The sequence below is a fragment of the Neolamprologus multifasciatus genome, chromosome 6 (genome assembly GCF_963576455.1).
Source record: "Neolamprologus multifasciatus chromosome 6, fNeoMul1.2, whole genome shotgun sequence".
Classification (NCBI taxonomy): domain Eukaryota; kingdom Metazoa; phylum Chordata; class Actinopteri; order Cichliformes; family Cichlidae; genus Neolamprologus; species Neolamprologus multifasciatus.
In genome coordinates, this window is record NC_140444.1 from 12429390 (window position 1) to 12571658 (window position 142269).

The window sequence follows — 142269 nt, forward strand, 5'->3', positions numbered from 1 at the left end:
AGACATGAATGACATGACATCACCCATTGCTATGTGACATCCCATTGTGAAGCCCCACCAACGTGATCTTAGCTTTTTGAAGCCTAATATCATGAGCAGTGTTAATTCGTGGACTGATAATTTTGTTTTGTTTTGTTTTTTACGAGAACAAGATAATAACTAAATAAAGCCTAAAGGATGAACACTATGAAGAAATGTACTGACACATTCATCAACAAATCAAAATGAGATGAAAATGTTCTGGGGAGACCAGATCCGATCAGGACTAATTAAGATGTGTTAAATGCGGGATGAGTTTGGAAGTTACCTATTGAGAGGTAATTTCCTTGTGCAGTAAAGTTTCATCTTCCCCTGACAAACAGGAGCTAGATCTCCCATGTTCCCTGTTGCTCATGAAGATGAGACTGAAGGCTCGGGAGTAGAGGTATTGACACCTTTCACATTTGACATCAAGGAAAATAAGACCGTAAACTGTGTGGAGCGACTCTCTTTATGACTACAGCTAAAAAACATTTTTTTCCCCAGCATGACTAAGACTAAATCCAAATTTACCGTCAAAATTAACGTTGTTCATGAGTGAGTAGTAGATATGACTGCGGAAGAAGACGCCACTGCAGTCAGTGGCTTAATGACTCATGACTGACAAAATGGTTTATCATCCTTTCCAACCATAATTTACAAAATTATCTTCATGTTTTGTTTTGTGTGACCTGAAACTAAGTGGCTGATCCCATAAACTCATCAGTAAAGTGTTTATTGAGGTCACATAGGTGAGGAGCAGAGGACTGTTTTCCTATAGACTTATATACAACTGAAAGTCTTTTTGCAACCAGAGGAGCTGCTCTCCGCTTGCCAGTACAACAAGCGAAGCTTTACTTTTCCTACCTGGACTTAATGTTAAAAGGTGGACATAGCAAAGGTGTTAAAATCTCAGCAATCAAAATAACGAATTTACAGCCGTGTCCAGCAAATAGTTTAGTTATCTATAGATAATTTCCTCATTTATAATAACTATAAAGGTGGTGATTTTTTTTTTTTAAATAACTCACCCATTTCGATTTTGTCGAGGCTCCACCAATGCAAGTCACTTTTTTATCCAACAATATCTGACAAATATGGTCTGCTGTGAGGTGCGGCCCATCTAAGAATTAGAATTAGCACTAATTAGCAAACTAGATACCAGCCTGCTAACTGAGCTGCATGGGAGGCCCCTCCTACTCTCCTCTAAATATGGCTGGAAAAACAAAAAACATGTCAATAATTCTAACCTTACAGCTTCAAAATGCAAGAAAGTAACAAAGCTGATAATGAAAAAATATCCCAAAAAGTTGATTGTGTTCATCTGGACGTTTCAATCGTTTCATCACTCATCAGTTTCTGAGACTGTAGAAGTCACTTGGATGAGTGATGTAACGTTTCTCCTACTGAAACGTCCAGATGAACACAATCAACTTTCTGGAATGTCCTAACTTGGATTGAGTGTGCATCAAAACATGAAAAATATGAGAATATTGTGGCAACAACATTGAACTAGTTAACATGTCTGTTTTTTTAAAGACGCAATGTTCTCACAACAAATTAGCACTATGTGGTTTGTAGTTGGGGCAGCAGGGTAAGCAGACTAGTGTGTGTGTGTGTGTGTGTGTGTGAAACAGAGCCGGAGACCAGCGTGTTATTGGAGAACCAGAGATGGGTTTGTTGGCTTGTCAGTACACACAGCCAATGGCCTGTTGCCTGTAACCGAGCCCCCACCGTGTCTCTCAGTGTCTTCCTCTTAATTACCCATCATTCCTCTCGCGGCAAGGCCCCTCACAAATTACAGCGCATTGTCTCCTGCCGATCGGCCTGTCATCACGCGGCTCCATGTTTCAGAACGCAGCTCATTGTCGATGGAGAGCAGTGTTTGGCACACACACGCATGCACGCACACAAGACCTTCATGCGTCCACATTCACACACACATGCACACACAGGCCAGGCCCATTAGCGCTGGTGCCAGCTGACTCTGTGACCCAGACAGGTTTCTGCCATGTCAGCAGGACCAAATGACAGTGCCATGGTAGTAATACCCCCACACGCTATCACACATGCACACACACACAGTCATGCATGCACATAGACACCATACGGGTGAGCAGAGTGTCGCTTTGGAGAGTTACACATCTTTCTGTTGATCAGCTGAATGACTGCATTTCCCCTGGAGATGAAAGGAGGTACCCCCCTGTTTGCTCTATCAACCAGGATGAGACCGCAACACAACAAAAGCTTCAGTGTTTCCAGCAGGACTCTCCTCGACACGGGTAAACAGAAATGTATGCAAATATTGGGCCTGAGAGGTCAAATTTTGGAGACATCGTTTAAGTTGGATGTTTTTTTGGGGGGTGAAGCAAAAGTTGGGAAGCAAGTAAAATGTATTATTTAATGCAAAATAAATAAACGTATATAGTACCTTTCTTAATAAGCATCACAAAGTGCCTTACAACAACAATCAACATACAAAATGCAAATAACTAACATGTAGCAGCAAATTCTTCTCAATATCAGTGAAATTAGAACTTGTGACCAATGCAGATGTTCTGTCTTTTAAAAACGTAATAATTTCTTTAACTGTTTTAATCAAACTTTATTCACAGGTTAAACTTGGGGGAAGGGACTTATTTCAGCTGTGGATGAATACACATTTAATGCTCTAATATCTGTGGCAGTAAGATGGTGTGTGTGGGACTGAGTCAAGGTAAACTATAGTCTGTGAGCGTTAACTGTAATTAGAAAAGACTGAACACATGTTTTTAAACAGATTCATGAAAATAAAGGAGCTCTATGACAGCTTTAGCTGCACAGTCAAAATTTGATGATGACAATAAGTTAGACAGTTTTACTGTACTGGTTCTATCATGTAGGTAACCTTGAAGGGTCACACTAAAAAAGTTTTTAAAGAAGCAAATTATGATCCAAAATAAGCACTTGTCTGTCTTTATCTTTTAACACATTGCCCTTAAAATTGTGCTATAATTTATACATTATATCATAAACACATGAACGGATGGATGGATTACTTAAGATATTTGTGTTTCTATGAGTTATGGATTTATTCGTTTAAATCCAAAGCAAATTATTTGTTGCTGCTGTCTTGTCGACCCCATGTTTTTGGCTGGGATTTAAGATAACATTTGCCACGTGCTGACATGTCTGTCACATCCCCCTCTTCACTTTGACCGATTCACTTGCTCCTTTGAACGTCACTCTTCTCTTTTCGGGATCGTTGCAGCTCTGTGAGAAACTTTAGCCGCTCCGCACGTATGTCTGCCAAACTGTTGCATCAGCCGAGCATAAAAAAGGAAGGAAAAAAAACTATTGAAAAACAAACACATAGTAAACTTTAATTGTAGGCATTTGCCTTGGGTATGAGGGTAAGGGTTTTTACTGGTTCTCCCTCTTATTAAAATTCAGGCAAAACACTAATTAATAATCACTAGCATATGCTGGGTGAAGTGTGGAATTCTTTTACTGTGGCATTAGGTGCAAATGAGATTAAAAGTGCAGTAATGGCTGCTCGGTCCATCCGTCCAACATGCTCACTTTAAAGAGCACCTCTGAAAGCTTTTTGCCCCTGATATGGGCAAAGATGTGCTAGTCTAGCTTACTTTTGAAGTTCCTTTTTTTAATAATCACATTATTAGGAAAAATAAGAAAACATAGAGTGTCTTGTTTTTTGCTGCATTCAGAATTTAGCATCCCACAGCTCCTAAACAAATGCCACTAACTTATAAGCAGACGGTCCTCCTTCCCCACTAACTGCTCACTGAGACACATGAAAGCATTGGTAATTGTGAGAGTTGCTGCATTTATGTGGAAGGTAAGGGGGAGGACGGTAAAAACTAAAAATGGAAGGCTCTCATTGAATACAATGACTTCCTTCCCCTCTCTGTATGGCTGCTTCTGTCTTCCAAGCAGGGTAAGAGAGGAAAAAAGAAGTCTCCATTTGGCACTGATTAGGGAAGACACAGATTGGAAGGAGGGGGCTTGGAGACCACAGGGGTTACACACATGTATCTGAAGCCGCGACACTTCAGGCCCCCTCTAATTTAGACGTCTAAGAATTTGCTGTATGTGCTGCCTCATGCCAGTAAGTCTCAGCCTCACTGTAAATAAATGGCACAGGGCAGCGTGCAGTCACCCCCATTTGTAAGTCATTAAAATATTTTTTGTGTGACATATTAATTAGAGTGCTCTGTTCGTCTTCTCGCCTGTGCACGGGGAGTGTTGAGGTTCTGTATGCTTGCAAACAAACGTGTTTCAAGTATGTGTGTGTGTGGCTTCATTCATGCTGTACAGACAAGATAGTTGTTTATCAGTCTTAACCATCTGTAACACATCATCTCGCCAATTTAAAAAAAAAATGTCACAGGTTTACTGGTAACACTTACTGTGGTTTACTTTCTAGCTCTGAAACAGGGAGGCAGCAGGAATAATTTAGAAACAAAAATGTTGAACATGCCCAAGAAATAATGTTTAATTATTTAATTGTTCCGATTTTAGTTTAACACTAATTAGTTAAAATGCATGTCCTATCAATTTTATTCTCGACCTTTAAAGGCTTTTTTTTTAAGTCTTCCTTTTAATATGAGGGGAAAACAAGTCCTTTGCCAAGTAATCAACTTTAAAGGTGAATTAGGAGATTTTTGTAGCTTTTACTGGATTTCGGAGGAAAGCATAACCTGCTCTAAACACAACAAGATGAAATTGTTCACTTTCTGTCCTGTCATAATATGTTGATAAGTAGTATTATATGTAAAAGTCCCAGTGAGTTTCAGTTGGATACTGACTCTGTTGCTGGCTCTGATTTGTCATAATCAGAAAAACTCACAGCTGCAAGTCACAAAACCAAAACATTGCACTAAAAGATACTAAAATGCTCTGAAACATAAGGGGAAGCTCAAAGCTGAGTGCTCTATTTCTATTGGTTCATTACCTTTTATTTGTTACAAAGTTAATATAAAAAGTTGACTAACTCAGCTTTAAACACACTACCAGGTTCAGCGTTTAATTTACCCGTCACATTTACGTATCATAGCTTTAATTGTATGCAAAAGATTTTTTTGAAGTTGAGCAGGCTGCAAATAAACAAACGTTTCTTTTGCAGAAGAGGAAATGTGGGCCATCAAAGAGTTGCACAGTCAGTGCAGTAATTGGAAGAGCAAAGAAAATGTATTTCAGCTTAAAGGTAATTTAAATTGAATTTGTAAATCTCTGAATCTCTTTCTGTCCCTGATACAAATAGAGTCCCTCTAGCATATCTTCTCTCTCTTCATGTGGATTATCGTTGTATCTCTTGGCCTGCTGGAAGAATTATGGCTCTAATAACTTTCATTGGAGGCCCCTGAAGCATCAGTAAAATGTTTACTACAAGAACGCAGCGAGGTCCTTTGGTGAAGCCGTGCGTTCGTTACAGAGCCTTTGACTCAATTCAGTGTGTATAAATATATCCATTTCATTATAGGAGGCCAGTCAAATATTTGTTTCAGCGGTTTTCCCCCCATATAATGTAAATTGCTGCAAGCTGTTGCACTTGGAAAATGTTTTCTCATAATGCCTTTCTGCCTTCACATAAATCACAGCTAAATGTTGCATTCAAATGACTACAGACAGGCAATTTATTCTTGGCTTCCTCGTCCCCCTCCAGAGAGGCTTGTGGCGAGAGGGTCGCTTCGGTTTTAATAGCGACTGTCATTATTTGTTGACAGTTGTTCATCATCCTTTCCAAATTTATGGTGTTTCCTTAAAGTATTTCTTTGTTTTCTCTGCAGTTATGACCACTGTCAAATGAAGTGAGGGGTGAAAACATGTCAAGAATTAGGCCACTGTGAGGCAATGAGCACATGACATGACATCTTTTTTTTTTTTTTTTTTAAACATAATGAGGTTACGGGGAGATTCTTTTAATAACCCCTTTGCTCTAAAAATCCTACTCAGTAAATATCAATAAGGTTTTTCAACATTTAATTGTCTCACATTTGGCTTCCGTAGTAAACCATGTAACAGGAGCCTGAAACATCACCTCAAATTGACAGTGACATTTCCATTCCCTTTATAAGGGACAATAATGATACATCATCCACAGGCAGCGAGATAAGCCTCTGGTGAAACCGTGGTTGCCTAACAACAAAAAAGCAGGATTGTGTTGTGCAGTGTGAGTGAGCTCTGTATCAGCTTTAACTGGATCTCAGTGGGGTTTGCTGACAGTTGAACCACTGTGTAAGTGGCTCCGAGTTGCCCCACTGAGGGATTTTGGGGAATCTGTCATCAGTGACAATCAAAGCTAATCCTGTAAAAATCCATGTCATAGCTGCCTGTTAACTGAGGCCCTAAATGATTATGACATTGTAGAGCAGAAGTGCAAATGCTGCTTCACTGAGGTTTGGGTGGACCTTTGAATTTGGGAGTAGTGCAGTGCATCCACCTGCCACACCGCCGTTGAAAAGACCTTTATGTCTCATATAGTACACACCCAACAACACAGTGAGCTAAGTAATTAGAGGATTGTGAAAATAGAATTAGACACAAATAAATGAACATTATTGCAGTAAAGTGAAGAATTCCCTGTGCAACAAGTACACCAAAAACCTTTTTTTTTTGCTAATTACCATTTAGCAATTTACCAATTACCATAATCATGAAATATATTGGAGGTCACACATCCCTCCTAGTAGAGCATTTGTTGCAGTGAACCACAGCAGAAGTCAAATTGCAAATGCAATGAGTATAATCTGCACAACACTCATTTTGTTAATTTACTTGCAAACAGTTAGGACCTTATTTGTTGGGCAATGACTCAATTTTGTATTTTTTCCACTGTGCACAACCACAAAGGCTTTAAATCAAACTAAAGTGATGACTTTCAGCTTTAGTTTGAGGGATTTTTAAAAACATTTGCATCAACTGCTTAAAAATTGCAGCCATTTTTATACACAGTTCCCCATTTTCAGAGGCTTAAAATTCATTGGAGAAAATGACATAATTTTAAAGATGAGGATTGTTTCTCACATGTTGATGAAAATACTTTGCAGTGGGTGATTTTGGGCAAAGCTCAGCTTGCGGTAAATTCTGATATTCCACTAACACACCAGGACAGATTACTGTCTTGAAAATGTGCGTTTCTACCCCACAAAATATTAAAATATTTGACATTCCTAAGCAGAACAGAGATGTTTCTTAGTGGCTGCTCAAACATCGATACAAAAATGTTGAATAAATTCATTTGGTTTGGGAGGATAAGCGATGGTTCTTGGGCTGTGACACCCTTTTCGGGAAACCCAGAGGCTGGACTGGCTCTCTGGAACATGTCAGGGATTAGAAACTTGTTGGGGGTTGTGAGATGTTGTCAGGGGTCCCAGAATTTGTAGCCACACCCCTGTTCAGTGGTCTGGACCTGGAAAACAATATTCTATCTTTCAAAACTGCTCTTGGTTTTAGGGTCATGAAGAAAAACCCATGAAAAATTAGTTGATGGGAGAACTACAGTAACAGTGAGCTGTAATTCAATTTCCTTATGAATATCTTGACTTGCACAGGTTTTGTTTTTGATTGTTTGGTTGTGCCTGCGAGCAGGATAACATAAAAATTGCCAAGCTGCATGTGGTGAAAGACAGTGGAGAGGCATATGAAACAGAGGGAAGAGGCTGTTCTTAAAGTTGCAAGAAAGAGCATTGGTGGCAGTTTCATCTTTCATCAAAGTACTAATTGGTTCATACTGTATTGATTTTACATTATTTGTCAGTGACTATTTAATCTAACACAAAAGTTTTGCATTGAAGAAGGATTGTGGGAAACCAATTATTTTCCCTTTGTGGGCAGAGTTTTAAACCATGACAGTGAAGTGATGACAAAGCAGAATAAATGACACTGGATCCAAAATCATGTTGTTATTCACTTGCTCCTAAATGATAACAGCATGCACGCTAAAAAAAAAAGGGATCGCTTTTCTCCGGCACAAACAGGCATATTGATGCAATTTCTACGACTCTCAAAGTCATTTTTTTGCCAGAGGGCACTACATACTGAAGAGATTTCACACTGACACTGTGGACACTCGAGGCAGAAAGTAAGTATTGCACGGGGTCACAGAGAGAAATGCTATTTCTATTTTATTAACTGTTTTGTGTGCTTTAAAGGACAAACAAAAAAGAATCAACACTGAGAGTTCTGGTACAGTGAAGTGCAATGAGCAATTCAATATGAACTTTGTGTTCCTTTAATTAAATGATGGAATCCCAAATATGCTTTGTGTGTCAACACTGACACCAGCAGAGAAAAAAGATGAAGACACCCAGAGGGAGAGAAAGGTCAGTGAGAACATCCTGGAATAAAGAATTGGAGAATCCCACAGACAGACAGGAATACCGCAAACTAAGACAACAGTAACAGACTGAGATGGAGGTGTTTGTTACTCATAACATCACAAAGGCAAAAGAAGAAGAAAAGGCAAGCCTCTTAAAGTAAAACTAATTAGTGCACCACAAACCGTTAATCAGAAACTGCTAGAATAACTTTACTGCCTCAATAATGTGACATGATCTTTATTTGTGTATTATTGTGTATTATTAGTGTATTATCTTACTTTTTTTCATTGATTGTACTTATTTGTATTTTTGTATTTCCTTCTGATATCTGTACCTGAGCTGAGGTGATGCAAAAATTTCCCCGTTGTGGGATCAATAAAGTCTCATACATAAAATTGGACATAAAATTGGTTTAAAGGAATAATTTCACTCAAGTTAGAATCAATTGAGAATAAATTCAGTTCGATTAAAGTAATAAAAATCCTGTGATGTGACCTAACAGAGGGGAATTTGTAAAAAAAAAAAATTTTTTCTAATAATCAAGAAATGTAGATTATAAAAACAGACCACTATGGAGATTTTCCTGTTCAGTCAGAACAGCCGACCATTATTTAGGAACACACATAAAACAAAGATCGGGTGACACAGAGACATTAAAACCACTCAAGTACAGACACAAAAGAGCCACAAGGATCAGATGGGTTTTCAGTCTGCAGATGTTCGACTCTTCTATCTGTGTTCTAGTACATCAGTGTGTAATTTAGACTTTATGTTGAAGTCTTACGCCAAAATAAGACTGTTTCCACCTGCAAAATATGTGGATGCCCCATTGGGAGCAATAGTAAAAATGATTAAAAGTATCCAGAGTTGTGCAGATTATGTCATGTTGCTTTTATGAGTGTCTTACTATGATTTGAACGTGACATGAACACCATTGATTATAATAAATAGCAAACACAGACAGCATATAAATCTCCATAAAACTGATGGCACAGCTCTGGTAATAGATGAAACCAGAGCTTGTCTGCATAGCTTGATTGAAAAACAAATGTAAAGACACTTTGGCTTTTAGGAACAGTTTTCTACACATTTCCTTAAGACTTGAGTGATATTTCTGCCTCATCACACTTTACATTTGTCCTGCAGATGTTCGTTTGCCGATAACTCATCCTGTACGAGAGCTAGCGAGCCGAGTCATGCATTCAACAGATCACCATTAATCACATTGTGACCTTTCTCTCAACCAGGCCCATCTAAAGCTCATTCATCCCCATTTGCCATGCAACTCTGCGGGTTGATAATTGGCAAAGCAAAACACAGATTAAACCCAATTTGGAGGGTTTCAACTTAAAGCTTAGCAGAGACGGCCAGGCTCAGGCTGAACTGGTCTCTGGTCCTGTCTGAGGCTAAACCAGGAGGGAACCACAAAACCTAAATCAAACCAGCCTGTTCTCTGTTTGTGTTGCATGCATGTGTGTGTATGTGTGCGCATGTGTGAGTGTGCAAAGCATGCAGCATTGTGCTTCACCCTGCAATGGCATCACTAATAGAAACCAACTTTAAGCATTCAAACTTCGTTTGTCTCATTAACCTATTAGCTTAAAGCTTAATTACAGGATGTCGTAAAATGATTTGGTCTATGAGTAATGACAATATTTCAGCTCCTTAATGGCCAGAACAAAGCAAACTAAAGTTAAGTTAAGCAAAGCCGGTTGTTTTTCTTCCTCACGGCATGTCTGGGCTGCAGCTTTGGGCCTTTACCTCGCTGTGTAGGTCGGATAATTGTTTACTGGCGAGGTCTTTGTTGCATGAGGGCAACATCACGGCAGGAAAACAAAACTAATGACTAATTTCATGGCTATTGAGTCATTTTAAAAAGACCATCATGAGGATTAACTTTAAAAGGGCAACTGTTCCTAATCTAATAGCAGGTATTCAAGCTATGGTTCAAAAGGCATAATTACACTTGAACAGTGAAAAACAAAGAAGGGCAATAAAACATCTTTTTTTAGTGGTTTCAAACACTTCTAGGCAAACATAAACCATCTTGATTCTGCTTATCAAGCTAGTGGTTCAAAATACGCAGAAAGAACATCCCTCTTTGCAACAATGGGAGATGACCCCTAGGTGGCAGCGTACCTCATGAAACCTCTACCACTGTAAGTACATCACTCCAATTACAAAACCTACTCAATCGTCCTTGCTTTTATTATCTCCGCGGGACAACGAAACTGGATGACAGCGCGTTCGAGCGCTCGATAAGTTATGATCAGCTGCCTCGGCTCTAGCTCATGCCCTTTAAACAGCAGCTTGATAGGATCTGTGAGGCTCGCTGAGCATGTATAGTGTTACTCTCATCAAAGGGGGCTGAATGGCAGTGAATGGAGGATGATGTGTGTACTGCCTCTGCTTAGTGGAGGCATTTCCAGCTGGCGCCAGGGCAGAGGAAACCCACTGAGACACACAACAACACACACAGACACAGGGGTCAGCTTGGATTCACCCTCCTCCTCCACCACTACCTCCTCCATGCCTCTTGGCCTCTACCGCCTCCTCTTCTTCTGCTCAAACCCTCACCCCCCACCTACACTTCCCAGGCCTGGCCGCCTCTCATCTGCTCTTTCTCTTTTCTTCTGTTTGTCCTTCATTTTCTTTGCTGTCTTGTTTTGTCATCCTCATTTGCCCCGTCGTCCAACTTCTAAGAGTTAAAATGCTTTAATGAGCCAGCTAACGGACAAAATAAGTTCTTTGCTGACTGTGAACAGGAAAAGAGACACTCCACCTTGCAACAAAACGTGCAAAAGTGGTCACATGATTAGTCACATGTGTTTGAGCAGGTAGAGACAAGGATTTCCCCCTTGATGTGTTTTGTTAACTGGTAAATGAACTGGTTCTTAAATGGCGCTTTTCTACTCTACTACTGCTTGAGCACTCAGAGCACTTTATACTACCAGCCTCATTCACCCATTCAGACACAAACATTCAACCATGCACTTCTAATGCTTTGTATCTAACATTTACACTCCAGTGAACACATCAGGAGCAAATTGCAGTTCAGTATCTTGCCCAAGGATACTTTGATATGTAAACCAACAACTTCCTGCTAGCAGATGAACTGCGCCAGCTTTATTTGATCTATTTTATTATTGATTAACATAAAATGGAAAATCAACAATAGACTGAAATATTTTTACTTATTATATCTATTTATTGTATGTATAAACAATGGAGGAATGAAATTATGTTGTTAGCAGACAGAATATATTAAATAACATATAAGAACCAGTATAACAACAGTTCAAACGAAATAAAATTAGAACATGTCTGTTAACACGGTTAGTTCGTTAATGTGTTGATGCCACGCATGGGGCGATCCGCAGTAACGGTTATGGTGTTAACGTCATTTTAACGAGATTAACGCTGACAGCACTAGTTTGTTGTTGGGTTTTCTTTTTTACAAGTTGCATGCCATGAAACATTTACATGAAATGAAAAATGTAGACAAAACCACAATTTTCCCAACTAAAAATTACACTTTGCTTGAAGTATTTCTATATCCACATGTCTGAAATTCTTTATGCTTCCTGCTGATGTCAATTTCTATTGAGAGACCATGATTGCTCATATTTAAGAGCACTTAATCAGTTTGAAATCAGATAAATAGTTTCTTTTTATAAAGCAAAAGACTGGCAGATTTCTGCATGTATATAGTAAATAATTGGTTGGCATTGCTCAACATGAAGAGTGAGCTGAAAATATGATGTCTGAATGAACCAAATCAACCAATCAGCACCTTTGAAGCAGAGCAAGGCTCTTTTTCTTCACTTGGACTCCTTCTGAATCGCCGCTGGCTGCCTTGGAGTAAACTCAAGGCCACAGGAGAACCTCTCCTGTACCTGTCATGTTATCAAAAAACTGACAACTAATGTATTGCTGCTCAGTGTACATCGAGACACAACAGGTAAAATTGATAGGTTACACAATTAATACTGATCATCTTTTTATTAAGCAAAGCTCTGCTGGGAATCCTTAGGTCCTGGTGGGGATTTTACTTTGCCATACGTTTCTGTCTTAACAATGCTGTTGCCCTGGGATGCCCCCTTCATGAATGTGTGTGTAAATGGGTGAGTGTGGCTTGTGGTGTAAAGTGCTTTGAGTGCTCAATAAAACTAGAAAATTGCCAGTCCACATGCCTTTCCTTTGAGAGGGATAATGCACCCTAAGACATGCAAAAAAACGCAGAACCGCTCAGGGTCGGCATGAGGAAAACAAGGTGTTGTTTTGAAACTCCCCAGATCCAAATCTGATCGATCATCCTCTGGATGCAGTGGAGTGACCCAAATGGGCCCTGTCTGTCTGTGTATAAACCCTATCTTGTTGGATGGGTTGCCAGATTTCCTATATCCATGCCCAGATTGATTGGTGATATTATAGCAGCACGAGGAGGACCAACAACAATAACAGGTTTTTTTAGTAATGACTGATCAGTAGATGTTGCTCCTTCTCTCTGTCTTTTGGAGCCACACCTACCTTTGCTTACTCTTTTTTCTTGAAAAGCTGACACTGCAGCCTGAGAGGCACACAAACAAGGAAGAAAGTACTTACATCAGTGGCATCAGAACTCAGAGGAATGTAGTTTTGGTGCGACGCTAACAGCTAAATAACTCTTGGCATGGCCTCCCTCACGATCTTCAGGGGGAACGCAGGGGAAGGGTGGGGGGACTCCAAGTGGCCAGAACAAATTAAAAAGCCAACCTGCTATTTTACTGTTCAGATCTGTTGATGCTATAAAGCAGGAAAAATAGGCTTGGCCGCCTTTACGTGACTACTCGGCTGATTTTACGTGATTTTCCTCAGGCCCTGAATCTAAGCCCTTTTGGCACAACATGCTATGCCTTGACCAAGCATGGGACCTTTAAATGCACCAATAAATATTTTTTAGCACTTTATTTAATTCCATGCCCTGGGCCAACAGCATCTCAAAGTATGTCACTCAGCAACAACAGTGAGGAGGAGAAAGGACCCTAAAGGGTAAACAGGGTGTAATGTAGATTTAATTAACAACCTAAGCACAGCGTCTCTCTCTCACTCACTCGCTCACACACACGCACACACGCGCACACACACACACACACACACACACACACACACACACACACACACACACACCACATGAAGGCTTAAATATACTGTAACAGACACAAGTTGCACATAAACTTTATCAAACACATAACTTTAGGTTAATGGTTTCATATTCACACACACACACACACACACACACACACACACCTTCAAGTCTTTGAGCCACACATCCCTGGGTTTACAGCGATGGTGTGAAAATATGTGAGTGTAAATGAGATGCAGACAGGCTCACAGCAGTGAACCCAGCAAAGAGAGAGAATAAGAGGATGTGGCTTGGCTTTGAATTGCTAAACTAAAGTTTGAGGAGATGGAAAGAGTCATATTTTGAATTCTATGCATACTGATCAGCTTTGAGCAACAGAGTGTAAACGGAGCCGAACATTTTTCTTCTGCCGGTAATTCAAGATTACATTTTTTAAATATTAAAAAATATGCACTGATCCCTTTTTCCTATGTAGCTCAAAAAGCAGGAATGTGTGGAAAGCATTCAAAGTGTCTTTACAGAAATATTTAATCACAAAGAGCAGGTCTGCATTTAAAATATACTTGGCTATATGCATGTTTTATAAGTAAAATGTGTCACAAAAGTTACTCAAGAATAACTGAAGGAACAATTACAAGCTGTCTCTGATTTATTTTCAGAAACAAACTCACTATAAAACCTGTTTAGTGACTCATTAGCTTGATAAAATAAAGCAAAATAAAAAAATAAATAATAATGATTACTTAAAGAATATTTATAACATTTGTGTGACATGAGGTCCTGTTTTATTTATCTAGTTTGTACTAGTGAAAGTCCGTTACATATGTAACGGAGAGGAGCGATAGTCTCTAACTCGGAGAACCAAGGTTACAATGTAACCGTACATTTAACAAAGTTTGAAGTTGCTGGCTTGCAAATTCTGTGGGGATATCCTTGTGTTAACATGTGAGATAGAATACCATATTGATTTCATGTTAATAATGCAATATACAAATAATCCAGTAACTCTGTTACACTTTATACAATAGGGGGATGGAAAAAACACTAGTAATTAGTAAAAAATAAAAGTAATTATTAGTTACTAGTCAACACCACACTGTGTGGCTACCAAAGCATAAAATTAAAGGAGAAAAGAAAAAAACAATAACCATTTACAAAAAAAAAATACATTAAAGATAAACTAAATTTGAATGATAATATGTTATTTATAGCTGTTATGGTAATATTGCTATCATAACTTACAGTGGGGCAAAAAAGTATTTAGTCAGCCACCGATTGTGCAAGTTCCCCCACTTAAAATGATGACAGAGGTCAGTAATTTGCACCAGAGGTACACTTCAACTGTGAGAGACAGAATGTGAAAAAAAAATCCATGAATTCACATGGTAGGATTTGTAAAGAATTTATTCGTAAATCAGGGTGGAAAATAAGTATTTGGTCAATAACAAAAATACAACTCAATACTTTGTAACATAACCTTTGTTGGCAATAACAGAGGTCAAACGTTTACTATAGGTCTTTACCAGGTTTGCACACACAGTAGCTGGTATTTTGTCCCATTCCTCCATGCAGATCTTCTCAAGAGCAGTGATGTTTTGGGGCTGTCGCCGAGCAACACGGACTTTCAACTCCCGCCACAGATTTTCTATGGGGTTGAGGTCTGGAGACTGGCTAGGCCACTCCAGGACTTTCAAATGCTTCTTGCGGAGCCACTCCTTTGTTGCCCGGGCGGTGTGTTTTGGATCATTGTCATGTTGGAAGACCCAGCCTCGTTTCATCTTCAAAGTTCTCACTGATGGAAGGAGGTTTTGGCTCAAAATCTCACGATACTTGGCCCCATTCATTCTGTCCTTAACACGGATCAGTCGTCCTGTCCCCTTGGCAGAAAAACAGCCCCATAGCATGATGTTTCCACCCCCATGCTTCACAGTAGGTATGGTGTTCTTGGGATGCAACTCAGTATTCTTCTTCCTCCAAACACGACGAGTTGAGTTTATACGAAAAAGTTCTACTTTGGTTTCATCTGACCACATGACATTCTCCCAATCCTCTGCTGTATCATCCATGTGCTCTCTGGCAAACTTCAGACGGGCCTGGACATGCACTGGCTTCAGCAGCGGAACACGTCTGGCACTGCGGGATTTGATTCCCTGCCGTTGTAGTGTGTTACTGATGGTGACCTTTGTTACTTTGGTCCCAGCTCTCTGCAGGTCATTCACCAGGTCCCCCCGTGTGGTTCTGGGATCTTTGCTCACCGTTCTCATGATCATTTTGACCCCACGGGATGAGATATTGCGTGGGGCCCCAGATCGAGGGAGATTATCAGTGGTCTTGTATGTCTTCCATTTTCTGATGATTGCTCCCACAGTTGATTTTTTCACACCAAGCTGCTTGCCTATTGTAGATTCACTCTTCCCAGTCTGGTGCAGGTCTACAATTCTTTTCCTGGTGTCCTTCGAAAGCTCTTTGGTCTTGGCCATGGCGGAGTTTGGAGTCTGACTGGTTGAGGCTGTGGACAGGTGTCTTTTATACAGATGATGAGGTCAAACAGGTGCCATTCATACAGGTAACGAGTGGGGGACAGAAAAGCTTCTTACAGAAGACGTTACAGGTCTGTGAGAGCCAGGGATTTTCCTTGTTTGAGGTGACCAAATACTTATTTTCCACCCTGATTTACGAATAAATTCTTTACAAATCCTACCATGTGAATTCATGGATTTTTTTTTCACATTCTGTCTCTCACAGTTGAAGTGTACCTCTGGTGCAAATTACTGACCTCTGTCATCATTTTAAGTGGGGGAACTTGCACAATCGGTGGCTGACTAAATACCTTTTTGCCCCACTGTATTTTAGACAAAATACTGTCAAGAGAACATCTGATACCTTAATAGCGCCTAATTACTATCTTTGGTTTTGTGCACTAAAATGATTGCATCACATCCACTGAAATACCATATACACTCACCAGCCACTGTACTATGCACACCTGTGCTAGTACTGGGTTGGACCCACTTTTACCTTAAGAAGTGCCTGAGTTCATGGCATGTATTCAGCTGGAAACATTCATTAGAAATTTTGACATGATTGTGTCACACAGTTACTCCACATTTAAACAATCCACAGTTGTTACTAAGTGACCCAAAGTATTCACATCATTACACTGACCACTGATATAAGGCAGGATGAATCCATGCTTTCATGTTGTTCTCATCAAATTCTGACCCTACCAACCAAATGTCACAGCTAAAATTTAGACTCATCAGACCAGGCAACATTTTTCTTCAGTTGTCCAAGTTTAGTGAGTCAGCGTGAGCTGCAACCTCAATTTCCTGTTCTTAGCTGACAGGAGTGGCACCCAGTGTGCTCTTCTGCTGGTGAAGCCCATCTGCTTCAAGGTTTGATGTGTTGTACATTCAGAGATGCTCTTCTGCATATTTCCTTTGCAACAAGTGGATATTTGAGTTGCTGTAGCATCAAAGTCATTTTCACACAGAGAACTGATGCTCGCTGGATATTTTCTCTTTTTTCCAACCATAAAACCTTGAGATGATTATGTGGGAAAATCATAGTAGATCAACAGTTTCTAAAAAACTCAGACCAGCCAAACACTATGCCATGTTTAAAATAATCTTTCTTCCTCATTCTGAAGCTCAGTTTGAACTTTGGCAGGTCGTCTTGAGCATGTCTACATGTCTACATGCTTTGAATTGCTGCCACGTGATTAACTGATTAAATATTTGTCTTAACGAGCAGTTAAACAGGTGTAGGTAAGAATGTGGCCAGTGAGTGCATATTAACTTATTATTGGTAAAACTGTTTTATACAGAATTAGATAATCAACCATAAGCCAAGACTATGTTTGAAACCTCTGACAAGGACAACTTTTACTGCGGAGGATAGAAACACCTAATGACTGTTTCTAAAATATCATCAGTGATGTTAAGTTATTAATTCAGTTCATTAGTAGCAATGACTCTAAATCATCATTGCCGGTTCTGAGTGAGAGAACTCAACACTTCAGACATTTATTTCTGTTCAGTCGGTGACATCAGAACAGATGTGCCTGATGTAAATGTTTGGCAGTTAAACAACTGGAAACAAGCTGTGCTGTGATCTCAGATTCATCCGACTCACATGAAAAGTTCTGCTCCAAAATAAGATTAATGCCATTTGGAGAAAAAAAAGGGAAAAAATGAATGAGACAAAAAGAAAAGTCAAGAGAAATTCTTCATACTTCTTACATCGGCAATTTTCCAAACTAAACCTTGGAGTCAAGACACATTAAATACTGTACATATATATTATTTGTTAATTAAATACATTTAAAAAACATAGACGCTTTTAACACATAATTAGCACTTATTATATCTACTGTATGATTAGAGCAGCTTATTCATACATCAGGATCGTGATAAGTTAACCCTGCGTTCACCATAAAGGCTTTTACACAATACTTATAGCAACATAAGTTAAACAAGAAAACAAAAACAGAACGTCATGTAATTGGCTACTGTTCACAATAAGCATACCTACATGAACATACAGTACAGGTTTTGTTTGTAATAATACATTAAAGGCTCTTAAGCTGTATCTATCATTACAGAAAGTAGCTCACATCATAATGTGACATAACAAGAGTCATCAAATGAGGAGTGGATTCAGAAAACAAACAGCAAGTTTAAGTGATGCATACTTAATTGTGTTTTGTATTTAATTAATACTGATTAAGTGAACTTTTCTGGAAATTAATTACAAAGCCAATAACCCATTATGACAAAACTGTTTCCCAAAATCCGAATTTGGCTTTAACTTTACACAACTGCAATTAAAAGTCTAGACATAATAAGATGTGGGGTCAACTAAATTCAGTAAAGTGGAAAATGTCTTAATAGTCAAATTATGTGCACATTCAATAATGACTTCATACATTCTGCTCTAAGACTAAATCAGAAGACGAGGCAAGATAACAAGGCAGCGCAATGAGGGGAAACTCATTAAAAACTTATCTTCAGTTCTCACTGCAAGTTCTCGCCTTGCTTCTCTTCTCTCACCTCCTACTCACTCAGATGAGTACACATATTACCCAGTATATACGTACATACACCACACATGAATGCAAACATGCACACATGAGCTCATACTAATGTAAGCATGAACAGTGAACAGTATTTACATGAGTGCGGACACACACGCCGGATCCAGACTTTAGTCATGACTCAGTAACGCTGTAAAAGTCATGCACATTCCTGCCTTTAACCACAAGAACTCACCACACGCACGCATGCCTTTACATTGGAGCACCAGTGTAAGCGAGTGATTCAGTGAGCTGTCTGAGGGAAGAAAAAAAAAAATCCAAACACGCACACACAGACGAAAAATAAAGTAACATAACATCCACCATGCCCCTCATTGTCATTTTCTCCCTTACACATTCTTCACTCATCTGCTTCCAGCACTCCTTTCAGCGGTTCGCTGCCTGGTTTGGTCACCTCAGCCTCCTTCAAAGCGCTGATGACTGGTAACCATGGCGATGGCAGCTCAGGTCCACTCCTCTTGACCTGGTTTAGGTGGCTGAGAGCAGCGTACAGTCCGGCGTTGGTGCCGCCGTGCACACCTTGCTCCTGCTCCTGCTGCTCTGTGTAGTACATCTCCAGAGCTGCAGGGGTGCAGTGCTTCTGCTGTTAGAGAGAAATATACAAACAGCTTTGGTGTTTTCAGTATTACACACTGATTTGACATCATCATCACAGAACAAAAGCTATCCTGAGTCAAGATAAACTGCAGATTTCCTCCACCTGGTCCAATAGGAAGCCATCTGTTTTATGACTAGGAAAGTACAGTCCATGGGGATAAAGAACCATTTATTTGCATCATATTAATTAGATATTACAGATTCAATTATGACTGATAGTTTTCTGTGCCTGTTATAGAGTTTACCTAAAATAATGTTTAATTGTATTCTGATTTATATCCGTGCTCTTCTGTATGTTTCACCTTGTTGTTTCATTTTCAATCATGCGTGCAGCTGCTTTGAGCATTCTGGTTTTCTACAAGAACAACTTACAAAAATGTATTGAAAAATGTAAGCCAGCAACGACGTTTGCTGTCATAGGTTACTGTTTGTCTTTGCACTTTTGGAAGAAGCTTCTGAAGCTTGAGACAGTAACTAAGTAATCCTGGGTCGAATGTTGCCTGTTTTCACATGCAATGCACATCAAACTGCTGAGTGGAACATTTGCATTTCACATACATTAGGTGGGGCTGGAAAGAGTTAAAGTGTAAAACCATGTTTCAGTCCTGTTCAGGAAGTTGTATTACATCCACATGTAATAAACCACATTCAGATTATTTTCAAATGCTGTTTCAGAGGCTAAGAAAACAATTTAAAAAACAATATACGTAAAAGGTACTCCAGAGGATAATTGAGGCTTTTAAACATACAAGGAAGTATCATAGTGTGAAGAACTTTTACAGACAGAAAAGTAATACAGTTGAGGGTGTTTAAATGCTTGGTGCACAAACATAATTAAAGATTCATATCCCTAATAAGCCTTCACTTGAGGCTAAAGCATCCTTCAGAACATCCTTAGACTCACATTTACCTTATAGAATTAAAGATACATATGAAATTATGTGGGTGAATTAAACCAAGACACTGGATGCCCGTCCTTTTATGGTTGTGTTTTGAAAAGGGCCCATGTAAGTGTCCCTGACCTTGCAAGTCTTTCCCTTAAGGAGAATCCACTACCTGACCTTCCCTAAAAGCAAGGAGTCAAGCCTCTGAAAAGCACAGCAGTGACTACACCACCCTCCACCTTCCATCCTCTTTTTATGTCTCTAACAACACATTAGTAGGGGGAAAAAATGCTAAAAGCAACTGTAACCGGCAAAAACTTCAAAAGCTTTGCCGGAAGGTCCTCCTCCCATCCCCCCCCTTCCCTTCCTTGCTCCCCCCCCCCCGTTAAGCCTTTAATCACAGTTTAGTCACGCTCAGCTCTAATTAAAGACCCCTACAATTCACAAGCGGGCATCCCAATCTCTCCCTGACCAGTAAGTAGGCTGTCACTCCCTTCCCTTCCTTCCCCCACTCTCTCTCTATCTACCCCACTCTCTCATTTTCCACTGCGAGACAGGCCCTTTAACTAACATTCGCGGTTGTGCTGATTTGGTGCACGATGCCTCCAAGGTGTCGTTTGCAGACGATGAGTTTGTGTTAGTCCTGAAGTGACTGAAATGAGAGTGTGCGGAGAAGAAAACACCAGACAAGCTGCACTGTAGACTGTCGAAGTACTCCACACAGACTACTTCCACAGTAATAAGTTTGTGATATAGAAAGATGAGACTATGACCTTCTTCAGCTGGTCTCTGCTATGCTGCAAGAAGATAATAGACCATCTCCGATAATTTGCTTTCCTTGAACCATATTAAAAAAAATATCACTATTTGTACATCTATGTTTGTGTGTGTGTGTGTGTGTGTGTGTGTGTGTGTGTGTGTGTGTGTGTGTGTGTGTGTGTGTGTGTGTGTGTGTGTGTGACAGTATTACTCATGTTGTGGGGACATAAATCTATTTAAACAGTCATATCATGAGGATCTGTCGGCCTTCTAAGAAATAAAAGCTTTAAAATATTTCATAATGTAAATTTTTACTTTGTAGGTTGAAGCTATAATTTAAAATTTAGTCATTGTTAGGAAATGAACATAAATCAGGGGAAGGATCTGACTTTGTGTGGGCATGTGTGCAGACACATGGTTACGAGACATGTGTTTATGCTAAGCGTGGTGTTTGTAAAATAAAGAAGCTCGCTGTGCACACATGGATATGCTGCCCACCTTCAAGATGAAACCCTCTGGGCAGGTAAGTTGGTCGTACCACATGGCTTTGTACATGAGCAGAAGGAGCAGGCTGGTCAGAAAGGCCAGAGTAATGAGGATCAGACCTGTGATCTGAGGAAAAACACATAGTTATACAGAATGTAAGACAATACTTTTCAGTTCAGTTTTATTTACATAGCACCAAATTGGATTCCTCCTATGTCTATGGCCTTTAGCCACCAGGTGCTTTAGCTCCGGACACAGACTATATGTGAAGATGGTGACGATTATAGGTCTGTCAAAATAGATGTTACGTCTTTCTTGGTGCCTTGGTATAGCTGCTATAGTCTAAAAGGACCCACTGTGAAATTATCTATTGGACTACCATGTTGAAGCCTTCAGTTCGGCATTTTGACCACTTTTTTTTTTTTTTTTTTGCTTTTTTATAACCCAACATGATGAGCAAAGGAGTGGATCTAATTGAGAACCCGAGGACGCTATGCATGATCATACAGCTGTGACCTATCAAGTGGAAGAATAATAAATCCTGCTTATTGTAAATATAATTTTCAAAAGAAACATCATGATGTACTGAAAAACACTCTAAATTAGTTACTGAGAACATGAACACATTATTTTGGTAATAAATCAAGTGATAATTAAAGTCATTCTTTCACAGATTCCTATTCAAACATTTCTGAAAGGAGAGGAGACAGAAGAGCCCTACAGCTCCTGTTTTCATGATATAATAGGTTGTTGATATGATTAGCGATATGATTATTTAAGTTTTCTTAAACCACTAGCAACTTTCATATTAAATGAATGAGGCAACATATTACAATCTTTTATGGAGTTCTTGAGCCGTTTCAAATAGAATGAACAACTTAATTAAAGAGCTTGGCTCTACGCTTTTTAGCAATCAATACAGTGCATTTGCTGGGGACTTCTTTCAGCCAGACATTAATACACATGAAATGCTCTAATGAGGATTTCCAGGAGCAGGCCATTGCACATAAGATGGATTCAAAACAGTGCTAGTGTTTATTAAAACAAACGCAAAGTCCACCAAGCACTGCATGCTGGACTTAACAGAAACACAACACAGACTTATACTAAATTTACATTTGTGAAGATTTTCACCCTTTACCTTGGCCTTCTCAGAGACATCACTGTAAAGGTTGATATTCAGCTTCTTAATGTTGGGAAAATACAGCTTGTTCTTCTTCTTCTGCTGCAGCTGGTACTGTGTTGACGTTTTCACAATGACCTGCAGCAGAGGGAATGCACTGTCACTGCGAGTTCCTGGAAAAATTCCTATTAATCCATTATAGTTGATCGAGGATGCCCTCAGTTTTCAGCACAGGTTCAGCAATCCTGCTACCACTGAACACCATGATGGTTGTGTAAAAAAAATAAAAGCATCACTTGCAAAAGCAGATCGTTTTAATGATATGTTAAAAACACATTTGGGAACTACAAAGTGTTTTTATGTTAATGTTTCACCATCATCTACTGAGCCTGTAGAACATCCTGTGCTGCTAACAGCATTATCGGACAAAACATGATTCTGAGAGCTTTCTTCTTGTGTTATGTATTCAAAGAGGTGCTTGCATTGCGTGGGCTGGTGCCAAGGTTTTAACCTGGGATGGTGGGCAAGGAGAGGTAAATATAGCACTCTCGGCATTGGGGTTTAAGTAAGGACAGGTAAGCATGTCCACATGAATTTAAATATTGTTTGTCATAATCTGTTAGGCATTTTTGCAATGCTGTAATGCATGGTTCTGTTGCACCCAGTGTTCAACTTGGAAACAGTATTTTAGAAAACAGAAGTGGGCAGGCACAGAAAAAGAACAAGGCGGAGTACAATTTTACCTTTTCTGCAAAAGGCTGCTGGAGCTGGTTGACCTCCAGGGGTGTGATGAGGGGAATGTTATCAAAGCCATCGTCCGCAGATGGCTGCTTCTCCAGCTTATCGGACAGATTGCTGCCCAGCTTCACCATAGCTGCTCGTCTGTCTGAAAATGACCGGACGGATCTTGGAATCAGGGATGATTTAGTCAGACTGTTTTTGTAACCAAATGTGATGGAGCTGCTTGAGGACCCTGCCAGGACACAAGAGGAAGTGAGAAGATAACAGTCTGATGAGGACTAATGGGCCAGGATAAGAGAAATATACGCTGCATCAAAAGAAGAAAGGAGCATGAAAATTAATTTTGAGTCATTTTAGCAGCGCAGCTGAAGATAAGGAAATGTGTGTTGGTCTACCACTTTTGCTCAATGCAAATTACAGCAACAATGACTGTACCGAGTGACATTCTTTTATAAATATAAACATAATATATGCCACTGACTTTGCCAAAACAGCTATCAGATGCACTGCCATCACATCTGCTTCATAAAAACATGTAATCTTTGGCAATATCTTTAATTTGCATAGTGCCACATTAGGCCACTTCTAAGTTTTATGACTAAATTAAAAACTAACAAAATCAATGATATTGCCATAATGCAAAGCTGCACTTTGTGTTTAATATTAAATGCATGCTAAATTCTTGCTAAAACAGTGAATAATGCATTTGATAAATTTTAAAAACACTGTTATTGTGAGCATAGCTTACTGACATGCACAGAATAACAACCAGTGTTTGTTTAGAAGTTATTCTGGCTAACACTATGTATACACGTATTAAATATTTTAAATTACTATTTCTTGGCGGGGAGCAGTCTAGACATTTTTACTCTTTCCGCTAAGCTACCCAACAGCCTATTTAACTAAATGTTCATAGTATATTCCTGGAATCATATTATAGCAGTTGAAAGAGAGCAATTTAGCAGATTTAAAGCTATTTCTTGACTAACTGCCTTTTAAAACTGTCGACACACGACGCGAATGACTTTGATCATATTGTTACAGTCCATTGTTGCATGGAAACCTTAGTTCCTGGCATTTTTGGGCATGTTACTTTGGCATATACCACCCACCAACGCATTGTTGTAGATAAAGCACACTCCCCAACGGCAGCAACCTTCCCCAGCATGCCACACTGTAAAAACTGCTCAGTTTGAGTCTTTGATGAGAAACCCATCAAAGACTCATAACAACTCTCAATCTCGTCAAAGCACCTGCGGGGTGTGCCAAAATAAACCTCATCAACGGAAGTCACACTCAGTAACTCGTGGGACCCAAAGGATCTGCTGTTAATGTCCTGGTGCTAGACACAATATTAGGTTTGAATCTTGGGGCTGATCAGTGCGGTAATAGCTCGAGGACATACAGTATTTAAGTAACTCAGAGAAGCCGACTCTGTTTCCTGTTTATCCAGCCCAACAGTCTGGAGTAAACATATTTCATTATTACTCTGTATCTATGAATCTACTATCTATCCATCTCTTCCTCCAGCCTCTCACTTTTAATGTTTATAGCCAACATATACAAACTTTATTCTCTCAGTGCTGTTCTGCTCAGATAACTGTCTGATTTATTTTTCTCCTGTGACGATGAACTAAATGTGGAGGGAAGAGGTGAAGAGCCACTTATCTCATTCACGCATTGCAACACAACACCTTCCCCCAGCAAAGGATGCCATTGGCCCACTGATGCCAGTGACTCACAATGATGATACACACCAGGAGGCAAAGAGCTAGAGTTTGTATGCTGCTGGAGAAATCCCCAGTGCTCAGGAAATGTGTTTTTGATGAAGGAGACAGAGGATCATTTACTAAAGCCTCTAGTCCGTCATCAAGTGGAAAATGCATATGAAAATATTTTTAACTATGTGACAGCCTTCTACCAAACATTCTCAGCATTTTGGAAAACAACAAAAACCATTTGGACATTTAAAATCTTTGTTAGGTAAGATCTTGACTGACTCTAGGGTATTACTCAAGACTACAACACATATTTCTTGATGAGTGGGTGGTTATAATGTGGTCATCTGCGCTGACCGCCATTTTTCCTCCCCACGGTTGGAGTGAAGTGCGGATGCGATGATTCATCCTGAATCTGTGATTAACAAATGAGTCGAGTGCTGCTGTCAAACATTCAGTGTTCCCACACTCTGACAGGAAAGGAGTCCAGAAATGGAAGGAGTTGCAAATGACATCCTACAAATTCACAACCACGGCTTGTTTCAATCATACATACAATTATACTGTAAAAGATTAATGATTACTTCACAGTTCTATCCATCACCCATATCTGACACACTGAAGGAGACTTGAAGCTGTCTAAAGGTGAATACATGCTGTGCTATGAATAGGTAGCAGAGTGTTTGCTACCTGCGCCTGTCAAGTTCTTCAGGGTTCACTGGTCATGCATATCTAAACTTACTGCATTGAAGACTGCTGCTGCAAGATACACAGGCTGTGTATGCAATAATCAGAGACCAGAAATATGGATTGATAAAACACACAGTTGTGTTTTGAATTATTGGGCTATTTAAACAAATATTGCAAACTTATATTCTTATATTTCGTTCTTCCACTGTTTATTTTCTACATTCTTGTTTTTAATGAACTGCAGACTTAATTAATACCCATAGGAGACGAGGGCAATCACAGAATTTAAGTGTAGCCTCTTATATAATGTGGAGGTATAGGGGAAATTGCAACGCATGTCAGTAACACATACAGTCCCATGGAGCACTCAAATAAAGGTTTTATTGTTGTCCATTCATTCCCCAAAGAGGATGACAACCCCCCAATATAAGCTACCTGCACTAAATCACTTAATTGGGCAACGCATATCTAATCGATATTAAATAATCATCCCCCAGCTACATAACCCGCAGCCGATCAGGCTGTTCTTAAACCGCATTCACGTCCGTCTAATAAACACAAATAAACCGCTGCACCGTCAGAAACACTGAAGCAGAAGGAGGAATAAAAACTTACGGTGGTCTTGCGGGCTCTCCGGTTGCCTGTGGATGGGATCGGAGCTCACCGATGCTGAAGGGGACTCGGTGTGAACGCAGGTTGCCGTGGTGATGTGAGATTCTCGGCAGGACTGCGCATGTAATTCAGCCTGGAGCGGCTCCGTCCTCCAGCAGAAACTGGCAGCTTAATGCGCGTCTCAGCGCGGCTCACGAGGACTTATGTACGTGTGTGAGCCACATATTCATATGAGAGTGTTTGTGATCGAAAGCGCCAGGTTTGTCTCCGAATTGAAAGACGGAGAGACCATTACTTCATCTTGGTTTCCAGGTTTGCGTACATTAACACAAGTGTTGGACTTCAGTGCAGTTTTGTGGTCCTTTTGAAGGATCTTGCGCTTTTTAACTTGATTACATTTAAGCTACTTGACACCTATAATTTCCGTTTAAGGTGCGCTTTACTTCAAGTCTCGTTATTTAGCATTTTTAATAAATGTAAACATATCTAATCAGTGCTTTACAAGCTGACATGTTCTATGTGAGGTGCCCACTAGAGGAGTTAGAATTGCTGATAAAGACATTAATACGCTTTACATCTTCTCACAACTTAAATAAGTGTGTTTCAAACCAAGTGCTTAAAAAGTGCTACATAGTGGGATTCAGACAGATTAAGATTTTACACTGGAAAAAAAACCTACTTAAACCAACTTAAATGTAACTACACATTTAAAAAGAGCCCTATAAAGCAGTTCATATTTAAAATACGAACTGTAAAAACGGAACGTTGTGCAAAACCAGTTTTATTGTTGATATTTTAGTACATTTTAGTACATTTTACCTCCATATTAATTGAGTGATTTTGCTTTCATGTGAGTATTTTTAAACTGATGTATATGTTTAGCTAAATGTATTATTTTATCTACATACCTGTAACTGGGCCTGAACTTTATAGCATCTTTGATCTTCAAAAGAATTGGAAGTAAAGGTCTTGAAAACATAACTTAGTAATGATGGGCAAAAGGTTAAAGACCTGCAGACATAGCCCAGTTGTCTCTGACCCACTAACACATATCCCATGACCCAGGTGACCTGCAGAGTCTTCAAAGGCATATTTAAGCTTTAGCTTATTTCTGTTTCTTTTTTCTTTTATTCTTTGTTGTTATGGGTTTTTTTAATATAAACTCTTGAATCAAATGTGTATTGCCGTGAGGGAGAGTCATTTAGAGATGCTAACTGAGGTTTTTTGTTTGGTTTTTTTGTTTGTTTGTTTTTTGATTGGTGCTTGGTCACCTAGTTTAATTCTCTCAGTAACTCTCAGTAAAGTCTAGCGGAAAAAAAGTATTCAATCATACATGTGTATGTGATGAGAGTGAAATAAGAAAGTGATGCATTAGTGGGAAGAAGAAGCCATGCTTGTCTGCAAATTTAGATAAACCTTTTCATGGAAAGGGGACTCATGCTGTTTTCTTCTTTGGCTATGTCTGACTGTATGAATTCATTACCTCTTAAAGGGAGCACTCGTCCAAAAATGAGTGCTGAACCCCCATGCCCCCCTGCCAACCCATCAATTGGGTCTACATTTATTATTTTGACCTTTCCTTTCAGGCAGAGGGACATCAAAGTGGATCCTGGACTAGTTCCTCTATGAGGAGATGGAGGTGTCATCCTCACAGTGTGAGAGGCAGACTGCCGGCCTGCGCTGGTTTTGTTGTCAGTGTAGAAGATTCACAGAGTCTGGGTCAACATAATTAAAATGAGAATTGTTTAGGATAAAGTCTATGGAGGAAAAAATGTGACAAACCAGGCGTGTTAATGAGGCTCTGTTTGTATACAGTCACTGATGTGTAAAAAAAAAAAAAAAAAGGTAAAAAATTTCTATAGTTCTCTATTAATACAAGTGATTAGATTTAAAGTGGCTCCAACTGGCAAATTGATTTAACATTTGTAGTTCGAAAAGAGAAGACTCCACAAAATCAAACGAATTCAAAATTGTATGACTCAGTTGCTGTAAATGATCAAGAAATTTAAATGAGTTTCTACAATATAACAAAATCAGTAGTTTTCATTTGTTAGTTTTTATTATAACAAATCTTAAGTTGAAAATCAGCAATACATCCTTCTTTAAAATTAAGTTTGTTTTACAACTAGAGTGGAGCAACAACAACTAGAATTAATACTAATCATGCAAGTTTTCACATAATGTTAGCAGGAGTTTCTGACTTTTATAACTGGAACTGGGTGCTGAGTTTTAAATTGTCAAAAACAAGCAAAAACAATACCAACAAAAATCAAGCGTAACAAGAAGAATTATAAAAGTTAAAATGATCATTAGTATATCCTTACATTTGGTATTTTTACAGCAGGCATGTAAAGATTTTTAAGAGGAAAATAAGAAATAAATATTGCGAAAGAAAGCGCAATAAGTTGGAAAACTTATTGGTTGGAATTTTAAAAAGCAGTGATGTTGGTGTTCACCAGTGTTTCTTTCTTTTTCCATTGAATTCTTACAGCCATTAAAACTGCACGCAGCATGTAATGTTTCATATATCAGTATATATACATTTTTACTAATTAACATGCAGACACAATTCTCAGTGCTATGCACACTTTAGTTTTCTCCACCCTGACTGCTGGTGTCCGCCCTTCACTGAAAACTCACCTTCCGAAACAAACATCGCTGCCTTCCCACAGAACCGTTAAATCGGTCCTTGCAGTCTTAAAATAGCCAATCTGTCTCTCTACTGCTTAAACTATGATTCCTCCTCTGCAGTCACTTCCTGTCCTGTAGCAAAATCTTACCACTTCACTGCACTATAAGCTAGTGTTACTTTTAGATGGACATGGGGACTTTTGCAACAGCCAACACAGAACTATGAATAACAGCATTAGTTAAATGCCTAAACAACAGTAACAGGACTGTTAAGTTGGTGCTTCTTTATCGTTGTTTAGAAATTAAGACTTTTGACATTTAAGACATTTTGTTATATTGAAATAGAAATTGTAATCTATTTAGAGTGTCAGTATTGTTGATACTGGAAAAATTAGTGAAATATGAATAATTTGTAAGTGAAAATATATTTTCAAATATTTTATTTTTTACCCTTTTTTTCCCCAAGAACAGACTATAAATGTAATTATTGCCATATTCAAAGTTTTATAATAAAATAATAACAAATAGTTTAATAGTCTATAATCAGGAGATACTGCAAACTTATTCTCAGGATATATAATAATAATATATTGTAATATATTGTAAAAAGAGGGAGCGAAAACAAAAGAAAAACAAAAAAGTGTCATGATTTAAAATGCAATCTCCAAACGTATAAAAGCTAGTAAGACCAATGTCATGTTTTCTGTTCTTCCAACAGATATGTGCATTAGGTTGTCTAAGTTGTCAAACTGAACAATAATGACATTACTACAACTTAGTTTACATTTTGTGTTCTTACAACAGAAAAAAAAAGTATGTTCAGTATCATTTGCAAGAAGTAATCTCGGGGAGGACAGTGCAGTAAACTGTTAAGTTAATAGATGAGAGCAGTTTGGTTACAGATCATTTACCAACAGGGCCATCTAGTGTCAGAGTCATCACCTCACAGTAACGTAGAGGCAAAGACCAATGAGACAAAGACTGTTTGTTCTTTCTTTTTTTTAAGCACCGATAAATCAAACAAAATGAGCCCCAGCAGTTTAAGCACTCAGTAAGTACAGTATGATGTATTACTGAGACAGTTGGTGTTCATTATCAACAGATGGCAGCATCACTTCAGTGACAGAAATGATCTGACTGATGGGACCGAAGTCTTTGCTCTAAACTGTAAAATTCAGCGAGATGTAAAATCTCTTTTGGAGCAATAATTCAGACAGCAGTTGTTCACTTTTGAACAACAATTTATCAACCTCAAATTAATCTTACAGATTTACTTTATTTTACCAGACTTTTAAAAAATGATGCCCATCGTAGCTGTCCTTTTAAGCTATTCTTCTGTAAATTTTTAAGTTATTAATTAAACCACATATGTTCTTTAAGCTGAACTGACCATTTAGAATATACTTCTTTGTGAGAACACACTAGTTTTTAACAACGGAAATATTTTTCAAAGCACTAGGGCATCGAGGTACTTTTTTTCCCCAAGACATCACAGCTCTATGTCAGTCTGATAAAATGTTGTTAAATCAGATAATAACTTACTGTTTCAAATGAGATCAAAGAAGGCTAAAGTCTAAAGAATTAAAACTAATTCAATTAGAGTTCGCCTTATGTTGTTTGAACCATTTTCAGTTTTCATGCAGATATGGAAAATTCATAAAAGGTGTAACAGCGATTTAACCATTTCTAAGCAAAGGCTTGGTGCTGTTAGGCAAAGCACAACTTTATTGAGAGTTCTTAAAACCCTTTGCAGTCACTCACTGTGCTTTAAAACAGTCATATAAGACACATGCTTAATGTCTAATCATGTTTATTTAAAACATGAAACTTAGTGTAAATTTATCCCCCAAAATGTGTGCTTTTAATTTATTTTAATTTACAGGGACAGCTCATTGATCAACACAAAAATGAACCAGGTCAGTAGTTTTTTTCTAATCTCTTTGCCCCTGCAAAGCTCTTCAAAAGTCCTGTAACCCCATAATTAGCATAACATGACATTTTTAATGCTATGTTAAAGCGATTTAGCTGCTGACACCCCCGGCAGGATCCTATCCCAGCTACCACAGGGTGAGACAACCTGGACAGGTCACCAGGCTGACGCAGGGCCATCACAGAGAGACAGACAACCATCATTCACACTCACATTTATACCTATGGGCAAAACCACCAGTTAACCTATCCCCACTAACTGCATGTCTTTGGACTGTGGGAGGAACCCGGAGTAACCAGAGAGAATTTGCAGAGAACCCACGCAAACGGAGGGAGAACATCTACACAGAAAGGCCCTGGATTTAAACTTAGGAGCATTGTCCTGTGAGGCAACAGTGCTAACCACCGCAACAGCATGCTGCCCTAAAATATAAGATGTACAACATAATACACTATACACACATGCCCATAATATTAAGCATTTATGGTTTCTCAAGAAAAACATTCACTTTTTCACTTCCTTATGATGCTTTCAAATTGACCAATAGATATATGTTTAAATCTGGGTTCTGTAATTTATTCCATGTCCAAGGTGCATAGTAAGAAAACATTGTTTTTCTCATCTGTCTTTTAAGCCAGACTTTCTTTGGTTTATGGATTATGTATTTAAAGGATGTATCAGAAAGATAAGAAATGCAGTAATAGAAGTGTCAGTGTATGTAAATACTAAAATAGTAATGAAAACAACCTGTGACAAGAATCCTGCTTAAACATCCATAAATGCACTTTCACTGTAAACTATGATGGCTACAATAAATAAACGCGTCTGCATCAGTGAAAGGTTCAATATGGTAAGTTATTTAATTAAAGTATTTGATACGCCGTTAGACATTTTATAGAAATTAGTACTAGGAGAGTATTAGAAGTACACAAAACTGTATTTTTCCCTTTATGTATGAGACACAAGCCATTGTTTCCTCATCGGCTCCAACAAAGAAAAACACACGTGAAAGTTGTCGGGGGTGTTGTGTGCCAGAGGGACAAGTTTACACCTTGTAGACCTTGTGTGTCTGATATCACATTAAACCTCAAGTGAATTTAAGGCAAAGGTGTTAATAAACAAACTTTAACAAAAACACATGATGCAACCAAATGTCACATGAATGCACAGTATCTGAATTAAGGAGTCAAATAAGTGATTAAACAGGAACTAATGTCATACATAATATGATAGACATAAAAAATACAGAATTACTTTAGCAAAGTAGAAATGAGTAAAAACAAAATTTAGGTGATTATAGAGAATTAACTGCATTATTACACTTCAAGTGATCAGGACCAGTGCATGACAAGCTGTGAGCTAAAACTGAGACTGAAGTTTCTGGGACTAAAATTGATGCCATTTTCCACAGGAATAGAGAGTTTTGTTATATTTTACAATCAGCGTTTCCCATGAGCTCAAAGCCTTACCTAACAGAAAAATTATACATAATTATAATGGCAACCAAGAGAATCTGCATCATAGAAAGAGCCAGCGATCAAGGGATTACAGATGACTCCATATAATAGTAAAGGGGGTGGGGGGTCATAATACTGATGCTTTTATGCAAATGACAACAGCACCAATACATTCTGATATTATAATAGCATATTTCACTCCAGAGACTAATAATGGCTTTGCATCATTCATTTATCCCAGTCAGTTATGACAGTGTCACAGTGTGCCAGTATACAGAAAACCAAAAATCAAATCCAGCTATCTTTACTCTTAGTTTTGTGGTTTTATTAATGAATGGCTTATGTGTAAAATGTCTATTTGAACAGTTACTGAGGCCTACAACCACATACAGACATACAACCACAGGGCTCAAGTAAACTGAACTTTTCCTAACAAAACTATTACAGTCCGTTTAAGTTTCCATAAAGCTCATGTTGTACGGTTCCCTGCCTAAATAAAGAGACAAAGAAACAAAAGTTGAGGCTTCTGCAGTCTATCTTAATAATAATAATACCATCCAGGTAGACCATGAGAATTTCATATCTTCAGTACATAATATTGTTAAATGAATCCAATCGAGATGAGGCCCCAAAACAGTATCGAATGGCACTCATCTTCAAGCCCTCGAGCAGCACTGCATTAAACACAGATGTGTTTCTATAGAAAAACCTTGTAAAACTTTACAATGCAAAGAAAAAAAAGATATAAACAAGATCCAGAAACACTACAGCATGTCTCAGTGAAAAAAGAGTCCCAGTGCTAATCTGGCTTGTCTGCAGTCCAGACCAGGCACCCACTGAAAATACTGAGTGAATTATAAAGCAAAAAATACAAAAAAGGCCATCATCTCTCATGGACCTTAAAAAAATACAAATTAAAAATGTAAGAGCATCTTCTTATTTAGCTGATTGGTATCAAAACAGCCGCAGAGCTTAAAATTCACACCTCCAAGTTTAACTGCTCTATTATTAACCTCTACCCTTCATCTTCTTCCATAACACTGATCTAATGCCACAAACCTTAAACTTGGATTCATCTCCAACACTTTTCCCCATAATGAACTGTTGAAAGTATTTGACCTACCGGCATCCCCTGAAAAGTTTGCTGCAGACAAAATTTCATATAGTGATCTTCTGACACGCTAAGAAATATCTTCTTTCCCAATAATAAATAAACAGCAAATTTACAAGGCTCTAATGACTAGATCAAAGAGATTTGACTTTAATCTATAAACCACTTTAGTGGCAGAAATTCAACTCAAGGAAATATAACCTGTCGTACAAACACGTAACCAAGGTCAGTGTTGCCAATATGCTCACACTGCTAACCTAGAAATAGCCACTTGAATCAGTAAATGATTTGAGTGACATGGGAAAAAAAACCTATGAAATTCATGGAGGGATGAATCTAGTTGTTTGATTATTAGATTTATTATTATTTCTAGTTATCCCCCTGAAACACTGATTCCTCACATGGGATATATGGTCATAAAAATGTTTTAAATGTATTAAATAATGCTGACTTAATTGTGTTAAGCTGTAAATAATAACCCAATGTCTGCACACGAGGATGTCCTTTTGTAGTATGGAAAAATTAAGTAACAAAGTAATGATTTTCTATTTAAAGATGATGCTTGCTTTTTGATTAATCTGAAATACTTGGAAAAAAATGTCAAATGCATCTTAAACAGGAGCTCAAGTCTCACAACGTCAAACACTGTCAAAACAGACACATCTGTCAGCAATGAAGGATGTGACTGCTGACTTATGAATGCTTTGGCTTTAAACTTTAATCTGCTTTGAAACTACTTCACAGAACTTAGAAACTTGAATCTTGCATCATACAAATGGGTGATGAAAGGGGGGAGAGAGAAGAAAGGAGCAAGGTGGAAAAAACAAGAGAGGAGGAAGAAGAGAGAGGGGGAGGGACTACTTAGCAGACAGTGATGAAAAGGTTGACTTGGGAGTTGGAAGGGGGGAGTGTCATCAGAGATAAATAAGCTGTACAATGTCTCACAGGGTCAGCAGGTTGCTTGAACTCAGCAGATCATCCTTTCTTTATACTGGATGATGGACAGCCAGGACAGAATTCAACTCTGCTACCCTGAGCTTGCGAATTTGTCTTGCAGGGGTTTAACACGTCCTCAGCCTGAGGCTGTCCTCCTCTATACACTGTTGTTGTCCATCTCTGTGCTAACTGTAGCTCTGAATGTGCTGGTTATCATATCCATCTCTCATTTCAGGCAGCTCCACATGCCCACCAATGTCCTCCTGCTCTCTCTGGCCATCTCAGACCTCTTGGTCGGGCTGCTTGTGATGCCGGTGGAAACAATACGGTTTATAGAAACCTGCTGGCTGCTGGGAGATCTCATGTGTGCTTTTTCTTACATTATCGGCTTCACTCTCACCTCAGCCTCTGTGGGCAACATGGTGCTCATATCAATTGATCGCTACGTAGCTATTTGTTATCCTCTGCAGTACCCCACTAAAATCACTCACAGCAGAGCGGAGCTGTCTGTGACTCTGTGCTGGGCCTGTTCGCTCCTCTACAACGGGCTGATCTTAAAGGAGCATCTCAGGCAGCCAGACAGGCATAACACCTGTCACGGTCAGTGTTTGGTGGTGATTAACTATGTCTCTGGAGCCATCGACCTTGTCTTTACTTTCATCTGCCCTTGCTCAGTCATTACCATTCTGTACATGAGAGTATTTGTTGTAGCGGTGTCTCAGGCTCATGCCATGCGGTCTCATATTACAGCTGCTGCAGCTGGTACAGTAAAAATCACCGCAAAGAAATCAGAGAAAAAGGCAGCCAGGACTCTTGGCGTTGTGATATTTGTGTTTTTGATGAGTTTCTGTCCGTATTACTATCCCTCTCTTGCAGGGCAGGACATTTCAAACAGTGCTTCATCTTGGGCTATTGTTTCCTGGATGCTGTACTTCAATTCTTGTCTGAATCCACTGATATATGCTTTTTTCTACCCGTGGTTTAGAAAAGCTATCTGGTTCATTGTCTCCCTGAAGATACTAGAGAAGGGCTCCTCTCAGGCAAATATACTTTAAAATAGCAAATTTATCCTGAACCAAATCAGTCTGTATGAGAGAATGAAACTGCTGATTATTATATGTGGCAGTAGCATGATGTTTTTTAATTATAGACTTATTCAATGAATCAAAGACCATCTGTCACAAAGTCTTATTTCATATGACCCACTGTCTCAAACAAGTATTGTATCCTGTCAGAACTGGAACATATAAGTCATGTATCAATGCATAATGGCAAAAAAGATTTACCCTCCTTACTGCATGAAATCAACAATAATAATTATAATGATTCAGGAAATCTTTCAGGCTTTTTACTACAGGACTTGTATTTATTCTGTTTAGATTTTTAAGTACTGTGCTCCTTATTACATTATTTTTATTCATTGAGCTTCCCATTTTAACTTTCAAATTTCTGCTTAATTTCTTTGTGTATTTTTTTTTATATTTCTTGCCATATTGTTCACTGCTCCAAAATTTAAAGGAGCACTTAAAAAACACACAAGATCGTGATGAAACATTTAAATTAAAAATCATTACTGAAATGCATTATGTAATTTGTTGGGGACAAGATAAAGTAACAATGGTTATTGTTGTTTCTTACATCTTTCAGTTTAACAGTTTGTATGCTACAGACTTAAAAAGGGGGTTTAGGAAAGTTGATAAAGGTTTGAAAGAAAGACATCGCCTTAATTTCTTCTCAACCACTGAGGAGCCACTGATCAGTGAAAACTTTCTTTCTTATTGTGAACACAGTGAGACACATTTTAAGATGGATTTATGTCATTATCGTCAGCGAATCAGATACTCGTGTATGTTGTACAGCAAAACTAATTTTCAAATCTCCATCACATGTTAGTTAAAATCGGCCATTACTGTCTCATAAAAATCTTTTATGTCTTAGAATGACATTATTCTCTTAACTTATCTTCTAGTGGAACAGAAAATGTGAATATATATCTAGACAGAAAAAAAATTTTCACAATGAGAAACTTGTTTTGTTAGAGGGGCGGGGGTAGATATTTGTAAAATGCAATACAAATACTACACTATTGAAACAATCTTTTATTTTTTATGTATAAAAGCAAACACAATAAAGACATTTATATTATATTAATAAACCATTAAGAAAGACTATTGATGAAGCCTTCATCTCCTGGATTGTGAATGAGGACGTTTCACTTCTGTAATAAAAAGAACAAAGAACATGAGTTTGTTATGTTGTTCTATTCACCTTCCATTTGAATATATGTTTAAATATATAATAATTATAAAACGGCAATCACACATCTTTTTTGCACTCATTTCTATTTTTATCATTCACAGTTCCAGTTGAAGCCGATCAAATGTGCACCAAAGTTTGGGAGTCTCTAACTACTGGAGGTGTAACGTGTCCAGAAACAGCATTTGAGAATAAACAACATATACCAGGGATTTCGTGTGGCCAGAAGTCATCACAAGAAGGACAACGTGGCTCCGATTTGCCTTTGAAGTATCTGGCCACACATGGGTTGTGTATTTTTATGCCACATGTAGGATTCTCACAGATTTGGCACTGAAAAAACAAGAGAGACAAAAAAAAAAAATCATTCAGATCAAATACTGTAAGCAAACAAATAATGCTGGTGACACATTACAGTAACTGGTCCTTTTTTGGATACATTTAACACATATCAGGTTGGACTATCCTTTATCTTAAATGTTTCTCAATTAAAAACATTCCTCAAAGATTTTGGTCCATACTGGTCCCAGATGATTCACTTATGTGGGCTGCATCTTCATTATGCTAGTCTCTATTTCTACTGCTCCCGGGTTCTGGCGTGGTAGAGGCCACTTAAATACTGTGAACTCATTAGCACAGTAAAGAAACTGGTCTTATGCTCTTTATGGTGTGTTATTCAGTCAAAAATGCCCATTAGCCGATTAAAACACTTGCCATTAAAGGAGGAATACAGTCAACAACATGAATCAACAGGCTGTGGTGTTTAAGTGGTGCTCAGATTACACTAAGAGGCCTAAAGTGTACTCCATTACATCAGTCATGTGCCTACCACCCACAAGGCAGGGTGGAGCCATGCTTTTATGCTTTTTATCTCAAATTATGTTCCTATCATCTGAAACTCATCAGACCAGACAATGATTGTATTACTGTTTCTATCAGCTCAAACCCTTCTGACATTACTCTTTGAGCTCTGGCATCAACAAGACAACGTCAATTAGTTAGCACTCTCAAGATGGCTTTCTTCTTTCACTGAGCATTCTCTATAAACTCTAAAAAATGCTTTATGTGAAAACCATTTCTGAAATATTCAAATCAACAATGCCACATTTAAAGAGACCTCAGTCCCCGTCCTTCTCCAGCTGACACTTGGGATTTCAGCACGTTTATATGAGTTTCTGCAATTTGGATGGCTGATTAGATATGCTTTATCAAGCAGTTGTGTCCAATACGGTAGGCAGTCAACATTACAGATGATATTTACTTCAATTCTCTCTCAAGATCAATTTTCTCAACAGCAAATGAATATAATATGAACAATAATTTGTAGTAATTGTAGTATAAATTATAAATTGTATATGCATGCTAGTCATCTCCATTGTTCATTTTAAAGATAAAAATTTATATTTTTAAAGTTGAGGTAATATAACCACACCAGCCTAATGTTTACAGTTTATAGTGATCATCAGTGCCTAAATTCAAGCGGGTACGAGGGTGATATTACTAAGTGTAAAAAGGGAAACATTTACCTGGAAAGCGATGTTACGACAGATGTGGCACACTTTGACATGGTCTTGATACATTGTGCGAATATAAGGCTCCATCTCTATGATACACCGGGTGGACAAGGTGTATTCGCCCCGTTTCTAGGGTAACAAATAGCACGCAATTACACACTTACAGAAAAACAAGAACTATAACAAGTGGTGAGTTATATATGTATATATTTGACATTATAGGCTTTGATTTCATTGCACTTTTCCACTTACTGCTACATTGTGAAGTTTTGCACTGAACACTGATTAACAGAAATACAAGAGTTAGTATGGCCAGAAGCCTCAATGTGAGTGCTTCTGCACAAAATATTTTAACTGCACAACTACAAACAAAAACATTTATTTTAAATAGAAGGACCTAATGTTTATGTATATTTTGAAGTTAAAATGATACTAGCATACTGAAACCCATACCCAAAATGCTATTATTATTATTATATTTTTGTCATCATTGAAACAAAGAAATCTTGTTTTGTAAGCTGTAAATGAGAAGGATTGTCTAAATAAATGTCATTTTATTTGTATAATAAATTTTTTTAAAACTGAAAACCATAATTAATGACATTTTATACTATGCCTTATTAATAAAGGAAGCAGTATGGGAATGATAAACATAAATGGAGTAATTATATTTAACCTTAATAAGCTGTATGACCTCCTCCTGCTGCATTCCCATTTTAAATATGGTTAATAGGAAGGCAAGTACTTGAAGAACTGAAATCATTTTATTAATCCGTTCACAAAAAAGAGGAAGTAGTTTGTGGGAAATCAATAATCAGAATTGTGAAATCCTACTAGAGACGGTGTATTTTACCTCACTGAGCCATTTGTCGTGCACTAAGCGGCTCAACAGGTGCTCCGTTTCGCTCTTCTTCATCTTTCTGGTGGTCATGGAGTCTGTGCTGTTCAGAATATCAGTAGAGGAAGCCTTGCCATTCTCAGAGCACACGATGAGGTCCAACTGAATGAGCACAATTCAAGTTGATCAGAACATTAGTTTTACTACAAGCCACATTCACCCATTCACACACATTCATACCATTTCTTCTGTGTGTTTTACATGATATGTTTAGGAATTCCTGATGTAGCAAATATGATACTAAACTTCTTTAAACTTCTTTCTCAACACTCCATTTTCCAAAATTTTGAATTTTCATGGTTTGGGCTTTACAGGGTTAACGACTGTCAATTTAACACACACCAGAATTTGGGGTTCAATACTCTTGCCCAAGGAAACTAACATATGGACAGGAATCACAACCACAGTCTTCTAAATGATTGATGTTCTACCTCAAGAGCCACAGTCACACAAATCTGTGTGTAGTAATCTATTCATGACTTCCTACATGATCTTTTGAACAAAAAAATAATGTTGACCACTGTTTATGGATAATGTCTGATTAGACTGTTACACTGAACTGCAACCTACAAGTTATGTGGTTTCAGGGTTTTACATCAATATACCACCAGAGGCTTAAAACCCCACCCCGACAAATACCAAAATTTATAGTGGAGGCATCTATAACATGTTATTTTACTGTGAATTTAACTCACTGTTTTCCTGAAGAGCTCAAGTTCATTGTCGGCATAATCTGACGACATCCTGGTGATGTCAGTTTCAGCCATGTTCACCTGGATGGGATTAAAGTTAAACTTTAATTAATAATGTATTTCCTTTAATATGATCCTAAAATATGTTAAGTCTTTGCAGCTTGGACACATACTAAACAACAGCCCGACAAGGCAGACCCAATACCAATACAAGCATTAAATCACTAACCAAGGCGTAGTACTGCTGACCGTTATTTTCAGACATCCCTTTCCTAATCTGCATGAACATTGGCTGCAGTCTTGAGTTGATAGTATCAATAAAATCTTCCAGCTTGTCAGGTGCATACTGTGCTGCAGAAAAAAACAAGAACAATAATGTTTGTTAGTCTCCTACAAAAACAAAACAAAACAAGACACATTGTGGTTCTGGTGTCATAATGTGCACATTAAAGGTAGGTGATATAATCTCAAAATTATATCACAGTATTAAAAGGCAAGTTGTGACAATATTTCTGATGATATAATGGACAATAGACAATATGAAATGGCACAGCCCTAGTGCATATACACAAAAATATTTTATAATGTCTATATGTTTGGGGAGGGTTGGGCTGAAGGATTTTAATTGGAACATATATTAAAATACATATATACCATCATCTTATTGTATTAAATAAGTTGTATTTTACAACTTATTTAATATTTTATATATCTGCACAGGGTCTGCAGACAGAAATTAGTTAGTAATTTTGGTACAAGGCGTCTTGTAACACTGCCTTCGAGTGTAATGAGGTTGCTTTTTTGTGTAACAGTAAATCAATAGTAACAGTCTCTTAGTGTAAGAAAATAAGAAATTATTTATTAATAATTAATAAGGGGGTGATACTACTTTTTGTTGCCCTACTTTACACTAGTCTCCAGATACACTATGAGGTGCATTTTGAATTTTCATTCAATTGTTGTTCACATGTATAGGAATTTACTTACTGTGGTGCGTTTCACAGCAGTACTGATAAAGAGCCTTTGCAGCTTGCTCATCGATTACTCCACTGACCATCATGGTCTGAAGAAACCTTCGATGGCTTTCTCCCATCTGTCGTGACATGTCTGTTGGTACAGAGCAAAGGTGGTCTTTATATATATAGTTAAATATCTGTAAATCAGGCAAAAAAGATGATCATCCCACATCACTTTTGTGCTGGCTAAACGTAAATAATAAACAAATAGATAAATAAATAAGAATGTGATGAAAAAAGTGACACTTATTATTTCACTGACACAAAAAGAAGTTATAAAACATCTAAAAGGCACATGTAGACATCTATAAAAACAAACAAACAAACAACAACAAAACATAGCAAACTAAATAAGACCAGCATCCGATCCGACTTTCTGCCAAATTGTTATTCAAACCAAATTCACAGTACTTTCGTATTTCTGTTATAAAGTGTATAAAAAGTGAAATAAGCACTTTCTCTGAGGACTGTTAGCATGTTCTTTAAGTTAAAATGCTACAACTATTCCCTCCTGCAAACTCAACAATAACATCATTTCTGAAACAGTTTCCTCTTCTTTGCCGAACGGCTAACTTACGCTAAAACTACTGATGCTAGCTTTTAACATCAACTATATAAATATTGTAACTATGACTGAATCTTTTAAGAAAGGTTATGCTAGGTAACGTTAAAGCCAGACATTTTGCCAACTTTAACTGAACTATCTGCGGCAGTATGGAGATTTTGTCAATCAACGGTTATTGCTAATGGACCCGGTTATTTGCTTGTCCAGTTCTGCAGTTGCTCTAATGTTTAAAAACAAAAAATTTAATTATTTCCAGTTTCATTTAAACATGTTTACCTACTCACCCCCTACCGCGCGCGCCTTCCGTCTTTTCCTCCGGGTTCTCTTCGTCTTTGTAGGTTTTTGTGGTGAATCACTGCCACCTGCTGCTGTGGAGGAACTACTGCGGGACGCCATCCCTGCCACCTCTGTTCATTCAAGCCTGCAGACCTGTTTTTTAGAGCTGTCACAATATCAATGACCAAATTAACATTACTAAAATTATTCCCTTTACTTTCACAATAGCAATACGTAACATGTTAAATGTTAAAAACCTCTAAGTTTCAAATATTATAAAAGTGGCAGCCCCACATAAAATTCTTAATGAATAGGTTTAGTATATGGTACATACACATAAGAAAAGCCAGATACACAAAATAATTAATACAGAGACAAACCACATTCATTGAAAAGCAGGAGCTACTGCTAAATAAAGTAACAGCTAAAATAAAAGCAGACTATTAGTGTTTTAGCTCAGGCTTACCTCCTCTGACTGGCACCTGTTTTTCAGCTTTTATCTGGCACCTCTTTCCTAGTCTCTCCCTTTTCTTTCATTCATTTTTTAATTTAATCGACGTGTTTTAACGTTACCAGGTTGCCATGTCGACAGAGAGATTGCATCTTTGACGTATGCACTTGGGTGCCATGGAAACTGCAGAGAGAACAGAGTCTGTGGTGGAGAGATGTGTGCTGTTCTTAAACTGTTTACTGATGAAGATGATATCCACAGCAGGCAAAAGCAACCCACAGGCCAGTGATACCAAACAAAGCAACAAAAAGATTCATGTTTAAAAAATTGTGTTTAGTTTCATACAGATAATAATGTAAGCAAATTTTCCAATGGTGAAAGTGCATATAGGTACTGAGCTTTAATGTTTTGTGTGTACAGTACTGCACGTCACCACAATATATACGGTAGCAGTGTTGTGCTTTATGGTAATGCCATGAAAAAATTACACCGTATAATCTTTAGTGTAAATTGAATTTTATAAAGTATAGGCTGGCTCAAGTTACCCTGAATCCTTCTTTAGTTACACCACCATAGGCTTAGGCTGCTGAGGGCTTCCTACAGAGCACTGAGTGTTTCTTCACTCTCTGAGCTTACACACCACTCTGGATTTAATCATTATTTATTATTACTTGGCTCTCTTCCAGAGTGTGTTTTTTTGTCCCGTCTTCCTCCCATCACCCGCAACTCGTCACGACAGATAGCTGCCTCTTCCTGAGCCTGGTTCTGCCAAAGGTGTCTTCCTGTTCATAACAAGTTTTTCCTTCCCAGTATTACCGAGATGCTGTTCACTTAGTGATAATTTGATTGTTGGGGATTTCTCTGTACGTTCATTGAACAAATTCCACATCATGGTCAGACACCTTACTGACATCATGCAGCCCAAGGATACCCTGAGAACCTCTGGCTTTCAGGCAATGCTGGTATGTTAAAAAGAATGTAATCACAGAATTTATTCTAAATGCTTTATTACTCTAACAAATTAAATAAGAACATATAATACAAGGTGTCTCGAGTCTTTGATTACAATATAGCCTATTATTAACATTATTTAAATACAGTATCCAATGTCATTGAGTTTTACTGCAGCATTTAAACTAATATTCCTCAACATTATCCCACATCTTCTGAGGCTTTTCAGCAGAAATTTCAAGTTTGAGGTTTCAGGTGTCAGAAAACAGTTTCTCAGGCGATCTGTGCATATAAGGGAAAAGTGGTGGTCAGTATGTTTACATCAAGAAATTTTTTTTTTTAAATCAATGTAAAAAGCAAAAGAGGGACTGAAGTATTCAGATTTGAGTTAATGTAGTTTAACCCGCCCTCTGAGCGGAAAAATATTTGCTTTCAGTGCTAAAAACAAGAACCACAAATGCTAATCGTGTTAGCATTGGTTTTAACACGTGACCCTCAATAAGCAGAATTACAATACAGGAACTAACAACTGAAACAGCTCTTACAGTATGTTATGTGGTCTGCTTGGTTCACGTTAACTTTGAATTGGAAACAAATGTATTACAACTTACAGTACATGAATTGAGGGATTATCAGAGTACTGATAGAAAATCTGAAACCTTAACTATGAATGTTTATGTAATGATATTCAGGCTGTGTTTAGGATTTCTTCAAACTGACAGCTTGATTAACAATCAACCACTTTCCACTTTGAAAACACATAGTTAAATTTTAACAGCCCAATTAAATGTCTCCTGACCGAACTGTTGAGTCCTTGCTTCTTTTCTTTGTTTTACTCACTGACAGTCATGGCTGTCTTGGACAAATTATCGCTGAAAGTGCATTGGCTGCACAACATCTCCGTAAAGTGTAATGGGATGATTAAGCAAGGACTGATCTCAGAGATGTATGGTACAGACACCAATATTTCAGAATAACTTTTTAAGTGATACTAACTAGCCCACAGCAAAGAAAATGGAAGATTAGGGGCACTGTACTACACAACTTGTACTTTCTTCCAAATTTCTTCACATCTCCAACCTTCCTGATTAAGAACAGGCAAGATTTTATGAGCAACGTGACATAAATCTAAAGAGAAAACAAAGCTTGTTGTAATCACTGCCATGTCAAAACTGGAAAAAAAAGTGCAATAAAAGTATCCACAATGTGATGAATCCATAGTAATGTGTCTGGAGCATCTAGGCATGTGCCACTCATCCTCCAAGGTTTGGCCTCCTGTGGTGACTCAACGTTACTCTCACAAGATCCAACTTTAACTGCTTTTTTGTGTTTTGCTTTGTTTTGTTGTGTTGTTTGTTGTTTTTTAAGCTTGGATCTGGACACCATAGACTTCTTGTTTTAGCCCAGCATTGCAATCAAAATCTTCATGTTTCTCCAAACTGATGAGTGCCCAGTGTGCTTTTCGGCCCCTGTAATACCTTTTTCCTTTTACTTGGCAGCAGTTGGCTGAGAAACACTGAATCTGAGGACCAAAGAAATGGTGAGAGAAGCAGAATGAATAAATGAGAATGAAAAATACAATTTCCTTTTTTTTCTTTCCAAAAAAAAGAGGAAAGGTTATTACAGTCATTGTAAAAGTCGAGAACCAGCATTTTTACCCTTTAAACAGACATGTGACTGCAATGCGACTTAGTAATGTGTGCTGTGCTGTGATTCTTCTACCTTGTGATCTAGTGACTGGTAGGAAACGGGCCATGTGTGTTGATGGACTGTTGCAGCTTCTCTTCTTTGGCTCTTCTGCTGTGGCAAAGCTGGAAAACAAAACCAAAGTCACCTGAAGTTTCCCCTTAAAATGTTAAGTGCAGTACTTCCTATAACATTCACACCTAACAATAATTTACAATAAATTACAATAGAGCCAAATGCAGTAAATATGGCACAAATTAAAACTAACATTTTTATAAAAGTGTCAGGAGGTTCAATAAAACCTCTATTTTTAAACAATTAAAAAATCTCTGTCAATTACTTCATGGTTCAGTTTTTAAAAGGTTAAAAAAAGCCAACATGTAACACTAGAACAGCCACGCAGCATCATTTTTACCCACGGATGCAACAGTATCAACAAAAGCAAAGATTTCACTTCTTGAATAAGTTTTTTTAAATTACTTCAATGATAACAAATAAAAGAAGCTACTTTCAGCTTTCCCTTGCCACAAGGGGTCAACACAGCGGGTAGGCTTTGCATGATAGATTTGTCATTATCATGACCGTCATCAGCCTCTCTCCAGTTCCTTACAGGTTTGACACCCTGTTTGCATCCCATTCAAAACTAAAAAAAAAAAGGATTTTTTTTTCCAACTCCAGTCCTCTTTTTATGTATCATTCAATCAAACCCAGCTAACTCTGACTCATATAACAAAACATGAATGAAACATGAATTAAAAAAACAGCATAAAAATGACTCCTGGCCAATTCTAGGTATAAATGTTTTTTTGTCATTCTTGTTGTTGTTAGCATCTCACTGTTCTTTTTTCCATGAAGCTGTTCAGGAATTCGTCAATGTCAATGCGTCCTTCCAGGAAGTTTTCAGCCGTCTCCTCAGACTCCTCCTCTGCCTGGTGAGCTGCGACTTTTAACCGAGCCTGTAGAGTGCTTAGACTGCAACTCTGGTAGGGAGTAAAATAAAAAAACAAAGACAAAACATAAATGAAATACAAAATGATCAAAGAGTGTTTACAGGCAAACATGTCTGGGTTGATATATATATAAGCTCTTCTTTAGAGTATTGCTCAATCTAATGAGTGCTATTAAACAAATCCTTTTTTCTGCTGGTGAAGGGACCTTGTATTGGCCAAGTCAAGTAAAAAGACAATGTAAAATCTTCAGGATAACCTGCTGAAAGATTAAAGTAACTGTATGTATATATTTGAGCCTTTAGTGTATACTTTTGACCCTGTGTGGATTAAAGAAAATTCAAAAGAAATTCAAACTTATGCACCCAATACTTGCTATTAAAAGTGAATAAAGATATATGCTGTGCAATCATTAAACCCTGGAAAAGTCCATTAAAAGCCAAAAAATCACCACAACGTTCACGTCATTGATGAGTGTATATAAACCTCTGACCACAACTGTAGCAGACCAACATGTAGTCACCAATTAAGTCTGTATCTTATATTTTACTTTTTCTTTTTGTGCTTGGTTTTCTGGAAACTAAGCAGTCAATCGAGCTTAGCTTAACCCTCCTGTTATGTTGGTTTCCAGGAACACCAATTATGCTCCTGGGTTAATTTGACCCGGGGCAAATTTACTCATCCAAAAGTGTCAGAAACACTGGCATTGATTATTTTACAATTTTATTTTATAATTTGGATTTTTTTCGTTTTCTGTAGTGATGCAGATGACATGTGACATCTATTCTGTTCTGGGTCAATCTGACCTGCAACATAACAGGAGGGTTAAGTAACAAAGAGTACTACAATTACACAGTTATACAATTCACAAGTTACACAGTATATTAAACAACCCAAGCTCAGTTTTAATCAACAAAATGATAAATCACTATTGGAATAAACATATGAAAATGTCCAAACTCTCATTTCAAGATGTGTATTTGAACTAAACATGTATTACGTGTAAAACCAGAGTGTGCTGGTGTGGCCATTTACCTCACTGAGTTCGTGCTGTCTCTGCATCTTTGTTTCAAAAGCTGATTTCATCTGAGTCAGCTGTTCATACTGTTAGCACAAGAGACAAAAACACATAATGAGCAGCAGGACAATGGCATGAACGAATATGTGAGCCATGTGTGTATGACACAGAGAGGAGACCGGGCCTTTGCAGTTACTGTGCCTAAACTCTGAAACCGTCTGCCTTTTCAAATTCTGACCTCTCTAACATTTTTAAAACCTGTCTGAACACACCTCTTTAATCCCTAGCTTTTTACGGTGACTGAGTTGTTTTGCTTTTGTGGCTTATCTTCTATTTTTCTATATTGATGTATATATTTATTACTTTTCTATTTTTCAGTTAGTACAGCACTTTGGTCAAACTGCATTTTTTAAAATGTGCTTATAAATACACTAACTTGACTTGATTATGAAACAAAGAGGAATTACGTATGAACTGACCTTGTAGAGCATCTCTTGTCTTTTTCCTTCCAGATGTGGCTCCATTTGAAGATTTTTCTCTGCAAAAACACATTGACACCAACTTAAATTAGAGCTTCACTTTCCTATGACTCGCAAGACCATCTACGAGAACAGGGGAGGAACTTACTGGCCATGTCCAGTATACTGTTGACCAACTCTTCTTTATCAGATGTGACCTGTTTCAGTTGTGGCAAACTCACAAAAAACTTGAGCAACACATCTTCGTTTTCAGACATATCTGACAACTGTGTCAGGCTGGGGGTGGATAAAGAAAATAGTGGATAAATGGGCAGATATGTGAGAGTAATTATTTGATGTGTGTGCCCACTTACAAAAAACATGAAAAGCCTGTAACTTTTATTGTAGGTTCATTTTAATGGATAGAGACAGAATATTAACCAAAACCCTCAGTGGAGTGAAGTCATCGTGTACGCTTAGAATAAAAAACCCCAAAAAAACCCAACGTATAAAGTTTTAACTGCTGCTTGACTGTCGGGTTGGTGCACTTTGGGTTATACTCAGCAGATTTCATACTCCAAACACGGCTCGTTGAGCTGAGCCCTATCATTTTCTGCCAATTCTGAATCATTTAGATGTTCACTAACAAACTTAGGACATGCCTCTACATGTGGTGAAAGATTTAAGTCATTTATGGCAAGAGTCTTACATGGTGTTCTGTCTTCAGATCACTAACAAGTTCTTCCCATGTAGTTTCAGGTTGATCCACCACCTTTCTCATGATCATGCTCACCCCCTGGAGCAAGATTTTTTATAGTTTTATAGTTCTAGATTTTCCAACTCCTTTTTGGAGATTTTTCTGCATTTTGGGTTGATAATCTGTCTCTCACCATTAAAATGAAAAATTAGACACTATCGCTTTCTTTGTAAGTGAGCAACTTATAAATTCAGCATTATTTATAATTATTTCTATCACTTTACATAAACAGTGGGTAAGATGTTGAATACATCAATAATGGTATGAAATAATGTTTGTCACGAACAAACATTTCACACTGTGCAAACATTTTAATTTGAAATCATTAAGGAATACTTTACTTCATGTCACAGAGTTCAGGAAAAGACTCAGGAATCTCAGGCATCTTGTACACGTGTCCATTTAGTCTAGTCTAGAAGAAACAGAAGTTATATATTCACATCACAATCTTCAGTGTATTAATGTCTGAACACTAGAGCTGTGTCAGACTGTCCAATGCTAGTTCTCTGAGTAATTTTGTCTGATGCCATCTGCTTCTTCCTGTAATGTGCAATGTGCATGCACTAGTGGCACTAATATTGGCCAGCATGAGATTAAAGTTTTATTTGAGTGACCTAGAAAGTCCACATTAGTTGTATGGAGTGTTAATGACAGCGCAAGTTGTAGATTTGTTGGCAGGTCACCATGGCTTGTTTCCCAAGCTTGGATTTTTTCTTCATTCGCTGATTTGTTTTGTTTTTCACTTTTGGTTTAACTCTGGTTAGGTTCATGTCCTGAAAACTACTTGATTAGGTTCAACAAAAAGTTCTGGTTTGGGGTAAAATATATCCTTGAGTTCCACTGAATTACCTTTAAAAATGTCACTGATTTCCCCATCAGTGACATTTTCTCAACCATTCGTGGGTTGCTTCCAGCCCGGCTAATGTTTACATTTACAAAGCAATCTTTATTAAACAGAATTTGTGCTGGAAGCAGTCCAGAACCTGGGATATATGTGGAGGAACCTACAACTTTTTGATCAATGCTTTTATCTGGTTTGGTGAAGGTGATGCTTTGCTTGCTATATGCTTGACTGTTACCATTCCATTTTTATACACTTTGCATCAATTGCATACCTCTGAATCTCCAATAGGTACAGGCAGTGGCAGGTCAGAAATTATTCCATATGGCGCTGGAGCTCGAGGGGGCCCAAGGGCACTATCGACCCCTGGGTGAGGCATTGGCGCAGGGGCTGGACCAGAAGGTGGTGTCTGACTGGGTCCCATGTGGCGAGAACCAAAGTGAAAAGCCGGATTGGGGTAAGGTGCTATACCTGATGATTTGTACATACTGCTCCAGTGAAAAAAGGAAAGAATAAAAGGCATAACATCAATGTTTAAAGGATTTTTAATGTGGAAAAAATATATCAAACTGCTTTTTAGAACCACTTTATACATTGTTCAAATTAAACTCTGACTAAAATAATATTTAAAATAAGACCACACTTGAAAAATATACGTACTTTCTTAGAATGCCACAAGAAAGTACTGAGAAATAAGTGTCTTATATTCTCAATGACAGAAGGAGGAGACTTACTAAGGAAAGCCAGAAGGACCGCTAGACATCAAGGCGGGAGGACTTTTCCAGAACTCGTCAAGCAGACTTTGGATGACCTTTCCCAGGTCTGAGTGCATCCCAAACTAGAACATATATAACAACAACTAAATACAGTAACATGGATAAAATTAAAGCATGAATTAACAGAAGAACCTAAAATAAGTGGATTTACTTCACAATGAACCAATGAAAGAAACAGAAAAAAGCAAACAAGTACATGTTTTTGCAGCTGATGAACACCTGGTTTATGTGCACAAATGAAGCAAGGATACCAGATAGAAAGCTGTGCATCGACGACAGCTCTCCCCACTCTATCTGGATCTGTCATAGTTTACAATTATGCATTGAAGTGTGTAACATAATCAATTTAATTATGTATTAAATTATTTTTTAAAATTTGGTTACATTCAAGATGCTTTCTAAAGTATGCTATTTATTTATTTGTGTGTGCAGATGATGTATTATAGCTTTAGAACACTGGATTATGTATACGTGTTTCCAAGTAAACTGTATAATAGAATAAGACTATTCTTCTTGGTTGAAGACACAGAGCATTTGATCGGTGGTGAGAAGACCTACTGCTCAGGCTTGGAAACCCCTTGACTTTAAGTTACTTATTTCACTTTCACTTTTAGTCAGATGAGAAATGTAGTTATCTTGGACGCTACCGTGAGTAATGATCTTTCAACTTGTCCTGCTGCTTTCACAGCAATGCTGTTACTTTGCAGCGTTTTACTTCCCTTTGTTTCTCTCTCTCTCCCCCCCCCCCCCCCCCCCCCACACAGATCATTGAAAAACAAAGAAACAAAAAAGAAAACCACACACACATTTGTGCAATGACACTTTAAACAAAAAAAGTGTTATCTGTGTCATTTTAAGCATTGATTCAGGATGCCATAATTTATAATTCTTGTTTAAGATCTGAAAAAGAAAAACTCTTTAATTCTCAAAAGCTACTTACATTAGTGATGAGGGGGCTCTTGATCATAGTGCCATTATTGCTGTCCACTAAATGATGACCAACAGGGGGAAAGACACTAACCACTGGTTTCTCCTGGGGGAACTGAGGAGGCAGCAAACTGAAATGAAGGGTAACAAAAGAGAAGTGTTTAACTTAGTTAAACCCTTTAATGTTAACTATCAACAATTTACAGCCCAGATAATATAATCTAGTTATGATATAGTATTGCTGGATAATCAATAAACATTACTGGATTATCAATAGGACACAAGTCAATTATGCAGGAAGCAAATGAGAACCTAACTGATAAACAAAGAAACAGACTTTATAAGAGCAGGATTACTGAAAATGTAGGTATTTATTGTGTCATAAATTTTGTTCTTGGGATTAGTAACACCTGTGTTTACCTGCTGTTACATGCCAAAGTGGCATCTGTCAAAAATGTTTATGGCAAATACAGTTCTGAAATACCCAGACCCATTAATGGACAGTCCTCCACACCTATAAAGCGTATATTATATATATTATATAACCCCATATTTTCTTTACAGGTGACAAAAATAGAAGCAGAAATGAGAGTGAATGTGTGACAAAGGTTTTTCCTAAGAGCTCTCACAAGCATTTGACTACCTAATGTGAGTTACTAGAGCCTATGGTACATATTTGGGTTCTCAACCGGCTTTACTAGTTTTTCTTGTCTCATCTTCTTTGTGGAAATCTGAATATTTCTATCTTGTTTCTTGTGTAATGTTAGCCTTCTTTTGTATTAATTTACAGTCAGATTTCAATCAGTGGTGTAAGTACAGACTGACTTTGAGGCACACAAACCATTGTCTGTTGATAATCTGAAATTACTGTATGCAGTGTGACAAAAAGTTTCAGAATAGAGGCCCATAAAAACCAAAATCCTTTTTGGCCTAACCCATGTTGACCGTCATAATGCTGGGTATGTTTAAGCAGCCTCCAGCATGGCTGCTATTATTCCCATTCTGACCACTCTTTTAAACTGACCCAAATTTCATCTGAAAAAGCATGGCTGGTTATAACAGGCTCTGGCTACAATACAGAAGTTTGCAGTCCACAGTCTCCAAGCCTGAAGGCAATGCAGTAGATGAGATGCTATTATCATTACCCAATGGTGTGAGACTCCCAGTGCAAAGTTCAATGCACTTACTGAAAATAAAAACCAAGCAGAAATGCAAGAGAATATAATGATAGTAGTGAGAGATCTAAAAAAAAAAGCAGCCAGATGTATATGAGAAAATGACCTCCAATGTGAGCTTAGGTAAGGCTCTTTGTTTTCACAGACATACAATTAGAACTTTTTGATCCCACCTGGTAGGTGTATAAATGTACTCACATATTAACACTAATGGTTGAATTGTTGACTGTGAATGGTATTCTGTATTCCACATCCTTCTGGATTTCTGCAAGGCTGTAAAACAGGAACAGGGCCAAAAATTTGAAGATTTATCAACATGCAATCAAAAGAAGATGCAAAAGAAGAATTATACACCTAAGGTCAAGATTTATGAAATTCTGCTAGTTTGAAGAGCAAATTATAGATTCAGTATTTATCCTCACCCAACAAATTCTGTCGGTGAGGGATTAAATGGCACAGAAGGTGACCATAGTTTTCATGAATAAGTAAATGCAATCTATTTATGGTACTTAGTAGTTGATTGCTGGGGAAAAGGTAGGAAAAAAGAGTTGTTTCACAAAAAAGAGCAATTAATACACTTGACATGTTAGGCTTTAAAATCAAACACAAGTGTCTGTCAGTGTCTGATAATAATGAACTTTCCCTTTCACTGCCTCTAATGCTGCTGATACCACTATTTATCTGAATAACTGCATTTTCACCAGATAAACTGCACCAGTGAAATGATGGAAAATTTGTAATGCTACACTGTTTATAAAATCACAACTTGAAAAAATAGGGCAAAGAAGGTTCATGTTGAAGTTGGTCCGGAAGTCAATATAAGGGGTTTAAACAGTCAGCACCCCAAAAAAATCAATTACCATGTCAAAGCAGCGTGTAGAAAACCTTAACCTTACACCTAGTAACATCAGTGTCATCATATGAGAAGCATTCAACAGAGCTCCATGGTATCTAAAAGCACATGATCTGCATTTGATATGCTTGGTTCCTTCTCAGAAACTGTGTAATCCCCTTTCTTTGTCACACACTTGGCATAATTCGCATTAGGAGGGAGAAGACTGTGACTCCTCAAGAAATGAACCACAACAGTGGCTTAGGCTGGAAACATTCGTTGATAAACAAAGGCTAATACTTTAATCTCCACTTCTCAGTAACAAGCTCATCTTAAAACTACATGCATGACAAACACATGACCACAGGACATGTCCAGCCACGAGCCCTAAAAATAGACCCTGTCATTTAATGCTAACATAGCACGCGCTAATTAGCCATGAGAAAAGGCTAGCAAGATTAGCTTACAAACCAGACTAAGGGGCTTCACAAAAGTGGGTTTAACTAAAATAGTATTACATAATTTGAATATTTAGAGAACAGATGGGATAAATGTGGTCGATAATAAACGAAAAGTTGGTTGCTAGCATGAGGTACTTTTAACTTAACTATGAGAAGTAGCTAGCTCTGAGAAGTAAACAGCAGGTGTGTTGGTAAACTGAGTGAGGGTGTTTTCTATTTAACACCATTAAAATGTTCAGGAAACATCGTGGTGACCATAAAACAATCTCACGGGTCGGGTTTGGGGTGACGGATCGTTATTACCTCGGGTGGGCAGCTTTTAGGGACTCGATCTGCCGCTGTCTCTGTTGCTGTAAGCTGTTCAGAGGAGGGAGAGATCCAGAGCCTTTGGAGGTTGGGAAAAACCAGTTCATTCTCTTCTGGAGAAACCACTGACCGGACTTGGCGAATCTAAAGGCCGACTAAAAACGAAGAAGAAATGGAAGAGAAAGTCAGCATGAGCGATACACGGTGAGGAGATTTGCGGCGCTGACCGCTGTTAGCTGTTTGACTCTCGGTTTCTCGTCCTCACAAGGTGTACTTTCTGTATATGTTACAAAGTCGGATGGCATATCCTCATTTGTTGGTTAAAGTGTCAGTTCCGGTTTATCTCCCAAGAGCTGTGTGTAAATGTCACCCAGTCATTAATATCATGCGAGAGATTAAGGCTAAAGGAAGAAAACAACCTAGCTAATAACAGCTTGATCAACTTATTTACGTGTTACGTCACGCAAACGCCTACGTAGAGCGCAACTTCCTGTTTTCAACCTTTTTTTCACAATAAAATATAAGAATAACATTTTTTTTTTGGATTGGACCTTATAATAAACTATATGAGATTTAAGAATAAAGCAGCAAAGCCACGGTAAAAATGCGATTTTGTTTAGTAACATAAATTATAATTTTGTGAGTGTTAAAAAGTTTTAGGGTGAGCACGGGTCCCTCTTTATGTAGGACTCCACTACATTTTTATCACTTGTCCCACATATTCAGATATTGTTCCAAATTTTTGATTTTAAAATCCACCTTCTAGGATGCACATTCTTCTAAAGTGTGAAGAAAGTAGCAATTTCACCATTGGTCTTCTCCCTTTTTTTGTCCGTTATTTCTGAGTCTAACAAGAAACCTGTAGCTAAAAAGGAAAACAGGTCCAATCTGAAAGAAATAGGCAACTGCAATGTGACAATGTAGATAGGCAGAATTTGATGGTAGTCTGTAGGATGACTTAAGAAATCAAGAAGAAGTAGTAAGTGAATGCAGACACAAGGATTTAATAGTGGAAGCTTAAGAAGAAATAACGTTGCACAGGGAAAAATTGTCACAGGCTCTGGGTGGTAGGGAAGAGTTCCCAGATATCTGGAAGTGGTAGAGCTGAAGTGGTGAAGGAAATTGCCAAAATGGTTTTTGGTATTTTCTCTGGATAGAGAAATGAAGACAAGGAGGCTTTGCGGTGAATATGGAAATGCAGGAAAGTATTCAAAGGAAGAGGTTAACAAATAAATAGTAAGCTTATCAGGGAGATGAAGAGAGTCAACAGGAGTACCAGGAGGGTTTTGATCCTAGTGATTTGCTAAATGATGATGATGATGATTTTTAAAGTTGACATAAAGTATATTAAAAAACCAAAACACTCCAAAAAACTCCAAAACTCAAAGAGGTTTTCAAAGGTGGTTGAAAAATGTCCCAATAATTTATCTCACAACTGATCATAGTCAGGTGTACAGTTTAGATTTTATTCTTTGCACTGACAATACTGCATCCAGTTCCACTGTATATATATAGTGACAATAAAGATTATTGTACTTATCAGTCCTAGCATAACTAAGTCAACATAACTTTAACTTAATTCTTGACTATGCCCATCAACTTTCATTTTCTTAAAGATAATTTAATACATATTATAATGCAACACAATTACCAACCATTCAAGCAAACATGGCACATTGTTTTCTTAATAAATGGGAATCAAATACAGGGCAGAAGGCCAAGGCATGCTGCAGTGCCTTTTCCCCCTTACTTTTTCTGGAACACCAGAAAAAAATAAACACCCAAGAAACCAAGGTGACGTAAATACTGCTTGAGGACACTAGGTTGACAAATGAATCATCTAATAACAAAGAAACAAAACCAACAGTTAGTTTAATAGTTAACTCCTATTATATAAAAGTGCTGGCGAACTTCATAATTGAAGTGTATGACAACCAGTGGGGAGCAGAAGGGGAGGGGATCCCCCACCCCGAGATCACGATTCATGGTGAACATGTAACACTTCTTATCACATACTTTTGAAACATTTTTATCTCAAACATTTGCTCAAAAGTTTGCATTTAAACTAAGGTGCATTTAAAGTATGAAATTGTAAAACCAAAGCCAACCTTCTTTAAAACATATTTCCTTCCTTTATGCTCCATAACAAGCCAAAGTGAAATAATTTAAAACACTTGCTTTTTGCCCAGAAGTGACAACCATCTGTGTTTTTAGCCCTTGTGATAAAAACCGGAGCTTTAAGCACTTAAAACCATTTTTACTTTTAAATCCTTTCTATGACCACTCAGACCATATTCCCTTCATCAAAACTACATCGAACTATAACTTTTACAAAAGTAAGATCAATCTACTGATAAAAATATTTTTTGGCAACACCAATTTGGAAACATTTATGTTGCTCATGTTCAAAAATATGATAGGAGTAAAAGATAATTTGGACCTGTTTTTGTTTTGTCAACAAAAGGGGATGATAAAGCCATGGAGATGGCGTCAGTTTAAAGGAGACAAGTGGAGGGTTCACTCACAATATTATTTTGCTTTACTTCATACACAGTCCCTGTAAATGCTTTCTAGGCTTGGTAATGCCATTCCAGCAACTTACTTGCAATCATTACTGTCTTTGTAATTGCCTTTTTCTGTCCCTCAGAGGCATTTCCAAACAAACGGTACAGAAATTCAACACACTTTCAACAAAAGCCCAGTAGAACATGTAAAGCATTTTAGACTTTGAAGGCTAAAAGTTTCTGCAAAAATATAGATTCAATGCCTGTCTTATCTAGAGATTTAAATAACTCAGAAGTCACACATGACTTTTCAGGTATTAGTAAAGGGCAAGTAGGGATGGGTATCGAAACCCGGTTCTTGTTGAGAACCGGTTCCCACTGTTTCAATTCCTTGGAACTGTTTGTCATTTTTGCAAACGATTCCCTTATCGATTCCAATTGCCATGAATGACGTCACCACGTTGCGGAGCGTCATTTACCTGGCAGGAAACATAGCGCCTAAGCGGCTCAAACGCTCAAAAGTTTGGTTTATATTTTACGAGAACGGATGACAACAGGGCAACTTGCAATACTTGCAAAGTAGATATTTCATTTAAGGGAGGAAACACTACGAATAAGCAAAAGCATTTACTTACAAAACACGCAATGACCTTAAATGAATGTTGTGTTTTTAATTCCGCTCCGGACTCGTGAATCTCAACCCAGCAGCAGTGGTAACGTTTGCACATCCTCTCCCGTTAATGCGGCAGGTAAATAATCAACTAACAGTGCATACTATGTTAGCGCGATCTGCCTTATTACAAAACCTGCCATTACTGTGCATTTAGGTGACCATGATGAGAGAGACAGACAGAGTCTGGCTGGCTCAGATGCTGGCAGTTTTCGCTGCAGTCTACCGGTAGCGCCTCCTTTCAGGCCAGGATAGACGAATGTCACCGAGCAGTGACTAAGTTTGTGGTAAAAGGCTTGCACCCATTTGCCACAGCAGATGCCCCCGATTTTTGGTAAGTGAATGTGTTTAATTGTAGGCAGGGACATTACTGGATATTCTTGTGTAATTGCTACAGAATAATTGATGTTATACTTTGTTATTGCTACAGAAGAATATTTATTTTATTATTTTACATTTACAATTTTTTTTCCTGGGGACCCTGTGACACCCCATTGAAGAGCCGTAGGCTGTGGATCTCTTAAGATCTCACTGTTGGGTTTGTAAGGCCATGTTACTCCTAAATTTCTATCTTGTTCAAAGAGAAGATATAAATGAATAGTGGCATTGTAAAGCGCTTTGGGTGCCTTGACAAGCGCTATATAAATCCAATCCATTATTATTATTATTATTATAAAACAAAGTTCTAAGCTAATCGACCTTAGTGTTCTCCTTTTTTAAAAAGAATCGATAAGAGAATCAATAAAGAATCGAATCGTTAAACAGAATCGAAAATGGAATCAAAATTGTGAAAATCTTATCAATACCCATCCCTAAGGGCAAGTGTCTGGAAAAACAGTTACACAATGTTTTCCTCTTCAGCTTTCTTAAAACGACTCAGATCATACTCACTTCAATTCTGTAAAGAAGCACAGAACAATCATGAATGACAAAAAACACATGGCAGAATCATGACTGTTTGTCAGCTTCATACTTCAATGGAAATATCACAGCAAACCATTATGGTTTGTAAGACCATACACTCTACAAACACATCAAATCAAACACCATAGGAATGATCCTTGAAAGTATAGCCTTAGAAAAACGGCAGGCAGAAAGAGCTAGTGATTCCCAGGACTACTCTCACTCATAATTTGCTTCAGCTGTCAAACATGGCCAAAGTCTTGAGTTAATGAGAAGTTAATGAACTATCACTGTTGTACGTAACTACAGTAACATTAGCTCAGATAAAGCTGCTTTTAAAGTTGATTACGTAACATTTAAATCCAGTTTTGAGAGCATCGATGCTCGGTAAAAGTATTTTAATATAATACCATTTACTCAATCCAAAATCTGTAGCTGGCATTACTGTGATCGTTTTCCAGAAAGTTAAAATTTGAAAATGACCAAAAATCATAAATAGTGCACATTTCAGATGCAGTTGTTCACATGACCATTAAATGTCACACCATCTTAAATTGTGACCAAAGCACATAACTACATGTGTAGAAGTAATCACCAGACCCCCCCAAAATACCCCTCTTTTTTTAATTTTGTAATTCTTCTGGAGCCACTCTGAACATATTCCCTTCCTCAGTGCTCTACAGTAGAGCAATACGCAATCATCAATGACAGAACGTGCACAGTACAGCACTACTCCATCAGCTTCATGCTCAAAACAACTCATCATTGTGGTTAGTGAGACCATACACGCTAGAAACACATTCCTCAAGTCAGAAACTAAAGAAATGATCCCTGAAAGTATAGTCTTAACAAAACTGAGGATGGAAGCAACAAGTCACTCTCAGTACAATTATTCTCACTCAGGGTGTTGATCTTTTAGAAATCATCTCATTGTCTAATGTTACTGTTTGTCTGTCTGTTATGGTTTTTTGTATAGTGTGTCATTCAATCATGAGTGTTTTAAAAAATGGTCAAGCAAACTTCATTCTGAGAAATTAATTTTTAGATAAAATGTTAGATGTTGTATCTATTTCATGCTTAGAAGGAAGTATTACAAGTCATTGTCGTGGTTAGCAAGACCATACACTTTAGAAACACATTTCTCAAATCAGGAACGGATTACACAGGAAAGTGTAGTCTTAACTTACATGAGTTTTAGTATAGTGTGTCATGCAATCGTGAGAGTTCTAAAAAATTATTAAGCAAACATCATTCTGGAAAATTAATTTTTAGATAAAAGTCACCAAATGTTGGGGGTAACGTATGGTTACACTGTAACCTTGGTTCTCTGAGCGAGAGACTATCTCTCAACCCTGTATATATGGAATAAGTAACGGGGTGGAGAGAGATACTCTCAATATGATAGAGAACAGCTAGATTTTAAGCAAAGAGAACAGAAAAAAATTCTCAGTCAGACAGGACTACGACTCGTGAGGATGACTCAATTTGATTGCCACACCATAAACTTTAAAAAAAATATCTCAAATCTATCAAATAAATAAGTAAATGTGTTTTAGGGGCATATTTCTTAACTATTTCTTAAAATAAGGAAGAAAAGCACTGGTACCTTTGGATGAGCCACTGAAGTAACCGTGAGTAAGAATGATGCTACCATGAATGAGATGCAGTTTTAACCCTCCTGTAACCTAAGACTGTACTTTCAGGGATCATTTATATAGGTTTTTACTTGAGAAATGTGTTTCTGGAGTGTATGGTCTCACTAACCACGATGATGAGTTGTGATGTTCCCTTTTGAGCATGAAGCTGATGGAGTAGTGCTGTGCTGCACATGTATTTTTGTCATTGATGATTGCTTATTGCTCTACTGTGGAGCAGTAAGAGAGAGAATATGATCAGAGTGGTTGTAGAAGTGTTAAACAGGCACTGAAAAATTTGTGTAATATTTATCTGTTTAATTGCTCATTATTACTTCCCTGTGGTTCAGTGAGACAGTGAATAAGATAAGAGTGGAAGTCCTGTTTAAGATTAAAAAACTTGTGTTGCTGTTTTTTTCCATCTGGTGATTTCTGGTTTTAAACGGTCAAATAAAGGTCAGTGCTAAGCTGAAATGATCTAATAAATTGTTAACCCTAGACCAATAATACAAGTGGGCACTAGATGACTAGATTAACATGCAAGTCCATTTGTCTGCCTATCAGGTGGGATTAAAACAAAGAGCATTACTTGATCAAAATTTGGCCAATCTCACATTTAAGGTCTTCTTCTTGCACACCTCTGGCTGCTATTTATAGATCACACATTATGTATGGGCAGAAAACTGTGCCATCAGAAACTGTTTGAATAAGTTAAATTTGAATTTGAATTGCTCGCATTGAATCTGAATTGTAACTTGAATAAATGCTTTTAAAAACTGAATATGAATTAGCCTAATTTGAAATTCAATTTATTGGTTCGAAAATGATCATCACTTCATTGAAATTGAATTTTATATTTTGAAAATGAATTCATTTGCTTTGAAACCGTATTTTATCTTTTAAAAATGTAGCTCTCGAATAATTTCAGATTCACTTCTCACCATTCAGTTTCAGTTCTACAATTCAATTTCAGTTCCAAAATTCAGTTTTTTGGGACTTACAGCGCAGATTAATAGAACTACGTTTTACTAGCGGACCGAAAGTGTTGCTGACGGGAATCTACAGCGTCTTGAGTTGAATTAAAACTTCAGAAGTCATTTGTTATGTTGAATCACAAGCGGATAAACTCTCAGGTTGGTAATAAATGTATTACATGTATAAGAACAACCACATTGTTAACAAATGATAGCCGTACAGTAACTTTTATGCTTATTGTAGCTGTTAGCTCAAAATGCTAATTTACCGTAGTTTGCCCTGGATTCAGCTTTGACAAACAAATATGATCGACTGTTTCTAGTAGAATTCCAAAGTTGTCATCTTGTACCCTCTCAGAGCCCTGTATGCTTGCAGAGACCCCTACAGTAGGAAAACATGCAAAACAGTGTCCAAACCTTTGTATTTTAGCTTTATTTATGTCTTACACAGCATCCCAACTCTTTAGCTAACTTAATAACTTTAGCTAAAGTGAATAGTTTGTCTAATTCATTAGACTCCCATAATTATGCTCCCTTGCACTTGTGTATCTAGAAATCTTGGTTTTTATTTCAACAAACTATTATCTGAGACCAATAATACAAGTGGCCACTAGATGTCTCTACCTGCTTGAAGAGTTGGTAGACTGACAACATTTAGTCTTTAAGAAATTCTTCTTCAACAGACTCGTCTCTGTCACTCACTTAAAAAAAAGAAAATTTGTGTAAAGTCCCTTAAAAAGGCCTTTTTTTCTCATTTTTAGTTATTAATACAACTACTAAATTCTACTTACACATGAAGGGACTTGCATAGGATGAATGCACCTGTGCTTTTAGTGCTATGACACCAGCTTGGTGAAATATATTTGAAGCATTTCCTAGAACCACTCAGATCATATTCCCTTTTTCAAAGCTCCAAAATTAAGCAATGAACAGTCATCAAGAACAGAAAACACATGACAAAGTCATGGTTGTCTGTCACTTTCACGTTCAAAGGGGAACATCACAACTCATCATCGTGGTTAGCGAGACCATACACTCTAGAAACACATTTCTCAAGTCAAAAACTATAGAAATGATCCCTGAAAGTATAGTCTTAGTTAAGCAACGTCCATAAAGAGCTAGTGATTCCCAGGACAGTCACTCTCACTAATGGTTTGCCTCAGCTGTCAAACATGGCCAAAGTCTTGAGTTAATGAGAAGTTAATGAACTATTACTGTTGTACGTAACTACAGTAACATTGGCGCAGATAAATCTGACGTTAGAGTTGATTACGTAACATTTAAATCCAGTATTGAGAGCATCGATGCTTGGTAAAAGCAGTTAAATATAATACCATTTACTCAATCCAAAATCTGTCGCTGGCATTACTGGGATTGTTTTCCAGAAAGTTAAAATTTGGAAATGACCAGAAATCGTAAATAGTGCACATTTCAGATGCAGTTGTTCACATGACCATTAAATGTCACAATGTTTTAAACCATGACCGAAGCCCATAACTACATACGTGGAAGTAATCACTAGACCAAAAAATAAATAAACTTACTGGTTCTTTTAATTCTTCTAGAGCCACTCAGATCATATTCCCTTCTTCACTGCTCTACAGCAGAGCAAAAGGCAATCATCAATGACAGAACATGTGCAGCACAGCACTATTCCATCAGCTTCATGCCCAAAAGAGAAAATCACAACTCATCATCGTGGTTAGCGAAACCATACACTCTAGAAACACATTTCTCAAGTCAGAAACTATAGAAATGATCCCTAAAAGTACAGTCTTAGTTAAGCAATGGTCAAAAACAGCTAGTGATTCCCAGGACAGTCACTCTCACTAATGGTTTGCCTCAGCTGTCAAAACTGGTTAAACATGAACATTAGCTCAGACTTACAGTTTTTTCTGAATGCTTAAACCCTAACTGTGATTCTTATAGCACAATTTCTAAAACTATTAATACTTATAGCAAAACCACTCACTGAGTTTGCAAAACTAAAAGCACAAACACTGCTTTGCACTCAGTTTGCCATTTTGTAACACACACTTTGCAAACCTGTAGCTACAATCCACTGCACAGCACTCCTTTTGCAGAACTGTAAACACAACTCACTGCTTTACACTCAATTTCCAAATGATCAACACACTCCTAGCAAAACTATACACATTTATGGCCATTATTTACACTATTTTGCCAACTGTCTGGCACACTGTCACATGTAAAAACTTTTTTAGATAATTAGTTCACTTTGCAATCAGCCCAAGCACAATAATACAGGTAAGCTCTGTGTGTGGAGTACAATGGAGGGAGCAGGAAGAGTGAGAAGTAGAGGAGGCCGAGGAAGAGGACGTGGAGGTGAAGAAGTAGGATGAAGAGGACGACAAGGACAAGGAGGAACAAGAGGAGGACGAGGAGGGGGCAGAGGAAGGGTAAGAAGAGTAAGAAATAGAATTGCTGATGACATCAGAGCTACAATAGTGGACCATGTAATCAACCGTGGAATGACCCTGAGGGAAGCTGGCCGACGGGTTCAGCCTAACTCGAGCCGCTACACTGTAGCAAGCATCATAAGGACATTTTGAAATGAGAATCGGTTAGTACAGTCACTTTGCACTAAGATTTGTAGCACTGCCATATGCTAATGAGAAACACAGCAATACCATAGATGTAAAAATACTGAAATTGTTACTTTACAGAATTGCTAGATGACCAGATGCTGGGGGCAGAGGAAGCCTGTTCACTGCAGACCAAGAAACCCATATAGTCAATATGGCGATTGCAAATAATCCTATACTTGGAAATAAACACTTGTGTTTGTTTTGATGTGTGTAAATAAACACCAGTACTTGAAGTTTGGATCCCTCCATGTTTACAGACCTATGACAAAAGTATGAGCTCAAACTGACATGGCCTAGCTTGTGCACAGAGAAAGCAAAAGCCAGATGTGTTTTGTATTCATACCATCAGTGTGCAGTTGGCGCATTGTGTGCTTAGTAGATGATGGCTTTTGTGTACTGTTTGATACGAAAACACCATTTTTACGAAGGTGTGAAGAGTTAATCTAGCTGTGTTCGCTTTTGCAAGAGAACTACAATGTTTTGATAATTGATTGACAGGTTTTCTTATTTGTGTGTAGAGTTTTGCAAAAATAGCCAATAGTTACAAAAAATGTGCTTAAGCAATCAGAAAAAACTGTAAATGCAGTTTTAGATTTGGTAACCGCTGTTCTATGTAAAATGTGTCCTTTGTCACCACCTCGAGGTGTGGCGGAGGTTGGCACCCTAGACACTCAAAAGTAAAATATCCAGTCTAAAAAATGAGTGTAATTTTACTTTCTGCATGGTTCTGTAACCATACATACAGCATTTTGCAGTTACAGATAGCAGTCTCCAATCTGAACGCACTTGAGGTGCTATCATCATTGCTTCACAGGATGAGACTGTCAGTCCAAAGTTCAATGCACTTACTGAAAAAAAAAGATTTGCAGATACACAAGTGCAAGGGAACTTAGAACAGAATAGAATACCTCTTTATTCTGTTACAAGAACAATGAAACACAGTTTGGCATCTTTCTTAAATCTACACAATAACACAGGCATTTACATTTACACAAGAAAGATATGTATATATGAAAGTTATACATACACATGCGTACATATGGCTACATCCATACATCCATACAGATACATACATATATGTGTGAGGTGCAGTGTGATCAGTGATATTGCACATTGTGTGTGTGTGTGTGTGTGTGGGGGGGGGGGGGGATGCTGTTGCTACTATAATAAATACTGTTTAAAGAGGTAATGTCCATGAGTGTTGGCAGTGCAGTTATCCTCCAATCAGGGCGGAGGTAGGGCATGTTTGACAGCCTGTGGGTTGAGTCTGTTTGTCTTTGACCTGATGGACCTGTAGCGTATACCAGAGGGAAGGGGGGGGAGGTGCGAGGGGTCTTTGATGATGATACTGGCTTTCAAAAAGTCTGCGCCGCGCGAATATACCTAAAGTCCACTTTTCCACCTCTCAGGTGGGATTAAAATGTTCTGACAGCAGATTTGTGGAAACTAAGAGCATTACCTGATCAAAATTTGGCCAATCTCACATTTAAGGAATATTAAATCTTTACTGTCTCCTCTGAAATGTTGTCCTTGCTCTACAGAAGTTTTACTGAATCTGTTATTTCTTTCTGTATCGCTGCTTCGTTTGGTAAAGTGACTCTGAAGAACAAGAATCAGTTGGGACTTTTGGTAAAAACTGCCAGCAAAATCTCAGGGCATTGGCAAGACATTGGCAGACTTTTGACCATTTATAACAAGCATGTGCTGAGGAAGGCTCATTCTATTGTTAATTGTTTTAACCATTCACTTCACACTGAGTTTAACTTGTTGCCCTCTGGCTGTTGTTTTAGAGTACCTGTGAGGAAGACCAAAAAACTTGAGGTTTATTTTATCCTTACTGAACCCGTCTCCTTAATGGCAAATAACTGTCTTGTGGCTTTTTGTAATTGTTTTGTTTATTCTTATTGTTGCCCTTGGTGCTATACTAATTTTGTGTTGTGGGACAATAAAATATTGAATTGAATTAAGGTCTTCTTATTGTACACCTCTGGCTGCTATTTTTAGATCACACATTATGCTCCCTTGCACTTGTGTATGTGCAGATCTTGGTTTTTAATTTCAGTAAGTGCATTGAACTTTGCATTGACAGTCTCACTCTGTGGAACAATGATGATAGCACCTCACGTAACGCATTGCCTTCAGGTTTGGAGAATGGTATCTGCAACTGCAAAATGCTGTATGTTTGGTTACAGAACCATGCAAAATGTAAAATTACATTCACTTTTTTAGATTGGATATTTTACTTTTGAGTGTCTAGGGTGCCAACCTCTGCCACACCTTGAGGTGCTGACAAAGGACACATTTTACATAGACCAGCGGTTACCAAATTTCAAACTGTATTTACGTCTCATTGTCTGAGCTAATGTTCATGTTTGACCAGCTTTGGAAGCTGAGGCAAACCATTAGTGAGAGTGACTGTCCTGGGAATCACTAGCTCTTTCTGGACATTGCTTAGCTAAGACTGTACTTTCAGTGATCATTTCTATAGTTTTTGACTTGAGAAATGTGTTTCTAGAGTGTATGGTCTTGCTAACCACGATGATTAGTTGAGATGTTCCCTTTTGAGCATGAAAGTGACAGGCAACTGTGACTTTGTCATGTGTTTTCTGTTCTTGATGACTGTTCATTGCTTGTTTTTGGAGCTTTGACAAAGGGAATGTGATCTGAGTGGTTCTAAGAAATGATTGTGTCAAAACACTAAAAGCACAGGTACAATCAAGTTTCTTCATGTGTAAGTAAAATTTAGTGGTTGTATTAACTAAAAAACCAACAAATGGTTATTTTAGGGACTTTAAAAAATTTTCTTTTTTTTAGTGAGTGACAGAGACGAGTCTGTTGAAGAAGAATTTCTTAAACTTGGACTAAATGTTGTCAGTCTACCAGCTCTTCCAGCAAACTTTTTTTTGAGAATGCAATTTATTAAAAACAAGGCTTAAACAGAAACAGGCTGTTTACAGCTGATCAAAAGTTTAGGACCACAACTCCAAAAAAAAAACAAACAACCTGTAACCCCATTGTCTCTCTAAACTAGCAGAATTCAAATAAACCTTGACTTCAGGTGCATAATTCTTGTTTTTTATCTTTTTTTTGTTGGGTGTGTTTTTTGTCATTGATGAATGTTCATTACTTCTTTTCAGAGCTTTGACAAAGGGAATATGATCTGAGTGGTTATAGGAAATGCTTTAAATATGTTTCACCAAGCTGAGGTTATAGCACTAAAAACACAGGTACAATCATCCCATGCAAGGTAGTTCATATGGAAATGGAATTCAGTAGTCACCACTTGTATCGCATGCAAAATGTGGACTCTGTCATCAGAGCCAGATGGTAGAAACCTACAGATGTTTGTTGGTTTGGTGCTCAACTCTAATCACTAAAACAAAGCAGATTTTAAAAGCAGGTTCGGGGGCTTTTCTGTTATCATTAATCCACACCTTATTCACAGCAATGACTTTGTCACTCATGGTTCAGAAGTAAAGGCAATAATTACGTATTATGTATTATTGCTTGGCATAATAAAGAAGTTAAAAATAAGAATAAAGACTTACTGAACCAAATTAGATTTTCTTTACTAGTTTTTTCAGGAAGTCTTTTTCAACATTCTTCCTTTCCAATATATACTTCCATGAATTGGTTTTCAAAGGACTTCACAATTAACGATGACTGCTACCACAGCATTATATTAACATCACCCTTGCCATACACATTTATTTTTTTTTATTTTTGCTTTTTTTTTCTCAAAAGCAAATTGTTTCTCTAGTAACATGTTTACCATAGCAACAGCTCTTCTTGTGATGCATGCTCAATCATCCAGGTAAGTAAATTCCAAAGGTTGATTCTGCTCACATCCATACAAATTCTGCCATTTATCTGGACCCAGGTCACCTCAAGCTTGGTCTCAGTTAATAGTTTATTGGATAATTTCTGCTTGGCACTGACCTTTATTTGACCATTTAAAACTAGAAATCACCAGGGGGGAAAACCCCCAAAACAACAAACAAGCCTTTTAATGTTAAACAGGACTTCCCCTCTTTTCAAATTCACATCTTCACTGAGCCACAAGGAAGCATTGATCAGTAATCAACCACCAAGAACACATTAAGCAAATCATTATTCCCTGTGTTTTACACACTCAGAAAAGAACCACAACTCATCATTGCAGATTGCAATACCATACAATTTTGAAACACAGATCTCAAATGAAAACTTATTTCCATGAAGTACAGCCTTACAAGAAAACTGTGGACGGACAGACCAGGTCATTATGAGGACGCATATTCTCACTTAGGGTTGTGAGGGCAATTTAAACCGTGTGTCTATGATGAATGAGCATAATGGTAACTTATTTACATTTAATCTCATTTAAAAACACTGTAAAGTTTTAAAAAAAAAAGTTCACTTCTGTCACTTATTGCAAAAAGTAAAAACACTTTCTCCTTATTAACTTAATGCCTTGAAAGAATCATCACGGTTCATCATTACATTTCACCGCACACTAAAGAAATGCATTTGTCAAATCACAAGCAATACCAGACAATCTAACAAGCCATTTGCAAGATGGTTTTACCTCTGCTGCAAAACAACCACCTAATGAGTGAACAAAACAATAATGATGTTCACTAACATCCTCTCATGTAATGGAGGTGGCTCTCTTTTTACCTGGCTACATCACTATGATAACTTATGCTTTTCACTAATAACTTAACTCGCAATTTTTTCTACAGTCCACTTATATGGATTCTCTGCTTCAGAAATACATTACATTAGAATTGTAGCATGGTTGTACAGTGGCTAGCATGGTAGTTAGCACTAGTCTAAGAGCAAGAAGGTCCTGAGGTTGACTCCACCATCTGGAGAAGCTTTCTGTGTGGAGTTGCATGTTCTCCCTGGGTACTCTGGCTTCCTCCCACAGTCCAAAGACATCCAGATATTGGGGTAAGGTTAACTGGCCATTCTAAATTGTCCATAGGTTTGAATGTGAGTGAGAATGGTTGTCTGTCTCTCTGTGTTAGCTCTATGACAGACTGGTAACCTGACAGCTGGGATAATATTTATATTATCCCAGCTATTATTTATAAATGGAAGAGAATGGATGGATAATTGGAGTTCCAAAAAAGCCTTGTCCTCTGGAATATAAAAAAATATATATTCTTTTCTGAGTGGTTACCAAAACTGTTTAAAAGAATCTGAATATATATCCCCAAGTAAATACACAATTTCCTTAGAGATTATTAAAGTATTCTGATTCTGATTGAAATAAGAGGCAGTAGATTTAATAACTATAGTTTTATGATCTTGAAAGGAGGCTGGCAAAGATGAAACATTTCAGTTAAAGATGGTTTAAAATCTTTTGGAAACTTCACTCATCCATAAATACACTTTTCTGTTACATGTTAAACATCTTAAAAACTTCCAGTCTGTAGGTGTCTAGGTTGCTAAGCTCTGCCCCATCTAAAGGTGACACAGTGCACATTTTGTTTTTTTTAAGGTCAGCCTAATCACCATTTTTCAAAATAATCATCGAACATGTTCACTTGAGACTGTCCATCTTGTCATAATGTCCAGGTAATTGTTTGTTCAAATCACAATGGCCATAGTTGCACTTTGAAATTTCGTAATGCTACTCCATGTAAAATGTGAACTTTGTCACCACCTTGAGGTGAGGCAGAGGGTAGCACCCTAGACACTCAAAAGCAAAATATTCAATCGAAAGAATTAATGTAATTTTACTCTTGGCATGGCTGCGTAATTGACTTTCAATTGACTCTGATTGTCAATAACAGACAACACATGAAATAAAACTGTCTATCAGCTTCATGCTCCTCCAGTCTATGTAAAAAACACTGTACAAACATGTAAGAGAGAATGACAGCACTAAATAAAAGAAAAAAAATAACAGGTAGGAGGGATGGTAAATAAAGGTTACATGACAATGACTTCATGAAAAAGACTATTTGTTTCAGGTTGAAAAGATTCAAAAGGTTCATGTCTCTGAGTCATTAAGAAGTAAGACTGTGTAAAAGCACATGGATAACATTTAAGGATGTATAACCTTTTCTTTCCAATTTACTAACCTGACACTCCGACAGTCCTCAATCCTCTTAAGATTTCAGTGCAACAACCAAGATGACTTTTTGCTAAAGTAATGGTTTCTGTAAAAGAAAGTTTAAACACAAGCATCCAGGAAAACAATTAAACCACACTTTACTACTTTTTAAACACTCTGATCGTGTTCCCTTCCTCAGTGCTCAGCAAAGAGCAATCATCAATGTGTATGAAATGAATCATTATTCTCCACCAGCTTCATGCTCAGAAGGAAACATCGTGACTCATCATCGTGGTTAGCGAGACAGTACATTTGTGAAACACATTTCTCAAGTCAGAAACTATAGAACTGATCCCTGAAAGTATAGTCTTAGTGTGTTCACATGTGTAAACTACATGTGGTTTTCAGTAAAGTCTTCATCAGTCGGGGTTCTTCTCTGCTATTCAATAACCTTGTGCAGTTGCCATGTCTTGTCCAATCATCTGTGTTTATGCAAAGAACATAAATACAGAGGATGAAAGGAGACAGAGGAGCAAAGACTGTGCGCATTAGAGGAGCTGCGTAAATCTGCTGTTTGATGAAACCAGAGCAACACACTAGACACAGAGGAGAGACAATACTAATGTTGGTCAATCCTCTTGCTCCATAACACTGAGACATGCCTCTGAGAACTACCTCTAGTGTGTAGGATGGAAAGGGATGGGACTTGATATTTATGTTTTAGCAGCGTGTTAAGCAGATGTTTTGAAACAGTGCTACAAAGTGTAGTTCGAAACACCCGTGTTACATGACCATAAGTAATATAGGTTTTGGTGCGCTTTACCCCAGTTTCAACTGCTGGCTTAGTTTCTGCTTAAATGTTTGACTAGCAGAGTGCAGAACAAAACAGATAACAACATAAATTCCTTGAAATGTTGAAAGTCATCAACACCAGCAGCAGAAGCAAAGGACAGTTTGCTGATGCAGCTGTGGAGGTCAAAAAATAGCCCACGGCTGCATCTGTTCCAAGGACACATGATCCTTTAGATTGGAAAGAATGATAAGTCATATATCCTCATAGGGGTTAGCCTACCTATGTATACTTGCAGCGTTTCCAAGGCTGAAGAGGTAAACTGCCCAAAAAGACACTAACTGAACCGCGAAATATGTTAAACATGACAAATGTAGACATTTGATTTTCTCTTGTTCATCTTCATTTTCCATCAGCATAATTAGCAACATTCGTTCACACTTAATGCCACCGTAGTTGAAAGATCTTTTACAAAGCTTACTGGGGCCTACTCAGCCCACATACAAAGTAGCAGGCATTTAAATCTACTGAAGATATGAAAAACATGTTGATCATTAATAATTTGGTATAATAAGTATCACCGGTTTTGAACTGTGCAAGGCGATTTCACAGAAGTGCCACTGAGAAGTGACATTAAGGAAAGGCTCAGATTGCCATCTTTAAGGAACAGTGTATTAACACTGCATAATACTACTATAACAGTGTATAAACCAATCATTAAGCTTAACTTAAACAGTTTCAGTAACCACTCTGATCATATTCCCTTCCTCATTACTCCACAAGGAAGTAAAGACCAGTCATCAATGATAAAGAATGTATGAAATGAATCATTATTCTCTATCCGCTTCACGCTCAGAAAGGAATATCACGACTCTTCATCGTGGTTAGCGAGACCATACACTTTAGAAACACATTCCTCAAGTTAGAAACTATAGAAATGATCCCTGAAAGTATAGTCTTAGTGTGCTAATATCAGAAAACTGCATCTGCTTTTCTGTGAAGTCTTCATCACTCAGGGTTCCTCTCTGACTTTCAATAAGCTCCGCCTGTTATCATGATTTGGCCAATCATCTGTGTTTATGCAAATAATACTGTGTAGCACATCCAATCACTGGATACCTCTAACAATACTGATGGCAAACATACAAGAGAGAACGGCCAGACTAACAGATCAACTTTATAAAAGTTTTTAGGGAACATGACAACAAAAGTGTGATGGTTGCGACATTCAGTTGAAACTGAAAAGATCCAAAAGCCCTGCCTCTCACTCACTGACAAATTAGACAGATTGTGTAAGTGTCCCTCAAACATTAAGTACAAAAAATATAAGGTGGTTTAGCAATCTGAGTACATAAATAGACTGTGCTAACTTGCAGGTTCCTTCACATACAGACAGATTATTAGACAACAGAGAGACACAGCTGCCCCGACTACTGATATTTTTAACTTATAGAATAGAATAGAATTAGAATTCAACTTTATTGTCATTGCACATGCACAGGTACAGGGCAACGAAATGCAGTTTGCATCCATCCAGAAGTGCTTTAGTGATATAGATATATTATAAAGTATAGTATATATTACTTATAGTATAGTAAGTAATATATTATAAAGTTGGCTCATGATTTATGAAGTGAGTGCATCATGAATGTGTTTATTATGAATTCTTTAATTGTAGTATAATAAGCGTAACTAAACATAAAAAGTATAACTACACATCTTTTACACATACATGTTCTGAAATTGTTTTTGTAGACCTGGAATTTAAATGTGCTTTTTTTTTGTTCTATGTACAATAAACAAACACATGACTGGACAAAAAGGTTTGATTTGATTCTCACTTCATGTTTGAGTTTTTTTTTTTTAACTTCCAATAAAAAAATAATTTCACATGTTTCAGTGGGCTGAATCTATTACTTGAATATCTCAGTAAAGCCTGCAGGTAATCAGTCTGCTAAAGTAGAACTGGGTATTCTTTTATTATCAGTACGGATTCAGCTAGTGTGGTCTGGCTCGATGCTGAAGGCCTTGGATTTGTCCTCCTCCTTGTGTAATTTGTTCTTAATTTGTTTTTGGGGGAATGTTTTTGTTTGTTTGTTTGTTTGTTTTTTCTGTTGTCTATATAAATTCGGTTTTGTTGCCGGAATATATTTTCCTTCCTACACAAAATGCAGCAGTGTCGAAACATCTGTAAGAAAGATTATTGGGATCTATTCAGTCTACATACAAAGTAGGTGACAATAAAATCCATAAAACTCATTGTTTATCTCAAAAATGACATGACAATCATGTGTTGATAAGAATTATTGATACGTTTGTATGATAAGAAGCCCTGTTTTATATTTTAAAAGTACTGGCTGTACGGTGGTTTCACAAACTGGTGTTAACAAAAAGAATGAAGACAACACTTGTATGTAATGTTTGTTGCTGCCACAGGAAACCATCCCCGCTGAAAACATAGCTTCTTATGATTTCTTTTGTACCTACTGTAACCACTCTGATCATATTCCCTTCCTCATTACTCCACAAGGAAGTAAAGACCGGTCATCAATGACAGAGAACATATGAACAGAACCATTATTCTCTATCCGCTTCACGCTCAGAAAGGAATATCACGACTCATCATCGTGGTTAGCGAGACCATACACTTTAGAAACACATTCCTCAAGTTAGAAACTATAGAAATGATCCCTGAAAGTATAGTCTTAATGCATTTACATGTGGAAACTGCATGTGCTTTTCTGTAAAGTCTTCCGCACTCAGGGTTCCTCTTTGACATTTAATACGCTCCGCCTGTTACCATGTTTTGGCCAATCAACTGTGTTTATGCAAATAATACTATGTAGCACATCCAATCACTGGATACCTCTAACAATACTGACAGCAAATGTACAAGAGAGAACGGCCAGACTAACAGATCAATTTTATAAAAGTTATTAGGGAACATGACGTGTAAATAAAGGTTACAAAAGTGACTTTGTGATAGTGGCGACATTCTGTTGAAGCGGAAAAGATTCAAAAGGCCAGTCTCTCTCACTCACTGACAACTAAGATAGATTGTGTAAATGTCCCTCAAAAACGAGGGACTTTTTTATGCACAATTTAAGTACACATGACTTGACAAAAGGGCTAACTTGAGACTTGTTCTAGAAATGAGGTAAACTGTTTCAAAACTTTGAGATCACGCTGCTACTTGGACATTTTTCACAGCTAAAGACAAATATTACTAAAGTTAGATAGTTCTATAATATGTATAACTTTTGCACACTATTCGTAACCACTCTGATCATATTCCCTTCCTCATTACTCCACAAGGAAGTAAAGACCGGTCATCAATGATAAAGAACGTATGAACTGAATCATTATTCTCTATCCGCTTCACGCTCAGAAGGGAATATCACGACTCTTCATCGTGGTTAGCGAGACCAAACACTTTAGAAACACATTTCTCAAGTTAGAAACTATAGAAATGATCCCTGAAAGTATAGTCTTAACGAAAAGCTGGGTCGAAGCAAGAGGTGATTCTCGGGAACGCCGTTCTCACTCAAGGTTTCAACTGTTAAACATGACCTAAACGATCAGTCCGCGAGGAGTTAGTAGACTATAACTTTTACAGAGCTACGATTATGCAAGTAAATCTAAAAGTGTGGCTAAAGCTGTTTATTTAAGTTTTAAAATCCAGTTTCCAGTCCCACAATGCTTTGCGAAAGCAGTCGATACGTCACTATACGAATTTATTTATTTTCACTCAAAAATCTGTAACAACCGTTATTTTTATTGTTTCCCTGAAATATGAAGTTGTGAATAACATAAAAATTGAAAGAAACAATGCGTTGATCATGGAAATAGCAGTAACTTTAAGTTTAAATAAATGTTGTGTGGTGCATCGCTTATTATACTCCTGACATGAATCTGGCAAAGAGGAAGCGTTCCGCTTAGAAACAACTATTACAATTTGTTTAATTAAAAAAAGTTTAAACTCGAAACAATTGGTTAAAATATTAACGATACACAAATCACAAAAAAGAGACACGTCTATTGTTTTTTCTTCTGTAATATAAGACGTCGAATCTGTACATGTAGCACCGCAGCTACCCTTGTTACGACACACGAGGGCAGCATTTCATTGGCTAACAGAGTTTAATCGTCACGCGATATTCAATGTTTAAAAGACTGCCAAAACTTATATTTTGGTTAACTTTTGCTTAAAATAATAAAAATCAAAACAACCCCGTTACCTTAGTACACAACATCCTAGAAAAACTCACTAGGCGTCGAATGACTTCAACACAGACGCCTAACTTTAACTGAAAAAGCTAGGTGAAATAGTTTCACCTGCAACTAAAAGCAACTCACTAAGGGCGAAAACTAAAATAAAAGTGCGCCACAAAAGGCTCAGTCGACAGTATTTTTAACTACATTTTAAACAGGCTGTAGCTAATTATCGGCTAACATAAATGTTTTCACCCAGAGACACCACGCCTCCATCTCAATTTTCTTTCTATAAAAATATTTTTAATTACTTTTGAAACAAACTACTCACCAGCATGTTGTCCAGCAGCATATTCGCTTTGTCTTAAAGAAACAGTCTCAATTTTTAAACGCTTTAAAATAAAGCCAGATAGCCAGGAGACTCCCCAGTTATTAACGTTTTGTTTTGTTGCGCATGCTCAGGGACAGAGAGGAATTCCGCGTGTTTTCTTAAAATAGTTTATTCGTGCATGAAATTAATTAAACAAACGCACTCGTTACATATATATGATCGTTTTAAATATCAGAACAATTTATAATACATTAAGACAATTCAACTTGATGTTCCAATTATCAGACATATGTCATGCTAAGACAACGTGTAGTCATCAATGCATACGTTTTGTAGTTGAAATTAAAAGCTCAAAAACTCGTGAATTGCTTTGGAAAAGGGGGTGGATCAAATGCACCTATGTGTGCATCTACTTATGAATACTAGAAAACCAGGAAACACGAAAGAGGCAAAAACATTCACCCCGAAAAAATATTGAAATACATTTTTCATACCAAGACCTGCTGTAGTATTAAGATAATAAAGCATTCCTAACCGCAACAGTAGTGTGAGTCATACCGTTTGTGCAACAAAAAGTAAGGGGTTAGATGGAACTACTGCTTAACATAATATAAATGAGTTGAGGACATTACATATCCACAACATATTCAATTAATTATATAGTTTCAGCAACATGCAATTTTCATATTGTATAACTGTTATCAGTTTTATATGGATGTTACTTTAATCCCCTAGAACTCATTTAAAGATTCTTGTGCTCCTATAGATTGCAGTGCTGTAGCAAACAAAACAAAACAAGTTTTTAATAAATGCAATAATTAAAGTAAAGAAAGCAACTTTTGGGCCTCTAGATTTCAGGGTGTCAGTGTTAACCAAAAGTTCTCCTCCTTATTACAAAAAACAAAATGACAAAGTTCCCACCATTGTGGAGGTATCTCGTTAGAACAGACATTAAATTTCTATCGTAACATAACAACATTTAACTACATGTAAATCATACCCAGGATAACTGACATCAGATCAATGGATGGATGGATGACTGGAAACAGGGCAACAAAAAATAAATAAAAAAAGAATGACACTTGCTTATTATCATCACAGAGAGAATCAGTCGGCTTTGTGCGGTCATGCTTGCAGTAATCACATATGTACAGTCTGAAAGTCGATGGGAGAACCGCTCCACAAATACTGTCTCCTCCTGATTAATTAACGTCGAAGCTCCGTCAGATTTTGTCCACTCTCTATGGCTCCTTGTACCTCCTCCACAGCAGGTGCACCTGTCTCCGAGCCTCAGAGCGAACACATCTGGAGAAGGAGGTGTGCTGTCGGCCCTTCACCTGGTAACCACAGGGCAATCAGACGCAGTTCACTTCAACAACTCACTACCTTTAAATTTTTTTCAAAATGTACAGTCAACTAAAAAATGGCAACTACTGGGACACAGTGGCAGTTTTTTAAAGCATCACAGTGGAGTAAAATGCCCTCAGATCTTACTGAAGATATTCAGCAACCTACTGCTCCTACTCTTACACATACAGGTTCACAAAATATTGTACAGTATACTCTATGAATTATATGAAAACCCATTCTGTAGATACATTGTAATAAGACTAAACAGTTTAGGTGAATCAGACACGCAAAAGAAGTCATAATCCAGACTGAATTCAAGTCAAGAAACTACCTGCAACTCTAGAAATAACAACGAACAAACTCCTTGAACTGTAGCTGTTAGTGATACTTATCTGCTAGCCAGCTCCTTCTTCAGACAGGACCTGAAGGAGGTAGCACGCTCCACAGCTTTATAGCCCTGAGATGTGTGTAGACAGCCAGAGTGAGGCAGGAAGACAGGAAAACAATCGCAAAAGTGGTGGGCACATGGAAGGTGAGAAAAACAAAAGTATAAGTGTGGTAAATTCATAATAATAGGAAAAAAAGCATGGGTTAGAAAGGAGACGAAGAGAGAGGTACATCAGCAAAGTAAGGACAAAAGAGAACACTGTTAAAAAGCCAAGACAGTGAGGCCAAGACAGCATCAAAAAGGACATACGGGACCATATAAAGTGCAACATCCAGGCCTACAGTGGTGCCAAGTTTATTATCACATGTAAAACCTCTGTAGAAAAAAAAGGATCTGAGCAGTGTTATTGCATCAAAATCCACCACTGGGGGGCAGTATGGCCTTTTCTGACAGCATCACCAAATTGCTTATAGGTGATTTCCAACCCACAAGCCTGCAAATTATCTTCCATTTCATATTTTTTTGTGACATTTCTGATGCTTACTAAATGTCTTTCATCAATATTTTTTAACCCTGTTATCATGTGTGTATGTTAAATGCATTTTTCTTTTGTTTTGGGTAACTGTTGATTTACCTTAACTACTTGACTGCAACTGAAGAGCACAAACAGTCATGAGTAAAGGATGGCTTAGTTGTACCAGCAGAACTTCTTCTACAAAAAAGGTTTAAGAAACAGCTGAATAACAATAATACTTGTAGTTTTGGATTTCCTGTTTTTTTGTTACTCTGTGACACTAAATCCTGGCACAGGTAAAGACTGATTTGTTATTCTATAATGAAACAGGCAACAAGAAGCTCCCATGTTTTAAATTTCAGCTCTTCTTTTTTGAATCTAAAATGCTCAAGAAATAACACATCCTGTAGTTTTAAATCCCTGTAATTTGTTTATGTGGCTAACTTTGAAATTGTAACTTCACCTCGACCAAGTTTTTGGGTAATGCTGGATGTCAGAGTTTATACTTGAGAACCCAGATGCTATGACTACACTGTTCTTCTGGTCCTCTGGGTGCCACCAAAACAGCTTTGACCCACTAAAGCAAGGCGTGCACACAACCCGGTATCATGGCATAGCGTGTAATAGACACGCCGGTCCACAGTGTCCATTTCACACTTTGCCTCTCCAAAGCGTGAAATGGACACGCATGCAGAAGCTGCAGTAAGCTGCAGTACCAGTAGAGGGAGATATTTCATTTCAGGCCAACATGAAAATAATCAAAGTAAAGCATTTAAAGAGACATTACTAATGCATTCATGAGCAAATACAAATTAGCCACCTAGCTTAATAATTTCTGGCATAGTGGGAGCCTAGAATGTACTTTATACCTTTCTTGGTCACTGTGGACTTTATGGCATTACATATATTTTCTCCCCTTGTTGCAACTTGCGTCTCCATTTCACGCTTTAGAGAGGTAAAGTGTGAACTGGACACAGCAGACCAGTGTGTCTATTACACGCTTTGCTGTCATAGGCTGTGAAGGTGCCTCGTGGTATCTGGAAGTTTAGCAGCAGATCTTTTAGGTTCTGTAGGTTGTTTGTGTTAATGGAGTATGTGCCCATGTGCCCATGTGCGGTTCAGTAGGGCTCAGGCATGCTACACATGTACAGTTCATCTGTAGTTTACATCTGGCCATAGAACTCCCAAACTATAGCTGCCTTTGGGTGCTCAGTACTCAGGCAGAGTATAAGGCAACTGGTCAAGTGGGAGTACACCCTAAATCTTAATGAGAAACCTGTCTCTTTGTAAGTGCTCTGGAACCCACTTGACCTCAGACCTTTCTGCGAAGGGAGGTATATTTCTCAAAAGTGGTTCCTTTTTCGTGTCCTGGTGACTGGCTGTGCTTCAAACTTTTTCTAAACAAAGATTTTTCAGTTGGAGCTGAGTGCACTTTTTCTCAAAAAGAAGGAAGTTCTTTACCCTGGCTCCCCTGTGCAGCCGGTCCTTCATAATACCAATGAACTCTTTGTAGGAGAGCTGGTCATCGTGATCGACATCGAAGATCTTGAAGATGGTGTTTACAAGGTGACGTGTCAGCTTGAGCCCTGTGGCCACATACACCGCTCTGGCAAACTCATCTATCAGGGGAGAAAGTAAAAATGACTTTGATCATTTGTCTAAGTGCAGCTGAGTGAAAAACCTGAAGGAGAAAACACAGCATCAGTGAGTGTAAGCAGAGACCTTCAGTGCGCGCATTTCAAGCTCAATACAGTTTTAATACCTTGTCCAATGGAGCGTGAAGCAAAGTTATACATCTGCATGGCAATGGCAAAGTCTTCAAGGTTGTTGAGAAACTGGAAGAAGGATCTGAACTCATCAAAGGTGATTCCCTGAAACACAAGTAGAAACAGTTAACAAAACAACTGCAGGGAGAGGTACTGGACAGAAAGAAGCTTGGAAATGACAAATATTGTTTGAGCGAGACTGTGAAGGTGCATTTAAGTGGCGTGCATACAGCATTCCTCAAAGTGCATCTAGTCATCTGTCTGAAAAATTAAAAAGCTAAATGATCATTCAAGCGATTCCATGACATGGCCTCATGAAGGACGTAAGAAGTCATTCATGGGGTTAACCATCGTATGTGTGTATGATGTGGAAGATTTTTCGTTTTCCTCAGTGGCTTTGGCTTAATTCTCAAATTACAGCTAAAGTTCGTATGAGAAATCTTTTACAGCATTTTGTTACTCAGAAAAAGCTGCTCTCTATACAGTGGCATTTTCAAATGTTTCAATACAATTTGGCAAATCACTAAGCAGAACACTTATTGATTTTTGGAATAAAAAAATCTTTTCATTTTTTACTGTATAAAATGTTGTGTTGACTCATCACATGCAGAATAGTCCAGCTAATTGTCCACATGTTTAGGTCAGTAGTGTAAGTAATAAGAGTAAGTGTAAGCAGTGTTGGGAAGGTTACTTTTAAAATGTATTCCACTACAGATTACAGAATACATGCCCCAAAATGTATTCTGTAACGTATTCTGAATACTTTGGATTACCTATTATATTATCATGCTTTTTTACAACTACATGAATGTACTATTGCTGTGTGATTTATTACTTTTACTGAAGGTTACTTGCCATACCAATACCAACCAGATGTTTAAATCTTAATATAAAACGAGTAACAGTAGGTTGGACATTAGGTAAGGCTGCACTTTTTGCAGCGATCTCGTATAGAAAACTATTCCGCGCGTATATAAAACAGGTCCACGGCTCTGAATCGTAGTAAAGGGACCTCTGGCTAATACGTCAGGTTTGTGTCGGGCTCGTAGCCAAAAAATTGCTTTACTTTGTTGTCTGGGTCAACTTTGCAAGCGAGAGACAGAGAGAGGCGTTGAAAGGCTGCTCCAATGGAACTTATTGTTTCTGAGAAAAACATGAAAAAAGTGTACAGTCGAGTCTTAATAGCTTACTTACAACTGGGCTCGTCAGACACTCTTTTTGGCTGCAGTGGTTATTATGATATTTACATCCTTCCAGCTCCCGTTTCTGCTCGGTGACAACTCGTACTTTTCCTTTTTCTCCCTCCCTCACGCTCACAAACACATAACGGGTATGGCAGTTCATTCTCCCTGCAGCACGGACTACACTGCCCATGAGGCTACATTCTTTAGGGCTATGCCTGTAACACTCTGCCTATTGCCTTCATATTAAATCATTTTTGTGAATAATTTTTAAAAATATTTCTTCACGTCATTATGCAGGCTGCAAGTAGGGGTGACATGGGCCGCGAGATTGAGACGCAGGCATTAGAGCCTCTTAATGCGTGTTTTGTTTGGGGCGTGGAAACCAAGCCGAACATATGAAACAGGAAAATACCGCCGTGTAATCCTTTTATTTCAACAAAATAACTGTATTCTAAATACCACCTTTTAAAACGGTAACTGTAACAGAATACAGTTACTCATATTTTGTATTTTAAATACGTAACGGCGGTACATGTATTCCGTTACTCCCCAACACTGAGTGTAAGAGATTTTATGTGTTTTTTCTGTCTCTGCCCATTAAAATGGAGCTACCATAAAATGAGAGACTCTTCAATTCTCTAATTGTGAGAAAACAGACAAACAAATTCAGCAGAGGATCAGATGATTCTTTCTACTACAAAAGATTTTCAGTTTTATTCTGTTCATTGTATAGTGCTGTGTTGTCAGTCAGTTTTTTCTTATGTGCTATGCAAATGTATAGGCGCTCTTTTGCTTTACAAAGTAGAATGTAAAACACTGCGCCCCTGAAATCAGCATGTGAATAGATTCACTAGGACATGCTGTAGTTGTCACTAATCCTTGGAAAAAATATTAGCCTTGTACTGTTGGCACTCAGTGTCAGAGACACATGAATTGTGCAGGTTAACTATAGTGTTTTTCTGCATGCATGAGCTGTTTCAGGAAATGCATTTTTTCAGCTTCTGTGACCTTCAGATATGTTTGGCGAAATATACCAAAGCAGTTGAAAAAAACAGTAAAACACATTGCAGTGTTTCATCTCCGTAAAGTAGCATAAAGTGAAAACCAATTGGAATTTACAGTCTAATTGTTGGGATGGCATGTGTTCATATATTGAGCATTCACCCAGCACTAACAAAGGATATAAAGGATATTGTGTATTTCATATAATGAATAACCAAAGTCCATCTGAGCAAATGGTTGTGAGGTGCACCTCATGCTCTTTGCTGTGAACTTGCTGTAACCCTATAACAGATGCATAATTCAGAAGATAAAATATTATTAATCAAATAAATAAATGGGTTTTTTTGAATTACATGATAAAATGTAGATTAAAATACAACAGCTTGCTGTGTATCTTAACCTTGACATCGCTTATATGAAGAAAAAAAGAGAAGGTGGCAAATTAACTTAATAGCAGGATAGACTGACAGATTGTAACTGCAGGTTGTGAATTATACGAGGCAGAGACCAACCTCCTGCTTCTTCCACAGCATGAAAAGGAAAGAAGGGAGGGACAGAAATAGAGACGGGTTGCATAAGGACTACATGCCAAAGTCTAGCTAGATAGCACAGCATGATAGATAGATAGATAGATAGATAGATAGATAGATAGATAGATAGATAGATAGATAGATAGATAGATAGATAGATAGATAGATAGATAGATAGATAGATAGATAGATAGATAGATAGATAGATAGATAGATAGATAGATAGATAGATGCAACTGAAAGTGTAGTGAAATGTGTGTTTTTGTGTGTGACATGTAGTGAAGCAATTGAGCGCTCAAGTGTGGAAAGCCACAACAGCCTCAGGCAGAGACAACAGTTTGAAATTACAGGTACTCTAGATGTCTAGAAGGTAGAAGCTCCCATACAGGAAGGAAGAATTTCATTATTATTTCATTACTGATCAATGAATTGTCCAGTAAATAACTGTGCGCACATGTATACTGTACCTTTTCATCAGGTATACACTGGCGGACGTTTTCCAGATAGGCACTAATGTTTTCCACATTGGTGAATCGCAGCAGGATTTTTGCAAAGTCTTCTTCACTGATAGTCGTCATACCTTTAGAGTAAGTCAGGAACTCGATTTCCAACACCTCTGTCTGGAGGTTATCCATAAATCTGAAAACAGAAAGAAAGGACAGTAAAAAAGACAAAAAGAGAACTGTTCTATAAACCATCCACTCTGCCATGTGGTTAATACTGTTAGCGTTAGCACTCTTTCTGTTCTAGTACCTGTAGAAGTCATCAAAGGTAAGCTCTGCTTTCCCCTTCTTCCCAAAGAAATGGACCAGTAGTGTGGTGTCAATTGTGATGCTATCATCTGCTCGCTATCAAAGAGAGAGAGAGAGTGATACGAGAGACGATCAGTGACTAAATGACAAACCTTAAGCGTCATGGGTGGAGAAGGACCATCATTAGACCAACATGGCCACCGCTGTGCCAGATTAGCAGGAAGCAGGTTTCTATTGCACGTGTGCAAAACGTGCACTGGATGAGCATTACAAATTACACTACAAATGACATCACAAATTTCAGTCACAGTTATCAGCTCAGACAAACAGTCAACAGCCATCATGAAATCAAACTTACCAGTCTAGGAAGCACAATATGATGTGAAAAACATACTTCAGTCAGAAGAGCCAAATAAAAATTTACAAGCAAACTGAAGTAAAGCAGGTAAGTAAAGAAGGGAAGTCAGATTAGATCTATTGAAGAAATCATTCTCTATGCAGTCTAGACTGGTGAGTAGTGATGCTGTAGCAGTGTGAAACACAGACTGATACAATGTTAAGGAGTACTCAAGTATCAGCCCAAATAAAGAGAAGGCGGTAAGATCATAAGTCATGCCTACATTCACAGAGCCAGTGTGAAGGTAACGGTGGAGGTGAACAAGAATGCAGGAGGAAGGAAGACAACACTTGGGGTGGAGTTCATTAAGGACAGAGAAACAGACGAGGTAAGCAGAAGACATGAGAGGAAAAGAAGACTTGTGGAAGAGCAACTAAGTGCAACACAGACAAATACATGACAAAGACACACCCCATGCATTTCTCTGCAAATGCCACATTGACACACCTAACAGAACCAAAAGCAACACCAAACAAAACCCACATAAGCACAAGTGCAGAGATTTTGTGAGCCGATTCCACCTTTTTCCGTCATCAGATGTGTTTGGTTGCATATCCTTCTAGTCTCCCTTGAGTGTGTGTTGACTCTGTGACCCAGGTCATTTAAAATCCATTCAATGAGCTTTGGGTTGTTTCGACTGTTTGCTCTAGCTTTAATCTGCTGGTTAACACCTTGTTTAAAGCAAGGTGACACGATTAGGATTTTAAGCCTTTGCAGAAACTTAATCTAAGTATTTAGTTCACTATTTTCTGTTTATACACAGTAACATACTTGTATCTTTCAGAAAAAGGTGACTTTTGAGCAGTTCAAGAAATGAATCAGGCAGCACCAGGACAAAAAAGAGAGGAATTCAAATACACATCTTCTCTCTATTGACCTGTCATGCCCCACCCAGCCAACCTTCATTTCCAATCTTTCACCATGCTGAGGAATACGCAGACATAAGATTAAATAAAATCTCATGTCCTTCTAAGAAGGAGCATTTATGGCATTTCAGTCATCATCATAAATATCATCATCACCACGATGCCATTCGTGGTTCTACCTCAAGAGTAAAATCCTAAAATCCAGTGTGGGACAAGAAGAAAATGTGAAACAAGATCACACGTTTATTTAAGGGACAAAATATCAAGAGGTCTTTTTTTGTGATTGTTTGGTGTCACACAGTTAATATTCATTCAGTCAGTCAGAAATGTCTGTAAGTGAGCTGCAGTCTTTCTGATAGAGAGGAAACCATCCCCACGGATAAGAATGAAAAAAAGTGATCTTACAAAAAACAACTGATGTGACAAAAGTCATTAGAATTTTGCTGGGCATTTACCGGGCTACATTTTAGGCTTTTATTAAATTGTTGTTATGTATGAATAACCACCAACTAAAAACTCTACTGGTTAAAGTAAATCATGTTTCAATTACAGATTCTTTTGGTCATCAATGCACAATATTAACAATAAGCTGCAGGAAGATGCAGATGTTCAAGGCAGTAAAATTCTTAAATGTATGGTAGATTAAACTGGAACCACACTGGTAACTCACACAATAAAAATGTCTTATGAGAAACAAGCATTAAAAGTAAACACTGTAATAAGACCACTCTTAGCTTTTGGTCTGTTGCTGATTCACTTAAGAGTCTGGTCTTTCAGTCTTTGATTAGGGACAAAGGAAGATTTCCTTCGTGTAAACACAAGACAAACTGAAACAATTACAGACTTATCATTGCTGTGCCTAAGTTTTCTGTGTCTCATTTACTAGACGTTCTTTTCATTAAGTCTCTGATTACGGACAAACAGGACAAAATTTGTTTTGCTCTTTTATCTCTGAACTGACGCATTACTGATGTCTTTATGACACATGAGCTGTTCATACATCTAGACAGTATCCAGGTGGTGTGTCTCTGCCTCTCTTCCCTCCCACGTGGAGTTCCCTTAATTCTGTTTTGTTGTTTTGAACTCAAAACAAGGAAATCATCTTGCATTATCTTTATTCAAAACTATTGTGACTGAGGAGTTTATGTATCTGGTGGGTGTCTATTCACCGCTGCAGTGAGTTATCAGCTGTTGCACAAAGACTTGTACTAAATGTATTTCAGAAGTCTTCAAGATATATTTTGAAAAAGGATGGATCCACAGCTACAGGAAGTAAAGCCTGCAAATGAGTGGAATACACTATGTTTGGAGTGATATTTACTGAAGTGTACAAACTAGCAAGGGAAATTACTTAGATTGATTGTACACTGTGGGTGTAGGATATAACACCAGTTATCTGAGCTTTATGTTAGAAATAGAACATTAAGTTGAAAAATAATTACTAAAGCTACATTAAGAGATTTTTGACCACTACTTTGGTCACTACCAATTCCTCCATTAACTTTAATTAAGCTTTTTCACAAAAGAAGCTACCCGATGCTGCTAAAAAATGAGCTAGACCAAAGTAATAATAAAGTTGCAGTCAGATATTTTGAAATTGAAAGTAGTAGCACTGAAACAATTTGATCTAAAGTTTTGATTATTTATGTTTAGTCCATGTGGTAACCTATTTTTCACTGGATGCTGTCTTATAATGTTGTTTGATGCTAGATCATCAATAATGTGTACCCTCACCATGACCACAGACTATAAAGAAGTATATTTTAGCCAATAAATCTTATATGTTCAAGTCTCTTTAAGTGTAATCTCTTCTACCAGCCAGCACGGGGCGACTTCTTTGGTTGCTAAAAAAATCAAAACGCGTAGACATCTATGGGTAAATGGCCCTCGATTCCCCTTTCTGGATAAATTCAATGGATTATTTGCTAGCTTTGATTCTTACTGAACACAATAAGATGCTCATCTTCTAAAGTACGGCTGCAAATAGTGTCCATAAGGATGATAAAGCAAGTTGTGCCTTTGGTATCTTTCTCCATTTGGTATCTTTTGGTGTCACAGTCAAATTGTAACACCTGTAATGTCTGGTTTTCAAAAAGATTAGATGACAACAATCAAAGTGTTCAGCTTTAAAAACGTAAGTTGGCTAATAAATTAGCGATGGCGCAGAGGCTACAGCCACCTTTGAATTAATCCATAATCACAATGAGCCTACCTCCCTTACAAATTCTAGAGCTATTTTTTCTTACGTGTCTAACCAAAAGAATTTTGTCATTGTGATGTGCAATAACTTTGTCATAGCAAAGGCTTTCAAGAATCCAGATCAGTCTACCAACTTGTCGACGTAATGCCAAACGGATCATAACAAGCTTATCATTCCTGGAAGTGTGGCGGTACTAGTGTGAGCTCATCATCCCCCGTGACAACGTAATCGTTACCACGCCCACAAGGCACGAGCCAACACCTGGTGCATGCATGTGTCTATTTGTCCATCTGTGTGTTTATCTGTGAGCTTGTGCAGTCTTTGATCACGAAGCTGAGGGTAAAAACAGTAATTACTGATGTAAACGCTAAACGCTGTTCCTCACCCTCCCCATCTGTGAGTAATACTCCGGAGGAAGAGCTCATTGTGGGTCTTTAGTCAAGTCAGTCAGACTGTCAGTCAGTCACACCTTCCAGGGGGAAAAACAGCCAACCCCCCCTTTCCGTTTCATGGCCTGTTCAATTTTCTTGCAATGACTTTTATCTCCCACATTTTCTTTCTTTCTTCTTCTTCACATCTCTTATCATTCCTTTAATCTTATCCCACCCCCTGCTCTGATTACGCTGATTTCCTTTCACCTCACACTACCCGTCAGTACCTCCTTCACCTGACAAACAGAGAGGTGATTTGCTCTGTCCTACACTCCCTCCTTTTCTACCTGTCAGTCAGTCCCTCCTTCTCCAGACAAAAGGAAAGAGGTATAATGGTGACTAATCTGTTGAGTAAACACATCTTTCTCTAAATACAACCTGGTTCTTTCTTTTCACCCAAATGTACTTCCCGAACTTCTTTTCTTCTCACTCACTTTGTTCCTGAACATTTGTCCTGCCTGCTGACCTGTGTCATCTTCCTTTGGCCTTTTTCACCCATCTGTTTACTCTGATTTTATCTCCTTCGCGTGTTCTTCACCCTCATGTTTTCCACTTATCTGATATCGCGTCCTTAAAGATATATTACATTTCTTTGAATTACATCTTTTGCCTGGCTGTCATCTTGTTTGTCATTTCACTGTTTCACATTTTTTTTCTTACTTAATTTAATCCTAAATCATTTCTAATCCCTTTTATGTTTAATATATCCCTCCATTAAAAAAAAAAATCCTTGCTCTTTTCCTCCCATGTCTGATTTTTCTGCTCTGTCCGTCTGACATCCCGGCAGATGAAAGGCTGCACGGTGTAAATACAAGGTCAACCCCATTATGTTTCACTGTCATTACCTCAACCTCAGCTTCCGCTGCCAACACAGCAGACAACCTGTCATTAGTGAGCTAGTCTGTTAGCACTATTTTAGCTGTTACTAATGATTACCAGTCTTCAGAAAGTACTATCAGGAAGACACTTTAAACTGCAATTGTAGAAATAACTGGAAACACTGACTTTGATTTATTGTGACAGCTCATTTGTTAAACCACCAGTCATATAATATCAGTTTATCAGTTTGATGAACAGATATTCTGGGATCCAAAGAGCATAAAAGCTTCTGAGGTAATGTCTCAGCAATTATTCTATCATCGCCTTTTCCTAACTTGGAATAGTGCATTAAAACAATAAGGATGAGGTTGGATGCCTGCTAGTTCCGATTAGTTCAGCTCACCATCTGGTTTTAATTTTTGATCCCAGAGACTTTGCAGGTTGTTTTTTTTCCCAAATGTTAACCTTTTGTGTAAATCATAGTTTAAAAGTAAGATGTTGTCCTGTAACTCCTCATGAATTCTACTGCGTGAATTTAAGTTTGTAGTGATAAAGAGACAAAGCTTTTGTATGTGCTCTGCAGTCAACCGTCTTATCCTTGTTAAACACTTGTGGCGCAACGTGGGAATGATCTGACACCAAAGCTACGCCACTAGTCACAACACGGCACAGATAACAAGGCACGGATACACATATGAAGCAGAATGAAGACAGAAAGAAGGTGAAAAAAAGACAAGTTATTAAAAAAAGGACATTAAAATCTTTGTCATTTAATGGATCAGTACCGATCAACAACAAAGGCTAAAGTCTTTCAAAATATTCATAATCCAAAAGTAAATAAATATCTTCACAGACAGAGTGAAATGACTTAGGATGGAGCAAAACAGGAAACATTTGGAGGATGCTCACATTATTTAATTCAAATCCAGAGTGTGTCGAGTAGAGAAAGGTAAACACTGGCGCTTGAATGCTGATTTTAAATGTTTCTTTTAGAGCTCATCCAAACAAACATGATTTCACACTGAAAAAAAAACAGTGATGATTTCTACACTAGTCTAAAATTAAATTATTACTATTTTTAGAAACAAAAACAAAGAAGAACGCTGTGGGACAAAGGAAGGAACGCTGGGAAGAATGATGAGATATTTCTGTTCTAACATCTAGGAAACAAAGAAAGAAAGCAAGGAAATGTATCGTCACTATCAAGCCAAACCAGAATAAAAGTTAGAACGACCAAAGCTTTTGCAATAATCCCAAAATGACTATATTGAAGTGAAGCTTCAAAGTAACTTTTTGGTGCATATGCACTTCAACCAGTAACACATGACTTCTCTGAAGATTGGAGAATAACTGTGGTGTGTGTTTCAAGTAAAGCTTTTATTCTCAGGGAAAAGTATTATATAGTATATAGGATTTCGAGTTTGATTCTGGCCAGCTTGATGGAACATATTTCTTGTGAACGTGTGGGGGTATTTGGATCCTCTATGTGAACTATCTGGTGCTGAAGAATGAGGAAAAAAGTGAAGGATAATGAATGCAGGGGTGAAGGAACGGAGGACGGTTGGGTATGTGTACCTCCGCCAGGTCAGAAAAGAGGACTTGACTGGCGCTTCGCCTCAAAACGTCCCAGTAACTCCGCGCCACAAACTCCTGACTGTCTTTTTTTAGCACCTGTAGGAGTGGTCAAGCAGGGCCAGGGTCAGTCAACCTCCAAATCAACCAGTTCAGGAAATAAACGTCCATTACCCATTCAATCAGTTGTCATTATAAGTAAACATACACAGATTATATCTCTGAATTTATATGTGAACAAACAGGTGGATATTTAGGAAAGGTGTCACATGTAGAGGCAAGCAATTTTATCAATACCTGGCACTCACTAGTTCTCTCAATAAAGGAGACCCTATCCATTCAAACATAAAAAAATAAGCAGTGAAGATTTTCACACACAAAAACATGTTAGCATCAACCAGGAAGGGGCATACACAAATAGCTAGTTTCTCTGCAGCTAGGTTTACATTACAGATAAAGGAAAGGATAAAACCAACAGGGAATCATCAGGATGATGATGGATGTGCTATTCTGTTTAAATCACTGAAGCTACAACTCGCTCATGTTGCAACTCAGCAACAAACACAAGGAAAAAAAAAAGTTTTTAAAGAAGAAATATATGAAGATGTCACCCTATAGCACATTGTCTTTATTAAATAAATACTTTAGGGAGTTCTATAGCAACAGTTGGCTCTGTTAGCAAACGTTATTCTACCTTAATAAAGGCTGACCACGGTGCTGAGCTTCTGACCACCCACCTCGTCTCTCTCTCCAGGGAGAAAGCAACAGCAGCCATTTTAACATGACCCTGCAATGCTCTTAACTTCAGTGCGACAATGCGGCTATCCATCACAGCAGTGACAGGAGGAGTGCATATGTGTGTCTGTCTGTGTGTGTCTGTCTATGTGTGAGACAGCATGACAGAGAGAGAGAGCGAGAGCGAGCGAGAGAGAGCAGTGGCTGGTAGTGTATTGTTTCTGACAGCACACTGCTGATTTTCACTACACTGCAGGCCGTTTCCACTCCACATATAAATTACTACTCATAACAGACAGCTACAGTCATTGTCCTTACATCTCAACACACACTAGGGACAAAAAAGCACTTGAAAGTGATAAAATGGAACTATAATTAAATGTCCAATGTTTCAAATAATGAGGTCCTGGTGATCTCTGTGAACGAAAAGCTCAGGCTTGGAACCCTAACCCAAAACATTCAGTTTTAAACATTTCTTTCTGCTTTTATGGCTAAAAGGGAGGCAATGACCTTAATACGGTGATCTAAAGTACACGGCTCTGGCTGTGATCACAGAAGCACCGCTCACCTGCTGTTCAAATTTTTTGTTTGCAATGGACAACCAATTAAAAGAAAGCTGTATTAAAAGGATGGTGGCTTTTGAGCTAAATTTGCTTTTCTCGTTTACTGGATGAACTGAGGGGCTGCATCAAGAATAACAAAAGTAAGGATTATCTTGAACTGTGAATTATGCAAATCTTTTCTAATAAAATCCAGGAAAAAACATATAGAATTTAAGTATAATTAATTATTTAAATATTTAAACCATAATATAAAGCATTTCAGAAATGTCACACGTGATTATTATTCATTAATATGCAACATTTTGTACATCAGCTTCAGTAGTTTTAGTCATCATCATTGATACCCAATACCCAATCTCCAACTATTTCCTAATCATTGATGCCTTAATAATTGTTTTCTGACTTAGAGCTCATCAGGTTACATACAATTAATAAGTCAAATCTATCAGCATTTTGCACAGGGTTGGTAAATAAGAAATATTCATCCTTGAGAGGTAAAAATCTGTTTCATTTTCGATCCCATAAGGCTCAACAGACAAATTCAACCTCTTTGTGTTCTTTATGTAAATATGATTCGGTTTGTTCAGACAACAGAAACATATTTTTGTATGTACCCTTGGCTTCCTTCCCTAAAAAATCTCCTTCTATATCTTTATATTAACAAACTTCCCCCATCAGGAACAAACAATACTGCCAAAAAATACAGCACGTGTCCTAAAAAGGACTAAAATGGAGTCTGATTGTCTTTAGAGCTCTACAGGGTCTCAGGTCATTTTAAATTACATCGCTCTCTTTTTGTAAGAGTTCATCTCTCCTGACCCCTTAAATGTATTACTGTTTTCTTTGTCTGTCCATTAATCATCCCTCAATCAATCAATCAGCTGACTTGACAGATGGGCAACCTTTCTTGAATTTTTGCCTTCTCCCTCTCTCTTTCTCTTACATTCATCCTTCAAAGTAGCTTACAGAGTACATTTCACTGATAACAGAGGATCAGGTGGACTGGGTCAAATTTAAGGCTTTTTCCATCATCGGGAGCAGAAGGGAATGACAGGCCTTTTAATTTTTATTAAGGTTTTTAGACTCCAGAGAGTCAGTGTATTAAAAAACTCTGCTGCATATATATATTATATGGAATGTTTAAACTGAATGCAAAATAAAGGCCATTAATGTGTGATTTAATGTGTGATACTTAAAGGTCCTGGTAATCTATATTAATTTAAACTTGGCAGGGTTGGTGTGTCCTTTTATTTAATGAACAGATATGATTGATGTCACTCTTCTCACCTAATTTTTCACATTAAACTTAATAATTGTATCTAAAAGGCATGGTGACACACAGACTGCAAAGCAAATGTTTTAGTTACTGAGAAACAGTTCAGATGTATGGAAATATATATGTGTCACAAGTGGCAGGTGAGCTAAAACACAATCACAGACAAATAATTTATATTTTTTCAGCTATTCATTTCCACACAGCAGCCCAAAAATATTCATCGGAAATGGGAAAATGCCTCCTTGGTAATCATTGCAGCAGATTCACACTGTCATGGCCGGCTCTGCTCTCAAAGCTGAATTGTGTCTCGCTCGAATGATTCTGACTTTTGACAGTTTGGAGGGCAGAGCCCAAAGGAAAAAGGTCACTTTGAAAGTGACCTCACAACCTCTGTGATTGACAGGTTCAGTTTACTGTGTTCAATTTAAATATTTGCCCATGATTATGTTTTATTTCACATTATTATTGACACAGATATACACAGGTAAAGTTTAACATATTTTCACATGGTTTCACAAAACGTAAGCTTTTTGTTACCATTAGGTTTCTACTCTGACTGATTGCTAAACAATAAAGCTGTTGAACTGACCCGGCTAATAAAAACAGCCCATTCTCTGCTCCATAAATATCTTTATTTATCTAAAAAGCAGAAAACGAGACTATGCCATGTGGATACCTACGCTGTTCATGGGGGCAACCTGATATCCATACAGCTGCATACTCTAACACACAGAGAGAGACATGAGGAAGAGAAAGAAGGACAGAGCATGCAGTCAGAGAGGAGGAGACAAGGTAAAAGACATGTTAGTACATGCAAGGAAAGAGGATGTGCCATTTTCAACACATCTATGATTACATTTTAGAATACACACTGTGCCTAACACCAAGCATGTACTTTCAAGAGATAAGTTATGTGGGAAACATATCCTTCATTTTTCAGTGACAGTATTTCCTGTGAGCCAACAGCACAACCAGGACTGTTCTGTAAGATACCCAATGCTTAGATCAACAAATCTCTATCTCTCATTTGCTTACACGTCTACACAGGTTGTTAGCAAACTTGGGTTTGAAAGATTTACTGCCTTCAAAATCAATAAATATAGATAAGTAACAAAAGGAAGATTTTAATAAGAAGCCTTTAAATATTTTTTTTGCAAATCATGTGATGAAAAACTTACCTTGAGAACATTTTACTATAACTAATGCACAAGATACCTAATGGCTTATCTGTTTGTAAATTACCTTAATTAATCTGTTTGTAGCACAACACATATGTGGGATGGGACAAGTTAATACTGACTCATCAAAACCTGCTCTCTTTGATAGTTATTAAGTTGCATATACACTCTGACAGAAAGAGAGCAGTAATGCAAGGTGCTTGGTGTTATTTCTAAAACTCAATCGCATAAAGTGCTGAGAAAGACACATATTCTATCATATATATATATATATATCAAATATACCAAGTCCACAGCAGGGATAACTGTCACAGAGATACCAAACAGTTTCTACGAGGCAGCATGCACTCAAAACTAGTTACATGAAAGGTTTAGTTTCACACCTGCATGTATACAAATGACAGTTAACTTTGATGATCATGATGATCGTTTTTAACAAATCCATGTGCACAGTGTGACACAGCACTTCTGTCAGCAACCTTAGCTAAATGGTAAGAGGTGTTGTGACAGTTTACACTCATGGATATATTAAAATGTAAAGTAACTTTACATTAATGTTTACCTGTCTTTTAAGTTTACCCCACTAACAACAGAAGCATTTATGAAGTCCACGTCCACATAGACTATTCATGGTTGGTTCACTGTTGCCAGCATTAAGGTTAATTAGCAGTAGCACCCATGCTTGTCTGAGCATACACCCCCACACCCCGTTACCATCTTCCTTACCAACTGCGCGGACTTCTCAGCATCTCCTTTCCTTCCTTTCTTCTCGTTTTTCTTCCTAAAGATCTCCTGAAGCTGTAATGAGAGGAAAGACGAGGAGCTCATTGACAATTCAAAGTCAGATCTAAAACGCTGTTAAAAAAATGAAATGCTAAAATGAGTTCAAACAAGGTCATTCACTCTTTCAAGCACATCTATGATGTCATTCAGGTAATGGTCTTTTGGCAGCATGATTAAGGGAGTATTCAGGTTTCACTCTGGAAGTGATTTATGTTTATGCATATGTGTTATTAAAGGAAAAATCAATGCTGAATTCAATATGAAAAAAAACTGCTTCTACACTACAGTGTCGGGTAAGTTTTTATATACTTACTTATTCAAATTTAAATTAAAATACTAATTTCTTTGAAATAAAATAATGAGATTTGTAATATAAATGTTATAATTAATTAAGAGTTAAATAAAAAAAATGCACAACCACAAACATAGCAACCTGATGTCTACACAAATACAGATACATAAACGCTCTCTAAGAGCATATGATCATAAAAGACAGCAATAGTCACTGGTATTGTTCAATTTCCATTTAAATCAATAGAATATTTAATTACTCTGACAACCAATATCACATGTAAAACAGAAAAATCTGTATCTAAACCCTCAATGTGAAAATCTTTTTCCGTCCCACACCTGCCTGCTCCCGCAGGATTTTAAATCATTACCACTCCCTCCTGCTGATGTGCCATCCCACTCCCACCAACCTTCAGAGATTCTGATCCTTTCATGCCTGCAGCGGTGTTTTGACTTGAAAACGTGTCAGTTCTATCCCACAGGGAAAGAAACACATGTGTAGCCCTCAAGAAATCCTACAGTTAGTCTTCTCAGCTTTGTAATAAGCTGCCTTTAGAAGATGCAAATTCAAAGTCAACCTTTTTAACTGCTTTAAACGTTAAAATATAGTTAAAGCTCAAGGCACTGGGAATAAAGGTATATAATAGTATATTCACTTAGCGTACTACAATGTTGTCCAAATGTTTTTTTTTATTGATTAAGATGATGGAGACACTTTAATAGGGAAAAGACTTCTGTAAATGATGCAATCTGTGAATGTATTGTTTGAGAGCGCAAGGATGCTTGCATGAGACTTGAGGAACAGTCTTACAGGCAGATAAAGCTGAAACACGACCAAGCATTAGTCCAAATTCTGAAATGATTTACTGAGTTTACAAACGTAATAACATGCTGAGAATCAAGATTAATTTCAAGCTGTCAGTCTGTTAAGTTTTCAATAAGGTAGTTAATAGCAGCAGCAAATGTTCTCAGTCTTGCCCATCTGTAACATGGTGATGTTAATTTAACCAGAGAGCCCAATTATTTGTATCTAAAAACTGTTAAATCTCTTTAAAAATCCCAGACAGAAGCTAGGAAAAGTCTAACATCAACTAGAGCAGCCTACCTTACCAACTCTACTCGATTAGCAACAAAAATGTGGAGCCAAGTCACCAGAAGCACAGCACTACCACAGAAAATCAAAAAATCTTGTTGTCTTTTTTGGTGGGTTTTGACCTGTGATATCAAAAATGGTAGAGTGTCAGGTATTAAATGTATCAGTATTGAGCTTGTAGTACTGTAACAGCCCAAGTCACAGTGGGTAAGGAATCATTTTAGTAATATAAGGTAAGGTAGACAAGATTTGATCTATAAATGTGATCTATGACAATTCAAGAGTTTCTACTATGCCTGGTTTGACAGTTCATAAACACTGTTAAGTTCATTATAGTTGCTAATACTGACATGGAAAACAACCAGGCAAGGAAAAAACATCTAGTTTGTGCAATCTTGTTTTTAAAGCTTCAAAATGAGGATTTTTGGTACGCCAATCTTTACTTTTCAAAAACCAGACATCATGAGTCAGAGGCTGACACTGGATGAACTGAGGGTCTGCACTAAAGCCCGTCATTTGATGTATAAGGTTTAGTATCCTTTTTCCTGTAAATCACATAAACATATTTGTACTAGAAGAGTCCAAGAATTAAAATATCGACTTAAAAATTAGCAAAATAGGGCCTCTTTAATTTCAGTAATTTAATAAACTACAATAAAACACCATGGTACAAGTCAAAATTAGATTTTCAAAAGTAAGGTTTTGTATTTTGTCCACTCTAAAATCATGGATTGTTATTTAATACTAAAGCTATTCTTTAACACTGCTTTTTAGCAAAAGGAGTAACAAAAAGGGTTAATATTAATATGTAAATTCAGGTTTTCTCCCAATATCTGCAACTCACCACTAGGAACTCCCTCTTATCCACCATCTGGTTGCCGTCTGCATCAAACATATTGAAAGCAATCTTAAAGCCAGCATGAGGCTCTGGGGAACAGAGAAGAGAACACATAGGGTGAGTGTGTGCATGTGTTTGTTAAAGGCAATTTGAAATCCATAAATAGTAAGTGGAAAAAGTGTCTCAAAGCGTCGATAGGAGGGAGAATGACTTAAATGAAGCCACAGTTTCAAACACAGCTGCTTATCCAAAGAATACATTAAAGTGTTAGACCAGGTTAAAGTTATTTAAAAAAAAAACAATAGCAGAACAAATACATCTGCTACAGACTGACCTTTCAATTTTCCATTTTATTCTATTTATTCAACCATCTTTAAGGCCAAACAAGGAAGCATGCATGTAAAAAAAAAGAAAAGAAAAAAAAGACGGTAATTTCTATTTAAACTAGTTTCACATGCTGGTCATAGGTCTAAGAGATGAAGTAAAATGTAATTTCAATTATGTTCTTATGGTTTTTGGTTTTGGGGTGTGCACTGCCTTTCACCCTGTGGCAGCTAGGACAAACTCCAGCCCCCTACAAGCATAAACTGAGCAGTTAAGATCAAGTATGCTTATATTTATTCACTATAATTTCATCCATCATCTATTATGTTGAATTATAATAAAATTTGTGGAAAAATCATTAAAAGAAACAACTTTTTATTGATCCCTTATGTGTCAGTACAGCTGAGATCCATATTTGTAAAACACCCTAAAACATGCTATGCCAGTAACTGGCCCACCCCCAAGCATCAGAGCAATACAGTGTACACTCTTAAATGTCAAGAGGATGGCTGTAAATTATACACCGGGGACACCAAACAACCTCTGGCTAAGTGGAGGGCGCAACACAGAAGAGCCTCGTCCTCTGGCCTTGACTCTTTAGTCCACTTAGACACACGGGCCAATGGTCACGCTTTCAATTACAAGGACTTGCACATCCTGGACAGGGAGGAACGCCGGTATCATCAAGGAGCCAAGGAGGACATTTATGTGAAAAGGGAAGTACAATGTTGGAATTGAGGAGGCCTTAGAGAAAATCTTTAACCATCTTACAGTGATGTGATCGCAGTCATTACCCAACTGTCTGTGAAGAGTGCAAGAAGCTACTGATTAACGGTCACGCCAATTTGCATATCAACCATTATGAAACTGATCTCATCGCTCATTGTTATGCAGTGGCGCTACTTTCAATCGTTATGCAGCTGGACTGTTTGTAAGGTTAGGGAGAGACTGGGTCACTTGGATGAGTGATGAAAGTACTGAAATTGTTGCTTCCAGATGAAAAGAATAAACTTTATGGAATTTTATGGCCACTTTCTTTTTTTCTTTTCTTAAAGAAATTTATCTATTACTTTTCTTCATCTTTTGAGAAGATGTTCTTGCAATTTTCCTTACGTTTACATTTTTTTCATCTTTGGTCTGTCTCTGTCTCTTTTTGTCTTGCCCCAAGCTGAAGGGGAAAACCACAGCATTTGTGAGATCAACCTTTTTTAAATTTCTATATGTACTTAGCGCACTTCGCTTTGTCACGTATTTTTTCTAAAAATAAGAATATAATAATGCAAACAACAACTGGGTGAAAGAGATATGATAAAAAGGAGCAGATGAGTTTAAGTGAAAGGAGAATGTGTGCAACTGAATTGACTCACTTGTCAAGATGCAGAGCAGGAACAGGTACTCTGTGTATGAGATGATGCCTGGTAATGAGATCAAGACAGAGAGAGTTAAGGAAGAGGTCATATTCAACTCACTCACACACACACACACACACACACACATACACAATGTTTACAGATGTTCAAAGACTGTGGGCCTCACACAAAGACATACACACTAACACACATAATCCTTCCTTTCATGGAGATAGCATCTTAAAATGTGTCTTCTCAAAGCGGAGCTGCCAGCGGCCATTTGGCCACACACCGATTCTTTTTCTACACCCCAAGTGTCCAAAGTAAAGACACAGGCTAGCGTGTGTCTGTGTGTGTATGTGTCTTGTGTTTGGATAAGCAAGTGAAAAATGTTTCAGGAGGTGATCCTTTCTTGCCTCAGGCACATTCAGGAATCTTTGCAGCTCCATCTACGCTCTCTCTCCCTCTTTTTTCGCTTTCTGTCTGATCGTTCAGATAGTTCAGGGTGGTTCGCTTGAGTGTTACGGGAGACTGCTCCCCCATTTGTGTGTATGTATGCATGAGTGTGTGTGAGGGTGAACACGACACCAGTTAAAGTCAGTGTGAGCCTTGTGTTTTGCTGATGCTTGACTGCTTTGTGTAGAGGAGCTGGTTTGGAACTGAAGTCTTTTTCCCCCATGTAGCCTGAGCTCTGCATAGACTAGAGCATACAAAATTGAAGCTACTCAGGTTTCTATAATACAGTCTGTTGTGTGTTTACGCTCCCATGCTTTCAGTGATATACCACAGAATAAGAGGGATTAATACTGATCTCAAGGTGATATTTAATCATAATGGAAAGGGCTGTAAACAGGCATTATATGTCCTCTCCAATAGTTTTAACAATAACATATGTTCCATATGTTTGTTGATTTTGCCTTTTCTTTTAATTGTCAGTGGGTTAAAGATGTTAAGAGTCCATTGTAATCCAATAATAACAAATCTGATGGTTTGAATCAGCCCCAAGAAATTTAATTAATTCAAAAAACCCTGATATTTACCTCCAGAGAAATTTATTTAACTTTACAAGTCTATATCAATGCATATGTTAACACTAAAGCACCTTCCTCTATTATGGACATCTTCTATGGACTCACTAGAATAGCATATATTAAGAAGCATATATTAAGATCTAAATTTTGTGTTTGTTGTGCAGGTCAAGTAAAGAAAAATATAAGGGTTAGTTAAGTACATGTGAACCATGATGACATTACAGTAGTACTAATAAACCGTTTTAAATGGAAAACATGAATGTGTCACATGAGTATTAACATATTAGGCGCAGGTAACAATGTTCCATGTTGCATACAGGCAATGCAAATGACTGCAATGAGTCTTTACTGCTTTAACTATATTTCCAGATATATTTTCACTGCAGTCTGAAATATTTTTTTTGATTTAATTATCCAATGTGTGGCATTTCACTTACTTTATCAAAGTCAGAAAGTCAAAAACCAAAAAGGCATTCCCAGTTAACACAAATGCTTTATACCGGTACTATGAAAGGAATATTTATTCAGCTGTTGTGTGTAACAGATGGAAACATGGATTAACATTGTGTTAAATCTGCGATATACATACCCAGCATGTTACTGTATACTTACACAGTCAATTTTTCTAAAGCACAGTAATGCATTACCCATACTGTGGTAGTCATAAATAACTGATAATCAATTAATCAATCATGAATTAATGTAGTGTGTTCTGACATTAACACACAGACACAGTGAACCCCTTTGAGTCTTTGTCTGATTTTCAACTCTATCGAGCTCAGAAATCCAAAGACATTACAACGATTTCAACTTTCAAACGTACTGGGCCACGTACACATCACACCCACAGGAGCTGTTCAGCCACTGAAAAGCCATGTCATGAAGTTCCTGAGAACAGCTTGTGTGCTGATGTTAATGTCACTGGAATTTTGGAGCTTTACACATTATGTACCTCAGCACTCGGTGACCCCCGCTATATAACTTTATGGGGTCTGCCACTTCATGGCTGAGTTTCTATGGTTACTAAATCCCTCCACTTTGTAGTAAAACCACTTACAGTTGATTGTGAAAATATAGGATTTAAATTCAATGGACTGAGTTGTTGCAACAGTGACACGACTGAGTTCAGTGAGCGCTGTAGAAGGACTCATTCTTTTACAAATGCATGCAAGGCCACACATTTTATACACCTGTGGGAATGAGACTGAAAGCACCTGAATTAAAAAAAGTAGTATGAATTTTGTGAAATCTAGGTAACATATGCAGTAGTTTTGTGACCCTTTGTAATCCAGACTGATAGATGTCAATGACTTTGTTTTTCGGCTGTTTCTTTATATCGTGGCACGATGTGTTGCTTTTTGCAACACGTTCTCATCCCGATGCGTAAAATACCAACGACTGTGACAAATTGTCGGTATGGGAATGAGAGCAAGTTGGAATGAATCTATAAATGTGTTTTACGGGTGAAAATAAACCGAAAAAAGCATTACGTACCCTAAATCTGTTCACTTTCAGATCCTGAATCACTTTGGAAAACACAATGTGATGGCCACAACATGAAGCTATTTTATTGTTGAATTATTAGTCATACTTTGATGTGTTTGTATTGGAATGGATGGCTGAAGCCTTTGCTCTGAGCATCTCTTACAGCCACGAGCTTGTATTTACTCAGGTTATCTTTGTCTAACATTTAAATTTGTTTGATGTTCTGAAACATTTAAGTATGAGAAATATGTAAAAAAAAAAAAAAAAAAAAAAAACCTTGGAAATCAAGAATGTTTTACATGGCACTGTATGTGAATGAAAAAAATAAGCCCTGTTAAATCTTGATGGTGTGTGTGGTCTCAGTAGTGCTCCACCAGGCCTGAATGGTTAAAGTACAATAACCATAGATTACCCTGAGGTTTCTGTTTACAAACTTTCTCTTTTTCCTCTCTTACCATATTCATTTCTGTCTACTTTGCCTGTTTGTCTTTTATAGCCCATCTTTTACACTCCATCTGTTTCTTATATTTCTCCCACTCTCCTTTTAAATCTCCTTTTCACTCCCTGATTTGATTTTCCTACTCTATTCTTTTTTTCCCTCCATCTCTCTGATGAAAAAAGGAAGCAGACCACCCTCCTGGCTACTTGTCCCTGTAGACTAAATCAAACACACGCAAACGTTACAAGCTTAAGAATATACCTTTGTTATTATGGTAGAGGAAGAGAGGGGATGCATCTCACATGGTTCGCTATATTTAGCATCTCCCAGTGTGTGTATATCTGTGTATCTGTGTAATTATCACTACAGGGAATCAGTCCCAGACTGTGCTATTCCTCTGTTACATACTCCTGAGGCAAATGCTTAATTAGGGTGAGCTTTTCTCTATCTTTTAGTGTTGCATAAATTGTAGAGGAGAGGAGAGGAGAGGAGAGGAGAGGAGAGGAGAGGAGAGGAGCGGAGCGGAGCGGAGAGGAGAGGAGGTTGTTCAGCTGTACGGAGTAACAGCATGGCACAAACTTGGATTAGAGACCCCTACAGTGACACACAACTCACAAGTATGATTTTATCGCACACTGAGAGCCAAGCACTGGGAAATGTGCACAAAAGCACAGTTAGGTCATGGCAGTTACTGTATAATAATGTAAGAACCCTGACAGTCATGCAGGTGTATCACCTAAGAAATATAACATGATGCAAGAATACCTCTTAGATTTCTACTACCTCTGTTAGGTATTTGAAGGGCTGAATGAAAAGAAAAAATACATAATAAAGATAATGAAGTTAATTGCAGTGATACATAATTATATTAGTGATCCAAGCAAAAACCCTGCCCCTTTGCTCCTGTCCTAAAACAGACATATATGCTAATTTATCATGTTATTCTCTTTATCTTCAATAATATCTTTTTATGTAGTCATATGGCATAAATGGCTGTTCATAAACACCAGACAAATGAATAATAAATACTTGTATCTATTCTTCTTTGCAGGCAACATGTTTATTGTATAAGACAAAGCAATCAATTCCAGGTACTATTAGTGTCACTGTTTGATGAACACTTATTTACATATATGCATGACAGCTCATTCCAGTAACCCAAAGTGTCACTACACTAAAATTTTGATTACCAAAATGTATTTCCGAACAATGTACACATACATAATGGGAATGTAATGTCACAATTTGTTTTGACATTAGTTACTACACATAATATATATGACTTATAAGAGGACAAAGTATTATATTTAGCACTCAATTCATTTGTGTGTTTTAAAAATAATTTCCAAAAGCTAAATAAATGATAATCGTGGTGCTCTAGGCAGTTTATAAAGTTTCATTCAAACTGATTAAGGTGACTGATTAGGAGGAGTTAGGGAACATACAGACATAGAGAATGGACATTATACATATACATGGTCTTAAAATGACAGTCATGTTTTTTACAACATTAAATTCTCTGACAGTGTATCAGCAAACAATTATTCAGAGTTTTAAATAATCTTTAACAACTTGAAAGCTGAAGAAACGTAAATACTTTACCGTGTTTACTCATCATATAAACCGAGTCCTATTTGACTGACATTCACTGACCTTGTTATTATCTGACTGCTACACTCCTACTTATGTGCTCTGATAACAATTAAAAGAGAAAACATTGTCAATGGGTTTTGTGTACAGTGCATGTGTGTTCCTTTTTTTATTTAGTGAAAAGGTATTTTGCTCCTGTTTTGTGTGTATGTGCGTGTGTGTGTGTACTCTCTCTGACCTCGTTCTCTCAGGTTGCGAAATAGTTTGGAGGATCCTCTCCACACGGGAGGAGTGTCTGATAGGATCTTCTCCAGCTCCTTACAGACACATACAAACACACAATAAAAAGGTAAGATAAACTCTAAAAACACAGACCTCTAACTTCAAACTTCAACTTTTACACACACTGATCCAGCGCAAACAGGAAAGGTTAGCATGCCGTGGAAAGAAGGAAAAAAAAAAACCTTGGCAGGCCAACTATTTTAGTATTGTTAATAATGTGGTAATTTATATGATTTGTATAGAAAGGAATGTATGCATATATATATTTTTTAATTGACACAAAGACTGCTTTTAAGAAAGAAAAAAGAGAAAAAACAAAGTACCAAAAGTAGCCTGTGGAGGTTTTGACCATTTGTGGTGCTGTGAATTAGGGTTTGAGTGGAGTCTACATTTTTCTTAGATTTCACACTCCAGCAGCACAAGAATTTCCTTATGGATTCTTAAAAAGAAGGTACATCACTAAACAAAAATGTAAAAACCTCCAAAAGTTGATTCTGTTCATCTGGACGTAGCGTTTTCAGTGGGAGAAACGTTTCATCACTCATCCAAGTTCCTCAGTCTCAGCTGACTGCAGGTTTCCCCAATCTTAAAAAAACATTCATTTGCATAATGACCGAAACCAGCCCACTGAAAGAACAATGGGAGGTCAGTTCCTTCATCTTAATTACGCAAATTCTCATGACCATTGATCAAGAACCACTGATCGAAGCCCACGGATCAATGGCCATCAGTACCATTCACAGAGAGTTGGGGAATGGCTGCAATCACAGCATTGTAAGAGTGTCCATTGGCCTGTAGGTGTGAATAGACTGCAGAGTCCTGGGCTGACGAGGTAGCTCTTCTGTGTTGTGCCATCCGCTTCACCAGAGGTTGTTTGGTTTCCCCCATGTATAAATCCTGGCAATCCTCCTGACACTTAACAGCGTACACTATGTTACTCAAATTTAAAAAATTAGCATCACGATAATGAAACCCTTCAACTCAAAAGTGGCTGATTTTATATACAGTTTATATGAATAAAACTTAATGTAAACTGCGTCACAAACTGGCTTAAAGAAGGTGAGAAAGAGGGATTTCACGCAAGAAGCTTACGTAGATATAAAATAATTTATTATACATAACCTAACCGAGACACAAAGATTGCTAATAAGTTGATGTCAGTTGGAGTGGAAGAGAGAGACTGAGTGGTTCACCTGGGCCGGCTTTTATAGCCCGCAAGACACAGGAGACCTGCATTAAGTGACGATTGTCCAGTGCCAGCCAAACAGCAAGCCATAGCTTTCATGAGTGTGGGAGGGTGTGTAACATGAAAACTGCACAGGGTACTGAGATTACAACCAGGTGAGTACTGATGTGGTGATATCCTGTATTTTCACATTCAATGGTATGATCTACAGTTTAAATAAAGCTAAAGACCCTATTTGTGCTGTATGAAATTTTCAGAGCTTCAGTATTTTGCATACAGTATTTCTTTAATGCACTTACATTTTTACATTTGGATTAATTAGTAAACCTGATTATTGCTGAACTTAGAGATAATCTGCAATACATATGTATGTGGAATCATGACATTTGTATGCAGAAACTCATGACAAATACTAGGAAAATTGCTTTTAAACTTTGCAGTGTATACTGGTTTAGATGTAACATGCAACAGATGTCTGTCTGCAATATAGAGGAGCACGAAAAACAGTTAGAGTGTGTTTCCCACCTGTTTTGTCAGGGACCTCCAGGGCCTCTTGCCTGCCAGGGAAACGAGACAAAAGAGAAGAGAAGAAGGGAAAGAGGAGAAGAGAGTTTGGGTGGGCTCAGTCAGATAGCATCTGTGTGATCTAGAAATGGGTCTTAATGTGCCAGGTACAGTCACAACACACACACACACACACACACACACACACACACACACACACACAGGCACACTTTTATATACACTGTCATCATCACAGGCCCATTTGTACCATCTCAAGTGCCCTGTGCTTGTCTTTGTATTATGTGGAATGTCCCTGTAAAAGCACATACTACTTTTGTTCTGTTTTATACAACAAAGTTCATCTAATTCAACTTCAAAGGGGTCATTCGAGGATGTCAGCTGCCGAGAGGGCATGTGCGGCTGTATCGTATGTCAGCGAGCCAAGGCTAGATGTAAACACACACATACAGGTGCACAGTTTGCACGCAACGCAATTATATATCCATTAAATAAATAAATAGCAGCTTTTTGTTTGTGATAACTTCCACATGTGAAGAGATACTTAAAGCAGTGGTCGCACAGGAAAATTTTAAGATGATTCTCCAGATTAGATATTTGCAGGGTAAGAGAAAGGGTACATGAGACCAAATGGAATGTGTGTGTCTGACTAACATTAACCACAGACTAAACAATAGCTTTAAAACCACCTGCTTTGAAGAAGCCAGCCAGGGCTAATCTGTTACGAATGACAGTGGGCCAACAGAAATAGCGAAGATGTGTTTTAAAACCATATTTTTAAAGTTTTTTAAGAGATGGTAAAAAATTGTATACCTGGCACTGAAATTCATAGTTTAAAATACACATGAATATCAACAAAATAGCCACTTCATGTGGTTATCAAAGTAAAGTAATACAAATATAAAACCTGAAATTGTAATATTTAAAATCAACTACCAAACAGGGATCAGTAAACATGAGGTATTCACTGTCAATTAAATTATAAAAACAAAGGGTTTAAAAAACAACAACAAAAAGCTGAAGTATCCAATCAAATCTTGCTTAAATTTAAATGTAATTTATACCTTAAATTCTTGAAGTATAAATTAGCTTTGCCCCATCCTACACTATAGACTTCCTATCATTTTATGTTTCTCCATGAATCTCAAGAACCTCTGAGGTTGCTATTTTACCTTATCAAACACTATGTGTACTTAAGAGCCATTTGAAGACCTGAAACGATTTGTAAGGCAGTCATTTGTCTTACTTTTCATATTTACAATTTCTCATTGAAGAGAGAGAGGCGCTGCCCTCTAGGCTTGCGTAGAGTAGCTGCATAAGACTTTAGACCCAGCTGGCATGTTCATTCATTAAAAATGAATGATTAATTTAATCGACATGTACTTCTAGCGCCGATTAGCAAGAGCAGCAACATTTAAGTCAATTAATCATGTGCATAACTAAATTAAAATGTTTCAAAATATGACAGAAAGCCTCTTTAGATGTCAGTGTTAGCTATTACAAAAAGGTGGAACTTTTAAATAGCAGACCTACTGATTGGTGGATAACTTTCAGTGAACATTCAAACTCAGCTGTTCAATCTAACCTTTAACTGACAACTCTTTAAGTCTGTCTGTTATAGATTTTCTTTAAAACATTTAATTATCCTTGCAGCTGAATTGCAAAGCACTTCGAGTTGTATTTATATAAATAAAAGTTTTTAATGGCAAAAGAAGCATTGAAGTTTACAGTGGTGACTGCTTTTAGCATTTTTTCTGCATATTTCCATTTTTATTTTTAGCACTCTGACAGAACTAATTTATTTGTGGACAACCAGCTAGCCCTGCCCCCTTCCTGTGTTTTCCCTACGGGAAGACTCACTGGCCAGCTTGTTTGCTCAGTCTCGGCCATGGTTGGACAGATTCCAACTACACCATTTTGGACTGCATGAGTAGACCTTGTTTTGCACCAGAGATCTGGAAGCCACCCTAACCTGCACCAGGTGGACAAATGGTTCATGTGCCACTATGCAGAGTTCACTGAGATTGCAGAGCAGAACCAGGTCTACCAGCTACAGTCCAAGACCATGGAGTTAATAATATTCAATAATAGGATGAGAGACTCTGTGAAGATACAGCTACAGATACAGATGATATTGTTTGGTTATGTGTTTCATAGAAATAGCCAGCAGCACAATGGTTTAGTGGTGACCACTGCTGCCTCAGGACAATTTAGGTTCATGCTTAACACCCCTGTAAAAGATATTCTCAAGACATTCAGTTCTTGGTTAAATAAACTTCCCTCCTCCTTGGATCTTGGTTGAGGAGGGGAGAAATTTACAAACGGCATTTTCTGGTAGTTCCCCTGTGAAAGCAATCGGGCCTTCTTTTGCAGTGCTGAGATATATACACGTCCCATCAAAAGCAGAATATAAATTTGTGTTAAATGATTGATTTAAACGAAGCAGTCAAGTACTCTGGGTACATGTCATATATGCAGATTAAGCAGATAAAATAAGCCCCAAATATTTTTGTCTTAAGGAGACACAATTTTGAGAACAACTGAAAACAAGCTATTTTTTTCATACGTACTTCTCGGTTCACTCATGGTAACCGACTCGATGAAGTTTTGTGGGGTCATGTACAGCTGTCCTTCATACTCCACTGAGCTGAACAAGCGGAAACGATGTTCATGGGAAGACATGTACACATCTCCATCCTCAAAGTCAAATGGACGTGCCTGCAGAGAAAACCCATAATAAAAAAAAAGAAACAAACAAACAAACAAACAAAGTATATGCATTCCACTTATACTGTTAAATAATTATCCTAATTCTCATATTAAGTGATTAAAATCAGGGATAAGCAATAATGTTCCACTTGTGTCACAGTGGGCATAATGTGAATGCGACCTGTGACAGATTTCTGTGCACACAAAGCAATTTCTATAATGAGGAAACTCATCTATTCTTGGCATCAACTCTCTCCATTTAGCTCCCTGTGGTTATAAATAGAGCGAGCACCGCTGGCACAGTACAGTAACGGGAAAATGGGCACACATGCACAAAAATACTTTGTCACTACTTTCTACTTGATTAGCATCGGTCTCTCTCTCGCTCGCTCTCTGCAAGCAGCCAGTGCTTCAACTTGATTAGCTGCAGAGTAGGAGAGCTTCTACACCAACCGACTGTACTGCGTGAAACTGTATAATTAACAGAGAGGCTTCCATATTTAAACCTGTTTAGCTGCAGGCCCCAGCACACAGTGGTTTCGGTTCAGCTCAGCTAACATGCTAATGAGCATACAGATTCATTCATAAAGCTTTGATGATGCCTGCACCAAGGGGGGTTTTTGAAAGCGTGAATTGGAGATCAGTGCTTGGCTTCATGGGAATGCACCCCACTCAAAAGTAAGAGCATAGGCACCCATGGCTTTAACTCTCACTAATGAATGAAGTTTAGAAAGTTTTGCAAAGGCAGCTAGGTTCACATGCCATGCTGCACAACATGAAAAAGAAATGTAAGAAAAACCAATTAAATTGCAGAGATTAGAAAGTAGATTCAGTGTGGCTCACTGCTTTGTGTCTTGACTACAACTAAAACTTTCTGTTGTCTTTTCACAACTGCTCAGCAGATGCTCCAGGTGTTTTCCCCTCGGGCAACGTTGTGTGTTCCCTTCACAGCTGCAGCTCTGTAACCCTTCTGCTCAGTTTCACGCTTAAAGCTGTCACTGTCTGCTAAACTTTTGGATGAATAATGATGATATTTTATCCAAAAATCCCAGTATCAATTCTGCTTATAGGTGTGATTCTTCATCAATTGACTTATTGATTTTTTTGAACAAAAAAAGTGGCTTTTGCAGGTCAACAACTATTTTGTTCTCTCTGAGTCTAAACACAGTGAAGCAACAATACAAATGTAAGCATAGGACGGTTTGCACATGTGGAAAAGCGCCACTACCATTATTATTTTAATGTCACTATTCTGCACCATTCTGTCATTTACAGTACCATTTAGGGTACATAAACCCTTTTATATATGAGGTGTATTACCACTCCAGGTTGCTGGGCTCCCTCCTATGTGTGGTTAACTATTAGTGTGTGCTGCTCTGCTTTGGTGCCTGAACCTGTTCTTTGTCGTCCAATTGCCATCTGTGATTGGTCCATCCCAGTCTCCAGCTACAACCACAACACGGCTGATTATGGCAACTGTTTCACAAGTCAAAGCTTGTAATTTGTAGCAGCTGTGATTTCAAGTGAGCAGTCTGACCTGTGCCTCTTTCTGGTTTGTTCTTAAATTTCAGGTTACTTCTTGTCTTTTACCTTTGTAAAAGATAGACTGTATCTCAACAGGCTTTGTGTACTCTTGGATGGTTATGTACTTGCTTGTAATTTTGGGGTCTATATTTGTTTGTTTTTCTCCATCTGAGACACCTTCAAGGCACTTACAGCCAGGCAGGAATAATTCACACTGTAACACACTACACTGGCAGGAGCTTCTTTTGTCAGATACAATGGTCATGGCTGTGCAGCTTCCTTTTCTAGTTTATATTTTTGATAGGACGGTTTTAATTTCTTTCTTACGACCTAGAAAACTCAGGCTTAGCATTTAAACTTTTGCTAGAAGTCATTTTTTATATTAATTGGTTATTTTAAATAGACATTGGTTTTGTAAAGGGGTAATCCACCAGTTTTACACGTATTAACTTTGTCTGCAGGTATACTTCTTCATATGTTAAAAAATACTATCTCAAACATTCTTTGATAAACCCTCTATGCCACCAGTGAACTCACCCTTACACTTCTGAACCCTTTAAGAGCCAAATGATCGTGTGAACATATATCCCATACCCATTCAGCACAAGTCTCAACTGCCCCATATTTTTCTCTGCCTCTGTGGCTTTCTTTTACCAGAATAGCTGCAGTGTTGTTCAGTCACTACAGATGAGTCATCCAACTTTTTGAGGCAAATTATTCAGATTCCATTTCCTTCCCCAGTAAAGTAAAATTTATGTCTGCATCTTGTAAAATGCCCCCCCTTCCCCAACCCCACACCCCCAACTCCCAAAACACTAAGAAAAATGCGTTTTTGTCCACACTAGCGTTTTCAGCTGTTTTCACAGAGTTGTGCGTCCACATTGAAACGGCCGAAAACACTTACGTTCCAGTACTGAGCATGCGTGAAGCGCAAGAAGATTCGGCTTGCCTCATTTCTCTCAGCCGTTTATTTACTTTCCGGTGTTGTGCCAACACCGGCTCGTTGAAACGTCGCGGCAAAAGGTTGAGGAAAAGCAACGAGTTTTTTTTAAATGGACTAACAATGAGGTGAAGTTGTTGCTGCGAGTAACACAAAAGTACAAAGTTGCAAAAGCGAGTGAGAATTAAATAATTTGAAGAAAAGCTACCTGGAGCATGTACAAACTGATATTCATCTTTAATAGGGCTGTTAAAATTGAGAGCAAACAAAACAACTGCTGTATAATGCCCTCTACTATCTTTGTATAATTGGTCACATGACTGCATCACATGACTAAAATGCGTCACCGTTCTAGAAAGTCTCCGGCTGTGTCCCAATTCAGGGTCTACACGCTTGAAGTACGCGCACTACTATAAGTACAAGAAGTGAGGAAGTGAGAGGCTTGTGAAATGGGACGGTCTAGCCTTCGTCGCGCTGTTCAGGTTGCCTAGCAACCATGATACTAACCGCGAGAAACGCGAGATTGTGTGACATAAATGAAGGAGAAAAAATGTTTTGTTGGTCATTCATTTTTGTCATGACATCACTTTGATTAGTTGAGTATCTGAGGCTGAGACCACAGGACTGTAAAACCTGATTGTTGGGCTTCATTTCTGTACTGAACAGTTATTACAAGAGTAGTGAGTAAATAACAATTTGCTCTTGTTGTTCATGAGACTAAAGTCATCTCACTGTGGTAATGTAAATATAATATGGCCAATATTATAGTATTGTCAGATTATTATGAGATATATATATATATATATATATATATATATATATATATATATATATATATATATATATATATATATAAAACAGTAATGTTTTAATGTTCTTCGGTATTAAACATTCGCACATAAATAAGTGAGGTCATATTCAGTACTTACTTTTGACAGTTCACACTTCGGCAGCTCCCTTCTGCCGTATTTTGCAGCAAAATTATCCACACCCACCACCGGCTATGAATTGTGGGATATATGGGACCACGAAGCGTGCACCGGACCACGCTTGATATTTGGGGAAATCGACGGCGCATTTGGAGTATGCATTTGAAGTACACTTCGAATTGGGACAGCCGTTGTCGCGTGGCGGTGACGTAATTGCACTTAAAATGCGTACTTCAAGCGTGCGGACCCTAAATTGGGACACAGCATCCGTTTTCCCTGTCCACACTGCGACGCAAACGCAATGTATTCGTTTTCGAGAGCGTTTTCAAAATGCTGCGTTTTTCCTTGGGGTGTGGACGGGAGGCCAAAACGGAGAGAAAGTGTGGACGTAGCCTAAAGAAGTAACATTGAGAAGACATAATTTTACATTTGCAATCTGGATAGATATGCAAATGGTGCCACTGAGCTACTGTCCACTTCAGTGAACTACTAAATGCAGTTTGTATCTATAGCCAATTATGTGCAAAAGTCTTAAGCCACCCTCCATTTCTTTGTATTTTGCTTCCAAGGAGCCAGGCTTTCCTTTATTTTTTTAAATAGTTGTGAACAGTACTTCTCCAGATTTTCTGAAGGTCTTTCAATCCCTTTCTTTGCTTTTTCACTCTGCTTTTAAATAAATTTTCAGCCCAGGCCTTCTACCTGACCATTTTCAAATATATATATATATATATATATATATATAGTTATTATTATTATTATTATTTTTTGCATTAGAAGAGCACCTAACTTAAGGGATGAACCAGTATTGTGTTTGCACACAACAGACAACTTAGCAAAGAACCAATTTGTAGGAAAATTAAATAGTTGCAATGATTCATTGAAACATGCTAACATGGAAGCGTAGGATATAAGGCAAAAACAGAGTTTGTACATTCTCATAAGCTGGAAAGGCAATACTCTCTTAGGCAAGCTTTCTGAGGGACATTTGAAAGCTTTTTTGGATATTGGTGGCTCCACTGCATTAATAATATTCAGGTCTGGACTCTGGGGAGGCCAATCCATGACTGATGGTGTTTTACTGTGTGTTTTTCTATCAAGGTATGCTTCACTGGATTCACAGTGCATTTGTGATCATTGTCATGATGAATAAATGAAGCCATTGCCATTCAAATGCTTTCCAGATGATTTTAATACCTCACTCTTTTCTCCTTGTTTCTCTTCCTTAAGAATGGCTTCTTGACAGCCACCCTTCCATTAAGACCTTTTCTAATGGGGCTTTGGCAAGCAGTAGACAGATTATCGAGATACTAGATGCATCTCTCAGGTCTTGTGTCGGGTCTTTGGAAATGTTTTAATGTATGCTTTTTTAATAAATATCAGATATTGTTCAACTTTTGTTGATAGTTTTTTAGGCCTGCCATTTTAGGCCTGCTAAGGATGCACTGCATAAATAGTGAGATATGCCTAGTTTTTCTGCATACAGGTCTTTGAGAATCACATTTTGGTGCAAAAGTATAATTTTATGCCTGTTTCTTTGTTATCGTTGGTGCTTTTTAATATTTTCAATGAAAGGAATTGCAACAAGTTATGTGTTTTTACGGCAGGTTCCTAGTGACAATAAGACTAAAAATACAATTTAAAATAGGTCTATGCTAATTTGCCTGTTATGTGTGGACACAACACTAGTACACCCCTTGATTTAGGTCCTCTTTTTATGTTTGAAATAATTATATCCTAATTGTGAAAATGATCAAGTAGAAGGCCTGGACTGAAAATGAGTGAAAAAGTAGCCAATGTCCAAAGAAAAACTTTGAAAGACCTTCAGAAAGCCTTAAGAAGTATTTTTCATGCTTAGTATTGCTTTTTGACTTCTGAAGCATGGCTAAAAGTCTTGATCATTAACTATGCAACAAATGCTAAACAAATGTAGATGATTTTGCCTGGCTAAAAATGGACTTTAAACAAAACTGTTCAACATATCTTAAGGCAGGGAGTCTCTGTTATCTCTTTTATGTTCAGATAAACGAAATCCTGATTAGAAAAAATTCTTAAAACATTACTCTTATTAAAATCACCACCACAAAGTGTCATTTGAAGCATTGCATTCAATCCACACTGTAGTGGATGACCTGTTTGTGTGCATGTATGGTTGTGTAATGGTGTATCTGTGCTGTTCTACCCTCACATTATAGAATGTGAGAAAAAGGAGAAACAAACACCTTTAGCTGAAACACTAGCAGAATATTAGCTATTTTATTAGCATAATGAAAAAGCTAATGAAAAATACAACACAACATATTTCTTTCATTATACTGTGGATATGCTGGATATTGTTTCCAAATAGACACATAGACACACTATCACATTTGCTGAAGTTTGCATTTCTGCAATGTGTAGTTACATTTCTGGGAAGGTGCATATACATTATGGTTTATAGATTTAGATTAGATTTAACGTAGTACTGTAATGAAGGAGGCAGAGGTTTGTTAACACTGTCTCACTAGCAAGAAAATCCTAGGTTCAAACCCAGAATCAAAAATACTGAATATTAAATTAAAATGCATGTGAAATATAGTGAAATATATGGGCCTATGGGCCTTTCTGTGTGGAGTTTGCAAGTCTAAAGTCATGCTTAGGATTAACTGGTTATTCTAAACTGACCACCTGAATGCGGCTGTGAATAGTTGTCTGGCTCTCTGTGTTCGCCCTGCAAAAAAAACCTATCCAGGGTGTACCCCACCTCTCAATATATACTGGGATAGGCTCCAGCCCCCCCACGAACCTGAACTGGTCAATCAAAAGAAAATGGATAAATGAGTGGATGGAAGGACTGTAATTAAGCATGGCAAGGAAATCAATTTAAAACAACTACATGTTTTAATAATGTGTTGATATCTTGGCCAGCTTATATACAACAAATTGTATATTGCCTTATCTATATTGTGGGTCATCCTAGCATAACTGATGCTTTAAGTATACATGAGTCATTTCAAGTTGTACTTCCTACACCTTTGTTTCAGATTGAAATTACTGATATCATATGGATCATGGTTATTAATACTAATATCATAAATGAGTTATTATAGTGCTTTACATTTGAGTGAATAAACAATTATACTCAATACTATAATATATATTTTTTGTAATGTGCAATGATTTACAGAGATAACTTTAACTTTTAGAACTTTGAATCATAGTATGGTGGGGTTTTTAAAATGTTTTTATTGTGTCAAACCTTTAATGTACATGACTGTATTATTTTCATGGAAATCTCTGAGAACTTCTGTCTGCCTGACCTGCCTCTGCACAAAGCTGTCTGATTGACATCTCGAGCCTGCTGTCATTTCAGCACCAGCTCGAGCGGAGAGCGCCCTTCTTGCATCTGCGCGCGCACATCGCCCAACAGCCAAGCAGTGAGCAAACTGTTTCCACTGAGCGTCCTAGGAATGAGTGACACACTTTATCCACCCCAGAAAAAAAAATTCTATAAAAAACAAGCTCACCATGGCTAAAGAAAGAAAAGTGGGCCTGTCCGACTGGGCCTGTGTGTCTAATCTTAGCGGAAGGAAACGAGGAAATACCCAGCGCTCTTTGCCTTCTCTCCCTCTTCTCTCGACTATGTCCTTCCACAGTCTTGAGCACTGAGGCCCGTGTGTCAGCAGTTACACATTTTCGACCAACAATCAACCACCTCGTTGTGTGTCACGGCAGCTTCGGTTTTGTCGTTATCTGCAGCAGCTCAGTTTCTGCCACCTACCTTCTCTTTGGCTTCAACAGTCGGGATGGACGGGAGCAAACCGTTGATGCTGTGCCTCCTTATCCTCTTCCTGCCTCCGCCGCTTATTAAACCGTTGTAGAAGTAAAGTACGGCGCCACCCGTTGCAACGCAAACCCCGGCTGCCAGACACTTCCAGGTCCTTCTTCCATTGGCCGTCTGCCCACCGACCAGCTCGTTTCGTGTCGCCGACCAGAGGTTGAGCTTGCCGGCCAGTGCTGCCACTCTGCGGAAAGCAGCCATTGCTGCCGTGGTAGTAGCTTCTGCTTGGCTGCTGTGATTGTAACTTTGAGGGCAGCTCAAAAGTATCGCGTTTCCCTGATTTCATCGCGAGATTTACGGCCTTTCTGTTCTTGGCATGACAGAGAACAAAGTCCCGCACAGCGCTGAGGATTTGATGCTTCGCTGAGTGATTCATTTTAACCAAGGTCATTTATAAACACAGAGAGATAAACTATTATGAAGCTAAACTCAAGCTTATCCAGTTCGCATAAAAGAGGCCATATTAACAGCCTACGCCAAAATCAAAAATACTGAATATTAAATTAAAATGCATGTGAAATATAGTGAAATATATATAGACAGCTTTATTTTCTAAACGGATTAGTGCATCTGAGAAGTAGCATTGAATAAAGTAGAACATATATACGTTTTCTCATTTAGAAGTTGGGCCTGCAATAACCTAATAGAAGTATATAACGACTACTCTGAAGTATTTTAAAAATGTGCAAAGACAGTTGTACTACTTCATAAGGTACTGGCAGCTGGCAGACTAACTGTGACACACATGGAAAGAATAAGAAAACGACTCAGTAAAACATATTCCACGGCATCATCTTAAGTATCTTGTCAGGTGAGCATGGGCACATCTTGAAATAAATTAAATAGATTGTATTTTTTTTTTTTTGGGGGGGGGGGGGGTGTCTCTAAATGAGTAATGATATTATTGATATCGCTATTTGTCAATATTCACGAAGGGTCAATGTAGTGTCGAATTTCCAGTTGTAAGTGATGGATCAAAGGAGCCAAAAGAGCAGATATCAAACAAATATCAAAGATGAACTCTTCATTTAAGTCCTCACATGTAGGGCTAATGTTAACCTGATGGGGCTTTTCTGATGACTTTGATGCTGAAACAATAAAGGGAAGAAGTCTAATAGATGGCCTGTCACCTGTTCACACATGAAGCTCAGTGGATCACTTTGCCCATAAGCTGAAAACAGATCAAACAATGTCTAAAACCTCTTGATAGAAATCAACCATTTAAAAGACTGAGTATTGATATTAAACGCTTCAATTATTGCTTTGATTTCTATTTTCTTCACAACCCAAACATCATTAATGTATCATGGTGACTAATCCTAATTAAGTTTCCTGGTTTACTGGTTGCATTTTTTTATGAAACTGCAATTTGAAAAGCTGTAAAATGTCTCCAAATCTTTATTCAACTTTAATTACTTTGACACAAAAAAATGCAATATTTTGCTGGATCACAACAATAAAGGTATTCATAGGGGTTCAGGTAGATACAAAGTACCATATCTGCATGCAGGTCACTTATTTTTAATCTATCTATGCACGAAAGATTGCAGAAATATGATTTTCTTTTTTTTTCTGCATTTTCTGACTGACCTATGAAGATTAAAATATGATGAAATTAAAGTCTGCACTTTCATGGGGCCCTCTGAATCGTGCCCTGGGTTCGCTCGACCCTAGTTTGGAGACCACTTGCATTAATAACCTCTAGGCTACTTATTCAGTTATTCCATTATCCAGGCATTCGATTAGGTTGTGATTTCTTTGTGTGTGTATTGTGTGTGTGTGTGTGGGTGAGGGGTTAGAGGTGGGGGTATAACCCTAGGGACCTCCTCATCATCATCGTCACCCTCCTCCTCCATGACAGCTATGTTCCTATATGCTTGGCTTCCCTCCATGTCCCACTTGCAGCGTTGTAAAAGAAAACCTACGCTGGAGCAAATCATGTGGTCCTGGGAACTGATCACTTGCGCCTTGTGTGAACAGTTCCCAGGACGATGTGGCGTAGTAGTTGACGTCTTCACTGAGGCCAAATCGATATCCAATACTGGACCAGATCGGCCTGAGGCGATTAGGATTGATCCTGTCGCCCTTTAAAAAAAGTTCTTTTTGTGCTGGTCATAAATACTAATGAACCGAGGGAAAGAGGGAGAAGGACACGCGCCACACACATAGATGCCCTCTAACTTGTCTGTCACACACACGTGTGCAAAGGCAGTGCAGAAAACTGGCGTTATAAGAAACATTTTGTACTTAATAAGTATGTCAGGTCCTGCAGCGTGACAAGTAGACCCGTGTTATTGGTGTGGGTATATGACTTTTTGTCATGCTGCAGGACCAGCATGAGTACAAAATGACCCGAGTATGGCACAGCAACACCTCTGGACCTTCAACTCATTTATCAACGGGACTCCCAGGGGAAGGGGAGGCAGTGTGAGCGCGTGCGTTTGTGTGCACTACCATGTGTCTGTATTGCTGCCCCAATCAATGCCATGATCTGGAACATAAGACCATGCTTCGTGCCCTTGGTTTAAATAAAATCACAGTCTGTATTAGAGGATAAATAGTGTTGAGCAATTCAGAGCTAGATAAATGACGTCGCACCATAAAAATTAAGAAAGGACTGTTTAGCCGGTGTTTCGAAAAAGCGTCTTTTTGGAATCTGGCAATCCACAGGCTTTTATTACCAAACCGCCATGATCACGGTCAACTTCAGTAGTAGACTGATATTTTACACTTATCTGATATACTCAGTATAAAGTTTCCCAAACTTATAACCACTGGAGCGTGTTCATTGTTATGATCACTAAAAATATTTGTTTCCACAACAAACTCCGAGCACTTATTTTACCCCCCCCCCCCCCCCCCCCCCAAGTCCTTCAGTGTCAAGTGTCGGGGTATTTTCTAAGCGTGTGGTTTAAACAGGTATATTCCCGTTCCCGTCTTCTGGTTGTTATTGCCTGATCCCCTTACAAGATCCCTGCGCTTTGAAGCCTCTGTTTCTTTGATTCGTCTCGTAAGACCACAATTAAGGGTATATATGAGCTCCAGTGTTGTTCAAAGCATCGTGGAAAGATCAATGAAAGGATTGACAGTCAAGTGATGTCGTTTGCACAGGTGTGTGTGGGTGCATGTGTACGGCTGTGTGTGTCTGTGTGTGCGGGTGCTGTAAATGTGCGGCTGGGTTACATAAAACAGGAGCAATAAATCAACAGTCGAGTGCGAAAATTACGCAAATGGGGGCTTTCCTCGCCCCTCTTTCTCTCTGCACCTGAGCCATTTCGAAATGGGGGCACTGAGATGTAAAGCATTTAAGATAATGGCAACATCACTTTCATGCCTATTTGACATGCACACGCTGTTTCTTTCTCTCCACGACTATTTCACACCCAAGTTGCAGAGACGCGCGCTCCGCAGCAACTCTTATAAACACCTGTACAGTTTAATCTGTTTAATCTGCTGCTGAAGTGTCCACGAGCAAAATGACATTTTGTCCGTTTGTGAGTCAGGGAAACATTCGTGTAGCTTGAGGGGAAGTAAGGGAAAATACGCCTGTCATGCTAATTTTTATTAGTGGTTATTAATTTTCCTCTCACGTGCCCCTGCGCTAAGGCTGAACATCAAAGGTGAGACGGGAAAATAGCGAGAACAAAAATTAGCCATAAAGAGAGGGGATCGGGCCATATTTGCATAAAAGGCAACCTGGGGTTAATAGGAGGCAGTGCGCTATAAATGTGGAGTGGTTTGCACTGGTTTCACTGCGCTACACACTGCTGCTGGGGGAGGTATCACTTGAGAGAAGAAATAAAAGGCTGAAGTGAATTTAGCGAGAGAGAGCAAGAGAGCAAGAGAGCAAGAGAGGGGGGTGAGAAAGAGAGCGAGAGAGAGAGGAAAACCCTGGTGCGCACCGGAGCAAAGGGGGAGTATCCCGAGTTGAAGAGGAGAGAATAGAAGAGAGGAAAGAAGGATAAATAGCAGAAGAGAGGAGACGGGGGATACACGCTGCAGTAAGCGGGGACGCGTACGCATCCAACATCAAAATAACGCAGGAGTTTAATCTCAATTAGATGCCAGTCTGATCACTAGGGATTTTCTCTGCACGCACGGTCAACTTTTTTCCCTTTCTTCGCCTTTCGGCTTGACCTTCGCTCACTTGCTCATATAGAGGCTCTCTACTCATCACTTGGAACTCGACTTGGAGCTCCTACGCTGCAAACAGGATCTGGTGTGTCATCTGTGATGGGGGCAGCGGCCGAGGTTGGGAGCTTCGCCAACGGATTTTTGGACAGCTTTGGTGCCGTTCCGGCTCCCGTTGGCTCTCAGTTTATTCTCACCCCTGCCGGGGCGGTGGACTACAATTCGGCGACCGGATTGATAATGGGGGGACATGTACAACAGCAAGAGCACCTAATGTCTGCGGAGAGGCTGTCCCGGAGCCTGGCGGACCTCAGCCATCTGAAGGGGATTCTGAGGCGGAGGCAGCTGTACTGCAGGACCGGGTTCCACCTGGAGATTCATCCTGACGGCACCGTACAGGGCACCAGGAAAGACCACAGCAGATTCGGTACAGAGCCTGTGAATTCTGGCAGCACAAGTAGTAGTAAGAGCATAGAAAAGCTATTTTGAATTTTCAGACTGATTGACACACTGTCAGGTATCTTTGTGGTGGAGACGCTGACAGACTCACATACAAACAGAATCTAAACAGGGGAGGAAATAGTGATAATCAGCATACAGCAGCGAATAGCTTACTGGATTATATACCAAATAATATATAAAATAGAGGTGGCCATGAGTTATAACAGAGGACTTATAACTCATACGGGAAAATAGCTGCATCACTCCTACAGTCACAGCCGTCGTGACTTGAAATACCCATGCCAATACAGGCTGCTGTGATCAAACGCTAATCATGAATGCAGCCGCTATTTCCAGGTGGAACAACATTTGAGATATTTTATGTTTGCACATTTCTACCACGTTTCCTCTTTCAGATTAGATTGGACGCTTTTACAAACTTATCTCCAGCTATCAAGATAAAAAGCTGCAGGTTGCGGCACATCAAAAGTAGATTATTTATCGCTGCAAGGTTGTAGCGCCTCTGGTACTTGATTCATTTCATTTGAGATTTGGTTGTAATCTCATACCAGAAACCACTCTAACCTAACTTGTCAGAGGCATTTGATGGACATACTCTACGAATTTGTATGGAGAACAGACACAATTTAGTAAACTGAAACGTTGTCAGCAAGACTAGTGCTCTATTATACCAAATATGAATTGCTATTTATTATTTCCATGTTGCCAGATATGCTAATGATTGCTTAATTAATTAATGATTGATTAATTAATGTAATGTAATGTGTGTTTGCAGGTATACTGGAATTCATCAGTTTAGCTGTGGGACTCGTCAGCATCAAAGGGGTGGACAGTGGTCTTTACCTTGCCATGAACAGCAAGGGAGAATTGTACGGCTCTGTAAGTATACGCCTTTGAACAGATACATATTGGCACACACAGATTTCAGACTACACTATTTTTTTTTTCGAGAATGATGTCCACAGCCAGTAGGTGGCACATTTTGCACCCTAAAACTCATCCTTTGTTGTCCTCTCTTTCTGCAGGAGAAGCTGTCAGCAGAATGTGTTTTCAGAGAGCAATTTGAAGAAAACTGGTACAACACCTACTCCTCTAACATCTATCGGCATGGAGAGAAAGGTTCATTTTATTTTGTTGCTTTGAACAAAGATGGGACGTCCCGTGATGGAACAAGATCAAGGAGGCATCAGAGGTTCACTCACTTCCTACCAAGACCTGTAGATCCAGAAAGAGTTCCAGAGCTGTACAGAGACATACTGGGTCAGAGCTGAGGCAGAATGAATTAGCTGGTGAAAAGCAAGGTTAAAAGCAGAAGTGCACCCAAGGTCATCCCCTTAAGGGAGATGGATGATCTTGTTTATGTGGACAAAATAGGATCGTAAAAGTGCACCAAATCAACACTCCCCACTGCTGGCATGGAGGAAGGAAAGAAAACCCGACTGGCTGGGGAGTGTGACTGAACAGCATCAGGGATCTTTTGTGGAACCTGTGAAGAGCCCCATGACAGAGACTACTGGGGCTCCACATATTTTCACCTTATCAGCCTATGCAAAAGCCCTGGTGGCCAAACGGATGATCTTTAAATTTTATTACGTTTCACTAATGATATCCAACTATCTGCTTGCCCAGACTGCATGTTCAAAAGGACAAAGGTGTGAACTTGATAGCTGAGATTAACCACTGGCTGCTAGTAACCTTTTACTGCTGTGTCTTGTCAATTTTGATGTTTTGAGTCGACCTTTTATTCCAACATTACTGTGGCTGCTAAGTAAACAAATAATTTACATGCAAAATCCACTATAAAGTGTGGCTGGTTTACATTTAAAAAAAGTTCATGCACTGGAAAGCAGCCACATTTGTTCTGCAAAACGGGTCTTAGAGCTGGGATAATCATATGTACTGAAATGACTGGCATGGGTGAAGTCCCCTTTGAAATCAATCCAGACTATGATTTTTCTGCAAAATGCATGAGGAGGAAGAGAAGAATAACAGTGTCCTGTGTGTGGGATGGTGCGTTTTGTAATGGAGCTCTTATGGAAGCCAGTGAAGGAATTCCGACTGCTGTCAAACAATGGATGGGACTGACAAAGACACCTTTACAGACATTTTGAAATCTTTATTCTTATTTATGAGTTTTCCTTTCCAAGGACATACAGTATATTTATTTCATATATTTATTTATTTTGAGACTATATTTTTACAGCTATGAGATAAAATAAAATAAAAACATCCAGAATATGCACGAGATTTTTCTTATTTATTTTATCATCATAGTATAAACTGTTGTTTTGTGGTCATTGAAGGAGGTCTTTTCATAGTTTTTGAGACTTTGTGTTCTGCATATTGACGCTATGACTTCTTAAACTGCAGTAACGATCATATCAGTCTTTCCAATCTTTCCAGTGCTTTGTCTGTTTGAGCCAATGTGGTTAATTTAATCTGCATGTTGGCAATGATATTAAAAATGTTGACTTCTTTATGACTAGTACAACATTTATCTGGAGAACTTGTCTGGAACAACCAATCACTAACCTTAAAAACAGACATCCATAAGAAATGTATACATTATCCTAAATAGAGGCACTTTAAGTCTTTTGCAATGTTAAACTGTGGTGCTGTAGCATTTTTGTGTAAAAACAGTTTATATAAGACTTCTGTATAGCACACGTGTGTGATTCCTCCCTCTCAGCTCTTCTAGAAGCCTCCCTTTTTGTCAGTCCCTGTCTACTGGGAGGCAGGGGCAATATCCAGAAAACAGGAAGAAAGAAGATACGAGGAAGTAAAAGTTGAAAGCTACCCTATTCTGTGATTCAATCACACACACAGAAAAATTCCCATATTTCAACTTTAATATTTGTTACTCTCCAAAAAAACAAGACAACTGATATGACATCATTTGGGCATTTTTCCATTCTTAATAATCACATCAAGAGCTGCACATAGTACTGATTTATATACTGATATTAATTTAAGTTATTTATACAGTTAAAATAGTCATTTACAAAACTGGTACATTGTTTTTGACAAGTAATATTGCTAGATTTCCCCTTCAATATACTATACATCATGCTATACATGTTACATGGCACAGATAACCTGATAGCTGGATTATCAGCCCTCTCTTAGTTAACAATGTCCACAAAATCTGTTTAAAAAAAAAAAGCCTGAATTGGAAAAAATATTTAGCATCTTTTTTGTAGTTAAATGGATCACAATTTGAAGTACGGAGGACAGCGAGATGGGGCAATGAGTTGCTGTGATCTCCAACTAGACACGTGATTGACAGGGCTAATGCTATGGCTCTTTCATTCACATATCCTGTGTGAGTCATCCCTCATTCTTAACACACCTGAAACTGATTTGGTCAAATGTCACAATGGCAAAAGTTAAAGAGAGATTGCAGTCCATTGTTCGACTTTCAGCCAGGTTTAATCATCATTACAGTCTTCACTGCCTTAATGAAGGAACAATGGGCTGGGGACCTCCCAAACCTGCAGTCAGCTGAGACTGAAGAAGTCACTTGGATGAGTGACGAAACGTTTCTCCCACAAAATGCTACATCCAGATGAACAGAATCAACTTTTGGAGATTTACTTTCCTGGATGATTGAGAATGCATCAAGACGAGAAAGCATGATGTTTGTTTAGTAGTGTTTAAAGCATTTTGCACAGAATATTTCCCATTTCATTTAATGCGGTGTGTTGAGTTCAGTATCGATATTGACCAAACACTATAATTAAAGGATTATTTACTAGCTGCTCACTTCAAAGTCCAGTTAGCAGCTGTTCAAAAATTATAATCTTAAAGTTCCCCTTTTTTACTATAAAAGGCCCAGTCTTATGAAATCATCAGTTCTTAATCACAGAAAGTTGATTGCATTTGACTTGATGGAACTGAGGGAGGCTTTATATGTGAAAAGGGAATGACCATTGCTGAACTCTTTCACCATCACCATCCCAACACTGTGAATAGTACTCATAGTCACTGATCAGTGGTCATGATAATTTGCATATTAACGATCATGAAACTGAGCTTGCAACTTGGTGCTAGTTTCAGTCATTGTGCAACTGCAGTGTTTATAAGGTTGGGGACACCTGCAGTTGGCTGAGAGTGAAGAAGTCACTTGGATGAGTGATGAAATGTTTCTACAACTGCAAAACTTTGCAGCAGATATGCAAATAACAGATAACTAGAAGTCTGGGGCAAGACTTCCCGTTCCTTGTTTACTATAAATACAGATAAATTAAAAATGTGTTTCATCATCAGATGACAGTGAGTGCTTTTGAGATTGCACGTCAGTGAATGTGTTCTTCATTTACTGTTTTTTCCCAAAGCCTCCTCTACTGAAGCTTGTATTACCAAAATCTGGCTCCTTTTGTACAGATTCTATATATTATTGTGTGGTTATATGAAACATTATGTAAAGGCTTAAACCTCTGTGGAGGCAAAAACAATGTTCCCAGTGAGAACAACTTCTTCAAACATCTCATGGAGCTACCAATAATTAGCAACTTAACTAGCTATAATAACATTTTACAGATATGCGACTTAAAGTGCACTGCAAGGTTTTGTGGGTATATTAAAATGAATTAAAGGTAAAGGTGCTTAGGATAGTCCAAAAAATAATCCAATTCTATCTTTGGATAAAAGCTGTGCATGAAGATCAAAAGCTAGGGAAAATCTTGTAAATGGCCCTTGAGGTAAGCATGTTTTATCACTCTGTGCATCTGTTTGTTAAAGTTTAATAATTCAAACAAAATTGAATTAAGGCTCTGAAAGGAGAGTGAAACTGGAGTAAGCTAGTTAGCATAACCAAGAAACATGTCAATCTTTAGAATTACTTTAGCACACCTTAAGTACTCTTCACACGGGACTAGAATTACCTGAGGCCCACGTGTGATTAAGGGATTTGCCCCCCACGTAATGTTTGGTAACCTTTAATCTACTTTGTGCAGGCTAAGTGCTTGAACAGGCTCTATAGTTATCGGAGTACTGAATAACCCCCTGTTGTGACATCCACAGGACCCCTGTGTACTGGGGTCAAGGCTAAAATGGCCTAACAAAGCCTAACTCTGTACAGTACTGATGGAAGACTGCCTGTACCCTGAAACATCTGGCTGGTGTGAAACTGGGAAGAGAGCAGCTCTTTCTTATTTGCCTGAAATTCTTTTATGTGTCCAGCTGCATTTCACATCAAGGAGATATTGTCATGCATAGGATGGTGCCAGCATACTGGCTCATCAGCTTGGCAACATGTTTCAGATAAGATTACATAGTGCTTTCGTTCATATCTGCCCAGTTGTACAGGCTGGAGCACGGTTACATTGTGTCTCGTTAGGACACGGTTCAGTGTGTGTATAATCCTCTGATAGGGGTGTACAGTGTAGGCTAAGAGGAAAAGAACATCACACAAACGGTACCTGAGTACCAGCATATGGATACTGACTGAAACTTTATGTCAGACACAGCAAGAGAGAAACATCTTAAAAACTAGGAAAGAGAGAGAGGCATGTATGACTTAAAAGTTTTCAAGAAACAGGTGGGTTTCGGAGAAGATAAAATAGAGAGGAAAAAAACTATATGGGTTCTTAGTGCTTTGCTGGTCTGTCGGGTTACAATCTTCCTTTGAAGTGTGTGTGTGTGTGTGTGTTTGCAGGGAGGGGGAGGCATGTTTATGTGACTCAAAGTGACTGCACAGATTCATGTCAGCACAACTTCTGTGTGTGTGCGTGTGTGTGCGTGTGATCTGTGAATCTGTGTGAAGGTGAGCCAGGGGTTCTCCTGACTAGAGGGCTGTCTGACTGATGTGTGAAGGCCTGTGTGTGTGTGTGTGTGTATGTGTGCATTGCCATGCCTCAATCCTGTTTCTTCTTTCTCCGTCTATCCTCTGTGGGGTTTTCCACTGACTGGTTAGATCTCCACTGCTGGATCCATGCAGGAATGATCATAGAAAACAGGGGAAAAAATGTGGTAAAATTCTTTAAATCTTGTCAAACCTCCCTCTAATGTTTCTCACCTTTCTCTTCCAAGTAGTGGAAAAAAAGCTCCACTGAGGCATTTGTCTTACTCTGTTACACATACTGTTGTTTCTGCTGGAAGGCTAAATGTTTTATATCTCCACTAAAATAACAAGAAAATTCAATATTATTTGCTTCAGGAGTATAGTATCTTATTTTGACACAGAATTTTGAACTCATGGGCAGAACGCTGAAGGTAAATTAAATTTAACCTTCTTCAAACGCTACTTCTTTAGCAAAGTACTTTAAAGCCAATGTGCCTGTAAATGTACCTCTAAATGTACTGTTCTGACAAACTATAAGCTCTAAGCATAACAGTGATAACGTATTCCCTTAAAAATAAAGTGTGTGTGCTGGTACGTATGTGCAACAAGCAGAATCCACACAGGTGTTCTTCCTGCAGACGTCAACACACACACACTCCTAAGGTGTGCGTACTCAAGCTTTCATCAGGTCTCTGTGTGTGAGATTAATGGTTCTGTGGGGGTGACTCAGCTGCGATGAATTCACAGAAGAAAAAGTGTTCATCCCAAATTCTTAGACATATTAGACAGCTATGAACTCATCCACCTTCTTGATAGATACGTCTTAATAAACTTAATTAAGTGCTGTTCAAACTAGAAAGAAACAACTGAGTAGTTGAGCTTTAGCCTGCCTTAATGATGGACCTTTTGGGGATCTTTTTTTTAGCTTAATGAGAACATTTTCAGTTTCTCTCATTTTAATGATCTCAAGGTACTCATTTTGAAAAAAAAAGTTTGATTAAAGATGCATTGATGAGTACCAATAGATCGAATGGTTGGATATCATGATGGAACATTTGGCAGCTAAGCAGCCAAATATCAGTGCAAAGTAAAACTGAAGAAAAGGGAGAGTGAATCCTGGAATGGTGTTCTTTGGATGGTCAGCAACGCAACTCAAAATAAATAAAAATGTTCTGGCTGTTGCCAGTTTTGATGTGTGTTATATGTTGTTGTAAGGTTGTTGTTGGTATCTCGTAGGTGTAGATGTTTATCTAGCTTTAAGCCTCAGTCAGACAGACCTAGACACTCATTCGGCAGAGTCATTTTGCAACCACTGGTAATGAAGAGAAAATGAATACTCACCAACCTGTTACGAGTGAAGGTTGCCGGCAGTCGTTGTGAAATCGATTGCTAAAGACCCCAGTCAAACAGGCATAGACTGGTCAGTGAGGCTTTGGCACAACCTAAGGAAAAGTGTGTGTGCCGTGTTCAATTGGGAAGTTGTTTGTAGAGTTTACAGCCGCTAGCATTGGTCTCAAAGAGGTATATGTTGCTGGACCAAAAACCTCCTTGTGATTACTTTGGTTGCCAAAGTAATCCTGTAGTTTGACTTGTTTATAGACTAATTGCCGAGTGGTAGTCAAACTGTCAAAAGTGTGACGCAAACCTGAAATGTTCTGATTTGCATTCACCTTCAAAATAAAAGTTTTACCTTTCGAAATATGCTGATTGCAGTGGCAAGGCACCACCTTTACTTTGAAGGGGAATGTTCACCATTGCCATTGTTTGTCACTTTTATTCCAACTTCTCTACATCTCAGAGAGTGAAATGGTGAGTGTTTGTAGACCAGCTGATGTCTTTCATGCAAACTACAGGCTGCTTGCAACCAAAGCAATGACAAGGAGATCTTAGTGCAGTCTCCTCTTCACCCAGCATCAGCTTCAGGAACCACCAGCCAACTGGTTGGGAAATACTGATTTTTGACTTGCAACCGGAGGATCTAGCGGTATTCTGTGTGACTGAGGCCTTACTGTGCACCAAATGGAAGTCCCAGATAAAGGGAACTAAAACCAGGGGGAAGCCACACAGCTTTAAAGCCATTTGCGTATATCTCTGCCATTGGCCATGTTGTTTTTAACAAAATCTTTCTATTCTGTCTTTCCAAAAAATAAAGTTTTAAAAAATAATTTCTAAATTTTGCTTTAATTCTTTTAATATTTTTTCCACCAAGGACAAGTTCAAATGGCTTTTTTGGTCAATAGATGTTAATCTAATACATATTATATAGATTACTTAAGGCATTAAAACTACTCACAAATTTACAAGCAAAAGCATTTACAATAACAGAAACTAAAGCATAAAGGACATGAAAAAACTAGAAAAAAATAAGCGATAAATTATCTCAGAAGACACAACAATACTGAGGTAAACCACATCACAGGAAAAAGTAAACCAAGTGTACTTGAAATGCAACTCCACACCCTCCTGCTGTTTTTGCTGGGTCTGTTTCAATGAAAGAGTGTTACCTGACATATTGCAGATGAAAGATTCACACCGGTGCGCACATTTTCAACCCTGTTATCATCAACAGTTCTTAAGCAGTCGTTGAACATGTTGTTAAGCAGAAGGTAGAGTCCATGTAAAATACCCATCTAACCACTGACTTCAGCTCGTATCCACACACCTAAAAACCACAAATTATACAAGACATGGGTAGGACACGAGATTGGGGGAAAAAAATGAAAGGTGAAGTTTTGTAAGATCAAAACATTCTACGGATTTTATTTTAAAAATCAACTTTTTTTTTTTTTGCACAATCACAATGTTTTCTTAGCTGGCAGTAGTTTAATTACCTTACCTTTTAAGTCATGTAAAAATATAAACAGGGCATAATTGGCAGTGCAAGAGTTCATAAAACCAGTGGTTTTTCCTCTAACTGCAGTTTCAGCCTTCTTTTTAATTAATTTAGATGACTGAATGATGCTTGTGGTGTCATTTAATGCATGTTTTTGCACAAACAGAGGTATAAAGTGGATGACAAACTCAGTCCAACCTGCAGGTGTGACTAAAAAACAACAGGAGCAGAGGTTTTTGAAAGCCGTACAGGAAATGCACATTGTGGGAAAGAAGTCAAGCAAAATAACCCATTAAGCTAGCCAGGTTGGATGTTTTCTTTTGGACCATAAGATAATTTAAGTTCATTTCCTGCATTTCATCGTACTCGTACCTCAAACTGACTGAAGAATAAAAGCACCTCAGCCACTCTAGCTTTTTCTTTGTTTTCCTTTTTTGTACTGCTATTAAATTATTTGAAATAAAGAACAGTGAACTCAAGTGTAGAGTAAAAGAAGAATCAAGCTAGAATTATCCTCCTCCTTGTGTGTAGATGCATATAAAAGTCAATTATAGGTTGCAGAAGATCGCAGGGAAGCTAGTGCGCATTTTTTCTGTCTTAGAAAAAAGCACACACAAACATGCCATGTGTCTACGTGCAGTATGTAAATCTGTATCCAGCTAACTAGTTTTGTGAATCTATACAGCAATGGTTTGAGCTAAATGCTCTGCTGACACTGTAATATTAATATACTTGTGTTCAGAGGTTAAATAATTTACATATCTTCACCATCTTGGCTTAGTCTGTTAGTACTCTATTAGCTGTGGCTGATGGGAAAGTTTCAAAGCTGTTTGGCCAAAATCCAAAATATTGGAGAAACTAAAATTGTCCCTTTTATTTTTACTAGATTGAAAACATCATTGAGATCACTAACGTTGATCACAGTTCATCCTTAGGCAAAAAAAAAATTCCACCTTTACATCCATCTGTCCATTGTCTTCACTTCTTATTTGTTTTAGTGTCATGGGGGTGGTGGAGCCTGTCCCAGCTGTAACAGTGCAAACCTGGACACTTTGGGCAAGTCACAAGTCTATTGTGGGGTGAAATATGAAGGCAAGAAAATTGGTAAGTAGAACACTTAAATAAATAAATCCAATTTTTATGCTAATGATAGATGAGGTTAGGGTGAAGGAAAGTTAAAAACAGTAAGGCTGAGACTGTGCAGGAGAGTGGTGCAAATTGCACTACATCATAAATCTAAGAAACATCTGCAGGAAGGTGTAATGCACAATTCAAATTCCTGTCTGGACCAAAATGGTGAAAATTAGTGTGTAGTGCAAAGTGGTCAGTGTTCCAGTAACTGCCCCTTAGGTGATACTTGTACAATTTTCTTTTGATCACAGAAATAAATTTTCAATCAGCTTCATTTTGAATATAATATTGTTAACTTTCACATCAGAGTGGCTGCATTGAAATTTTCAATACTACCACAAGTCTCAAATCATTTTACTCATCAAGGTAAGAACCTGTACTTGTGGATTACAGATGGGTATCGGATGCCAGATTGCTGTTTATAGTGGGTTTTATAAACTTTAGTTCCCTTCATTGTGAAGCTTAAGAAAAAAAAAAAGAAACTTCAAGATCAAATAAATTGGATTGTTTTCCCTTTTTAACTTATCTTACATTTTATAGACGGGAAGTGATACCGTAACTTGAGAAACAATGAAAATGTAGGGGGGAAAGTAATGAAGGAAAAGAAGGGATTAAAGATAAGACAGTAGACACTTAATCCCCTGTGTTTCTCCACCCTTGTGATGTAAAATTATTTATGAGGCTTACTGTGAACATGTTTGCTCAATGTTATGGATTCGTGGACAAATTCACTCTTAAATTCTTAATAGGAGGGGAACTATCCATTAGCATACGACACAAAGGGGACTACAGGGAGAAAGAGTGCAATGAGGAAGAGAAAACAGAAAAATCTAATTTGCATTTGAGAGAAAACAGAAGAGAACAAATGTGAATGCTAAGAGGATGATAACTACCAATATTATGCTTGAGTAGAATATAATATTCACCATTACAGCATATAAAAGACAACATTTGATTAAAAAAAATCTTTTTTTTAACTATATAGATAAATATGTTGAGTTGATATTATTCAGTTTCATTTAAAACTGCTTTGAAAGGTCAGTTTCCAGTTGTTTTGGCTTTGTTAGCTTGATGTAAAAGAAGCAAGTAAAAGGACATATTGTGTGCGCAATTACATTTTTTGGGAGTAACCCATTCACCACAGAGGAAACAGACCTGGAAGATCCCTTTGTAAAATAAAGGGACTGTATGTTCTTTGCTTTTTAATTTAAAGATTTATGTGTGCAAAACAGATACTCTCCATCCCTGAATTCTTTTTCTCTTGGGAAACTAATACTTCCTCTTTGGAAAAAAAAAAAAATCATAACTCTCACCTTTATGTTGCTTGTCCATGTCTGGAGTCTGTGTCCTCTTCTTTACCTCATTGTGGTGCATCAAACCCTAGTAGACTTGTTAATTCTTCTTATGACTGGACAGTTGTAAACACCAGTCAGAGTTTGATGACTGCTGAAAAAAGCAGCAGCAGTGAGTATTTTCTCGCCAGCAGGGAGAAGTGTTAACAACATAGCATTTTGTGAAGCGACACAAAGGTGAGACAGGCATTTTATTGGGGTTTCAAAGAGTGATACAAACATAAAAACTCTAAGGATAAAGAATCATAGGTTAGTGTGGCAAATGTCCACTTACTCACTTGTTAGTGACAGCCTGTTGTGAAACTTCAAGCTGTGCATTTCTGGCATCAATAGCTTGGTGTTTTAAAACCTGACATGACTACCAAGGGGCAGATCTGACTGAGTAAACGATGAACATCCCACGCTCGCTGGGAACAGTAATTTTACAAAATGAGCATAGCTTTGATTTAAAAATGACACGAAAGCAGTGAACAATATCAAAAAGCCAGCAGGTATGTGCTTACAAGCAGGGAAAGGCTGCTGGGCTTTTTCTCATGAACATTTTTAAAATCAGACTGCGGGGAGTCCTCCAGTGGTAGCCTTTGGAAAAAATGTAGGTTTAAGGCAGCTCTGTATATTATTTTTTTTTTGTTTTTGTTTTTGTTTGTTTTTGTTTTTTTTTTTTTGGGGGGGGGGGGGGGGTGTCAGGTCGAAGAGTGAGCAGCAGTGCAGATACCTTGTTGGTACCTGAGGTGAAAAGAGAATGGCCACACAACTTTGAGATGACAGAAAGGTAGTAATTTGTTACTTTCAACATATGCAGAAGAGCATCTTTGAATGCACAACAAATTGAATGTTGAAGTAGATGGACAACAGCAGCAGAAGACCACTGGGTGCCACTTCTGTCAGCTAAGAACAACTAACTTAGGCTAGAAATTAAACAAATTAGACAAAAGAGTCTTAAAAGTCTTTTTTTTTTTTTTAAAAATGGTGCCTGGTCGGGTGTGTCTCACTTTCTGCTGTGACATTTCGATGGTAGGGTCTGAATTTGGCATAAACAGTAAGAAAGCTTGGATCCATCCAGCCCTGTATCAATGGTTCAGGTAGTATAATGTGTGGGGGACGTTTCTTGGCAGACTTTGGGGTTCTTAGTGGGAACTGAGCATCTTCTAAACACCACAACCTACCCAGGTGTTGTTGCTTTAAATGTATGACCAATTGTACCTATCTTCTGATGGTTGCTTTTTGTTGGATAACTAAAACTCAGTTTTCAAACATGACACTGAGTTAATTATACTGAAATGGGCTCCACAGTCACCAATTCTCAGTCTAACAGGCCACCTTTGGGATATGGTGGAATGGGAGATTCTGCGGCAACTATAGGTTACTTTCATGTCAATATGGACCAAAATTCTGAGGAATGTTTCCACACCATGAAGAATTCAGACAGTTTTGAAGGAAAATGCTTTGATGACATGCTCTATAAAACTGCACTCAATCACATTACACAGTTTTCCGTAAGCCCTGTCTACACATTCAACAAACCCCAAGATCAGTAATTTTATTATTAGTTTCATGTGTTCTAACACACGGACACGCATACACACATACACATGGTGGAAGTAATTAAAGCAAGTGGAGCTAAATTGAAGTGTATTGAACTCTTCTCTCACACGCTCCTACTTTGTCGATAGATCACTCACCAAGCGCTATCGACCGCTACAACGAATTCCCACTGCAAAGCCCTTTGCAGTCCATGTGATATGTTGGAGCCTACAGAACATAGGGCAGGGAGGCAGAAAAAACACTGAAAAAGTGAGGAAAACAGATTTTTTGTGAAGCAGCATTGGCAAAGGAAATTTCCCTTCACGTTGTTTAACTTTTTATCTCTTTCTCTCCTTGCATCGGGATTATTTTATCGGTTCTATGTCATTGTGTGCCCCACTCTGTCTTTCCAAGTCCTTGTTTTCTCCTCTCTCTCTAAACCCCTATATCTCTATCTATCTTGTGGGAAGGGTAATGATTTTAACTAAATGAGACTCTTGCACTTTTCCAACCCACTAGATTAACAGATCAATGGAATAGCATTTGTGTGTTCATCTGTGGGGAGAAGCCTATGTGTGTTCTCGCCGTCTACACAGTCTGTATAGTAATCATGAATACCCAATAACCCCAGTGACTAGTTATGACATGGAGGACAAAGCTCTGTTGATGGGAAGTGACAAGGGAGAAAAAAATGACAGCAGAGATTTCACACAAACAGTAGGGGAGTAGGAGGCCATGGATTTTTACTGAATAATTGGTAGGAATTTTTCACAAGGTCTCGACATGACAAATGTGCATCAAGCACACCATCAGTGGTGGAGTAGAAGAACGCCTCTGCTCCTCTGTTGAAATGCATTTCCCCTGTGTGGGTCACCCCTTGTGCTTGATGTGAATTCAATTGGAGATTGATTATCTCTTATTTGTGATCAATGTTAAATGTGTTAACATGTATTGGCTCTGCTCTTTCAGTGTGCACCTGTGCTTGTATGAAGCTTTTCCTCCAAGAGGTTTGCTATCGCTCTTCATCCACACACCTCTCTAAATGCTAGGAAGGCTGTAGAAATTTAGTAGTTAGTGAGAAACATTCACACAGCTGTAAGTAGTTAATTCTCCTGTTTGCCTTATAGGCAAACAAAAAACATTTATTTTGACGATTCAGTTTAAAGAAATAAGAGAAACCACTGCAGAAAACAGACATTTAAAATTAAATTTTTTTCTTTGTATTTCATTACCTGAGTATTTTCTTTCTTTTTTATTGCTTTCTTAATACTCAGTAAGTGCTCTCTTTTTGTAACTAGCTAAGTGTTTTCATGCGTGATTGAATTTTTTAATCACACTTGTATGAGTTGCATGATGTTCTGATATAGTTATATACCGTCTTACACATCAAGCTTTTGATCTTGTGATCTAAATTTAGTTAAAAAAATAACAAAATGTGTACTTTGTCAATTATTTCTTTGATGTAACAATGCTTCTTTGCAATAACCTTGAAAGCCTGTTTATTTCCCCTCAAATAGCACCACATTTGTAAGGATTCATTCATGGGTTGAGCAGCAGAGTTGAGTATGTGGGTTGCACCCATGCCAAACAGCTTATTTTGCTATTGACTCTTGTTTGGCATCATTTATTGGATTGGATGATTGAATTCTGAAGAAACAAGACATATTGCCAATTTAATAATATATATATTTTTTAACAAACAGTAGGATGTGGAAAAAACATATACAGTCACAAGAGCCTGGCACCACCTCCTCATGCTCATTTTGATATCTCCCAGCGTTGAGATTTCCTCTGGATTATGACAAGTCTGGTTACAAATGTGGCAAAATTAAAGGTGAAATAAAAAAAAGGCTTTTCCCAGTGGTATAAGAATTATTGCCAAGAAACTGTTTGTTAGAAAGAAAAATATCAAACAAGCACAAACAAAAGTTTATATTTTTTAGTCATGTGGGAGTCGTGGTATTTTTTGGTATTTAATGTTAATATTTCTTATGAATTTTTTTTAAAAAGGAGACCAATACACATTAATTAACATGAGCACTTACTTTTTTCATTCATGGATGCTGGCAGGTTTTAAAAAGGAATGTACAAGTATCTAACAAAAAAGAAAAAAGACATTTTCACAGGACTCTGTTCAATCATGTACAAAATTAAGCACACCCTGCCAGTAATTAAGATAGTAAGTTGCAAGGTGCTGCTAATCAAATGCAATTGATTAAATGATCATCAGCAAGTGTGATCACCACTATAGAAGCAGAATATTCGTAATTTGATGGTTTGGAGGATTCGGTTGTGTTAACACAATGCGAAAAGGAATAAATGCATCACCAAACTCACTCCCAGGCCAGAACCTGCAGTGCTCAAAGAAACTGCAATGTTGGTCCACTCAAAGTCCAGATTTCAACATGAGTGAAATATTGTTTTGGCACCTTAAGAAACTGTGTATGTCTGAAAACCTCAATGAACTGATTTTTTTTTTTTTAAGGTGGGCTTAAATTCTTCCTGAATTATGTGAAAGACTGATAAAGTAATGAAAATGAATACTTCAAGCTATTGCTTATTACTAACCCATATGGAAAAGAAATAGTAAAAACTTGAAACTTGATTTACTCATGAAAGTGGCCACTTTCTCATTACTTTCATATATTGTTTTAGTAAGTATCCAAAACATACAAGTTTCATTATATAATTTTTCAAGGGATCTTATATGTGTTTTCACTCTTGTATGCTTTTCATACAAGTTTCACACAAGACAGATACAAACTTTATAAGATTTATATATATATTTTCCATATGGGAAACATTGTTCCCCAAGCTATTGAATCATCTATTATAGTTTTTTATAGGACTGTAGTGAGTCCTGCAGGGTTTACTATCTTCGCTCTGTGCTGCTTAATAAGAAAATAATAATACATAATAACTTCCCCACTTTTGTCCAAACAGTTATAAAAATATGCAGCGACTCAAAATGTTACTCAGTCATTTGTGTGCCCCCAATGTGCTTGTATTGCTGCCTGAAAATGTTGGGACAAGCTCCTAATGAGATAAAGGATGGCATCCTGGGGGATCTCTTTCCAGATCTGGACCAGACCATCACTGAGCTACTGAACAGTGTGACATGTCATTGAACTGAAACATAATATCCCAGAGGAGTTGGATTTAGGTCAGGCGACCATTGAGGCAAGTCACTGATCTTCTAGGAACTGCCTGCATACTCTCGTCATATGAGGCTGGACATTCTCGTGCACCAGGAGGAACCCAGGATCCACCTCAACAGGTAGAGTCTGAGAGTGGGTCCAAGGATTTCATCCCAATACCTAATGGCAATCAAGGTGTCATTGTTTAGCCCAGTGATAGTCCCTCCCTGGATATACCTCCCCAAACCTGTAACGCTGTAACAAAGTTACAATAGTGTTATCCAAGGTTTCTCCAGACCCTTTCATATTTGTCATTATACTGAGATGAACCTGCTCTTATCTGTAGGACCCACCAGCCTATAAAACCATTTCGTTTTGCCAGTTGTCTCACTGTTTCCCCTCTAGTGCTCATGTTGCTTATTTCATTAACACCAGAGCAGTTGAAACTGATTACCAATCCCCTCTGCTACTTAACGGTTGATATCAGTTAGCCTTATTGGCCGTGGAACCTGACATTACGATGCACTGAAAGCACAAACACATAAGCACACACATGTCCAAGCATGCTGTGTTCAGATTTCTGTTCAGTGTGGAGAGCCTATCAAAGCATAGTGATTTCCTCCTTTTAGTGTGACAACTCTTAAGCCTCAAATGTGAAAGATTGACAGGGAGGTTTTATTAAACCTCTTCTCAAAGTATATGTGAGTGCACAGAGGTGTAGACAGCAGCCAAATTTTCAGAACAAAACATGACTATATAACAACAACCGATTTCCTCAGGGTTTTTGTCTGTGTGCTCTTTCCTGAAACATGAAACTGCGAATTTAAATATAAAGGATTATATCTTGCACACTACGGGTGTCATGACAACACAGTATCCATAATGATGATGTTTAAAAATGAAATGCTAATATTATTTCAATGACGTGTATATATTGTTTGTAACCATTTGTCACCTTTTTGGTGACAAATGGCATCACTGACACAGAAATTGCAGTAATTTATTTTCCTCTGTTTGCAGCTTCAAAGCTATTGGTTTCTGGTTTCTTCATTGACAGATGAACCCAAAATAACCAAGACCTAGAGACTATTTTGAATTGGGTCTTTGCATAATAATTGACAACAATAAAAAGGACAAATGCCCTTGAAAAATGATATTGCCCTAATAAAATACTTGAATGCACACATGACACAAATGATCAGTTTTGGTCATTGTTGCTTTGTTAACCCAAGCACAAACAAGCGCACAGACAGGATCATGTCTATTTTGTGGTTGTGTCACCTCCATCTAACCGATGATTTCATTTATAGTGAGAGAAACTTCAACAAAGAAGTACAGAAAGACACCGGGATGCGTTTGGCTGTGATGAGAATATCCATACCTGAGGAGTTAGAACATGTGGAGGTGACAGACAATATTCGTAAAAGCATTGGCAAGCGTGTGTGTGTGTGTGTGTTTGGAGAACAAATGGCAGAAGAGCTCTGGAATGTGTGTCTTATACATACTGCTGTAGATCTACTTGAATGCAGACAGCAACTATGACAATAGAAAACATCTTAAACATTGATAAAAACCACACACACACACACACACACACACACACACATTGTTATCAGAAGATCAGGATATGAGTGATCACCACCTTCCCACAAACACAAACAGTTTCCTTTCATGGTTGCTTGTGTGTGTGTGTGTGTGTGTGTGTGTGTGTGTGTGTGTGTGTGTGTGTGTGTGTGTGTGTGTGTGTGTGTGTGTGTGTGTGTGTGATTCGTACATATATTACATGTTGTGGGGACTTAAATCAGTCTACTTCTGCTGATTATTCACACATGAACTTTGGACAATGCTGCAAGAATTGGACAATGTCCAATTCTGTCGCAAGAATCGTGTACCCCGGCCTTGTCCGGACAGATTGATAATCTACTGCTGAGAGATAGACAGCCATTCACACACACAGGCAATTTAAAAGAATCACTGACTCTAACAAACACATCTTTGGATTTGGAAGTAAGCTGGAATATCTAGAGAGAATCCAGTGAGGCACATTGATAACTTCAGTGTCACAGAGTAGTGTGAGAAAGCAATACCCAATGTTGGCTAACTGTTTACCTTTAATACGTTTTTAAAATGACTGACAAATCTTGAACGTAAGCAATGATCACACTTTATCATGAATTAATTCTGTAGCGTGCAACTGTAAGTGACTGTTAATGAAAGTAATTGCAGTTTTAGAAAAAAAACCCAAACAGATCTGAAAATACTTGGACAGGACTACACATTCAATTTTAATGGGATTTAGATTAAAACCAGCAAATGTCAATTTTTAAAAAATAATATTAACAGTGAAATACTTCCTATAAAATTCCTCCACCACATCAAAGACAAAGTCTAACGTACACGTATGCAAGGAAAAATATTCCTGCATTCCATTTTTAGTCTGGTTCTTTCTTCCAGCAACTCCAGGCCGATCTTTTGTGCTGGGCCTGGACATGTCAGGACACGCATACCCCGTGAACATCCACAGAGCTAGTGATTTATCTGTGTGACTTTTGTGTGTTTTAATCACGGACAAGGAACACACACACTCATGCAGGCGCATGCACAGATGCAATGACAGGTGGGGTTTGCAAATGCAGCATGTGTATGTGGGACAGTGGTGCATGGGTGCATGAGTGTTCGTGTCACTGTAGCCATGTTGAAATCAGGGTCCAGGGTCCTCTTTGAAGGTGTGTTCATGTACACACACAGGCACACATGCACTGACCAGCTGTTTCTACCCTTTGATGTCTGTACTTTTTTCATTCTACCAACCATAGTTGCATCTCTCTCTCTCATCATTCCTCAGTGCAGCTTTCACCTTTTCATCTCCTATAACTACAGCTTTTTTAAAAAAAATAGAAATCCTCTGTCAACGTAATGTCACAATTTGTGCAGTCTACACAATTCCATAAAACAACACTGCAAAACAGCCCACATTTTAGTATTAATGCATTCTAAAATATATTTTTAAATTCGGTAATCCTTAATAATGATCAAAAAACTAATCACAGAAAACTCTATTGGGTTACATTTGATTCAATTTCATTGTAATTTATGGAGCAAATCACAACAACAAGATGAATATAAATATATAAAGTGCCTCAAGGCATTAGAAAAGCTCAACAATCAGACCTGTGTGCAAAGGGATTGATTAGACTAGATTAAAAATCTATTTTGCAAAAGTGTCTTGGCCAAAATATCTGAAAACTTGCACTTCAATCATATTTTCTTTGATTTGAAATCCACTGTCGTGGCGTTCAGTGCCAAAATGACAAAAAAAACCTGCCACTGTCAAAATATCGACATATTTTCAAATGTGCAAAATATGGACCTAATTTATCTTTCAAACATGGACCTAATTGTATGACCAACATAGCGTGTACTCACACTAAGTGATCTGTATCTTTCCTGAGCACATCTGACTTCCAAAGTCCAGTTCGTTTGACAAGTGTGGTCTCTGCACAGGTGCAGGAAAGCATATTGTGCCCTGGACTGCTTGAAGAGGTGAGTCTTGTGGTGTGGTTCAGTTGGATTTCATGTAGTATAATCATGAATTTTCACCCCAAAAATTGCTGTTAAGTAGTTAACAAATGTATATGAGGCACGTAAGGATGGTGTTTCACTGTCTATAAAATGTCCCCAATAAAGCCAAAAAATGCATGAAATCCTGAACTTAATTTTTCTCTTGAAGTGTGATTTTCAAAGGTGCATGTCCGCACTGTTTTATGAAAGCAAGCACACGAGTTAGAGACAGGAGGCTGGATTGTTACGAGAAGTGTGAGTGCATGTCAGCATGGGAGCAGGGACAATGTGCTTTGGCACGGAACAAGGCAAACATGCCTGGTGTGAGTATAGCCTTAGACCTCGTTTTTATTTAGTCCTCAACAAAAAGTTCTGTACACCTGTATGTCAGTGAGGTATGATAATTATTGTTTAGATTTACTTTACTGCAGTAGGTATGTATCAGCAGCAAAACGTACTGAACAATGCAGAAATCAAAACGTCTTTTCTTTCATAAACTTTATTAATGGCGTCTCAGAGGGAGGCTGGTGCTGAAACAAGGATCGGTTTCACACACACAATCTCTTTCAACAAGAACACACACAGAGATGTAATAGAATTACATTAAACAATTTTTTTCCATCATTCCAACACAGCTGAGCATTTGAAGTATTTGCACAAGACCTAGTCTCATCTGTTCACTCCTTGATGTACTTGGATTTTTTTTCCAACTTCACAATCAAAAACAGCTGTAAGAGTTTTTTTTAATAACTTATTATATGACATGAATAAGACGCAAACCACTGTTTTGGTTAATATTTTGTGAGACATCACACATGCCATTATTAGCAAGGCTTGTGGTGAGCAAGTGTTCTAGGTTTGAACTTTTTCACCTTTAGAATATCATAATACAAATGTGCACATATATGCCTGTTAATACAACATGTGAACCATCTCCCCTTTCTATTATGACTTTCTATAATTACTGGTATTCTGCTGAAAACCAATTGGGCAAGTTGGGCAATACCATTATCTAATTTTAGCTGGAAACATGGGGTTATAGGGTTAGCCTCTCCACTAACCTGGACTTTTTTTTTTTTACCCTTTTTATTCAAACAAAGGTTAAGAACTGTGGGATAATCTTTTATGCAAATTTGAAATTTTGGAAACAAATAAATGCAGTATTTTTCCGACTGAGAACAATCTCCGGAGTAATCCTTATTTAAAACTTCCTGATCGAAACATTTAAGCATTCCTTTGTTACATCTAAACTGGTCTACTGTACTGCTTGGTATACTGGAATTAGTCATCTATTGCTTGTTTTTAGTATTTTTTTTAGTAACTAGCCCAAAATGCTGTTGTCAGATTACTCACTGGGACAGAAAAGAGAGAGGATATTACTCCAGTGTTAGCAGCCTTGCACTGGCACCCTGTGCATTACAGAATTAAGTATAAGCCTTATATGGTCTTACACCTGCATATGTGGTAGATATGATGTGCCCTATACTCCTTTGAAATTATTAAAGTCTGCGTTTCAGTCACTCCGGATGATCCCACAGTCAAAGTGTATTTGTTGCACCAAGACCCTGGAATGAGCTCCTCAGTCACCTGACACAGACATGAACTGTAAGCTAAAGACATACCTCTTCTGTCAAGCTTTTATAAACTTCTGATTTCTGAATTAGCTGCTGTTGAGCTGTTGAGTTATTGTATAAACACTGTACATACATGTAGCATACATTTTTAGGAAACTATTTATTCTATTTTTTTATAAAGCAGTTTGGTTTTAATTGTGCTATATAAATACAATTTACTTACTAACTAAACTAATAAGGTTTCATTTTTATTACCCCTTCCACAAAACTAATTGAAACCAAATTCAACATGTGTCTCTCTGCATTGCCCCAATTAAAGAAACAAAATTAAAAGAAACACTGATAATTAATAATAATTAATTTTAAAGATGTGTACAAAAAAAATAAAAATAAAAATAAAGAAAATTCATACATTAAATTTTGAAAAAAACTTTTTATAAACTGATCAGAGTGCTTAGTGCATGAAAGGCACAATTTGCTCTTTTTTTTTGCAGTAATCAGATAAATTTGGTCTTTACATTCTTTAATCACACAAGTAATGAAACTGGCAACACCAGGTGTAGTCTTGCAAAAACTGAACTGGTTTCTGAGAATCAACATTTAAAATAGCAGTGTGGGAAACAAGTCACGTTGTTGACGGCAGCACCTCAGATCATCAAAAAGCCATGTTTTTAACCCAACATTTTCCCATGTTGTAATCTTTCAACCATCTTCCCTTCATCTTGGAGCCATTAAGACCTTCTAGGGTTACTTGGTTTGTCTGTGGCCCAGCAGAGCCCCAGAGCCCCAGTCTTTGTCCAGATCCAGGCAGCAGGTGAATAGGATGCCCATGTAAGGGGCCTCTCAGCCTAGATACACCTGATACCTGGCTCAGACCCCCACAATAAAATCTATCCACCACCTAACCTTCCAAAGACCTGACTGGACTCCTAAAGCCCCCCAACTTCTCTTGACAGCCTGCCAGCTGCTTTTTTTTTTTTTTTTTTTGGTACGCACAGACTCACAACAAGAGTGAAAGAAGTTATTGTTGACAGTATCGGCAATGCAGACCCCCCACCACACGCACACACACACACACACACACACACACACACACACACACACTGTATGTTGTACGTATGTTCTTAGTTCTGCCCCGTCTCTTTTTTGTATGTCTATGTGGGCTCTGCCCTGTTGTCTGAGCCTCATATCTGTGTGAACTCTGTGTTCACCTTTGAAGTTCTCTACCATGCATCTCTGCACCCCCTCCGCCCCGCCCTGTCTCTCTCACTGCTTTGATTCCCTTTCTTGTTACGGGGAGTTGGCTGATCCACAGATAATGCCACTTGGTCTCTCCGAGGCTGCATGTTACTTGAAAAATACAAATCAATGTATGATTCAGGAGCAGAGCCTATACAGTTCAGAGCCTAACTAAACTTTGTTAATTTGTGGATTTATTTGCTTAAGTATGCAGCAGGCTAAAAATGGGTTAATAAAATGGATGGATGGGTAAGAACCATGGCACCATTACTGGACTGGGTTAATTGGTGCACTTTTTCCACAAACTCCACATTTTACAGCGTGTCACCAAGGTGCTGAAATAGCACAGCTGCTTTGAAAGCACACAAATGGATTAAAACAAGACTAACATTTGCATGCTGATGATAGTTTGACTGGACTGGCCCAAGAACAATATAATGAAACATCTTCATTCCCTTTTACTACATCCACAAACAGTTATCACGGGTGTTAACTATCGCACATCTGTGTCAAGTTGGCACAGCAGTATCTTTCTTTTCAGGACAAAACGCTGTACTTATGTTGCCTTCGTGTTTCAGGAACACTCTTATTTTTGGTTTGACCTCCTGTGCAGTTTAAATCTTTGACTGAGAAAAATGAAAACTTAAATTGGATTTCTGCAGTGAATAACTTTCCTGAAACAGTAGCTGTGATTTTATCTAAAATGGAAAATTCAACCTTGACTTTGAAGCAGTTCTGTATTCTCACCAAGCATCAGTGTAGCATAATAAAAGTCAAAAACCTTCATGAAATATTCTTTTTCTTTTTCTCGCTAGTTTACAGAGCCAATGTAAACATTTCAAATTTCCTAACCACAACTGGTCTGACTGCAGCTGGTATCAGCGAACAGCCAGTTTTTTTTATAATTCATCAAAATAAATACACACAAACTTGACCAATTTTGTGTTTACAGCAACATAAACTTGGTATATTTATACATATTAATGTAGCAACGTGGGCAAAAATCGGGGAATTATCTGCTAAAAGTACTGTATAGACATGTGGTGTGCATGGCTGCACAGCAGGTATGCTTAGCTCTCCGGATTTAAGCATTTCAATAACATGAAGGCAGAAAAGTCTGTTCAACACATTTGACATCAGAGGAGTATGACAGCAGGGCAACACGATCCAGGCAAATTGTTTGGTTCTCCCCATACTAAAGCCTGACCACTTTATATCTTTTTCATACAGTACAACAGAAATGCAAAGAGCTGCATTGAATTGCATTTTTTTAAAAATCAATTTTGGTTACTAATATTAAAGAATGAAACGATCCGTTAATTAAACCCAGCTTTAAAAAAATGTATTCAGTGTTTGTTAAGTTTTCATATTTTTTTCCTTAGTTGCCTGATTGACAGTAAACATCTGTTGTGTATTTATGTGAATGTCTATGCATTTATGTGCACACGTAACAGTGTTAATGTGTATTTTTAAAGTAAATGATGAATGGCTTTCGATCTCCCAGCTGTTGAGTCTGTCTATACAGACCAACAACTATGGCTTTGTCAGCAAAAAGAAATGATCCATCAACACACACAAACACATGCACACACACACAAACACAATTCTGCAGCCTGGTCAGTAATGAGTATGATGGATTGCACCTGAGGTGTGTCATGTCTGGGTTATTGATAGGCAGGTATTGGAGGGCCAACATGAAATATTAATAGGCAGGAGCTAAATGCAGATCTGACATAGAGTGAGAAGGAGAAAGAGAAGGGCAAAAAAGAGAGATGTTTGAAATGCAATTGGTTGTACCTGAGGCTTGATAGCAAGTACAAACTGTGCATAGTGATAAAAAATGCAAGCATTCATGTAAGTTTGCTTGAGAATTTGAAAGATGTCTAATATCAGTATCAAATTTTTGGTTTTCTCAATGGAAATTCCCTCCATCTTTGACACATCTCGCATAAACACACACACTCAAATCTCTCTCTGTCACTCTAACCCATATCCTGTTGTGGTTCTTGCTCTCTCCTCGGCTTTGATATCTGAGAACCGCTGACTTTCACAGACAGACAAGGGACACCTTTGTCTTTGCCACACTGCACGAGTGTTTGTCATCGTTTTTGGAAATGCGTTTGTTCGACTGCGTCCAGGCCATTTCTAAAAAACAATAGCGACTAACACACTTAGAACAAGTAAAGTCCTGCCAAGAATCTGTCCTTGGTAATGCACTTTAAACAGCAAAGAGGGCTGCAACATATCTCCCCTGCTAGAAGTGGGGAGGGCATGTTATCTTGATGTCTGTGTGGGTGTGTTTGTGTGTGTGTGTGTATTGATGCAGCACTGCAGAGCAATCTATACTAATGATTTCCCATAGACACCTCAAGTTGTTCTGAGAATCAGGGAGGATGGGAGGGAGAGAAGTCAAAAGAGACGAATGATAAGATAGATCTAAAGGGAGACAGACTGAAGGAAGGAAGGGCCAGCACGGAGGAAGGGAGGGAAGTTGTAAAAGGATTATTACCAATATTATCACACTTAATGCACTAGCCACAGTTTAAACATGTGCTACCTTTTAAGCTGCAACATTGAGAGCCCTGCACAGGGTTTATAAGCCATAAATGATGACGTTACTAAAAGGTAATGAAATACTTAGAACTTTAGACTTACCTTTTGCTAGTAAGCCATTAACTGTCATTATTAGAATATTAGGGAGGCTTTTAGTAAAAATGTTATGTATAAATGTTGTATAAAGGTAAATGGTCACCTTTACTTATACAGTCATAGACTACAGAGTAGATACACCTGTTTTACTGTTTAACACAAATATCTAAGCAGCAAATTGTATGACAGTAACTCAGTGCATTTAAGCATGTAAACATAGTCAAGAAGGCTTGCTGAAGTTCAAATTGAGTTCAAACAGAGTTGGGAAGACAGGTAAAATCACTCTGGATGTGGCAGGTTTTTGGCTTAAGACAAGCTGGTCTGATTATTTCAGTAATGGCTGATCTACTGGGATTTTCACATTTTCACAGCCATTTACAGAGAATGCTCTGAAAAACTTCCTTGTTGATGGCCAGGGGACAGAAAGACAGAAAGGCAACAGTAACTCAAATAAGTAAAAAATAACTTGTAACAGTAACAACCAAAGTATGCAGAAGAGCATCTCTGAAGGCACCACCTTCAAGCAGAT

The 142269-nt window shown here is 38.0% G+C and overlaps 6 protein-coding genes, 8 non-coding genes and 2 pseudogenes across 30 annotated transcripts; 4 read left to right on the forward strand and 12 right to left on the reverse strand.

Annotated features, from left to right (window-relative positions):
• Positions 1-17813: 17813 nt before the first annotated feature.
• Positions 17814-26472, reverse strand: caly (calcyon neuron-specific vesicular protein). Of its 3 annotated transcripts, none has more exons than XM_085163451.1 (5): positions 26173-26472; positions 23152-23314; positions 22427-22546; positions 21298-21411; positions 17814-19142 (listed from the first exon to the last, which is right to left on the reverse strand). In XM_085163451.1, the coding sequence occupies exons 2-5, from the start codon at positions 23278-23280 to the stop codon at positions 18900-18902; spliced, it is 606 nt and encodes a 201-aa protein (XP_085019577.1). In that variant the 5' UTR covers positions 23281-23314; positions 26173-26472; the 3' UTR covers positions 17814-18899. The 3 variants fall into 3 exon arrangements, with proteins under 3 accessions (XP_085019577.1, XP_085019576.1, XP_085019574.1); XM_085163450.1 differs by having other exon boundaries at positions 23152-23294; positions 26173-26470; XM_085163448.1 differs by having other exon boundaries at positions 23152-23381; positions 26173-26470.
• Positions 26473-34130: 7658 nt separating this feature from the next.
• On the forward strand, positions 34131-35761 carry LOC146516561 (trace amine-associated receptor 13c-like). The gene has a single exon (XM_085162566.1). It carries the CDS (start codon positions 34294-34296, stop codon positions 35287-35289), a length of 996 nt encoding a protein of 331 aa, XP_085018692.1. The 5' UTR covers positions 34131-34293; the 3' UTR covers positions 35290-35761.
• A 559-nt stretch (positions 35762-36320) lies between these two features.
• On the reverse strand, positions 36321-42203 carry nsmce1 (NSE1 component of SMC5/6 complex). Of its 5 annotated transcripts, none has more exons than XM_085162568.1 (9): positions 41918-42191; positions 41460-41604; positions 40582-40701; positions 39824-39945; positions 39598-39675; positions 38858-39004; positions 38017-38133; positions 36697-36823; positions 36321-36452 (listed from the first exon to the last, which is right to left on the reverse strand). In XM_085162568.1, exons 2-9 carry the CDS (start codon positions 41569-41571, stop codon positions 36418-36420), a joined length of 858 nt encoding a protein of 285 aa, XP_085018694.1. In that variant the 5' UTR covers positions 41572-41604; positions 41918-42191; the 3' UTR covers positions 36321-36417. The 5 variants fall into 5 exon arrangements, with proteins under 5 accessions (XP_085018694.1, XP_085018693.1, XP_085018696.1 ...); XM_085162567.1 differs by having other exon boundaries at positions 41460-41617; XM_085162570.1 differs by lacking the exon at positions 41918-42191 and having other exon boundaries at positions 41452-41551.
• Positions 42204-42892: 689 nt separating this feature from the next.
• vps37a (VPS37A subunit of ESCRT-I) lies at positions 42893-73817 on the reverse strand. Its single transcript, XM_085162565.1, has 13 exons — positions 73711-73817; positions 53035-53192; positions 51637-51711; positions 50277-50394; positions 49295-49398; positions 48835-49048; positions 48061-48131; positions 47132-47259; positions 46984-47042; positions 46522-46590; positions 45376-45519; positions 44576-44664; positions 42893-44375 (listed from the first exon to the last, which is right to left on the reverse strand). Exons 1-12 carry the CDS (start codon positions 73729-73731, stop codon positions 44584-44586), a joined length of 1242 nt encoding a protein of 413 aa, XP_085018691.1. The 5' UTR covers positions 73732-73817; the 3' UTR covers positions 42893-44375; positions 44576-44583.
• On the reverse strand, positions 57083-57288 carry LOC146516564 (small nucleolar RNA U3). Its single transcript, XR_014874790.1, has one exon. It is a non-coding gene; the product is annotated as a small nucleolar RNA U3 (small nucleolar RNA).
• Positions 57760-57961, reverse strand: LOC146516565 (small nucleolar RNA U3; annotated as a pseudogene).
• On the forward strand, positions 58802-59016 carry LOC146516566 (small nucleolar RNA U3). The gene has a single exon (XR_014874789.1). It is a non-coding gene; the product is annotated as a small nucleolar RNA U3 (small nucleolar RNA).
• On the reverse strand, positions 60603-60817 carry LOC146516567 (small nucleolar RNA U3). Its single transcript, XR_014874786.1, has one exon. It is a non-coding gene; the product is annotated as a small nucleolar RNA U3 (small nucleolar RNA).
• Positions 61289-61500, reverse strand: LOC146516568 (small nucleolar RNA U3). The gene has a single exon (XR_014874787.1). It is a non-coding gene; the product is annotated as a small nucleolar RNA U3 (small nucleolar RNA).
• Positions 64789-65003, forward strand: LOC146516569 (small nucleolar RNA U3). Its single transcript, XR_014874788.1, has one exon. It is a non-coding gene; the product is annotated as a small nucleolar RNA U3 (small nucleolar RNA).
• On the reverse strand, positions 68549-68748 carry LOC146516570 (small nucleolar RNA U3; annotated as a pseudogene).
• LOC146516571 (small nucleolar RNA U3) lies at positions 69912-70127 on the reverse strand. The gene has a single exon (XR_014874799.1). It is a non-coding gene; the product is annotated as a small nucleolar RNA U3 (small nucleolar RNA).
• Positions 71659-71874, reverse strand: LOC146516572 (small nucleolar RNA U3). Its single transcript, XR_014874798.1, has one exon. It is a non-coding gene; the product is annotated as a small nucleolar RNA U3 (small nucleolar RNA).
• On the reverse strand, positions 72444-72659 carry LOC146516574 (small nucleolar RNA U3). Its single transcript, XR_014874793.1, has one exon. It is a non-coding gene; the product is annotated as a small nucleolar RNA U3 (small nucleolar RNA).
• On the reverse strand, positions 72444-112629 carry micu3a (mitochondrial calcium uptake 3a). 11 transcript variants are annotated; one of them, XM_085162552.1, is made up of 16 exons: positions 112306-112629; positions 105017-105164; positions 102450-102481; positions 100695-100773; positions 95930-95977; positions 94245-94327; positions 91960-92031; positions 90736-90777; positions 87485-87580; positions 82639-82653; positions 81198-81292; positions 80912-81083; positions 77725-77833; positions 77424-77581; positions 75453-75517; positions 72444-75050 (listed from the first exon to the last, which is right to left on the reverse strand). In XM_085162552.1, exons 1-16 carry the CDS (start codon positions 112564-112566, stop codon positions 75044-75046), a joined length of 1482 nt encoding a protein of 493 aa, XP_085018678.1. In that variant the 5' UTR covers positions 112567-112629; the 3' UTR covers positions 72444-75043. The 11 variants fall into 11 exon arrangements, with proteins under 11 accessions (XP_085018678.1, XP_085018683.1, XP_085018679.1 ...); XM_085162557.1 differs by lacking the exon at positions 90736-90777; XM_085162553.1 differs by having other exon boundaries at positions 72444-75517.
• A 3265-nt stretch (positions 112630-115894) lies between these two features.
• fgf20a (fibroblast growth factor 20a) lies at positions 115895-121225 on the forward strand. The gene is made up of 3 exons (XM_085161420.1): positions 115895-116923; positions 117734-117837; positions 117984-121225. Exons 1-3 carry the CDS (start codon positions 116599-116601, stop codon positions 118227-118229), a joined length of 675 nt encoding a protein of 224 aa, XP_085017546.1. The 5' UTR covers positions 115895-116598; the 3' UTR covers positions 118230-121225.
• Positions 121226-142269: the final 21044 nt, after the last annotated feature.

Bases quoted from the DNA above. Each gene is read 5' to 3' on its own strand.
- caly (XM_085163451.1), bottom strand. From the start codon at position 23,280: ATGGTGAAGCTGGGCAGCAATCTGTCCGATAAGCTGGAGAAGCAGCCA. The intron at 22,547-23,151 runs GTAAAATTGTAC...CCTCTGCTGCAG, and splicing joins AGCAGCCTTTTGCAGAAAAG to GTCATTGTGAAAACGTCAAC. The intron at 21,412-22,426 runs GTAAAGGGTGAA...GTTTTTCCTCAG, and splicing joins ATGTCTCTGAGAAGGCCAAG to ATCACAGGTCTGATCCTCAT.
- vps37a (XM_085162565.1), bottom strand. From the start codon at position 73,731: ATGCTGCTGGACAACATGCTG. The intron at 53,193-73,710 runs GTGAGTAGTTTG...CTTCGTTTTTAG, and splicing joins TGCTGCTGGACAACATGCTG to TCGGCCTTTAGATTCGCCAA. The intron at 49,049-49,294 runs GTAAGTCTCCTC...TCACTGGAGCAG, and splicing joins GGTCCTTCTGGCTTTCCTTA to TATGTACAAATCATCAGGTA.
- LOC146516561 (XM_085162566.1), top strand. From the start codon at position 34,294: ATGATGGACAGCCAGGACAGAATTCAACTCTGCTACCCTGAGCTTGCG.
- micu3a (XM_085162563.1), bottom strand. From the start codon at position 112,566: ATGGCTGCTTTCCGCAGAGTGGCAGCACTGGCCGGCAAGCTCAACCTC. The intron at 95,978-100,694 runs GTCAGAGAGAGT...TCTCATTACCAG, and splicing joins TCGCAACCTGAGAGAACGAG to GCATCATCTCATACACAGAG. The intron at 75,048-77,423 runs GTAAAGAACTTC...TGTGGTTACCAG, and splicing joins GGCTGCACAGGGGAGCCAGG to GTGAAGGGCCGACAGCACAC.
- nsmce1 (XM_085162568.1), bottom strand. From the start codon at position 41,571: ATGGCGTCCCGCAGTAGTTCCTCCACAGCAGCAGGTGGCAGTGATTCA. The intron at 36,824-38,016 runs GTAAATGTTTCC...TTGTTTTTTCAG, and splicing joins GTCGTAACATCGCTTTCCAG to TGCCAAATCTGTGAGAATCC. The intron at 36,453-36,696 runs GTATATGTTGTT...TTTTTATTACAG, and splicing joins CTGGCCACACGAAATCCCTG to AAGTGAAACGTCCTCATTCA.
- fgf20a (XM_085161420.1), top strand. From the start codon at position 116,599: ATGGGGGCAGCGGCCGAGGTTGGGAGCTTCGCCAACGGATTTTTGGAC. The intron at 116,924-117,733 runs GTACAGAGCCTG...GTGTGTTTGCAG, and splicing joins GAAAGACCACAGCAGATTCG to GTATACTGGAATTCATCAGT. The intron at 117,838-117,983 runs GTAAGTATACGC...CTCTTTCTGCAG, and splicing joins AGGGAGAATTGTACGGCTCT to GAGAAGCTGTCAGCAGAATG.